Consider the following 144,179-nt stretch of genomic DNA (forward strand, 5'->3'; position numbering starts at 1 on the left):
AAAGAATCTCACTTCGAGCGCGATATAGCTGATACTTAATAAGTGTTAAAGAACTTTGTTTTCAGTAGTCTCGTAAAGATGACCGAAGCAGCTACTGTTACCAGTAGTGTTAATCTCACGTGGCGTAATTTGAGTCCCAGGTTGATTGCCGTAGAAAATTGTTTAGACTTCTGCTGGGAGTACCATCTGCTGCCGAATCACGATTCCAGAAATTGCATGGATGGTTATGGAGAGAAATGCATCAAACTTGATTCGAAAAGTAGAGATTATGCTTCCCATACATTTATACTATAGCAAATGTCGGTAAGGAACAAATATAAGGAAAAACACATGGTTTGATAATTCTAAACTGACAATACAGCAGAACTTAATCTTGGTTTCCTGCTGCATTAAAGATTACATACTGGAAAATACAGCTTCAGAAACTGGACTGTTGATTAATACTGTTTGTGACTATCAAGGTTTCCGTAGTGAAGTGTGTTACATACTTGTGACAGTGGACCAATAGGAAGTGTCAATAAGATTGTGTTAATAGGCTAGTCGCACATAATCACTCGAAAATACGGGAAAGTACGACTACTCAAGAATGAAACTGAACAGATTTGAGTATTCGGAGGCACAGAAAGAGACCCAAGAAAATGTTTCATTGTGAAGGTGTAGTCCAGCACTGAAGAAACATTATCGCCTTTTATTAAGAACTTCATATTGCACGGCACCAAAGTCATTACGGATGGAAGGAAATCGCACAACACTGTGATGTAAGAGACATTTCATCACGAGTGTGTAAACCATTCTCTTGAATTCGTGTCTTCTGATGAAACGTCGCTGCACACACAGAATATTGCGTGATTATTCAAATCCCTGAAATCATCCACCAAGAGAGAAGGAGATCGAGAGACCGGGATGAACTGTATATTCACCTGTATCTGTATCGAATTTCATCCTGCAGTTTCATTTTTAACCAGAACTATGTTTATGACGGCGTACGTCCTGAACTATTAGCTGCACAATGATATAATTTTTCAGGCACATCCAGTGGTATACGTGGTAACTGTACGCAAAAAGTATTGGGAATAAAGTTATAGAGGTATTAAATTAGAACGTCATGCAAGATGCCGCTTTTTTTCGTGCACCTCAGAATTTGACGTCATGTTTTATAACCTATGTGTCATGCAATGATTTTTTGCAGCTATATTCAGCGACATATGTGGATACTATCAGCGAAATGTGTTGTGAATAGAGTGATAAGTACAGAAGTAATAAATTTATATGTCATACCTGATGCGGCTGTTTATCACGCATTTTCGTGTTTGTGGAGTCATATCTCCTGCAATATGTACGATCCAATGATATAATTTCTTTGGTAAAGTTAATGGTATTTGTAAACACTATTCGCAAATGTATCTGGAACAAAACTAGTAGTAAAGAAGTAATAAAACGTCATGCTTCACGAGGCAGTTTTACTGAATGAGTAGCAAAACTTTAGTAGACATTAAACTTTTTTCCTTTCATTATTTTGTGTGGTTGTCAGCAAGAAAAAGTTTCGTAAGTATTTGAAGTGTGTACGTTTGGTGCTATTCACTAAGTGCGCTGAGTAAAAAATAGTTGATGAATATAATCTGGCTATTTGCGTGTCGTGAGTTGTTACACTTCTTCACTTCTATCTACATCCCTTTGACATGTAGATGGTTCGTGGTTCTTATCCCCACAGAGATTCTTTCCAACAGTAAGTAACATGTCGATCAAGTTTGGTTCAAGTCGTTCAAGTGGGTTAGAAAGAGATGTGGAATATACAAACATACATATACAGAATAATACATATGAATATCTACTTTACGACATGCATGGATTTCATTAAGTGGTCGTTTAAGCATTGCTGTCGACGTTGCTAAACTGTGATTGACTCTCTAGTTACAGGCGATGCTGTTGAACGTCCATATAACGCAGCGTTGCAAACAATGCTACATCGCTAAAGCACCGTTCTCCGTTGCCTAGCAATTACTTCTGCATTCTCTCGAGTATTTGAAGTATCCATACGAATACGTGCTCTGTGTTCTTGAGTGAAAGAAGCTTCAGTTTTGGTTCAAGTATTATTGTGCTAGTTTTGTGTTTCCAGTACAACGAACGAGTCATTATAAAGATCTTAGCTTGCTTAAGCTTTGAAAGAAGCGGTCATCTGGCTTCACAGAGGAAGTGCGTTGTAGCCGCTCGAGGTACGAGCCATTTACTTAATTGTCATTTATTTATTTACCACGTAGAATCATCTGCAGCTAGAATATCGTATAAGATTTTAAAGGACTATGCATTTAGTGGTGAGTATTTCCAAAACATTGCGTGTGGTGGATTTTGACGTGATTATAACATGTAGTTAGTACCAACTTGCCACGTGAAATAATGCTCTGCTATCATTTTTCGTGTAGCTTCATAGAATAGATGCTTGACTTGCAGAGGCACGCGCATTTACTTATTTTTTGACGATATTAATGTTCTTTTAGCGTGTTTTCTTTATTTATTACTTAGTCTCACGGCGGCAACGTAGTCAACGACCTTCCCTGGATGTCGATTACACACGAATATTGTCTGTAATCATTGTAGGGTTGTGCTTTCGGAATTTTCTTCTGTGTGTGAAGGAGAAGACACTCTGGAAACTGGTGGCAACTGCATAGAGTCTTACTGAGTCGAGCAGGCACCGTAAGAAAACTATTTTCCCCTCTTGTTGATTAATGAAATTAAATTAATATATTGGCGTATCGTTAGCTGTTAAATCCATTGGGACTGTACTAGCTGTTCGTGCGTTTTCGACATTTAAATACTGGTGCACATGTTTCAGTCAAAAACAAGATTATTTCGCCTTAGATGCAATTAGTTTGTTGAAGTTCGTATTTAAACGTTGCTATCGACGTTGCTAAAGGGTGAAGGACTCTGTTGTTACTGGCGTTGCTGTTTATCGTCAAACCCAGGCCATGCTAACAACAATGCTACTTCGTCTAAATTCTCGTGCTGTGTTGGCTCGCAATTACTTCTGCATTCTCTCGACTGCTCGAAGTATTGATACGAATACTTTCTTTGTGTCGTAGCGTAAGAGAAACTTCAGTTTTAATTCAGGTTTTGTATTATTGGATTTTGTGCTTAGAGTACAGCTAACGGAACATTCTAATGTTCTTGTGGAGCTGTAAAATCTTTGAACGAAACGGACACTCAGCTACAGAGCGAGGTACATCATACCTGCAAGAAGTACGAGCTACATTGACTAAGCTATCACCTGTTCATTTACCATATAGATTAATCTGCAGTAAGAATATCGTATAGCATTTTAAGTGACTGCGCGTTTAGTGGAGAAGTATTTTCAAACTGATACATGTGACGCAATTTTGGAAGATGTACTTAATAACAGCATGACACGTGAAACAGAGAATTGTCTTCATTTTTCGTACAGTTTCGAAAGTTAGCTGCTTTACTTGTAGAGGCAGACCTCTTTACGTAGTTTTTGACGATGGCCACATCCTTTCATAGTATATTCTGATTTAATTGCTTGGTTTCAAAGTTACATTGTCAGCGATATCACCGATCTGCCTCGCTTGTCGATTAAAATTACATACTGTGGCTCATCCAGAGGTGGGTGCCGAGAAATATGAGAATGCTTAGAGAGGACGCAAAAATCATTAGCTGCACACGTAATCTGAATGGCACATTAACTTGAACTTGTGATTCGAGAGAGAGTCCGTTAATTGGAGCTTAGTCGTCGTAACGGAACGTGACACACAAACGCTTCTATAAATTGTTGAGGCTGCGGCTGACTTCGTTCGAAGACCGCTAGTAAACTGCGTGGCCTCGTTGCGGCGTCTTCGTAAGCCAGGTTGACGGTGGCGCCACGTGCGCCTACAGCCTCAGGTGGAGCTTCAAGACAGCCATAGACTGTCGAGGCTGTCACATGGTCCACTGCCAACCTTGGGGTGCGTTCTGCCTAGTGTGGTATCGATACTGTACGACACCACAGTAGAGTCATACGGTTGGTTTATCTTCCGCCTGTGAAAGAGAAAACACTTTGAAAATAGGTGCAATCTGCGTAGAATCATGTTTAGCAGCGCTGACACCGTAATAAAGAAATTTTTTGTATCCTATTGCTTAAGTAAATTGAATTAATATCCTGTAGTACCGTCAGCTGTTAAAAATAGTCGGTTTTATTGGGTACTCGATTGTTTTCGTCGTTTAGGTACTGCTCCACATCTTTCAATCACGAAACATATACATTTCGTCGTACAAACATTTCAGTTATTTAAAATTTTACTTTGGTGCTCGTTTAAGCTTTGCTATCGGCGTTGTTAAATAGTTATGGACACAGTATTTATTGGAGTTGCTGTTTAATGTCGATTCCCCACCACGCGAACAAGAATGCTATGTCGCCTTGAGCTTCGTTGCCTAGCCGTTACTTCCGAATTCTCTCGTGTACTTGAAGCATCGTTACGAATACATTCTGAGTAAAAGGAAGCTCACTTTTGATCGAAGTATCGCAGCGTTGGGTTTTTTATTTGAATACAACTAACGAAACATTCTAAAGTTCTTGGGGAGCTTTAAAAGCTTTGAAAGAAGCGAACACCCAGTTTCAAGGCGAGGTGCAACGTACCCGAAACAGGTATGAACCACACTGTCTAAACTCTCACTCATTCATTGACCATAATGAATCACACGTAGCTACAAGATTTTAAATGACTGGGATGTATTAGCGTTGCGACAGAGCGTGATGTAATTTTGGAGACATGTAGTTCGTTGCAGGATGCCACGTGAAATAGTTCACCGTTTTCTCTTCCCATGTGATTTCAAAAATTGTGTGCTTCACTTTTAAGAGGCACACCTCTTGACATAGGTTTTGACGATATTCATGTGCTTTCATCACGTATTATCAAATTGATTGCTTCGTTTTACAGTTACAATGGTGCCACCGATCTTTCTGTCTTAATTAAACATACATATTGTCTGTGAACATTGCAGGTTCGTACTGCTGTAATTTTATGCCGTCTGTGAAGAAAGAGACACTTTGGGAACTCGTTCCAGTTGTGTAGAGTCGTACTGAATAGAAATAGCATTGCAGGAAAGGCAGTGGCGGATACATATGGGGGGGGGGGCGTGCGGGGTGCGGCCTCCCATCCACTCCCTCCCCCCCCCTTTCGGGGCGACAGCATTGGCACCCGCGCCGCCCACCCCAGTCAGCCGCACGCTATTCGTTCGTTGCTTTTGTCAGTCGGCTCCACTGAATCGCGTTATCGAGTATCTGTACTTTCCCATGTTGAACGCGCGTTCGCGTCATCGTATTTCATACGTTTTTGTCTGGCACATAGATAAAGTAGCTAACACATACCTATGAGAAAAGACGCGACCATTCTAGTGATCTCCATACGTTATTCTGTCTGGCATTTGTTCGAGAAAAGTTGCGAATATTCTGCTGTTTTCTTGTGACATAGATCCTGCGATATGTAGCGTTATAAATACGGACTATTGGTCTAATACGAAGCTAGTTTACAAAAGTCCTAGTTGCAGCAACTGCTAGTGTGAAGGTTAGTCAAGAGTGAGAGTGATCAGTTGATTGTGTAGTATTAATAATAGTAATTCATAGTAATTCATAGTAATTTCTCAGTAAAAGTATTGTTACGAGACTTTTAGGTTTTTTTTAGATGTTTTCGTTAAATAGTTGAATAAATTGTAATTAGGAATAATTTAATTAAGCAGAGTAGAAAAGATAAAGTGAAAGATGTTCATTGAGTGGACATTGTCGTAATGTAACGTCATTGCGTTGTTCGGTTGTTAAAACAAGTCATTTGTGTTCCGTTCTTCTGTTCGGTCGTGCGCGTATCTGAAAGGAATTAATTCGGGGACTAGAATAAACTTTCACATAATAGTTACGATTCGATGTTCCGACAAAAGGGATTAACATCAGTGTTAATTTGAATTGTGGGCGACAGGATTAGTTTTGACAGATAAGTGAAAACGAACGAAAGTTGTTCGCATATTATCCTTGAACGTGACTTTTTATTTAATTAACGATTGCATGCTCATTAAAAGCTGTTATCCCATGATTAGGATCAATCCCTCTTTCCTCCTAGATAGTGATCATTCATTAACATTTACATCATAAGAAAAAGGATTATTAATAAAAGTGATGTTAAATGACAATTACGTGTTATTCCGTTAGTGCCGAACCGACGTAATATCTGTGAAATGATATTGATATATAATTTGTGTTAAATACTGAACTGAGATAGGAAGTAAATTGATATTAGTGAACATTTGATACTGAGACTATAGAAGCAGAAGCGCTTAAGGTTTCTCTTCTCTAAAATGGCTAAATAGGTACGAACTTTAACTCAATAGTCGACATTATGTATTGCAAAGACATTAGCATTTCATTCTTATTTTGACGACGCGCTTTTAAACTAAGGAACGTTGAGTTTCTGTACGTTAATAAAATTAAATCAAATCTAAAAACATAATTAATAACGGCGAACTCCGCTTTAACAAACTGCATTGCGTGTCGTCATCGGGCAATAGCTGCTCAACCCTGGAGACTTGTTTGGTGAAATTAGAAGTCGGGCATACACTCCTGGAAATGGAAAAAAGAACACATTGACACCGGTGTGTCAGACCCACCATACTTGCTCCGGACACTGCGAGAGGGCTGTACAAGCAATGATCACACGCACGGCACAGCGGACACACCAGGAACCGCGGTGTTGGCCGTCGAATGGCGCTAGCTGCGCAGCATTTGTGCACCGCCGCCGTCAGTGTCAGCCAGTTTGCCGTGGCATCCGGAGCTCCATCGCAGTCTTTAACACTGGTAGCATGCCGCGACAGCGTGGACGTGAACCGTATGTGCAGTTGACGGACTTTGAGCGAGGGCGTATAGTGGGCATGCGGGAGGCCGGGTGGACGTACCGCCGAATTGCTCAACACGTGGGGCGTGAGGTCTCCACAGTACATCGATGTTGTCGCCAGTGGTCGGCGGAAGGTGCACGTGCCCGTCGACCTGGGACCGGACCGCAGCGACGCACGGATGCACGCCAAGACCGTAGGATCCTACGCAGTGCCGTAGGGGACCGCACCGCCACTTCCCAGCAAATTAGGGACACTGTTGCTCCTGGGGTATCGGCGAGGACCATTCGCAACCGTCTCCATGAAGCTGGGCTACGGTCCCGCACACCGTTAGGCCGTCTTCCGCTCACGCCCCAACATCGTGCAGCCCGCCTCCAGTGGTGTCGCGACGTGTCGTCTTCAGCGATGAGAGTCGCTTCTGCCTTGGTGCCAATGATGGTCGTATGCGTGCAGGTGAGCGCCACAGTCAGGACTGCATACGACCGAGGCACACAGGGCCAACACCCGGCATCATGGTGTGGGGAGCGATCTCCTACACTGGCCGTACACCACTGGTGATCGTCGAGGGGACACTGAATAGTGCACGGTACATCCAAACCGTCATCGAACCCATCGTTCTACCATTCCTAGACCGGCAAGGGAACTTGCTGTTCCAACAGGACAATGCACGTCCGCATGTATCCCGTGCCACCCAACGTGCTCTAGAAGGTGTAAGTCAACTACCCTCGCCAGCAAGATCTCCGGATCTGTCCCCCATTGAGCATGTTTGGGACTGGATGAAGCGTCGTCTCACGCGGTCTGCACGTCCAGCACGAACGCTGGTCCAACTGAGGCGCCAGGTGGAAATGGCATGGCAAGCCGTTCCACAGGACTACATCCAGCATCTCTACGACCGTCTCCATGGGAGAATAGCAGCCTGCATTGCTGCGAAAGGTGGATATACACTGTACTAGTGCCGACATTGTGCATGCTCTGTTGCCTGTGTCTATGTGCCTGTGGTTCTGTCAGTGTGATCATGTGATGTATCTGACCCCAGGAATGTGTCAATAAAGTTTCCCCTTCCTGGGACAATGAATTCACGGTGTTCTTATTTCAGTTTCCAGGAGTGTATAAAACAAACTTAAGAATCCATTCAAGCTACAGTGGAGTCGGCACAACACGGCGTGGGCAGTTATAGTATGGAAAACTATTGATGTGTATATCTCCGGTAAATGTGACTTTCGAGAAGATTCCTAAAACCGCATCGTTACTAATAGGCTCTCTGTCAAAGGTATTAGAAAGGAACGGCTTAGCTCTGTTGAACACTCACCCTGACATTTATTGTCCTATTGACGATGTAATTAATCAATTTGCCAGGAAGAATAGGTGCACAGAATTCATCATTTAAGGAAGAGAACCACAATTGTAACTTTTTAATATCATAATATGGCATTGCCTTACATATGTATATAATCAGTTTAAACAAAACTTTCTTAGACTTTGCATGACGTAATAGATTATTTTTTTTATAACGGTAAAGTTAAGGTCGCTCAATATATCTTGAGCACCCCCTCCTTGAGGTTTTTCTGTTTCCGCCACTGAGAGAAAGTGTTTTCTCTTGCTGTCGTTTAGCGTAATTGAATTAATTTGTTGAAGCAAGGTTAGCTGTTAAATGCATAGGGTATTTGTAAGATATCGGGGATTTTGTTCATTTAGATATCGCTGGGTATATTTTAATAGCAAATACGGCTATTGCGTCGTACATGTAATTGCTTAGCTTACATGGCGGTAAAGAGTAGTTTTAGGTTCAGGATCGCACTTACGTTGTTGATGACTATTACACGTGGTAGGAAGAGGTAATCCCCGCGAGAACAAACCGACTAAGCCAAATGGGTCCAGTGTGTATCTTAAGCTCGTCAGACACCGCGGAGAGATTTAGGATTTAAGTCACCTCATCTTGCAAATTTTATACTTCTAACTTATTGCCATACATACATACAAATAAATGAAACTGCGGATCCTGCCCCACAACGCCATATTGAGCGAACGTAATGTAGTCAGCGAATCACGCAGTAATGTGTGGCCAGCTGTAAAATCTGAGCTATACTACTAGTATAGTGGAGTTCAAATGGCTCTGAGCACTAGTATAGTGGAGTACTGGCTTACTTATCACTGCTCAGTCTAACAGGGAAGCTTTCAAATAACGGCTACAAAAACAAAATTTTTCTTCGCTGAATAAATGTAACACATTTTCAGTACACCTTCACCTGCCTGCGAAGAAATACTATTAATTATGTTCATCCATTAGTAATTACTAAGAACGGATTAAAATAATGAACAGTTGACTAGTCACAAATGGATAAGCTTATTGAAATAAAACAATATTTCATCGATCTGGAGGCCGTTTGTAACACTGACACCTACTTTATTACAAAAGCTAAGTGTACAGACGTGCCGTCACAGTCCCAACCTTTCCTTGGGATCAGTTTGTGAAACATTGCTGTAAGATTTACTCATGGAGACGGTCTGCCCATATCTAACATGCGGCCCTTTATCATTGCAGCGATGTTCCGGCGCATAAGAAGGTTTTTCTCCCGGTTCGTAGGAGGGGAGAGAGACGAAGTTCCGCGACTGCAGAGGAACTTAGTTGCTGTTCGAGGTACTTTGGAGGTGAGCCACGTCATTCTGCATTACTGATAACGTTATATACAAAGCAGTAAGGTTTGAGACCTATCTCGTTGTACATAGCATAGCCAATAGCTATTTCAGAGTACCACGATTTACTGTAAATACATTTCTGGTTAAACGTACTATGTGGGAAGACGTTACAAGTAATACGCCTTAGACAGGTACCTCTCAATGAGTGTCAGTTACGAGGGTTATATGTTGGATTCGTTGCAAGAAAGCCAGGACGTTTATGAGACGAGGATTGTTTAAAGTGGTAAAACAGCAAAAATACAACAAAAAAATTAAATCTAAAATTTCTGTAAGACCTTATTCACACGCACACACATACATACACACACAAACACACCAAACACACACACACACCTACATACACACAGAACTACCAAAATCATATTCAAAACATTTCCTACAACTGATGAAAAAGTTGATCGCGATTTATTGGTTCTTTGGAAGTATCCAAGACACCACAACGGGTGAATGTCGCTGGTGTGTAGACGGATTTATTAAACACTGGAGCAAAAGGGGATATGAGGGAAGCTCAGTATAACACAAGAGCCTACAACCTAAAACTTGAACTAATGTCCACTTCCAGTATCAAAGTTTCAAACTTTACCGTGCTCTTTTCAACTTCAGCCAAAATTTAAGCAGGCCTTGTAGCCTCGTGATCAAGAGACAACGTAAACTTGAATTGTGGCGTAAAGGAATTTGTATGCCACAGGCATCACAAATTTAGTGGCCGTCTCCCGAGAGTATGAACCCATTAGTTGGAGCTTTGTCCTTTTTGCAGGGAAGTTAGGGCGACTGCATCGCATCAAAATGATCGTTATGAGATGGGACTTGTCCGGGGTGATTGGCTAGTCACACCTTCTCCCACAGTAGTTTGTCTCTCTGGTCCTCAGGTAAATGACTCGTTGTGTCACAGTGTGTTCCCTACAGGGCTCCTTGGCTGCAAAAATTGTCAGCTCCTCTCTCTAGATCCCATATGCCCTATTTTCCCTCCGCCATATTACTAGCACATTGTATCCGATCTTTTCACATTAGGTAGCATTGTTTGATAGTCTTGCCCTAGTGCCGATAAAATGGTTGCGTGAACTCCACTGAGCGACATTAAATTTATCACTGACACAGGACGTAGAGAGTTTAGACCAACCAAATGTGTTATCATGCTGCTAATTTTTGTGTGTCATTAGTTACGAGTGCGCGAACTATAATGATCATACGAATTAGACTTGAGAATCGAAGGGTCCCTTTTAAGTAGTATATATTTATGCTGACACGTCTTGTAAGAAAGAGATTCACTTAATTTTCGGTAATACGAGAGACTGGTTGATGACGGCATTGGTCAAATGGTTCAAATGGCTCTGAGCACTATGGGACTTAACTTCTCATGTCATGAGTCCCCTAGAACTTAGAACTACTTAAACCTAACTAACCTAAGGACATCACACACATCCATGCCCGAGGCAGGATTTGACCCTGCGACCGTAGCGGTTGCGCGGTTCCAGACTGTAGCGCCTAGAACCGCACGGCCACCTCGGCCGGCTGACGGCATTGTTGATCATCTGTTTGATCTGCCAACTACCAGATGAATATCTGATGACCAAAGAAAATGTAGACTTTGATTTCAGACATACAACCGTGTTTCTGGATTATGGAATTATACTAGTTGTCATTCGTGGAGTCATAAAATAGAGGAACTGCAACTGTTAGTAAACAGTCCCTGTAACTTTGCCTTGAGAAGTAAAAACAAAGAGGAAACGATTAGAGGGATATCAGAGTCGCTGTCCCTCAAGTAGTTCCACTGTGATCTTCTGCCCTTTAAGGTGAACGCTTCCTTCTGACGGTCGTAGTATTACATTACAGTGAGTTACAACAATAAAAACAGAAAAACCGTGAAGAAAATTTACAACACATCCGCCGGGAAAGCTTGAAGAGTCAAAAAATTTTGATAGCTAAATCGAAATACGTTCGGGCGTTCATACACCTAGAACCGATCTTCAGCCCTCAAACGTGGGCAGAAGATTGGTGTAACTTGAATAGTAGTCAGCCAATGCATACTTATTATCGTTTCTTCCAGTCATAAAAATTTATGATAAACGTAAAAATTCGTAATTACAGATCACAGGCTATTACTTGTTTTTTAATATTAATGTTTGCTGAAAAATGTATTTGGCAGTAATATTACTTGGATAGTAAATCAGTCACCGTATTCTTCAAATCGACAGCTGTAGCCTGCAACATTCATGATAATTGTAACATTTCTTAATACTTGTACATGTTAGGAAATAGCAAAAATTCTGAATTACTCCAGTCGTTGGATGTCACAAAAGTAATAAGTTCTTTTCCAACAGGAGCATCAGTTCAAGCTTGACGCGTTCTTCACGGAGTTGTTGCAGAAACGGCTACAAGGGGAGCAAGAGAGCCGTGCTGCTATGGTGAGTTTACATTCGATCAATATAGGAAACAACAGATTTGGTTTCAAAAGGTATTTTTTATTTCGTGAACACATCGCCACTCAGGTCATAACGTGATACTAGATAATGCTCTACTTCCGGATACTTTTCCGAGATGTTCTTCTCATTTTGTGCACAATACTTCCAAGACAACCTCAAAAGTCTCCCTCTGGTGTTGCGAGTTTTGCAGTTAAGTGCATTACTGCCTGAACTCAAACCACTCAGCAAACGTCGCCCGACCCGAAGAAGGTGGCTCTGTTTGTCATTAAAACACTGCGAATAAAACAGAAACTACAACTCGTCATAAACCCGGAAGCACCCTATCAACCAATCGCTTCGAGAAAACTTAGAGGTCACAGAATATTAGTTCTTTTTGGCATTAATGTTTGCTGAGAAATGGACTTGGCAGTGATGTCACTTGAGTAGTAAATTAATCACTGTTTATTTCAAATCGACAACTGTAGCCTGCAAAATTCGTAATAAATGTAACATTTCGTAACAATTGTACGTGTAAGAAACTAACAATGTTCTAAATTACTCCATAAAACTAATAAGTTCTTTTCCAACAGGAGCGTCAGTTCACCCTAGACGAGTTTTTCGTGGAGTTGCTGCAGAAACGTCTGCAGGAAGAGGAATAAAGCCATTATGTTAAAGTAAGTGTACTCTCGATTGTTATTGAGAACAATAGATTTAGGTTTCAATGTGTAGGTCTATTACAAGTGTCATGATCACATCACACACACTTCAGAATGTGACACTAGTTAATGTTATGCTTCCGGTTGTTTCGCGCAGTTGATGTTACTATTTTGTGGACAGTACTTCGACGAGCGTCCCAGCCATCTCCTTCGGGTGCCATGAGTTTTGCGGAGATGTGTATTCTCTGCCTGGACACCAACCAGTCAGCGAACGGCGCACTTACTGAGGAAGTTGACTCAGAAGGTCGTTGAAATATTATGCCTGAGATAGGAACAACAACTGGCTTGAGTCACAGAAGCAAAACATTAACCAGCCGGCCTTTGGTGGCCAAGCGGTTCTAGGCGCTACAGTCAGGAATCGCGCCACCGCTATGGTCGCAGGTTCGAATCCTGCCTCGGGCATGGATGTGTGTGATGTCCTTAGGTTAGTTAGGTTTAAGTAGTTCTAAGTCCTAGGGGACTGATGACCTTAGAAGTTAACTTGTACATGGTAGGACCAGCACATTTCCTAAAATACTCCACATGTTATTTATAGTAATACTGATAAGTTCTTTTCCAACAGGAGCGTCCGTTCACCTCTGGCGCGTGTTTATGGAGTGACTGCAGAAACGGCTGCAGGTCTAAGAAGAAAACCGTGGTGCTATAGGTGAGTGGAAATTCCATCAGTATATGGAGCAACACATTTGTGTTTCAAAGTGTATATTTCGTTTCGTGAACACATCATTACTCAACTGAGGACGTGATACTAGTTAATACTCTGCCTCCGGATGTTACTAAAGCGCTACCAGATTGGGTACGTCGACATCGCTAACAAACTTATGTGCTATACTCTGTGAGACAAATCGGCCATTAAAAGCACTGTGAAATGTCTTATTCTCAGTTTTATTAATCCAATACACCTTACGCGTTTCAAAGTTCTATCGTTATCTATGTAAGAAAAGGGAAAACTATTATCCTTGGTACTACATGATGTTACATTTTCTCTGATTAGGTGAAGGCATAAGTACAAGTATGATTTAAAGCTTAATGTCCAAATGGATACATAGCATGTAGACAACATTTCTTCACAGCAAGTAAGTACAGAATGAATTCACGGATTAAGATGGATACAAAGTGGAATAAATCGCTAATTAAGGCTAAGTAGTGATGTAACGAGACAGTTGTTTGTGAACAAGAAGTGTTTAACCGCATAAATATTTGTCAAAAGTATTTTTAAAATAAGGTGGTACTAAAGTACAGGTGGCGCTTATGAAGCGCTATGTCCGCTACTAACATAATGGGGTGAAATTTATTCTGGGAAAAAATGTCACAAACCAAAATTATTACCCAGTATTGTTTAATTATGTCGTTATTTTTCTTCCGTTTCACACCCACCTCGGTCATCAACTGATAAGTACTTGGAAGATACTACTTAGCGCTTGACGCTGTATGGGTTAAGTTGAAAGCTCTTATTTACAATTAAATGCACTTTTCAGTTCTTTCAAGATATAATTTAATCATATAAACAGTGTTGAATCTATAATAAAAGCAAAGAATTTTGTAGGCAAAGAGCTACAGCCAGTTTTATAAAAAATGCTATTTGAAGCAAATGCCAACTTTAGTCCTGTTGATATATTTCCCCTTTCGCCTCTTCGTTCACTCCCCTCTCCTTCACCCCTTCCCCAGCAATCCCGACTTCTTTTGTCTCACTTAATAATTTAGGATTCAATGCCTATGAATTCAAGATATGTTTCATTATATAATGATTTTAATCTTCAAGAATTCACCTGTCTTCCATGAATTTCCAAAAATGTAATACTGCAATGTAAACCAGTTACGACAGACTGCATAAATATGACTGTGCCGTTATTGTTGTTTGTTAATTTCGCAACAGTTTTATGCTGGGTAAATTGGGTTGTTGCTATTTTATTACTGGTTAACTATAGTATCTCGTTTTCAAAGTTTACGTCTTGGAGATCAATTTAGTTTGAGTCGATCCTTTCCTCTATAGCGCCCATTCATTTGTTCCGTGATATGAAACTTTAATCTTAATAGCATATATAGCGGTACATTAAGCGCCACCTGTTCTTCGATATAATTAATGTATTCCACGACATGCGTTTCAAGAAACCTTCTTGTAAACTGTATTATAAATTTCATGTATTCCTTTCGGATGCAATTATTTAGGTGATGTAATAGTTTAAACACGTATTCTTGTTTACAAACAAATGCCTCATTGTACCGCGACCTTAGCAGTTTATTGCACTTAGTATCAACCTTGATCCTTGAAGCTAGTTTGCACTATTCTCCTGTGAAGGAATGTTGACTAGATACTATACATCTGTTCTTGTACGTTTATAATTAGTTACAGGAATGACATTAAGAATTCGGTGAGCTTTAAACCATAGTTGTTCTTTCTATAGTGTGGCCTACATTTAATTTGTGAGAACGTAACAAATCTTCTATTTCTAGTGATGCTTTGTCTTTCGGTAGCCTTTGGTAGTGACGTATTGTCTTAATGTTTAAGGGTTATTGGAACGGTAAAGTTATGGCCAAGATACGTCAAAGTGTTTACTTGCAATTTATTCCTTAGCATATTCATAGCATCATTTAAGATTTCGAATACATGCAATATGGTCCTGATTTAGGATGAATACAGCCCTCAGTCGGCGGACACTTGAATGGAACGTACTGACAGGAGAGCACTGTCGAAATACATATTCTACTCTTCTTCTATAAAAGTTGTGAATATGTGAGTAGATACATAGTCCTTTTGCAACAATACAGTTATTTCACTGAAATCTTGGTAGAATCTATCCAACCTCAGTAATCAAAGGTTCACCACAGTTACCTACACTTTTACAGCACCGAGTGCGGTTCAGAAAACATTCTGCCGTACATTCTCCTTCCAATAAAACTGTTATCGATGTTTCAGTATAGTTTCACCTTTCTTGTCCCACCTTTTACTTTGTCTCCTGGTTCCGTTCTTTTATGCTGGATCAACGTTTATTTTTCTGACATATAATTGTCAGTGAAGCCCTTCGAACTTTAACTGAACATTTATGCACTGTATTTTAAGATATTCTATGATTCTGTTACGGGTATATATACCATTACTCACTGCTGTCTCGGTTTCATTGTGCATAGAACTTAATTCGGGATAGTGCATAATTTTCTGTGAGGTTTCTACTGTATCAGATTTATTCTTATACTTATTGCAACTGTCTGCCGCCATGATACAATGATATCATAGTCTATTTCAACAGAAGAAACTGTATTCAGGGAGCAGGGTGGAGTCAAAACGTCACTACTCGTAGTTCCCACGTTTAAATTCATATCTACGTGTGTCCTATCAGCCCTCCATATTTATAAACTTGAATTTGTCGTAGATCACGCCGGCCACCTCTGCGCCCACCACGGAGGCTGCGCACTTCACACCCGCAGCTCTTCAGAGACGCCGCGTCAGACGCTGGGTGTGTGGGGACGTCGCCGTCACCTCGGCGCCTGTGGAAGACCGCCAGGCTGCCGGACTGTGCGACTGTGACACTGCGGCCAGTTCCACCTGAAACCGCACCTACCGATTCAATAAAAAGATCGGATTAATGTGATACCATGGTCTCGTTTTTTACTTTAGTTCGAGCAACGTGGCGTTGTGGTAACACACGGAACTCCCATTCTGACTGTCGGTAATTCAAAACCACTGTCGACTACCAAGATAGGCCTATAGGTTTTCGGTGGTTTCTCTAAATACATTAAGGCAAACGTATGAATGGTTCCTTCAGAATATCATCTTACGATTTCCTTCTCCACTGTGAGCTCCGTCTGTTATTACAGCTCCGTTGATGGACGCTAGGTCCAAATATTTCGACTTCTTCTTTTTATTTGATTAAGAAACTGATTTGCACCATATTAAAAAAACAGGAAACTATTGTGCTAATGGTACACGAAAACAATAATTCACGCCACAATCTTTTCAAAATATGATATTTTGACCGCAGAATCACTGACACTAACGATAACACTTAAAAGAGTAGAGTGGCTGAGAAATCCCTGCATCTAAGGATAGCAAACTAGTTTGTATAATCCTCAGTGAGCCACATGTATCGTGAACCTAAGGTTTGCAGAAACTAAACGGCAATCAACATTTGATGCCCTCTGCATATAATGTTCACCGCGCTCGGTTAGTCTTTACTCGTTGGTTACTACCTTTACTCGTATGTAGGAAACAATATGGGTGTGAAATAGTAGGTATGCTGATACAAACAGCAACTGGTTATTATAAAAGCTTGACGAGTGTCTTTGCGCGTAGGAAAGATGAATTAAAGCATTCTTAGTGTATTGATAATGATAGTCCATTTCATATAACTCCATTGTCCGAATAGCGATTGATTAGAAACCCAACACAACTCCAAAGAAGAAAACAAAATAGTCATTGTGAAGCATACGTATCTGGATCACCTTGTCACGTTAACCTGTTCTCACTTTCTGTACTATTCCGTAACGCTCATGGTCGTACAAATAATTACAACCCGTAAAATTTAACGAAGTAATTCTGTCCCAAAAATAAAATAAGAAAAACGTTAGTTATAATTCGGCTACGTTAAGCTACTGCGTTAAGTAATTGTGACAGGTAACTTACTCTGTATCTACCGAAGCACTTAATGTGAAATGATATCGCAGACATAAAATAAGAAAATATGGTAAAGTGGAGCTACGTTGCATAGAACATGGACCATATCAGGTAATATTGCTAATAATTTCAGCCATTTCTCCTCAGTTGCTACCTCACTTACGCTTTATCATATAGATAAAAACTGTTTAGCAATATATTGTTATTATAGATTATGTGTAACTGAGCTCAGAGTAGGTAGAAGAAACCATAAAGAATCTAAATGGCGGTTAATAACTGCCATCCTACAAACGACAGCACGAGAATTAAGAGGTAAAACGTATAGTTATTAGGTGACTCAGTACTTCACCTGATATTTTAGAACTACTGAGAAAATATAAGTGGCAGCACTTTAATTCTTCTTCCTAAAGTGCGGTAAGTATTATCCAACACAATCCTGGAATTGTAGTGGAAACTGTATTCAAAATCTCGTTGTAAATAACTTTCAAAGTATTCGTGGCTACGCTGTGATTTGGATATGCCAGATCGAAATTCTTTTTTCCACAATTATGCGATCGTAAAATCATCTATTGCAGAATACAAACAAACTTTCTTTCCTACGCTGTATACTTTTTCTTTCTTTCTTTCTTTCTTTCTTTCTTTTTCTTCCACCTTAAATGATACTATGTCTTATGCAGATAAGTTACCTCGTATGGATATTTATAAAAATTAAGATATAAGACTCTTAAATTTATTTATTCTTATATTGAAGAACTTTCAATGGGTTTCGTTCACTATATTGTTATACATGTACCTTTTTAATGTATTAATGTAACCCCTAGTGCCATATATGCTTGCACTCTCTGGATTGATGTACAGCAGTGTGTCTGAAGCACGGTGGATTATTGAGATAAACGCAGTGGCTTCGACGGCATTCGTCCGATTTGACCAAAGACATCAAGGCCATGCCCAAAATGCAGTAAAAATTTGATTTAAAAATGACGATCATGGCCTGGTAACCACCAATTCCCAGGGTACAAAAGCATAAAAATCAGTTATAATCTCGCACAATTTTATATAATAAATATTGAACCTAAAACGAAACCGCGGGAAATTGGAAGTTATGGGCGGAGAGTAATTGACCTCTTCAACAACAACCACAAAATCAAGAAGAGACTAAAATATATGAACCTAAATAATCGGAAGAACGCAACTGCAACGGTTGGTACCTAATATACAGAAAGAAGGTACATCAAATTAGCGTAATCCCACTCTAATGGAAAATATCGCTTGACGTATGTAGCCCAACAGAATATCCATGAGAGACTTTGTTTTACCACTGAGTGGTCATTTATTTAACGTATTCTTTCGTTTCACAGGATGTTTCGTCTTCTCAAGCCACTGTCCAGCGGTTACCTGTATAGAAACCACTGAATAATCGCTTAAAAACCTTAAACCGATCCAGAAACGAAAGTAAATTTTGGGTAATTAACAATCCTGTGGGGGGAAAACTGCCATTATACATTCAATATGTATATAACTCTGCTGCCCTCAAGAATAAGTGGTTCAACTGAATAGTCAGTGGAAAAAATAACTTAAAACCAACAGCAACACAGAGAGCAATAAATCTGAAAGCCAAAAGCGATACCAATACAGAAGATAATCAAAAGTCACGAAAAGTCACTACAATTACCGGAACACGGTAAGAAGCGCTTTAGAGCTAAACTGAATATTGCGATGCCAAGAAGAAACGCGGTATCTAAAACACGGCTTGGTTAAATTTAATTCACGGCAGTGCAGGCGTAGTGTCCTTACCTTGACAACGACCGTTGGGTGCTCGGAATTATGTGACGTTTATACCAACGCAAACACTTCGTTATGAAATGTTCGCCTTGTGAGGATAATTAACTTATTGTGCGGACATGGGTACATACAAGAATATGTCAACCACAGAGCACGAACAGCATTAATTACTCACTTCATCCCCGGTCCTTGACTACATCAACACACGTCGCCGCAGCTGCCGTAAGTGAAATTTTACCCATGGATTCCATTAATACAGCTCAGCTGAAAATTACAAAATCCCTGGAACTAAATATTGATGGTATAATTGAGACATGCGTGGTGCTCACTATTCTGAATCTGACGACTGTGAATTACTTTATTCCATCGCTCCGGAACGTGTTATTCGATGTCCAACTAAGCTAATTGTGGCACACGTCTGAACATTACTTCCAATTATCAACATCGCTTTCTCTACACTTTACGTTAAGACATCCAGTCTTTATTTACAGTTAAACGTTTGCAGACTTTCATAATTCACATTGGTCAAAGTGTTACCTTTCCTTATTTCAGTGATATTATTATTCACTAAATTATTATCATTATATTGCATGTTGGCTCACCTTTGAGAAAAATATGCGTCGACAGAAATTATAAGAAATTCGAAGTCACACATGTAATCTCTGGTTACTCTCGTTACTAAGACAACCAAGGATAATGTTTAAGCTTTGCCTGATTAGGAGGGTAAGCGGAGTCCAGCATACGCTCGTTATTTTCTGTTAAGTAGCTAAACTTGTGGGATCAATAACATGTTCGCAGTATCAAACCTGGCAGCGCCCTCTACAAACTTATCATAAAATACGTCTAGTCTTCATCAGGGCCAACAGCAGTTACGGCGGTGCTTATTTGCTGCTCATAGGTTGCCAACATGTCAGTTTCGCGGAGCCACTGACATGATTCGTTGGCATAAGCAAAGCGCCAGAGCTGAAGGCATTGTCTGGTTTGCTGATTTTCGGTGTATTAGTGAGAAAAGAGAGAAACATTTTGTGATTATGATAGCGAGTGCTACGAAGTGGATTGATTTAGATCAAAGTAAATTGCAAAACTATTTAGAAAAGATATCTGTATGTTGCGAAAATTGGAAATTGACCCCAAATTATGAAATGTGTGAGGTCATCCACATGAGTGTTAAAAGAAATCCGATAAACTTCAGTTACACGATAAATCAGTCCAATGTAAAGCTAATAAATTCATCTAAATACCTAATAATTATACTTGCGAACAAAGTAAATTGGAAAGAACACACAGAAAATGCTGTGGGAAAGACAAAACAAAGACTACGTTTTACTGGCAAAACACCTAGAAAATGTAACTGATCTATTACAGAGGCTGCCTACACTACGCTTGTCTGTCGTCTTTTGTAGTACTACCGCGCGGTCTGGGATCCTTAGCAGAAAGGATTAACGGAGTTCATCGTGTAAGTCCGAAGAAGGTAAGCACGTTTTGTATTGTCGTGAAATAGCGGAGAGAGTGTCACTGACATGATAGAAGATTTAAAGTGGACATCATTATAACTAAGGCGTCTTTAGTTGCGACGGAATCTCACAAAATTTCAGTCACAATTTTTCTCCTCCGAATGCAAAAATATTTTCTTCATGCCTACCTGGATAGGCAAAAACGAGCATCATAACCAAATAAGGGAAATAAAAGCTCGCACTGATGTACGTATACACGTGTTCATTTTTCCCGCGCGCTGTTCGAGATTGGAATAATAGTGAATTATTGTAAAGGTGGCTCGATGAACCCTCCGAAAGGCACATAAGTGAGTTTTGCATAGTATCCATGTATATGTCGACATGTAGATTTAGAGTGAAGTGATTTAGTTCTGTACGGCCAAGAGTCCGTTGGGGCATGTCTCATGGCTTAGTTGCAGAGACACAAAAATATATCAAATGGCTGCTGAAATGACTCTTATAGAATCAAATGTTTTTGGAGATGGAATCATTGGAAGGGCAGCAAAAGCTGTCACTTTGGCTAAGTGGATCAATGTTTTGTAACTGAATTATGAGACAAAGTAGGTGGATCATAGTTTATTAATAAGAGTTACACGTTCGATACGTTAATAAACATTGATCCCCCTACCTTCTTCCATGATTTAATTAATTGTACATACTATAAAAACAGCTGCGACTCAGACAAGGAACAATTACGTTTAGAACCCTGATTTTCAGCAATGTCTCACCTTTTGTTCCAAATGTATCGCTTCGAAAACAAGTCATCTACCTCGAGCTCTCTCATTTGCTGTGTAACACAAATTGATCGCACACTTTTTGTTCCCATCATATCTAAAGGCAAGCATTGAAAACATTCGTGTACGAAACAGATAAGTAGACCACTGGCCCTAATCAAATTTTTTACCCAAGAAACGCACACAAGCTGACGTCATCAGCAACGACACTGGCACGTCAGAGCTCAGACACGACAGGCGATATCGAATTCTCAAGTTGAGCTAACTACTGTGCTGCCATACTACGTGCCTCCTGTCTTTTCCACATCAATATGTTTTAGTGGCCAAGCTAACGCTACAAATCTTTCGTTCAAGATTGTAATGACTTCTGACATCTGTCTAGTGCCGGCGGTATCTTTCGCGAGACAACAAACATTCTTTGCAGTTCATGCAGGTTTCCATTTCAGCTTGCTGGTGATTGATATCTCCATGCTTTCAATTGTTTCAAGAGTACGGGAGGCATCCGACGAGAATTTGTGTTTCGCCGAACCTCCTACGCTAGCCCATGCAATATTGCCACTTCCATAATTGTGGCTGTGGTCTACATGTTGTCCCAAGGCTCTATACGAATAATCTTGTTTCTGGAGTCACCGTACAACGCTTAACTCTGAATTTTTTTGGCTTCTGTTGAGCATGCTGCTGTTTTCAAACTATTCCTGGTGTTACCAGTTTATCAACAAGTGAAGAACTGAAGAAGCGGTAACCCAAATTAACTTTTCCTGTCTAACACTAATGCTGATCTTCCATATGAGAGCCATGGAATATCTTTGTTGGTGTTGTTGCTTCTGTGGTCTTCCGTCTGAAGACTGTTTTGATGCATGTCTCCCTGATACTCTATCCTTTTCAAGCCTCATCATCTCCGAATAACATCTGCAACCTACATCTTTCTGAATCTGCTTATTTTATACGTCTCTTGGTCTCATCCTATGATTTTTACCCCCGTACTTGCTTCCAGTACTAAATTGGTGAATCTTTAACGTCTGAATATATTCTGTCAAACGACCAGTTCTTCTAGTCGGCTTGTAACACAAATTTCTTTTCTCCTCGTTTCTATTCAGTACTTCCCCATGTGTTACGCGATATAGCCTTCTAATCTTCGGCGTTATTCTGTGGCACCACATTTCAAAAGATTCTATTATCTTCTTGTCTTTACTGCATGTAAATTTCAAATACTTCTAGAACAGAACTCACACACAGGCACACTTTCAGGCGACAAGTAATGTATGGACAACTGCTCCTCTTCTAATGGCAGTTAATCGTAGGTCGCTAGAGCAACGAAAGCTACTGAGCAATTGGAAAAGGAGCAAGTTGAATTGCCCCCTCTGTTTATTGATTGGATAGCCACTGAATTGCTATTTATTTATTTAATGGGATAATAATAATTATTAAAAGGTGGCAATTTTATTTAAGCACCGTTTTTTACTCTTTCGATTGTTGCGAGTCAGCGATAGTGCAATGCTGCTCGCTTTGGAGAATACACATTTTATAAGAATTATCTGGTCCAGGTAACACTTTTGCGATCACGGTTGCGATTTAGACAGTATTCGCGTAATTGTACTGATTAAAAGTTATCGTTTCCGAAAGACGCAGGTTCGATTAAAGCTGTGTGCACTTTTGCGCGTATAATGAAAATATTCATAACACGTCGCGCTACAAAAAGCAACATGCGAATCACAACCGTGATCAAACGAACAAAATATATGATAACATATATGTTCTTCGCTGTTATTCAAGACAGGCTCAGTTTAGACCTTGAAATTTTTAGTTATAGGAAATGACAAGACGTTACACTTAGGAGATATTTGTTTTGAATAACTTGTATTCACCTTCTCTCTCTCTCTCCTTTTTGCAGCCTTTATACCTTCACATCGATTAAGGAACTTTTCCTTCTCTACCGACCAGTACGAGAACAAAATTCAGACTCAACAAAATGTCTTACGTCGAATTATTACATGCTTAACCCTTAACAATCATATATACACTCCTGGAAATGGAAAAAAGAACACATTGACACCGGTGTGTCAGACCCACCATACTTGCTCTGGACACTGCGAGAGGCCCGTACAAGCAATGATCACACGCACGGCACAGCGGACACACCAGGAACCGCGGTGTTGGCCGTCGAATGGCGCTAGCTGCGCAGCATTTGTGCACCGCCGCCGTCAGTGTCAGCCAGTTTGCCGTGGCATACGGAGCTCCATCGCAGTCTTTAACACTGGTAGCATGCCGCGACAGCGTGGACGTGAACCGTATGTGCAGTTGACGGACTTTGAGCGAGGGCGTATAGTGGGCATGCGGGAGGCCGGGTGGACGTACCGCCGAATTGCTCAACACGTGGGGCGTGAGGTCTCCACAGTACATCGATGTTGTCGCCAGTGGTCGGCGGAAGGTGTACGTGCCCGTCGACCTGGGACCGGACCGCAGCGACGCATGGATGCACGCCAAGACCGTAGGATCCTACGCAGTGCCGTAGGGGACCGCACCGCCACTTCCCAGCAAATTAGGGACACTGTGGCTCCTGGAGTTTCGGCGAGGACCATTCGCAACCGTCTCCATGAAGCTGGGCTACGGTCCCGCACACCGTTAGGCCGTCTTCCGCTCACGCCCCAACATCGTGCAGCCCGCCTCCAGTGGTGTCGCGACAGGCGTGAATGGAGGGACGAATGGAGACGTGTCGTCTTCAGCGATGAGAGTCGCTTCTGCCTTGGTGCCAATGATGGTCGTATGCGTGTTTGGCGCCGTGCAGGTGAGCGCCACAATCAGGACTGCATACGACCGAGGCACACAGGGCCAACACCCGGCATCATGGTGTGGGGAGCGATCTCCTACACTGGCCGTACACCACTGGTGATCGTCGAGGGGACACTGAATAGTGCACGGTACATCCAAACCGTCATCGAACCCATCGTTCTACCATTCCTAGACCGGCAAGGGAACTTGCTGTTCCAACAGGACAATGCACGTCCGCATGTATCCCGTGCCACCCAACGTGCTGTAGAAGGTGTAAGTCAACTACCCTGGCCAGCAAGATCTCCGGATCTGTCCCCCATTGAGCATGTTTGGGACTGGATGAAGCGTCGTCTCACGCGGTCTGCACGTCCAGCACGAACGCTGGTCCAGCTGAGGCGCCAGGTGGAAATGGCATGGCAAGCCGTTCCACAGGACTACATGCAGCATCTCTACGATCGTCTCCATGGGAGAATAGCAGCCTGCATTGCTGCGAAAGGTGGATATACACTGTACTAGTGCCGACATTGTGCATGCTCTGTTGCCTGTGTCTATGTGCCTGTGGTTCTGTCAGTGTGATCATGTGATGTATCTGACCCCAGGAATGTGTCAATAAAGTTTCCCCTTCCTGGGACAATGAATTCACGGTGTTCTTATTTCAATTTCCAGGAGTGTAGTTTCGTAGTACAAACAATGCTAATTTATTCCGTGCACTAGAAAGTCTTTGATACACTGAGCACAAAAATGAAAATAATAAAATTATAATTACATTTTTAATATCATGAATACTTCTTTAAACCATGGAAATAAGGTTTGACATCGTCGTAATATAATTTTCATCGTTGTAGCACTACATTGCCCCCTTTGGATGTACAGTCACACTTGTTTGACTGGACATCCAAGCAGGCTTATTTTCCTTGTCTGTTCTGTATAAAGTTCACTGTGTTCTTTCACTTGGAAGCATGTGCTTTGTTTACTTTTAAATCTCAGGGATTTTGTGTTACGCTCCCCCGTTCGGGCAAAGGCCAATGGGAAAAACCCCGGAAAAAAAATCACGGCGGAACGAGTACATCTTCCACACCCTCTTTTTTTAATTTTCAACATTTGAATATTAACTTCGAATGATATTTAATAATGGTACAATTTCGTGATAGTGCTGCTGGTGACGGCAGCTGGCGACATGGTGTACTGCAACACCGATGTCTCGCCCCATCAGGTAAGTCTGTGATGAACTGCGATGACGTGGCAGGGATGGATGATGTCGCTGCAGTATGCTGTCCTCACCGACACGTGTGCTCAGCATCCCAGCATACAGTCACATGAAATTCAAACAGCAGTATCAGTTCCTTAAATTAACATCTAAATTACATCACATTTCACGCACTCTTTCACTCAACAAGAATAATGTGTTTTTTTTTTTTTTCTTTGTGAGGTGTTCGACTGTTTGTGAGTTTCTTTATCATGATGCAAGTCCATTCGTCCTTCCGATGTAACTGACTATCTGCAATTAAAGGTTCATGTAATTCCGTTCCAACATTGATACAGTTCTGCAACGAGTTTAATGATATAGTCAGTTACGACTCACCACTGTTGCTGACTGATCGATAAAAACACTCGCTCTTGAGTTTTAGTTGGCCTGGAATGTTACGTCCACACATGTGGTCCCAATAACACTCTGAATACTTGGCATTACTAAACCCTCGTAGCACAAAATTTGAAAACGAAATCATGGTAACACAATGCACTCATTGAGCGTCCACTTTTGTGTTAAATTCCACTCTTTCGCCAGTGAAATAAAGTTCGTACGCGCAGAGGATAATGTTCACAGGAAGTCTTTGTTCATAGGTCATCTGTGACATGTACACTCCACCACGTAGTCACTTGATCACAGTTATCAAGTCTGACAAGGTAAAGTCCTTGTGCTACCCATAAGAATGTCTTTACACAGTCTAGTTACATAATGATAAATAACTGAATGATTGTACATATCAATGAAGTACATAATTGTAGTCATTTACAATATAAAAGCAAATCCTAAGTCATATATTTTCTCGAAAAGGTGCTCCTGGACTTACAAAGAATTGTGCAGTGATAAACACAAGTCTGTATATGTTTGTCTGTGTAATGATCTGTTCAGTCATGAACAAAATCTTGTTCGACCAGGTTTATAGCTCTTGCAAGTCCGAGCACTAACTTACGGTGGAAAATTTGTTAAACCTATACGTAACTCGCGTAAACTTTACATGTTGTGTGTGTATCCTGTACACAGTCTCAAAGAAAAAAAAGAACATAACCTGCTCACCCTAGTGAGTTCAAAATCAGCAGAATGAAACGTTTATTTTCTAAAGTCACTATATCCTACTGTTGTGTGAAATATGCAGTTCTGTTCATTGTCCGTAGTTTCACACGCAGAAGTTCCTGAAAATTTACTAAATCTCAACAACTTTGTGTTATGTTTGATTAAGTGTCTTAGGGTGGAATCATCTTGAAGCAATTCTTCTTCTCCTTGCTGCAGCTCGGCGTCCTCTTCTCCGTCGAACTGGAGCTGAAATTTTCTTACAGCTAATTGGTATTCTGAGAGTCTCTTCTTCCAAGCAGTACTGATGCTTCCAATGTTGTATGTTCCTATTCTCCCACACGCCACATCGCCGTCTAATTTTTTTTGTTACTGCTTCCCTTTTCGCGCTGGGTATTGAGTACGTTTAATGACAGTAAATTTCATGGGGAAACACTTGCATGTCGTACACGTAACCTTTAATTAGCCCAGCTTTTTTCAAAAATACTTTACGATAATTAGTAAGTGTGTCTAATAATTACTTTTGTTGCAGACTGTCAAGACCAGAGGTTTGTTGTACTTTTTCTACTATTTCAGAGAGGTGGATATTCTCCTCGTCCTTCACATCTTCCATGACCGGGAAGGTACGGCAATTGAAACTGTCTTGAAGCCGTCATAAATGTGCGCGAATCGGTTCTATCTTTAAAATTTGACAATATTTGCCATGCAATTCTTTGGTCTTTACCAAGTCTAACCTGACTCTCGTGTCACCGAAACACATGCTGCATTCAACCTTTGCGAGATCGATTATAGTTTCCGTCTCTCGCAAAATATCTAATCCGAGGAGACAGTTCACGGCTAAATTCTTTACAATAAGGAAGGTGCACTCTTTGGCTCCCATTCCAAAATTAATACAAATCCGTGTGTTCCCGAACTAGTTGGGCTTCCTGACTATTGGCTCCTGTAACTCGACAATTAGTGACTGGAAAAACCGGAATCTTTCTAATCTTCTTTAAGTGAAGAAAGAACGATTCATTCAGCACAGAAACAGATGCTCCAGTATCTAAAATCACCGTAGTTTGAATACCATAAATATCACAAACTATAGCTGCTTTTACAACTTCCCGTTCAAACAAATTACACTTCTTCCGAAAATCTTGACATAATTCCTCTCGTATATCGACTCCGTCATTATATCTTAACATCTGCATAGTTGAACTACGTTGCTGAGCGACATCAACAGAATTATTCCTACACACTGCATTTTTCGCGTTGTTCGACCCGATCGCTGCTGATTCTATGCGACACACATTCTCATTGTTACTACAGCTGGTTGTCTGCACGCTTGGTTGCTCGTTATTACTAACATCATTCATGCAAGTGCCCCCTAGACACCCTGCGACTGACACACGGGAGCAGGATGTCGTCGCATCTAGTTTGACTGACTGGTACTGGTTGATGGTTGCGGTTCACTTACCTCAATGATCTTGATATTTTGATTCGGTGGTTGGCATGGCTGCGCATTCATATGCTGCTGCATGTTATTTGACATATTTGTATTGTACGGGGGTTGTACACGATTGTTGTTGTGATATTGCGATGGCCTAGGCTGCTGCCATTGCTGTTGTGCATAATTCTGTGTTGACCAGTTATGTGGTGGTTGCATGTTTTGCTGATTATTTGAAAAATTACCGTTATTGTAATTGGAGTTAGCTCTAAAATCTCGTTTCCGTTTCTTTGAAAAGTTTCCGTTATTGTTTTGTCCGCTATGGCTCTGTGGATGATAATTGTGATTCGGTGCATTACTGTACTGTCCATTTGTGTTCATATTGTGGTTCTGCCCTCCTGAATAATTCGGAATATTCCAATGATTTTGATTCCCATAGTAGGTGTTTCTATTACTATTGTTCTTGTGGTTTCGCTCGTTGCCATTACCATTACCATTATTCCACGAATTATTCCCATAATGGTGTCTGTCCTCTTCGATAACCAAATCTAAAGAGTCCAGTACAGATAGAAAATGTTCCACGTTGTCTTCAGGAATGCGAAACAATTTCTCCTTTAGATCACGCGGTAACTTCTCCTTTAATATCTTTAAAACATCACACTCAGGAATTGGTGTGGATAAATATTTCACTTTGTCCAGATACTTTTCGAAATATTTCCGCAAAGTACCGCCTTTTCTATTAAATGTCTCAGGACTATAAACTTCTTTTCTTAATCGTTCTTGTACCCCACGCGACCAATACTTGTTTACAAAAGCTTGTTGAAATTCATCGAAGGAGCTGCATTGTTCAGCTTTCTATGTCGCGAACAACGCTGGCTCACCTTGAATATGGGTAATGGTAAAGACAAGTTTCTCCCTTTCGTTCCAACTTTTTGACATTATTCCACGGATCCCTTTGATAAACACAATTGTATTGAGTCCGTTCTCATCATTGGTAAACTTCTGAAACTGTGAATTCTTCACTAAAGCATCCTGAGTCACCAGTGATTATCTATGGTCTTGATAAACGGATGTTACTCCACGTGTTGGATTGAAATTATTGCCCGTCTGCCCCCTAATTTCAGTTAAAGGCGTTTCATAATGATCAGGGTGTGTTTCTGTGATACTAACACACTCCGGTGAACTTTTATGAGATGTTTGCATACGTGTTTCATTAAGCGCTTTCTGCACGTTTTGTAATTCAGTCTGGAGTTCATGAATCTTTGTGTTGTTTTCATGTATCAGTTGTGTTCCTGCTCGTTGTAACATCACAGGTAGTTCCTTCTGTATAACAGTACTAATTTGTTTGTCTTTGTCATTTAGCCATGTGTTGAATGTGGTCACAATGCGTTCTTCTTGTTCTTTGCATTTTTGTTCTATTACGTTTTGATTATCAACCGTAAGGTTTTCTATACGTGTACTTATGTTGCGTATTTCTGCTTCCAAAGAAGTGTGTGTTTGTTGTAATTTGTCCACATCCTGGGTTACTTGCTTTACATTCTGTGGTAAGTCATGGTATGTTTGTTGCATACTTGAAATGTTGTTCTGTATAGCAGACAACTGGGCATCTATTTGCTGTCGCAGCTGACGGTCATGTTCTTTTAACCGGTTTTCAAGCTTTTGATCTATCTCTTTTGAGACCTGTGAAAAGCTTAACTGCGTACGCTCGTCTAATTAACTGATGCGTTCATCCAAGGTCCTAATCCGTTCATCTACTCTGCTAATATGTTTATCTAAATTATTATTAATCTCAGTTGCAAGCTGTTTAGCAGTTTCTTGTTCACGCTATTTCTGTGACAGTTCCTGTATTTTAAACATTTGTTCCAGTTTCATCATTAAGAGAGAAAATGGATCCATTACTGTTTGTGTTGGCTCTACCGGTGGTAAATCGACTGTAACTGGTGTTTCTTGTGGTTCTGCTTCAGTATGCACTTGAACTACCGTCTGTATTCTGCCTGAGTGTTCTACAGCAGATGGATCACTGACTTTAATATTAGTGTCCTGTTCTATATCCTCTGTCTGATCTGAAAAAATATTATCAATTTCTACATCACTAGTTATTCCTTCCTCCTCTGAATGTTCTACAGTTACTTCCTGCTGTGTAGCTTTTCTTACACGTCGCCCTGTTTTCACCATGTTTGCAAATGTTTGGGTGCAAGTCTAATCGGGAATACGTCACACGCAACACATCAATTATTCCGTCCCACAAAACATAAAATAATTACTACACTGCACCAGATTGGAATCAGTACTATAAATGTTCACTTTCGTTTGATTAAAATTCAGTTCCAAAAATGGTTCAAATGGCTCTGAGCACTATGGGACTTAACTGCTACGGTCATCAGTCCCCTAGAACTTGAACTACTTAAACCTAACTAACCTAAGGACAGCACACAACACCCAGCCATCACGAGGCAGAGAAAACCCTGACCCCGCCGGGAATCGAACCCGGGAACCCGGACGTGGGAAGCGAGAACGCTACCGCACGACCACGAGATGCGGGCAAAATTCAGTTCCAATCTCGTTCAGTTAACCTCTACTGAAAACACTTGATGCTGTATTTTACTGATCCTTCTCGCAGTTATTTAAATATAATTGACTCTTATAGCTTCCTAAGAGGACACACTCAAATTATGTAATTTTTTTTTGTTTCGTTTTAGTAAGATACAGCACCAGGTTGAAGAAGATGTGCCTACCTTACGCAGTGCTTCGTTCTGCTGCCGCTGGGACGGAATGGTACAGCAAAAGTATCGTGCTTAGGGTCGTCGTAGATTTCCGCTTATTACAGCATGAAGCAATAGAAAAAGCACACATATAAGCTAGTCCTGTCAATAGGTTGCCACTGAATTGCCCCCTCTGGTTATTGATTGGATAGCCACTGAATTGCTATTTATTTATTTAATGGGATAATAATAATTATTAAAAGGTGGCAATTTTATTTAAGCACCGTTTTTTACTTTTTCGATTGTTGCGAGTCAGCGATAGTGCAATGCTGCTCGCTTTGGAGAATACACATTTTATAAGAATTATCTGGTCCAGGTAACACGGTTGCGATTTAGACAGTATTCGCGTAATTGTACTGATTAAAAGTTATCGTTTCCGAAAGACGCAGGTTCGATTAAGGCTGTGTGCACTTTTGTGCGTATAATGAAAATATTCATAAAACGTCGCGCTACAAAAAGAAACATGCGAATCACAACCGTGATCAAACGAAGGAAATATGTGATAACATAAATGTTCTTCGCTGTTAATCAGGACAGGCTCAGATTAGACCTTGCAATTTTTAGTTATAGGAAATGACAAGACGTTACACTTAGGAGATATTTGTTTTGAATAACTTGTATTTACCTTCTCTCTCTACTTTTTACAGCCTTTATACCTTTAACATCGATTAAGGAACTTTTCCTTCTCTAACAACAAAATTCAGACTCAACAAAATGTCTTACATTGAATTATTACATGCTTAACAATCATATATAGTTTCGTAGTACAAACAATGCTACTTTATTCCGTGCACTGGAAAGTCTTTGATACACTGAGCACAAAAATGAAAATAATAAAATTATAATTACATTTTTAATATCATGAATACTTCTTTAAATCATGGAAATAAGGTTTGACATCGTCGTAATGTTAATTTTCATCGTTGTAGCACTATAAAGTGAACCTTGGTTTCGAGGTTATAGACCTATAACCCAGGCGTTATTCGGCTGTAGAATTATTGAACGTGTTTTATACTCACACATTATGACCTTGAAAATGGAGAACGTTTACTATAAAAATCAATACGGATTCCATAAACAGAGACGTTGCAACGCTTATCTCACTGTGAACATCCAAGAGATCTGGAGCACCTTAGACAACGGCGCCTTGGTTTATGGTATATTCCTTGACTACAATGCAATCCAAAACTGACGTTTAGTGAAAAAATTAAAATTAATCGGTGTTTTAAAAAAAAAAACATGCAACTTCATGGGACCAAATTGACACACGTAGAGGTAATTTCGAGAGTTCCCCAAGGAAGCTGTACATGCTCTTTAATATTTGGAAAACTTATAAACGATGTAGTGGATAAATATAAAGCTCAATGGCTGGCAGGCACCCTGTCTGTCTACAACGCCGGCTTGGGAACCTTCATGTGAACCATGAAATAAACTTACTGCAGATGTCTCTCCGGGCGACTAGGGATTTATAGATGTAAGAAAGAAAGCTTTCGTTTACTTTTCTTTTATGTCTTTGGCATCACAGGTATGTAGTGTAGTCTATGCTGCAGAGATACTTGTTGAATGAGTATGCTTTTCAGGAGAGGCGTAAACAATAACAACAAAGGAAATAGCCGTCAGTTATGTAGCTTCTGTAGCAGCCATCACTCAAGATGCGTTTATCTACGTAACTTTTTTTTAGTTCTTTTCACTATGATTTTCTGAGTCAAAGACGCTAATACTGACGTTTGTCAATAAACAAGAAGATGGTCTTATTCATTAAATGAGACATCTTTCATAAAACCTAGATGGCTTTATCCGCCTCGAAATTTCCGTATCTCATGAACGTTAGGAACTTACTTCACTACGGAGACCTCATCTAATCTTGAAGCTATGAATCTGGTAAAAAAGCACACTGGAATACATGATTAAATTATATAAGTGATTTTGATACCTAGCGTCAAATCCCTGTCCCTCATTTCCTAAATTCGGTGGGCTGACGAGATCGTCTCGTTTCATCATTTTACCTTGTACGACATAATGAATGTATTGTCCTATTGTTATTTCCCAAAACCACTTTCTAAAAAGAAATATTCGCCATAAATAGTTCGAATATGTTCATTCAATCTCGCAAGTACCCCATTCAGTCCAAAACGCTTCGACACTGGACTAATAAGAAAGAGATAGTTACGATGGTGCTTTTATTGCTTCATACACTTTGTGATCAAAAGTATCCGGACACCTGGCTAAAATGACTTACATGTTCGTAGCACCGTCCATTGGTAATGCTGGTATTCAGTATGGTGTTGGCACACCCTTAGCCTTGATGACAGCATGCACTCCCGAAGGCATGCGTTCAGTCAGTTGCTGGAAGGTTTCTTGGTGAATGACAGCCCACTCTTCACGGAGTGCTGCACTGAGGAGAGGTATCAATGTCGGTCGTTGAGGCCTGGAACGAAGTCGGCGTTCCAAAACATCCTAAAGGCGTTCTCAAGGATTCAGATCAGGACTCTGTGCAGGCCAGTCCATTACAGGGATGTTATTGTCGTTGTTGCCCCTCCGCCACAGACCGTGCATAATGAACAGGTGCTCGATCGTGTTAAAAGATGCAAACGCCATCCCCGAATTGCTCTTCAACAAGAAGGTGCTTAAAACATCAATGTACGCCTGTGCTGTGATAGTGCCTCGCAAAACAACAAGAAGTGCAAGACGCCTCCGTGAAAAACACTACTACACCATAAACCACCGCCTCCAAATTTTACTGTTGGCAATAGCCGCTGGCAGATGAAGTTCACCGGACATTCCCCATACCCATATGTGATGGTCTGGATAGATGTCTGGCTGTTACCAATTACGACCCACTTCAACTGTCGGCGGCCTCTGCCAGTTAACAGACTAGGTCGGCCTTTACGTTTTTGTGCTGTACGTGTCCCTTTACGTTTCCACTTAACTATCACATCGAAAACAGTGGACCTAGGGATGTTTAGGAGTGTGGAAATTTCGCGTACAGACGTATGACACAAGTGACACCCAATCACTTGACCATGCTCGAAGTTCGTGATTTCCGCTGCTCTCTCACGATGTCCAAAGACTACTGAGGTCGCTGATATGGAGTACGTGACAGTAGGTGGCAGCACATGCACCTAACATGAAAAACGGTTGTTTTTGGTGGTGTCCAGATACTTTTGATCACATAGTGTATGTTCAACATATTCTCCCTCCCCCCCCCCTCCCCCATTTGAGTAGATCGCTCAGAATGCTCATATAACAAAGTGAAACTGTCAGAAATGTCCTTAGTTGGGATGTTGCTGAGCTCGTGCGTCACACTTGTACCTTCATCGTGCTTGGAACACCATCAGAGACCTATTTTGTACATTGCCATTCTATGATGCGTTCATATTGATGACACAAAGTCTATTCACCCGTCATGGTGTTTTACAGAAAGGAAATGTCCGTATTGGTGCATGCGTCCAAGCGTTAACGAGTTTTGTTCAGGAGTCAAGATGTGCGGGAAAAGGTTTGAGCAAGCTTTTCTCATCTTGAAAACATTGTGGATAATTTATTGAGTACTTCATTGAGAGACGTCCAGGTCTCTGTTCGATTACAATTTGTGACACAACATGGCCGCACGTCCACTACTTAATGCTGCCTGCTCGCAACTGACTGGTCTGATACACATCTGTTGTTTACTGTTGTTAGTTGCCACTGTACGTATTACTCTGACGTCGATTATATGCCAGGAATAAAATCAGTGTCAGAACCTTTTAGGTATGATATATACTGCTCCAACGGACATATCGCACCAAAATACATCATACGTTCCATTAAAATGTTTTATTGTAAACGAAGTACGACTACGTGTCACACACGTAATCCACTGACTATATTATAACACAATCGATAACTTCCAAAGAAACGAACTTGGGTATGCCTGAAGTGAGTGATCAACAACAAAAACAGTTTCGGAGTTTAACAAAGTTAAAGCTTGCAAGTCTGAGCAAATAAGAGGCCGAAGTGTTACATAAGTTCCGGAATTACTTGAACAAGTTGAGTTCTGAAATAGAAACCAAACGTTAAGTGTGGAGTATTGAGCAGACGTAAAAGTGCAAAAGTTGTAACGGAGTTAAGATACTTGGAATTTCAAGGAGTCGTATTTCGCTGATGAAGATCCGACGAAAGAACCAGAAATATCATCTAAGTTTATGCAGATACTACCCACACTAAGTCCGATACCGTCAAAGAGGTGAAGAAGTAGTGAAGCAGAGTATACCAAGGTCTCCCACCTCCCAGCACGACTTCGCTACACTGATGAAGTCTGGTAGCTCGGTGACGTCCAGAGTGGAGAGGCGTTCGCGTTGTAGCGAGTGGTGTCCTGGCGAAGTATTTCTAGGGCTGCTCGCTGTGCGGGTACTGAGCTCTGGAGGTGGAGCGCAAGCCTTAGTGATTGACTGGAATTTTGACACCCCATGTATGATTGGCTCCAATCGATTTTCACCAAATTAGGAAATACATTGACAGAAAGAGACTGCAACACAAATAAATATTTAACGCACAGTAATGGTGAGCAAGATGTATGAGACAGGCGAAATACCCTCAGACTTCAAGAAGAATATAACAATTCCAATCCCAAAGAAAGCAGGTGTTGACAGATGTGAAAATTGCCGAACTATCAGTTTAATAAGTCACAGCTGCAAAATACTAACACGAATTCTTTACAGACGAATGGAAAAATTGGTAGAAGCCGACCTCGGGGAAGATCAGTTTGGATTCCGTAGAAATGTTGGAACACGTGAGGCAATACTGACCTTACGACTTATCTTAGAAGAGAGATTAAGGAAAGGCAAACCCACGTTTCTAGCATTTGTAGACTTAGAGAAAGCTTTTGACAATGTTGACTGGAATTCTCTCTTTCAAATTCTGAAGGTGGCAGGGGTAAAATATAGGGAGCGAAAGGCTATTTACAATTTGTACAGGAACCAGATGGCAGTTATAAGAGTCGAGGGATATAAAAGGGAAGCAGTGGTTGGGAAGGGAGTGAGACTGGGTTGTAGCCTCTCCCCAATGTTATTCAATCTGTATATTGAGAAGGCAGTAAAGGAAACAAAAGAAAAAATCGGAGTAGGTATTAAAATCCATGTAGGAAATACATCGACAGAAAGAGACTGCAACACAAATAAATAGTTAATGTTCAGTAATGGAATTCCGGGAATATATTTGCTAGATTGCGACGTGCTGGGGTGGAGAAGAGTTTGTACCTCTTATTATTCTGACGAGTTTTGCATGAGAACGAGACATGCACTCGACCTCCTCCTTACCCATCACGTAATTAATTATGCGCACAACGGTAACGAAAGGAAATGATGGTGGACCGTGGTAGTTGGTAAAATAAGGATTGCACACTCACAATAATTTAATAAAAATCGTAATTTACTCAGAGAAGAAAAAACAACTTTAGCATAATAAACAACAGGAAATGGGATTCTCCGTATATCTACGAAATGATATGCGGCTTAAATATTACAATAGGGTATTCTGAACTATTACGCGAATTAGAGTTGGCTCGAGAACAAGGGCTGCTACTCTCTGTGACGCAATAGCTTGACGATAGTGACTGGAGGTCCTAATCAATCAAATATTACTCTCTCGAATATAATGCAGTATCGTGATTAGTAGTGAGAGCTCACATGGGATCACATGGGGAAACAAGCAAGGTGGACTTGTAGCAAAGTGAGCGCGCGTGCTGCTGAGAACTTCAGTATAAAATTAATAGCCCCTACAATGCTGAAGAAGGCAAAATTCTTTACCAATCCTGAAATTTGCAGCCGGTCGTCGGTAGGCGGCTTCTGATCATGAAGGCGCCGACCTCTGGTGTGCAGCAACTCTGTTTCAACCCCTCGCCTCGAAGGTTGTCTGAGAATTGAAAGTTCTGCCGAAAAAAGTTGCGACTAAGTCCAACTCCAACTCCGACGAATATCAGATCCTGAATCCCCACTGCCAGCACAATGCAAGAGCGAAGCCAACATTGCTCAACGCCCTACTCTCCTCGAAAACCACGAATCAGCATTCAGTGCTGATTCCAGAATTCCCCCACACTGTCTTAGAACATCACTTGTGCCAAAAGTGACTGTTCCCTCCAATTTCGAGCAGGGCATTATGACGTCAACTACTCTCAGTTTAAGTTGACCAATCACGCCTCTGTCATTCAGCTGAGGGCACTGAACTTGCCATTTGCCTGGCTACGAAAACAACCTGCCTAGACCACCGGCCATCTGGTGCCAGACAGTCGCACCCAGCAGGGCAACGTCCACAAGTATTCTCAGAATCAAGAGCACAATGCAGTCAGTCGGTGCCAGGAGTCTTCGTTCCAGACGTGCCGGAACGGAAAAAACACATAAACTGTGGTGACACTCAGACGTCTCGCAGTTCGTTTCTCCCTGCATACAGTAGGCGAAACTCGACCGCCGTCAGTCGTTCCGCCAGGCGCTTAAGCCCATTGTACGAACCCCTCAGAATTCGGGGAAGTGCAGCCCCCAACCGAAAATGCAGTGTGCCGCGTTCTCCGATGCTCGCCTCGCAGAGGCCACACGGGGAAGTAACCGAACATTCATAGGAATCACGTGAAAAGTATTTTTGAGCTCTCAGTACAAATACTCTCATTAGAATAACCGTAATCAGTCTGTTACCACCGTGCAATGACATAGAACATTAATAAAATTGATGAAAATGAGAGGCGACATGCAAAAGAGGGCATGGAACCTCTCATTACCCTTCAGTCACTTTAGATTATTTTTGGTAGTGGTTGACTCACTTGACAGAGGAAGTGTGTCAATTACTCAAAAAGAATCAGTCCAAACAGTTTCCTAAATGTCACAACAAATTGGCAGATTAAATTGGAAATTTATGATAAAATGAAAGTTGAAACTTTTCTTATGACTTTGCCAACATCTTACTCACAGTGATGAATAATTCACACCCAGCACAGATTCACCCTCAGGGAACCCACTGTCATTCATGGACATACTCGCACAGTCATACAAATGTGGAACACCTGCCAGTAGGCGAGGTTCTAAGCTGCAATAAAATGTTGACCTATTGGATCTGAAAGCTTCTCATTAAGGTAACGTTCACGAATTATCTACTGGTGCCCAACTCAAACACACACATACTTCAGCATTCAGCCAAAAAGACAAACAATATTTCTATGCTTCATGGTTGAAACATTTAACCACACCCATGCCGTTTCCCTGAACAGAAAGTATGATAATTTTTTTTTTTTTTTTTTTTTGACTGATGGTCCATTCACTATTAGCCAGAATTGTAACTGCAGATATCCCGCACACACACACACAAACAAAAATACTCTCGTGTAACTGTAGCATTTTTATTGTGTGTAATATTTTGTAACTATTGACAAATACACTAGAAATTTATACACGTAGTGACAATTGACAGGCATCAACGCAAGTGAGATGGAGAGATATAATGTACACAAAAAATACAGAAATTTTGTGAGTATACCTGTGTGATCGAAGATTATGTGACATAGTGTGCATCACAAAAAAAAAAAATCCAAAATGACATGATGATAGCAACCAGGATATCTTGAACGTGAATATCTATCTATCTATCTATATATATATATATATATATATATATATATATATATATACATATATATATATATATATATATATATAAAGGAAGGCTGGAAGCTATAAAACAAAACAATATACATGTAGTTGACATTGTATTTCCAGTTTCTAGTTTCTGAAATAAAGTTTGGGGGGGGGTGGGGGAGGATAAAATATATATTTTCATTAAAGGCACGAAATTTACTGTGTACACACAATTGTCTGAAAAAAAAGTTGATCATAACATCCTTCACACAACATCACACAACGAATCACTCAACAAACGAACATTACCGCACTTGTCTGTGGAGTGGGATGGTGGTTCCTGACGTGGAAAAAGGAGCGTATGCTGGAAAGAGTGCGACAAGTGGTGTGGGCCACCAGTTTAATCCTTCTCGGAACCAGTCGCGGCATCCGGAAGTACACCACTGGTCATTAAAATTGCTACACCAAGAAGAAATGCAGATGATAAACGGATATTAATTGGACAAATATATTATACTAGAACTGACATGTGATTACACATTCACGCAATTTGGGTGCATAGATCCTGAGAAATCAGTACCCAGTACCTCTTGCCGTAATAACGGCCTTGATACGCCTGGGCATTGAGTCAAACAGAGCTTGGATGGCGTGTACAGGTACAGCTGCCCATGCAGCTTCAACACGATACCACAGTTCATCGAGAGTAGTGACTGGCGTATTGTGATGAGCCAGTTGCTCGGCCGCCATTGACCAGACGTTTTCAATTGGTGAGAGATTTGGAGAATGTGATGGCCAGGGCAGCAATCGAACATTTTCTGTATCCAGATAGGCCCGTACAGGACCTGCAACATGCGGTCGTGCATTATTTTGCTGAAATGTAAGGTTTCGCAGGGATCGAATGCAGTGTAAAGCCACGGGTCGTAACACATCTGGAATGTAACGTCCTCTGTTCAAAGTGCCGTCAGTGGGAACAAGAGGTGACCGAGACGTGTAACCAGTGGCATCCCATACCATCACGCTGGGTGATACGCCAGTATGGCGATGACGAATACACGCTTCCAATGTGCGTTCACCGTTATGTCGCCAAACACGGATGCAACCATCATGATGCTGTAACCAGAACCTGGATTCATCCGAATAAATGAAGTTTTGCCATTCGTGCAACCAGGTTCGTCGTTGAGTACACCATCACAGACGCTCAAGAGTGATGCAGCATCATGAGTAACCGCAGCCATGGTCTCCGAGCTGATAGTCCATGCTGCTGCAAACATCGTCGAACTGTTCGTGCAGATGGTTGTTGTCTTGCAAACGTCCCCATCTGTTGACTCAGGGATCGAGACGTGGCTGCACTCTCCGTTACATCCATGCGGGTAAGATGCCTGTCATCTCGACTGATGGTGATACGAGGCCGTTGGGATCCAGCACGGCGTTCCTTATTACCCTCTTGAACCCACCGATTCCATATTCTGATAACAGTCATTGGATCTCGACCAACACGAGCAGCAATGTCGCGATACGATGGACCACAAGCGCGATGGGCTACAATCCGACCTTTATCAAAGTCGGAAACGTAATGGAACGCATTTCTCCTCCTTACAAGAGGCATCATAACAACGTTTCACCAGACAATGCCGGTCAACTGTTGTTTGTGTATGATAAATCGGTCGTAAACTTTCCTCATTTCAGCACGTTGTAAGTGTCGCCACCGGCGCCAACCTTGTGTGAATGCTCTGAAAAGCTAATCATTTGCATATCACAGCATGTTCTTCCTGTCGGTTAAATTTCGCGTCTGTAGCACGTCATCTTTGTGGTGTAGCTATTTTAATGGCCAGTAGTGTATCTCCAGTCATCCTTCCCTCTCTGTAGAGGCGTTGACAGTCGACAGGAAGCTCGTATTGTGGTAGGATAGACAACTGTTGATTTGAAGTACTGTGCGGTACGATGACAAGCACATGTACAGGCTCTGATTGTCATTGAGGACCGCATGAGCCATGGACAGGTAGTTTGCTGTCCGAAGACAGTAACAGTTGGCCTTATCTAGACTGAAACATTGAAATACAGGATACTATTCTTAGAGTGATTCCAAAACTCGTGGAGTCATCTGATGGAGGTTTAACTTCACTAACTACGCTGTCTACAGGCGCCATTGTACATCCCTCGCCGTCTCTGATCCCAGAGGCCTCAATGGGTCCCTGAAACTGCTCAAGACATGGCGTCCGCACACAAATACGCAATGAACACATATTAGACGAGATAAAATTAGCTACAATTGCCTTAGTAACGTAAATTAATAAAACTGCCATATGTAACCCATTTACCATACATGCGCCCCCGTCCTGCGCCGCTGGGACAACTCGATGTATGTTGCTGTCTCTGGCGTGGCCGATACGCTGAGTTGGTCGCTACTCATCTGAGATGGAACTGGATGTACTGAAACTTCCGGTGGAAAATTTACATAAAAAAAGAACCGCGGCAGACGTCGCAAGTTACAATGCTAAGACTCTACCTCTGTAAACAAATTCTTATAAATATCATCCTTTTGGACTTCCCTTGTGTGCTAGGTCTGACACCAAGACACCAATTACCGGACTTGTTGAGGAATTCCATACCTTCTGCATTACACCGCTCATAAGATAATCTCGACGATCGCACGCGTTCATAGACGTGACGTAGCATCGTACGAGAAACTCGCCACACTCCAGAAAGGTTACGCCCAGCAGCAGCGGCATGGGCCGGCACAATGGCCACCTTTGTCGATCCGCCTTCGAACCCTGAGAGTATGGTGCAACGCGCTGTGGCGTGCCCAGCGCGCCAACGAAAAAAGAAAATCTCACTGAAAATACGTGCAACACTGCAATAGTGTGCCCGTAAAACCAGTGACAAATACGGCGTAAACAAACAAATGGTGCAACGCTGTAAGGTGCCCAGAACACAGTCGATATGCAGCCAGTATCTCTTTCTCAACAAAGACACAGTAATAGGCATGGTGTAAAGACAAAACACACATGAAGATTGAGTCTGTGTTACCACTGACTCGGAAGAGTGGTGGCACCCCCATGTAACGGAAAGTCCGAAAAAGTGAGTTACAACGACACTTCGCTTTCTGAGTTAACCAATATCACGCAAGATCATATGTCGCTTCGTAGCCCCCAGAAGTTACGCATTTACATGTTAAAGACTATAAATAGCCGGTCGTGGTGGCCAAGCGGTTCTAGGCACTTCAGTCTGGAACCACGCGACCGATACCGTCGCAGGTTCGAATCCTGCCTCGGGCATGGATGTGTGTGATATCCTTAGGTTAGTTAGGTTTAAGCAGTTCTAAGTTCTAGAGGACTGATGACCTCAGATGTTAAGTCCCATAGTGCTCAGAGCCATTTCAACCATTTTTTGAATATAAATAAAAACAAATTACCACACTTAATGTCTAATACGTACACAACAGAAACATGTTTACTAACCCAGTTTATTTTATATATGTTTCCCTTTTGTTTCACACACAGGCACCACTTTTTTCCTGTACGAAAACTACGTTCTCGCGCTCCTTACATTTCAACATAGGTATGTAAACTGCTCTGTCCGAGTATTTGTGCGAATTTTCCCGGAGCCGAATCCGCACGGTCCTGGCTTCAATCTCGCCCTCCATTTCTGTTTCAGTGATTGGAACTCGGGTTAGGATCACGTATTTCGATCGACTCATCTCGCTGTTCATCTGAATCTCTGCGTCTCCAGCTCGTGTCGTACTAGTGGGTATCATTTTGTCTCTGCAAGTAACTCTCCGTCCTCAATTTTGTCTCCCATAGTCGTGCCTTCCGGATGTTCCATTACGCTCCTTCCTCGTGTGATTGTTGTTGTTACTGCGCGGTGCACCACGAAAGTCGCCAATGTAATGGTTATATTGCCCTTTCCTTCGATCCTGTGCCACTTCTTTCTCAAAAATTAACTCCAACTCTCACAGAAGGCTTTTGAATGTTTCAATATTCGATCCGTACTTTCCTACAAGCGCTTGCTGGTAGCTGCTTGGCAGTTTCGCGAAACAGAATTTAATTATTTCAGCATCACTATGTGGCACATCAAGAAACTGATTCTTTTTAATTAATGCCTCAAAGAGCTTCGTGGGGCTCTTCTATCCTGATGCCTCCAGATCTGGACATAAAATTATTTCCTGTTTTATTCAGTCTTGCATTTCGCGCGACCAATACGTAACGAGAAAAGCGACGGTGAATTCTTGGTACGTTCGGCATGTACCCGCAACACCGCGCATTTTCTCGGCTGCCGCGCCCTCGATGTGCCAGCAGATAAATTCTAATTTTGCTGTCAATGTCCAAGATATTGGTAACGAGTTAGAAAATTGTGACAGCCACCTCCATTTTCCCGGAAATTTTGGAATTTGAGGATCGATAAAAAGTGTTTGTTATCAAACTCTGGTTCCTCTTGCACATTTCTATTGGTTCTAGTATCAAACACACCCGTCCTTTCGATGCGAGCTGACATCTCCTGGTGCGTACTGTGACCACAGATTGTTGATACTGTTTGCAGTCCGACGAGTTGTAGTTAACTAAATTAGGGAAGAATCTGGTTCAGTAACTTAGCTTTCGTTCTGCACTGCGTGACTTTTACCATTGAGAACAACTTAAGTTGAAGCAACACTTCCTGTGTTGGCACTGTGTGCTGATGGCCGTTATGTGATTTTATTTCAGTGATTACAAAATAAAATAATTCACTGCAGGGAGTGAAGATGCCAGAATTCTCATCCTGTCTGGCGCACGAATGCTACGACAAAATCATGGCCCAGTCAAATGTGCACCTCTGTGGTCTGCAAATTTGGTATTAGGTTAGTATACGTAGGGTCAAAGCTCTATTCAGACTTTAGGAGAAGATTTAAGAGGCTCTGGTGGATCCAGTTTCCCTTTATTATGCCAAATGAGGAACATACGATTCCAGTGTGGTTCCAAATTCACATTAAACGATATGTCCCTTCGCTACCGACTACAGGTCGGGTCGGGCCATGACAGAGGCGAAGATGGCTGCATGGTAGGAACTCTGTCACCAGTAACCTTTCTTACACTAATACTTTCATTTCAGTTAAAGAGCCAAACGCCATGTAAGGTCACGGGGAACTTATTCTGTCTTTTGTTTCACCTTGAGATGTTAAATACACTGAGTCTGGTTTCACGGGATTTCATCAGTTCGTGACCATATAACGTCGTCAAATCTTTGTTTGCTCAAGGTTCCAGACTCCTCAAATTCTCCACATTAGGGGCGTGTTAGGGCTCGAATACTGGTTCGACACAGGTTCAGACTTTAACATGAGCACACTTGTCTGTTGGCGGAAGTTTGTTTGATTAACGTCTCTTCATTTATTGGCAGTAACGATATGTGACAGTTGCGACTCCCAGAAAGACACTCCTAGCTACTGGTGAAAAAGAATTCGGTAGTTAATATGTCTTCTTATACAGTCAACAACTATATTTGCGCAGTTCGATACCCAGTCATTACCGTATTCTTCGTCACGTCATTTCTAGTTTAAACATGCACACAACTCGGCTCTGTTGAAAAAAGCTACATTTAATGTCCCTTCGTGGCTAGAAAATAACGGCGATAGGTGCCGGGTTCGAAACCCAGGAAGGCAGAAATTATTCATTTTTCTCGTCACTGCAGTTTCAGGCTTCTCGTGATGCTGAGAAAATTCTATGTAAGGCCTCTGTCTGATTAGTTGCCGTGTTCGAATAGCCATCCAACACATACATTTCGTCATGTCAAGTTTGTTACTCGGGAATGAAATCATATTTAACATCTTGTATGGTTACAGGGACCACAGTTTCTGGTGAGGATTAGTAATGTGGTCAAGCTTCATTACATATAAATAACTTCCATTTTATGTCAGTTTGTGTTATATGTAAACTGTGTGTGAAATCTTATGGGACGTAACTGCTAAGGTCATCAGTCCCTAAGCGTACACACTACTTAACCTAAATTATCCTAAGGACAAACACACACACCCATGCCCGAGGGAGGACTAGAACCTCCACCGGGTCCAGCCGCACAGTCCGTGACTGCAGCCCCTTAGACCGCTCGGCTAATCCCGCGCGGCAGTTTGTGTTATATGACAAGGACGATAGGTGGTTTTCGAACTGCATGTAGATCAACGTGCCATTATGAATACAGTGAAATTACTAGTGACATGTTGTAAACGGTGATGTTTCGACAGAGCGCTTGCTGCTGTTAATCATGGGTTTTGTATGTGGTTAGTTCAATAATCAGTTCATGCAACGCACTCGCCAAGTGGACGATGATTAATAGATGGCTGGAAAATCTTTTATAGTACAAGAATTCTAGAAAGACTGATGTGTTACGGTTACAGTCAGTTTTTGCCTTCCTGGGTTTCGAACCCGACACCTATCGCCAATGAGAATGGTAAGGTTTTGCAAATGTCACTTCTTGTAATAATTTTGAGTTTACAGGCATGATAAATGTCTCGGGTGTTACCTGATGTTTGTAGTATCGTGGTATTAAATTATATCTAGAGTTACCATGTAGTGTTTTCTAGTGGTCACCTGCGATAACCATACTGTATAGTCAAATAACTGGACCGAAACGAGATTAGAGGAACTCTAAAACAGTTACATTATGGGGGATGTTTGCAAATGAGGCAAAACGTTATTCATATAGCTGGGATACTTTTGAGCATTATAGTACTTTTTGCTTAAATATCGCAGAGACAAGGGAAATTTGAGCTCTTGTGAAGGTACATAAACAGTCGTTTGTCCCTCACTCCTCCTGTTAGCGCAATGGAAAGGAAATTATTGGTAGTGGCCGGCCGCTGTGACCGAGCGCTTCTAGGTGCTTCATTTCGAAACCACGCTGCTTCTATGGTCGCAGGTTGGAATCCTGCCTCTGGCAAGGATGTATGTAATGTCCTTAGGTTAGTTAGGTTTACGTAGTTCTAAGTCTAGGAGATACCTCCGCCATACCCTGTACGGTGGCTCGTGGTTAATAAACGCAGATATAAATGTATATGGAACAACGTCTCAGAAATCAACTGGCAAGCCCAAAAAATGGTTCAAATGGCTCTGCGCACTATGGGACTTAACTTCTGAGGTCATCAGTCCCCTATAACCTAGAACTAGTTAAACCTAACTAAGGTTAGGACTTCACACACATACATGTCCGAGATAGGATTCGAGCCTGCAACCGTAGAGGACACGCGGTTCCAGACTGAAGCGCCTAGAACCACTCGGCCACTCCCGTCGGCTTGCAAGCCCAAAGTTCCACCCGCACTCAATGGAACACCGTTGGTATCGCTAAGTAGATCGACATCAGTCCAGATCCCAGCGTCGAACATCAGTACGTCATCTGGTCTATGCACTTGACGATGGATGAGCATCCATTCCACCACAACCATTCAGACTCCTCACTGGAAGTGTCCCCACCAGAGTTCAAGAGGGGTGGACACACGCCATACTAACGTCCACAATAAGTCCTCAGATAGTGTGTATTCCATATGCACAACGATGAAATGCTCAAATTGTGATTTGAGTGAAAACTAGCCGAATTAAATGCATTGCATCGCATCTATTTTCCGAGATTCGAAGCTGGCTCCGACCAAAAATTCTTGATTCAAAAGGTTTGTTACAAGAACTCTGCCTCTCTTTGGTTATTAAAGAGAGCAATAAGTTGAATTTTTTATGAAGATTAACTGCTGCACCTATTGACCGTCGGACTAATACACCCAACAGCAACCAAGAAACATCAGACATCGACATCATTATTGCGTGTCTAAGTGATACATTTGGATTTTCTATTGACTTGTCTTGTTCTGGAATATTTTTTGCATTGGCTGATGTAACCCATTCTTGAATCTCAATGAATCGTGAGATTAGTAGTGGAAACAAGTGGGAGGGAGGGGGGGGGGCAGGAAGTTGTAGACGAAAACAGAGACTTGACTACAGTAAACTGGGTCTACTGGATGTAGGCTGCAGTCGTTATGCAGCGATTCAGTCTTAGGTCTAGAGACAACAAAAATAACAACGTAGCTTAAATGACAGATTTACTATTTTCCGGAAAAAGAATATACGGATCTATGTTTCCTTACCTTTCTCGAGTATTATTCAGTTCACAATAACGTGTAATTAGTTTACTCTAATTTCCATAACAATAAAAAAAGGTTTATACACTGCTATCTTATTCATTTGCTGTGTGGTTTAAGGACGTGTTGGAAGGAGTATCTATTCAGTTTGTGACGTAGGCCTTGTAACATATTACTTTTAATCGATTCAATTGAGTATTATGAAGAAATATATTTGATCTCAATGTAGTAATATGAATATGATATTTTCGTTCGTGTTTTATACAAAACAAACGAGCTTCTTTCGGGTCCTTTGGACACTTTTTCTCGTCTTCTTTCGTAAGAGTAAGAAGCCCGTATTGGAACTCTTCCGCTAATCGCTAATAACTGTCATATTTTGAGATACAATGAGTTAACATTCATTAAGTATACGGATCAGCCGAATCTGTATGACCACCTTCCAAATAGTATGTCCACCTCTCTTAGATGCTTCGTGATACGGATGCAATAACGCCTTGGTAGTCGCTGGAGGGATTTGGCTTCACATCTGCACACTCAAGTCATCTAATTCCTGTAAATTCCGGGAAAGCGGGGTGGGGGGTGCGGGGGGGAATGTGAGTTCTAACGCCGCGCTCAATAACATCGCAGATGTGTACGATCAAGTTCAGATATGGCGACTTGGAGGGTATAACTCGCTACTGTGTTCCAAGAACCACTCCATTAACTCCTGGCCTTATGACATAGAGCATTACCTTGTTGAAAAATACCAGTGCGAAATTGTTGAACGTTATGAATGCAATCAGTGAACGTCTCTCCTAGGCCCTCATGGTGCCTTGCACGAACTCCGCGTGACCCATGGATGCCCACGTTAATGTTCCCCGAGCACAATGCAGCCGCCGATAGCTTGTTTCCATGCCACTGTACAGGTGTCATGGAGCTGTCCCTCTGGAAGACGACAGTTTCAAGTTCTCCCATCGGCATGACGAAGGAGGTATCGGGATTCATCAGACCATGCAACACTGTGCCACTACGCCAATAGCCGGTGCCGATGGTCACGTGCCCATTTGCGTCGTAGTTGCCGATGTCGTGATGTTAGCACTGGTATATGCATGGGTCGTCATGTGCGGAGGCCCATTGTTAGGAGATTCCGGTGCACTGTGTGTTCAGACACACTTGTACTCTTCGCGGCATTAAAATCTGAAGTTGTGTATTGCGTGTGTATTGAACAGGGGACCTAGAAAAGACGGAGAGGCTTCGTTCCGGAACCGAGGGTTACTGTGCAGTTCGGTCCCCAGTGGACCCCCCCCCCTCGGGGAACTTCTCATACGAGACGAGTGTAACCACAATGTTTGCGTGTAGACAGTGTTTGCGAAGCAATCGCCGACATAGTGTAACTGAGGAGGAATAAGGGGAACCAGCAGGTATTCGCCGAGGCACATGGAAATCCGCGTTAAAAACCATCCACAGGCTGGCCAGCACACCGGACCTCGCCACTAATCCACCGTGCGGATTCGTGCCGGGGACGGGCAAGCTCTCCCGCTCGGGAAGCAGCGCGTTAGACCGCATGGCTAGCCGTGCGGGAAAATCTGGAGTTAGTTGCGCTACAGTTCGCCGTCTGTCCTGTTTTACCAATCTGCCTAACCTAGGTACCAACATCTGTAAAGAGGAGTGTCTGCTCATCCCCATGACGTCTGGACTTATTTTCACCTTGGTTTCAAACACATATTGGAGACACTCACCTCACACCCGCAGCTCGTGGTCGTGCGGTAGCGTTCTCGCTTCCTACGCCCGGTTGGTTGTTTGGTTGGTTGTTTTCGGGGAAGGAGACCAGACAGCGAGGTCATCGGTCTCATCGGATTAGGAAAGGACGGGCAAGGAAGTCGGCCGTGCCCTTTGAAAGGAACCATCCCGGCATTTGCCTGGAGCGATTTAGGGAAATCACGGGAAACCTAAATCAGGATGGCCGGACGCGGGATTGAACCGTCGTCCTCCCGAATGCGAGTCCAGTGTCTAACCACTGCGCCACCCCGCTCGGTCCCCTACGCCCGGGTTACCAGGTTCGATACCCTGCGGGGTCAGGGATTTTCTCTGCCTCGTGATGGCTGGGTGTTGTGTGATGTCCTTAGGTTAGTTAGGTTTGAGTAGCTCTAAATTCTAGGGGACTGATGACCATAGATGTTAAGTCCCATAGTGCTCAGAGTCATTTTGACACTCACCTCATAACTTGTAACCCCCGCGTGACACAGTACTCGTTAAAGCCTGTGCTACGGTAAGTGAGCGGCGTTCACCTTATGAGAAAGGGATTTTTGTATAGATATCGACCGCGTGTACCTGAATGGTGGCAAATCAGACTTACACCCACTCTGTAATAACAATGATCCGTCAAGTAAGTTCGAAATGCAATTACACGTCAGTATGGACCAAAAGCAATTCTGAAGATGCTACCAATTTGTTAATAATACGGTCGCCAGTCTAATTAGGCAATAACTGAGTTTCTTCCCTGTACAAGTTGGTATATATTCATGCAAAACACCAAGCAGTAACTCTGCATAATATAGTAGAATTTTAGAACCAGAAAAACTATTGATCTGATAGTTTCACGTTCTGTACTGATCTGGAAAAACCATGAATACATAACACTACACTATACTGTACACTACAAAACTTTTTACTGTCTATTAATCTGTCTAAATCGGGCATAGGTTACCCTAGAAATAGCACTTTCGTGCCACACACAAAATGTCGCTTTTGATAAAGGTAAAACACTGATAAATTTTGACTTTTATATTGACTTTATCTTTTGTTGGTCAAACCAATTTAGAACACTTCAGAAATCAAATGAATGAAGGGGGACCCTGAAACTGTTATGATCGCTGTATTTAAAAAATTGATTACTGAGTTTATTTTGCGTTCAAGATTTCCAGTATATAAGTTACTATTCTTTTCGTCTTATTTACTGCTCATTTAAATACCTTTAAATCTGTTTCGAAATAATAAACTTCATTACTATATCAATATTAAAGTTATCTTTCAACTTCGTTAGACCTTCGTTATTCATTTACTGGTTCATTAACAAAACATTTCTTTTAACATCATTCTAACATAGCTAGTTCTGCAAATAATTATTATTAACACAAATTTTAATTTTCATTTTGGGATACTCGGAATGCACAACATTTGGAAAGGACCCTGTATAGGTTAGTTGTGAGGATAATTAAATGATGGGAAAGTTCCGGTAAAATTTAGGTTATTATTGCACAGTTCACTCTCTGATTCATACGAACACAGTACTTAAAGTTTCAACCTGCTAGTTTCGATGAGGCGGTTGGCGGGCGGCGAGATGGCGAGGCACAGGGCACACATACAACCACAGCTATGGCTCTTGATGTACCGGCACTTTAATTCTTCTTAGCGTCGCAATACTTTTCCATTTAGTGCCTATGGAATTTTGCCATGCTGTGTGAGCGTTGGAACGGCATACCCGAGGCTCATTGAAACTACGTCTTCCAGGAGAGCCTCCTCGCTCCAGAAGGTGTTGCTCAAACCAGTGCCAAACTACAACTACTACTGCTGAGCCCGTTGTGCCGTGCAGTGCCCGTGCGCATTATCCCGCGCTCGCCTGCCATCCACCTTTTTACCGCTCCCTGACAGACCGGGTATTCACCCGAGGTTTTGCATTCTACATATCCTAACACATTGCCTACGTATGAACCAGACGCACAGTTACAATTTTAAACATCTTACAACAGTCTCAACATTTGTTACATTTCAATTCTATTACAATATTACTTGACATTTAACATAAACATTAATATTCACATTGAAACTTGTTTACAGTTTTCTTAACATAATGACATGAAACAAAAAAAAAAAAAGAAATGAAATCAGAACATCAATTACATACGTTCATCGAAAAATCAGATGGAAAAAATATTATTTATATGTACAATAGTACAAGGTCGTTGTTGTTACAAACTCCTCGGACACCCGTCGAGCCGGCCGTGGTGGCCAAGCGGTTAATGGTGCTACAGTCTGGAACCGCGCGGCCGCTACGGTCGCAGGTTCGAATCCTGCCTCGGGCATGGATGTGTGTGATGTCATTAGGTTAGTTAGGTTTAAGTAATTCTAAGTTCTAGGGGACTGATGACCTTAGAAGTTAAGTCCCATAGTGCTCAGAGTCATTTGAACCATTTTGACACCCGTCGAGTCGTGCAGTTCCCGAAATGCTCGTGTCGAGCCTCCATGCCCCAGTCTGCCCTCGGTCAAACGCAGAAAGAACACGCGCCTGCCGCATTCTACACGGCAGCACGCTCACTGACACTACATACACCGTGCGTGAATCTGACTAGCAGTCATTCCTGGTCAGGTGACGCTGCTATCGAGTGGACGGGTTTATATTGATAGCAGCTCGGTTGTCGTACTGTTCTGGCTGATCAGTGTATCCCCGTCATGTACCGTTGTCAGCGCGGTGGCAGGGCGGTTCTAGGCGCTTCAGTCTAGAACGGCGCGACTGCTACGGTCGCAGGTTCGAATCCTGCCTTGGGCATAGATGTGTGTGATGTCCTTAGGTTAGTTAGGTTTAAGTAGTTCTCAGTTCTAGGGGACTGATGAGCTCAGCTGTTATGTCCCATTGTGCTCAGAGTCATTTGAACCATCACGTAAAGTTAATTATCTGTATATGTGCTTTCTATGTTTCAGCTATTTACTTCCTCTGTGAAGCATAAGTTCGGTGATGTGATGATTGCTCGCCATCTGCGTTCTACCACTTGCTTAATTACATCATGTGTTTTAGAACTTTCAGTCGTATTTGTTCAAAAAATGGTTCAAATGGCTCTGAGCACTATGGGACTCAACTTCTGACGTCATTAGTCCCGTAGAACTTAGAACTAGTTAAACCTAACTAACCGAAGGACATCACACACATCCATGCCCGAGGCAGGATTAGAACCTGTGACCGTAGCGGTCTCGCAGTTCCAAACTGGAGCGCTCATAACCGCACGGCCACTTCGGCCGGCTCACGTGCTTGCACAGCGACATATTTCGTCCTAGATTTTCACACAGTCACACATCGCCCAATTTATCACTATCGAACAACGATATCTTAGCCTAAATTAATCAGGATAGGACCAAAAATGGTAACATGCATATGTCAGTTATAGAGGGAATTTATTCAAAGCATGTATAAAAAGCGTCACTCTCTTCCGCAGCAGCAGAGCAATTAACATTCCACGAGAATCTTGTTAACATTAGCGAGAGCTATATTAGAAATTATTTAAAAATATTACTTGAGGATACAGGGGAAATGTCCGTAGATGTAATGGAAAAGCAGTCATCACTCCGGAAGGTGGTCCGAATACCTTGATAGTTTAGTACGCATTTTCCTACTGTTTACCCCGACATTTTACCTGATTTATCAGTCAGGTTAACACGGAATACGAACCATGGTTTGATTTCGTATTGTTCACATTAACGAATTATTACTGGAAGTGAAAGAAGCGATAAGTAAAGAAAAAGTCTTTGCACCAATACCAGATTGAAGCTTGGACCCTCGTGTATGTTGTCTGACACTTACCCACTAAACCGCCGAGCAATGTGAAATAATAATAAATTTACACTTTTATTAATTAGTGAAACAGACCGGCTTTCACAAATAACGTTACTAACTTTCTGAGGTGTTAATAATTAAACGCAATTAGAAGATTAAATATTGTTGGCGCTTTTACAATGGCAGTGAAGCACTTCACTTTACGACACCTAATCGCAGAATGTCCCCTTTGAAAGTGTAAGCTGGTGACAGGATGATAGGCGTAATGTGGCAATGGAGATGGAGTAGGAAAATTAGGGCTTAACGACCCGTGTTTTCAGTATTTCCTTAGGAAGAAAGGTTCACAATTCGTCGATGTGGGGAGAGAAATGGCGGAGTTTTGACAGCTGATGATCTGGACGTGTGTCCATCAGAGACAGTAAATTTTTAAGACTGGATGTCATGAACTGATATATATATATATATATATATATATATATATATATATATATATATATATATATATATATATAATGTCTTTTGAACACTATTAAGGTAAGTACATTGTTTGTTCTCTATCAAAATCTTTCATTTGCTAACTATACCTATCAGTTAGTGCCTTCAGTAGTTTGAATCTTTTTATCGAGCTGGCAGTTGTGGCGCTCGCTGTATTGCAGTAGTTCGAGTAACGAATATTTTTGTGAGGTAAGAGATTTGTGAAAGGTATAGGTTAATGTTAGTCAGGGCCATTCTGTTGTAGGGATTGTTGAAAGTTATATTGCGTTGCGCTAAAAAATATTGTGTGTCAGTTTAGTGTTGATCAGAATAAGTAAAGAGAGTAATGTCTGAGTAGGTTCAGTTTTGCTCAGCTGTTTGAAAATCAAATAATGTAAGAGGTTTATCAGCACAGTAGTTCATTAAGATTTCTAAAGGGGACGTTACAAAGTATTCACTGCCCTTTTTTTAGTTCATTTTTCTAGATTGCTGTCGTTGTCTCTTCCAGGCGTCTCCGTGCTATTGAAATCTCAATACGTCTATATAAATATTATCTACGTTTATCGGTTGCATAGAATTTGCTGCAGCAGTTGACGTAGATATTTCTCTGATGCCCTCGCCAATTTAGACACCGCTGTTATGATTTTTGGGCACAATGATGCTGTGTCATCGAGGAACTAGAAAAGACGCAACATTACCTCTACGGCGTGTCGGCGCCAGGTTTGGCTGTTCTTCATATAGCTGGTAACGGCGGAAGATCGTACTGTTCGCTGCGTCTCCTATTCAAAGGAGATCGTACCAAGAGTGGTAAACTGCCAGAGAAGCACTCACTTACTTGACAAGACTAATGTTTCCCCAAAAATATTCTTATAGTTCTGACATTGCAGCTATCCAACCCAAAAGCGTCATAGGGCACTGTGAACTTTCATTCAGTAAAACGTGTGTTCAGGTCACCGTGGGTTTGGAGGTGACAGTCTTTTCACTTTCGTGAAAGTGTACTCTCACTTAATGGCTGCCCCTTCGCTTCAGGATTCCTTCAAGTAACATGTAACAATCCTTAGCTTTGGCCAGACTGCAACCGTTTCAGGACACTCTATCCTAGTAATTCAGCTATCAATCTCGTACGGGAATCATAATACGTGAGGAATACAAGCGCAAAAAAATCAGTTTTCCTCTCTTAGTGTGACATAAGTTGGTGGGACAGGCTCCAGCTGAGATCAGCTCTCGCCGCTTTGCAACTGGTGCCCTGGGACGGCGGCAGGGCACCGCAACACGGAGATTCCTTGCTCTAGCGTCTTCTCATTCTGTGCCCCTGCTGTGTTGCCGACCGCTCGTATTGTCTCTTTGAACCTTTCTTGATTTTACATTACTTTCTACACAGTATTTCCCTACAATTAATAGCGTGTCCATAATTGTCTCCAGATCGAGGCGATCAGCTGGGAGTAAAAATTTTCGGAAACAGAAATGCTTCGACATTACAAGGGGTGCCCTGGCGGAGAAACTACGCAGTTACCAAACAGCGTACAGCTCTGGAGTTAGTGGCGTTGCTGTTTTCTTTAATGACGATCTCAGTCACGCTTACAACAATGCTATATCGTCTCAAGTGTCGCGCTCCGTTGCCTAGCAATTACTTCCGTATTCTCTCGAGTACATGAAGTATCGTTGCGAATACGCTCTCTGTGTAACTGTGTGAAAGAAGCTTCAGTTTTGTTTTAAGAATTGCTTGTTGGATTTTGTGTTTCGAGTACAACTAGCGAAACATCCTAAAGCCTTTTGGGAGCTTTAAAAAGTTTGAACGAAGCGAAAATCCAGCTTCAGAGTAGGTGCGTCGCAGCCTCAAGAGGTATGAACCTCATTGACTTAACTGTCATCTGTTTATTTACCATAGCGAATCATCTGTAGCTAGAATGATGTTTAAAATTTTAAATAACTGTGTGTGTAGTGGAGAATTTTTTTTTCATATTGACACGTATGGTGGAGTGTGACGTGGTGTAGCTCACGTAATTAGTAAGCATCCTCTATGAAAGAGGGCACTGTTTTCATTTTTCGCGCAGTATCAGTGGTTAGGTTCCTGAGTTGTAGAGGCAGACTGCCTTACTTAGTTTTTGACGATGTTCATGCACTTTCATCGTGTATCCAAAAATTTAGATAATTTACATTAATGGTTGCAAGTGATATATATCAGATGCGCAACTGGCACGTAGCAATTCATCGACTGTGTTTACAGCGATGACACGTAATCTGTGGCGAAGAATCTCACTTCGAGCGATATCATTGACACATAACAGGTGTTAACGAACTTCGTTTTCAGTAGTCTCGTAGAGATGACCAAAGCAGCTACGGTTGCCTGTAGTGTTAATCTCAGTGGCGTGATTTGACTCCCGGGTTGGGTAATTTGCAAGAATGATTACCTATCGACGACGCGGTGTCCAAACGATACATATCGAACTAGCAATCGAAAATCTATCATGCAACTCCGGTGGCGAGCGTTGTGATCAATTATTTGTGATCGTCATTTTTATCTGTTTCCCGTTGTTCCCGTAGTTGCTCTAAATTACATGCCTCCGCGAATTATTTGTGAGTTGCTAGGAAAGCCCAGACTATTTATGTCGTTAGAGAGTGGGATGTCTGCTGTTCTTGATGTTTCTTCGGCGGATTATCTCACATGGAAAAATCTAATCCATGTTTATCCAGAATAGAAAAATGTTTGACTTTTTGTCGCAAATATGGAGTACTACCGGTCGAGGGAAGAAGGGACTGTGTAGACTGTGGTGGTGCGAAGTGTGTAAAACTTCGTAAGAACAGTTTCGATGCTGAAATACCGTTACAATTTCATTTCGGACAGTGCGGAAACTAACGAGTAGCAGGAAGAATACATGGTTTGACTCTTCCCAATTACCCATCCAGACCACAGTAATGGACTAACATGACGACAACACCGACGACGAGTATCGTAAGTCGTCTCCTTTGCAATTGTAAGTATTTTTGTAACGCTCTTCTTTTGTCATTTCTATAGTGATCCCGTAAACATACTCATAAAGCCCACCACCAGAGTCGCATGACCGATTTATGATCGCACGTTCATTATGTATCGTTTTGACCCTGCGACTTCGATAGGCATTATTCTTGGAAATAACCCCAGGTTGATTGCCGTTAAAAATTGTTTGGAATTCTGTTGGGAGTACCATCAGCTGCCGAGTCACGAAATTGCACGAGTTCTAGAAATTGCATAATCTTGATTTCCTGCTGGATTAGAGATTACGTACTGGAAAACACAGCGTTGGAAACTGGGCTGTTTGTGACTATTATAGTTTCCGTACAGAAGTGTGTTACATAATTGTGACTAATGATGCTCGTCCAATGTGTCAATAAGATTGTGTTAATAGACGATTCGTACATAACCCCTCCAAAATATGAGAAACGAAGACTACTCAAGATCGAAACTGAACGGATTTGAGTATTCGGAGGCACAGAAAGGGACCATGTTTCAATGTGAAGGTGTATTCCAGGACTAAAGAAACAATAGCGCCTCTTATTAAGAACTTCATCTTGCACGGCACCGAAGTCATTACGGATGGATGGAAATCGCCATACACTTCGAAGTAAGAGGCATTTGATTACGAGTCTGTGAATCATGCTGTTGAATTCGTGTCTTTTGATTATATTTCCGTGCAGACACAGAATATCGCGCGATTGTTGAAATCCCTGAAATCATCCACCAAATGATGACGACAACCGGAAGACCTAAATAAACTGTATTTACCTTATATGTCTACCGAATTTCACCATGCGAGGTAGATTAATGATGGTGTACGCGTGCGTGTAGACAGTGTTTGCGTAGCAATCGCCGACATAGTGTAACAGAGGCGGAATAAGGGGAACCAGCCGTATTCGCCGAGGCACATGGAAAACCGCCTTAAAAACCATCCACAGGCTGGTCGACACACCGGAACTCGCAACTAATCCACAGAGCGGATTCGTGCCGGGGACGGGCACGCCCTGCCGCTCGGGAATCAGCGCGTTAGACCGCGTGGTTAGCTGGGCGGGCAAATCTGGAGTTAGTTGCGCTACAGGTCGCCGACTGTCCTGTTTTAGCAATCTGCCTAGCCTACATATCGACATCTGTGAAGAGGAGTGTCTGCTCATCCCCACGACGTCTGGACGTGGTTTCACCTTGGTTTCGACACATACTGAACACTCACCACAGCACTCCTCGAGCATCCGTCGAGTCGTGCAGTTCCCGAAATGCTCGTGTCGAGCCTCCATGCCACACAGTCTGCCTTCAGTCAAACGCAGAAAGAACGCGTACCTGCCGCATTCTACACACGGACAGCACGCTCACTGACACTACATACACTGTGCGTGTGTCTGACTAGCAGTCATTCCTCGTCAGGTGACGCTGCTATAGACTGGACTAGTTTATATCAATAGCAGGTCTGTTGTCGTACTGTTCTGGCTGATCAGTTTATACCCGTCATGTATCGTTGCCGTCCGCTGTGGCCGAGTGGTTCTAGGCGCTTCAGTGCGGATTGGCGGGACTGCTACGGTCACAGGTTCAAATCCTGCCTCGGGCATAGATGTGTGTGATGTCCTTAGGTTAGTTAGGTTTAAGTAGTTCTTAGTTCTAGGGGACTGATGACCTCAGATGTTAAGTCCCATAGTGCTCAGATCCATTTGAACCATCATGTATCGTTAATTATCTGTATAAGGGCTTTCTATGTTTCACCTATTTATTTCCGTTGTGTAGCATAAGTTCAGTGATGTGATGATTGTGCGCCATCTGCGTTGTACCACTTGCTTAATGACATCATGTGTTGTAGAACTTTCAGTCGTATTTGTTTTAAATACGAAGTCCAGTTATACGTGCCTTGCACCGCGACGTATTTCGTCCTACATTTTCACACAGTCACGCTTCGCCCAATTTATCACTGTCGAACAACGATATCTGAGCCTAAATTATTCAGAATAGGAGCAAAAAACGGTAATATGCATAATGTCAGTTGTAGGGGGAATTTTATTCAAAACATGGTTAGTTCAAAATTAAAAAGCGTCACTTCCCTCCCGCTACAGCAGAACAATTAACATTCCACGAGAATCTTGTTAACATTAACGAGAGCTATATTAGAAATTATTTAAAAATATTACTTGAGGATACAGGGGAAATGTCCGTAGCTGTAATGAAAAAGGAGTCATCACTCCGGAAGGTGGTCCGAGTACCTTGGTAGTTTAGTAGGCATTTACCTACTGCTTACCCCAACATTTGTTAGTCAGATTAACAAGGAATACGAGCCATGGTTTGATTTCCCATTGCTCACATTAACGAATTATTACCGGAAGTGAAAGAAGTGACAAGTAAAATGGTTCAAATGAGCACTATGCGACTTAACTGCTGTGGTCATCAGTCCCCTAGAACTTAGAACTACTTCAACTTAACTAACCTAAGGACATCACACACATCCATGCCCGAGGCAGGATACGAAGCTGCGACCGTAGCGGTCACGCGGTTCCATACTGTAGCGCCTAGAACCGCACGGACACTCCGGCCGGCAGCGATAAGTAAAGAAAAAGTCTTTGCACCAATACCATATTGAAGCTTGGACCTTTGTGTATGTTGTCTGAGACTTACCCATTGAACCGCCGAGCAATGTGAAATAATAATAAATTTACACTTTTATTAATTAGTGAAACAGACCAGCTTTCACAAATAACGTCATTAACTTTCTGTGGTGTTAACACTTATACACAATTATAAGATTAAATACTGTTGGTGCTTTTACAATGGCAGTGAAGCACTTCGCTTTACGACACCTAATCGCAGAATGTCCCCTTTGAAAGTGTAAGCTGGTGACCGGATGATAGGCGTAATGTGGCAATGGAGATGGAGTAGGAAAATTAGGGCTTAATAACCCGTGTTTTTAGTAATTTCTTAGGAAGAAAGGTTCACAATTCGTCGTCTTATTTTAGGAGTTATGTAGTGCAGCTATATTTCCAGGGACGTTGGATCAATATGGGTAATGATTTGTTTTTCACAATTTCGATGTCATTTATAAAGGAGCGTTTATCATCGGCCCTATAAAGAGCACACATACGTTAAGTTACTCCTAATTTTCCTTACATAATTACGTTCGCTTTGGAATTATAATCACTGTATAGAGTATCCCACATGAAAAAGTATTCACTGCACTTTTTTTAGTTCATTTTTCTAGATTCCTGTCGTTGTCTCTTCCAGGCGTCTCCGTGCTATTGAAATCTCAATACGTCTATATAAATATTATCTACATTTATCGGTTGCATAGAATTTGCTGCAGCAGTTGACGTAGATACTTCTGTGATGTCCTCGCCAGTTTAGACAGCGCTGTTATGATTTTTGGGCACAATTATGCTGTGTCATCGAGAAACTGGAAAAGACGCAACATTACCCCTACGGCGTGTCGGCGCCTGGCTTGGCTCTTGGCTGTTCTTCATATACCTGGTAACGGCGGAAGATCGTACTGTTCGTTGCGTCTCCTATTCAAAGTATATCGTACGAAGAGTGATAAACTGCCAGAGAAGCACTCACTTACTTGACAAGACTAATGTTCCCCCCAAAAATATTCTTATAGGTCTGACATATCTCAATATCTGAACTTTTAAGTCAGCTAGCTATCCATACCAAAAGCGTCGTAATGCACTGTAAACTTGCATTTACTTGTACAAATGTCAGTAAAAAAGGGTGTTGAGGTCACCGTGGTCTTCGAAGCGACAGTCTTTTCACTTTCGTGAAAGTGCACTCTCACTGAATGGCTACTACGTGAATTCAGGATTCCCTCAAGAAACATGTAAGAATTCTTAGCTTTGGCCACAGTGCACAGGTTTCAGAACACTTCATCCTAGTTACCCAACTATCCACCTTTATGGGAATCATGATACGTGAGGAACACCAGCGCAAAAATGCAGTTTTTCCACTTTTAGTATGACGTAAGCTACTGCAACAGGCTCCAGCTGTGATCAGCTCTGGCCCCAATTGAAACCGGCGTCCTGGAAAGACAACGCGGCAGGCAGGGCACCGCTACACGAGACTTGCTTCCTCGACCGTCTGCTCATACTCTGCACCTCCTATGTGGACGGCAACTCGTACTGTCCCTACGAACGTCTCTTCAGTTTACATTACTCTCTACACCGTATTTCTCTACATTTAATAGCGTATCCTTAATCTTTTCCAGTTCGAGGCGATCACGTCGGAGTAAAAATTTTGGAAACAGTAAGGCTTTGACATTACAAGGGGTGCCCTGGAGGAGAAATTACGTAGTAGCAAAACAGCGTACAGCTCTGCAGTTAATTGCGTTGCTGTTTTGTTTAATGACGATCTCTGGCCGGGCTTACAACAATGCTATATCGTCTAGAAGTGTCGTGCTCCGTTGCCTAGCAATTACTTCCGTATTCTCTCGATTACTTGAAGTATCGTTACGAATACGCTCTCTGTGTTACAGTTGATAGAAGCTTCATTTCTGTTTTAAGTATTTTTTGTTGGATTTTGTGTTTCGAGTACAACCACCGAAACAGTCTTAAGCTCTTGGTGAGCTTTAAAAACTTTGAAAGAAGCGGACATCCAGCTTCAGAGTAGGTGCATCGCAACCTCAAGAGGTATGAGCCACACTGACGTAACTGTCATCTGTTTTTTTACCATAGACAATCATCTGTAATCAGAATGACGTTTAAAATTTTAAATAATTGTTTGTGTAGTGGATAATTTTTTTTTTTTTTCATATTGATACATATGGTGGAGTGTGACGTGGTGTAGCTCACGTAATTACTAACAGCATCCTCTATGAAAGAGGGCAATATTTTCATTTTTCGGTCGGTGTGAGTGGTTAGGTACCTGAGTTGTAGAGGCAGACTGCCTTACTCAGTTTTTGACGATGTTCACGCACTTTCACCGTGTGTCTCAAATTTAGGTAATTTACAAGAATGGTTGCAAGCGATATATATCAAATGGGCAACTGACACGGAGCAATACATCGACTGTGTTTACAGCGATGACGCGTAATCTGCGGCGAAGAATCTCACTTTGAGCGATATCATTGACACATAACAAGTGTTAAAGAACTTTGTTTTCAGTAGTCTCGTAGTGATGACCAAAGCAGCTACGGTTACCTGTAGTGTTAATCTCAAGTGGCGTGATTCGAGTCCCGGGCTGGGTAATTTGCAAGAATGATTGCCTATCGACGACGCGGTGTCCAAACGATACATATCGAACGTGCGATTTTAAATCGATCATGCGACTCCGGTGCGAGCGTCGTGATCAATTAGTTGTGATCGTCAATTCTATCTGTTTCCCGTTGTTCCCGTAGTTGCTCTAAATTACATACCTCCGCGAATTATTTATCAGATGCTAAGGAAACCCAGACGATTCATGTCGGTAGTGAGTGGGATGTCTGGTGTTTTTGATGTTTTTTCGGCGGATTATCTCACATGGAAAAATCTGATTCCATGTTTATCCAGAGTAGAAGATTGTTCGACTTTTTGCGCAAATATGGAGTACTACCGGTCGAGGGAAGAAGGGACTGTGTAGACTGTGGTGGTGCGAAGTGTGTAAAACTTCGTAAGAACAGTTTCGATGCTGAAATACCGTTACAGTTTCATTGCGGACAGTGTGGAAAACGAACGAGTATCAGGAAGAATACATGGTTCGACTCTTCCAAATTATCCATCCAGACCACCGTAATGGACTACGATGACGACAACACCGACGACGACTAACGTAAGTCATCTCTTTTGCAACTGTAAGTATTTTTGTAACGCTCTTCTTTTGTCATTGCTATAGTTATCGCGTAAACATACTCATAACGCCCGCCACCAGAGTCGCATGATCGATTTATGATCGCACGTTCATCATGTATCGTTTTGAACTCGCGACTTCGACAGGCAATCATTCCTGGAAATAACCCCAGGTTGATTGCCGTTAAAAACTGTTTAGACTTCTGTTGGGAGTACCATCAGCTACCGAGTCACGGTTCTAGAAACTGCATGAATTGTTATGGAGAGAACTGCGTCAAATGTGATTAAAAAAGTAAAGATTATGAGTTTCCATTCAGTTATATTGTAGTAAATGTCGGTAAAGATCAAATATAATGAAAAACAAACGGTTTGATAATTCTATACAGACAATACAGCAGAACATAATCTTGATTTCCTGCTGGATTAAAGATTACGTATTGGAAAACACAGCGTTGGAAAGTGGACTGTTTGTGACTATTACGGTTTCCGTAGAGAAGTGTGTTACATAATTGTGACTAATAATGCTCGTCCAATGTGTCAATAAGATTGTGTTAATAGACGAGTCGTACATAACCACTCGAAAATATGAGAAACGATGACTACTCAAGAACGAAACTGAACAGGCTCTGAGCACTATGGGACTTAACATCTACGGTCATCAGTCAACTGAACAGATTTGAGTATTCGGAGGCACAGAAAGGGACCCAAGAGAATGTTTCATTGCGTAGATGTATTCCAAGACTAAAGAAACAATAGCGCCTCTTATTAAGAACTTCATCTTGCACGGCACCAAAGTCATTACAGATGGATGGTAATCGCCATACACTTCGAAGTAAGAGACATTTCACTACAAGTCTGTAAACCATGCTGTCGAATTTGTGTCTTTTGATTATATGTCCGTGCACACAGAGAATATCGCGCGATTATTGAAATCCATGAAATCATCCAGTAAAAGAGAAGGACGACCGGAATACCTAAATGAACTGTATTTTCACTTATACCTCTACCTAATTACACCATGCAGAACTATGTCTATCACGACGTATGTCCTGAACTATGTGCTGTACAATGATATAATTTTTCAGGACCATCCAGTAGTATATGTGGTAACTGTACGTGAAAAGTATTGTGAATAAAGTTATAAGTATAGAGAGGTACCTTAGTAAAACGTCATGCAAGATGCCGCTGTTTTTCGTGCATCTCAGTGTTTGATCTCATGTTTCATAACCTATGTGTCATACAACAATATTTTTTGCAGCTACAATTAGCGACATATGTGGATAGTATCAGCGAAATGTGTCGCGAATAGACTCATAAGTACTGAAGTAATAAATTAATATGTCTACATCTACATCTACATTCTACATCTACATCTACATTTATACTCCGCAAGCCACCCAACGGTGTGTGGCGTAGGGCACTTTACGTGCCACTGTCATTACCTCCCTTTCCTGTTCCAGTCGCGTATGGTTCGCGGGAAGAACGACTGTCTGAAAGCCTCTGTGCGCGCTCTAATCTCTCTAATTTTACATTCGTGATCTCCTCGGGAGGTATAAGTAGGGGGAAGCAATATATTCGATACCTCATCCAGAAACGCACCCTCTCGAAACCTGGCGAGCAAGCTACACCGCGAAGCAGAGCGCCTCTCTTGCAGAGTCCGCCACTTGAGTTTGTTAAACATCTCCGTAACGCTATCACGGTTACCAAATAACCCTGTGACGAAACGCGCCGCTCTTCTTTGAATCTTCTCTATCTCCTCCGTCAACCCGATCTGGTACGGATCCCACACTGATGAGCAATACTCAAGTATAGGTCGAACGAGTGTTTTGTAAGCCACCTCCTTTGTTGATGGACTACATTTTCTAAGGACTCTCCCAATGAATCTCAACCTGGTACCCGCCTTACCAACAATTAATTTTATATGATCATTCCACTTCAAATCGTTCCGCACGCATACTCCCAGATATTTTACAGAAGTAACTGCTACCAGTGTTTGTTCCGCTATCATATAATCATACAATAAAGGATCCTTCTTTCTACGTATTCGCAATACATTACATTTGTCTATGTTAAGGGTCAGTTGCCACTCCCTGCACCAAGTGCCTATCCGCTGCAGATCTGATGCGGCAGTTTATCACGCATCTTAGTGTTTATGGCATCATATCCCCTGCGATATGTACGATCCAATGATATAATTTTTTGGTAACCTTAATGGTATATGTGAATACTATCCACAAACGTCTCGGGAACAAAACTAATAGTAACGAAGTAATAAAACGTCATGCCTCATGATGCAGTTTTACTAAATGAACAGTAAAAATTAAGTAAACATTAAATTTTTTTCGTTTGAAGATTTTGTGTGGTTGCCAGCGAGAAAAAGTTTCCTAACAGTTTGAAGTGAGAACGTTTGCTGCAGTTCACTAAGTGCAATAAGTCTGAAATAATTGATGGATATAATCTGGCTATTTGCGCATCTTGAGTTGGTGTACTTCTTCACTTCTATCCACATCCCTTTGGCATGTAGATGGTTCGTGGTTCTTATCCCCACAGTAATTCTTTCCAAACGAGTAACATGTTTACCAAGTTTGGTTCAAGTCGTTCCAGTGCGTTAGAAGGAGATATGGAATATAGAAATATACATATACACAATAATATATACGAATATCGACTCGATGACATGGATGGATTTCATTAAGTGGTTAAACGACGTTGCTAAACTTTGATTGACTCTATAGTTGCAGGCGATACTACAGAACGTCCATCTAACGCAACGTTGCCAACAATGCTACATCACCTAAAGCACCGTTCTCCGTTGCCTAGCAATTACTTCTGTATTCTCTCGAGTACTTGAAGTATCCATATGAATGCTCTGTGTTCTTGAGTGAAAGAAACTTCAGTTTTGGTTCAATTATTGTAGTGCTTGTTTTGTATTTCCAGTAGAACTTACGAGACATTCTAAAGACCTTAGCTTGCTTAAGCTTTGAAAGATGCGGTTATCCGACTTCACAAGGTAGTGCGTTGTACCCGCTCGAGGTACGAGTCATTTACTTAACTGTCATTTATTTATTTACCATGTAGAATCATATGCAGCTAGAATATCGTATAAGATTTTAAATGACTTTACGTTTAGTGGTGAGTATTTCCAAAACAATGCATGTGGTGGATTGTGACGTGAATTTAGAACATGTAGTTAGTAACAACATGCCACGTGAAAGAATAGTCTGCTTTAATTTTTCGTGTAGCTTCAAAGATTACATGGTTGACTTGCAGAGGCACACGCCTTTACTTAATTATTGAAGATGTTAGTGTGCTTTTAGCGTGTATTCTCAAATTAATTACTTAGTCTCACGGCAACAACGGAGTCAACGACCTTCCTTGCATGTCGATTACAGACAAATATTGTCCGTGTCATTGTGTGCTTTTCGAATTTTCTTTCGTCTGTGAAGGAGAAGTCGCTTTGGAAACCGTAACAAAACAATTTTCCTCTCCTGTTGGTTAATGAAATTAAATTAATACATTGGAGTATCGTTAGCTGTTAAATCCATTGGTACTGTACTAGCCGCTCGTGTGTTTTCGACATTTAGATACTGATGCATATCTTTCAGTCGATAACAAGACTATTTCGTCGTACATACATTTATTTTGTTGAAGTTCTGGTTTAAGCATTGCTGTCGACGTTGGCCAACTGTGAAAGAGTGTTGTTACTGTCGTTGCTGTTTATCGTCGATCCCAGGCCATGCTAACAACAATGTATTTCGTCTAAATTCTCGTGCTGCGTTGGCTCACAATTAGTTCTGCATTCTCTCGACTGCTCGAAGTATCGATACGAATACTTTCTTTGTGTCGTATAGTAAGAGAAACTTCAGTTTTAATTCAGGTTTTGTATTATTGGATTTTGTGTTTATAGTACAGCTAACGGAACATTCTAATGTTATTGTGGAGTTTTAAAATCTTTGAACGAAACGGACACTTAGCTACAGAACGAGGTACATCATACCTGCAAGAAGTACGACCTACATACATTTACCAAATAGATTAATCTGCAGTAAGAATATCGTATAGCATTTTAAGTGACTGCGAGTTTAGTGGGGAAGTATTTTCCAACTGATACGTGTGACGCAATTTTGGAAGATGTACTTAATAACAGCATGACACGTGAAACAGGGCATTGTCTTCATTTTTCGTACAGTTTCGAAAGTTAGCTGCTTGACTTGTAGAGGCAGACCTCTTTACTTAGTTTTTGACGATGATCACATCCTTTCGTAGTATATTCTGATTTAATTGCTTTGTTTCACAATTACATTGTCTGCGATGTCACCCGACCTATCCCGCTTGTCGATTAAAATTACATACTATCTGCGATCATTGTAGTGTTGGCTCCTCCAGAGGTGTGAAACGACAAATATGTGGATGCTTAGAGATAATGCAAAAATCATTAGCAGCACACGTGATCTGAATGGCACAATAACTCAACTGGAACTGGAGATTCGAGAGAGAGTCCGTTAATTGGAGCTTAGTCGTCGTAACGGAACGCGACACAGAAACACTACTATAAATTGCTGAGGCTTCGGCTAACTTCGTTCGTAGACCGCTAGTAGACTGGGTGGCCACGTTGCTGCGTCTTCATAAGCCAGGTTGACGGTGGCGCCACGTGCGCCTACAGCCTCAGGTGGAGCTTCAAGACGGCCATAGACTGTCGAGGCTGTCACATGGTCCACTGCCACCCTGCGATGCGTTCTGCCTACTGTGGTATCGATACTGTACGACACTACTGTAGAGTCCTACGGCTGGTTTATCTTCCGTCTGTGAAAGAGAAAACACTTTGAAAATTGGTGCAATCAGCGTAGAATCATGTTTAGCAGCGTTGGCACCGTATCAAAGGAAATTTTCCTGTCCTATTGCTTAAGGAAATTGAATTAATATCCTGGTGTACCGTTAGCTGTTAAAATCATACGGTTTTATTCGGCACTCGATTGTTTTCGTCATTTAGATACTGTTCAGGCCGAGCGGTTCTAGGCGCTTCAGTCTGGAACCGCGCGATCGCTACGATCGTAGGTTCGAATCCTGCCTCGGGCATGGATGTGTGTGATGTCCTTGGGTTAGTTAGGTTTAAGTAGTTCTAAGATCTAGGGGACTGATGACCTCAGATGTTAAGTCCCATAGTGCTCAGAGCCATTTGAACCATTTTAGATACTGCTCGATATCTTTCAATCACGAAACATGTATATTTCGTCGTACAAACGTTTCAATTATTTAAATTTTATTTCAGTGCTCATTTAAACTTTGCGATCGTCGTGCTAAATAGTTAGGGACACAGTAATTGTTCGCGTTGCTGTTTAATGTCAATTTTCGGCCACGCGAACAACAATGCTATTTCGCCTTGAGCTTCGTTGCCTAGGAATTACTTCGGAATTCTCTCATGTACTTGAAGTTTCGTTAGATTAGATTAGATTAGATTAGTACTTGTTCCATAGATCATGAATACCACACTTCGTAATGATGTGGAACGTGTCAGGTTAATAAAAGGTGTCTATACAAGATATTACATTTGACAAAATATTATATGACACTCAATAATTTTTATTTTTTTTTTTGTGGAGGTTGAGAAATTACCCACTTAGTATATCCAAAAATTCATCTAATGAGTAGAAGGAGCTGCCATTAAGAAATTCTTTTAATTTCCTTTTTAAACGCTATGTGGCTATCTGTCAGACTTTTGATGCTATTAGGTAAGTGACCAAAGACATTTGTGGCAGCATAATTTACCCCCTTCTGAGCCAAAGTTACATTTAACCTTGAGTAGCGAAGATCATCCTTTCTCCTAGTGTTGTAGCCCTGTACACTGCTATTGCTTTTGAATTCGTTCGGGCTGTTAATAACAAATTTCATAAGTGAATATATATATTGTGAGGCTACAGTGAAGATTTCTAGCTCTTTAATTAAGTGTCTACAGGATGATCTTGGATGAGCTCCAGAAATTATTCTGATTACGCGCTTTTGTGCAATGAACACTCTTTTACTCAATGATGAGTTACCCCAGAATATGATGCCATCGTTACGAATACATTCCGAGTAAAAGGATGTTCACTTTTGATCGAAGTATCGCAGTGTTGGATTTTGTATTTGAATACAACTAATGAACCATTCTAAAGTTCTTAAAAGCTTTGAACGAAGTGAACACCCAGTTTCAAGGCGAGGTGCAACGTACCCGAAACAGGTATGAATCACAGTGCCTAAACTTTCACCCATTCATTTACCATAATGAATCATACGTTGTTATAAGAGTTTAAATGACTGGGATGTATTAGCGTTGCGACAGAGCGTGATGTAATTTTGGAGACCTGTAGTTAGTTACGGGATGCCACTTGCAATAGTTCATCGTTTTCTCTTCCCATGTGATTTCAAGACTTGTGTGCTTCACTTGTAGAGGCACAGCTCTTGACTTAAGTTTTGAAGATATTCATGTGCTTTCATCACGTATTATCAAATTGATTGCTTCGTTTCACAGTTATAATGGTGCCACCGATCCTTCTATCTTAATTAAACATACATATTGTCTGTGAACATTGCAGGTTCGTATTGCTGTAATTTTATGCCGTCTGTGAAGAAAGAGACTTGTCGGGAACTCGTTCCAGTTGTGTAGAGTCGTACTGAATAGAAATAGCACCGCAGGGAAGGTAGTGGTGGATTCATATGGGTGGCGTGCGGAGCGCGGCCTCCTATCCACTACCCCCCCCCCCCAGCCCCCACCCCCCGCCGAGGCAACAAGCATTGGCACCCGCGCCTCCCCCGCCAGTGTCAGCCCGCACGATATTCGTTCGTTTCATTTGTCAGGCGACTATACTGAATCGAGTTAGCGAGTAGTTGTACTTTCCCATGTAGCATGCGCGTTCGCGTCTTCATATTTTATACGTTTCTGTCTGGCACATAGTTACAGCAGTTAACACATAGCTATGAGAAAAGTCGCGGCCATTCTAGTGATCTCGATACGTTAGTCTGTCTGGCATTTGTTCGAGAGAAGTTACTAATATTCTGATGTTGTCTTGTGTCATAGAACCTGCGGTATGTAGCGTTATAAATCCGGACTATTCGCCGAATACGAACCTAGTTTACATTCAGAAGCAGAAATATTAAGACTAAAGAATAAATAAGTAAGAAGTCCCAGTTGTAGCAAGTGCAAGTGTGAAGATTAGTCAAGAGTGAGAGTGATCAGTTGATAGTGTAGTATTAATAATAATAATTCATAGTAATATCTCAGTGAAAATATTGTTAGGAGACTCGTAACAATATTTTTACTTATAACGTAACAATAGTTTCCCATACCTAACGTATACGAGTTAGGTATGGGAAACTATTAATGCGTATATCTCCGACAATAGTGACTTTCGAGAAGATTCCTAAAACCGCAGCGTTACTATATAGGCTCTTTATCGAATGCATTAGTAACGAACGGCTTAGCTCTGTTGAATGCTCACCCTGACAATGATTGTCGTATTGACAATGTAATTAACTAATTTGTCAGGAAAAATAGGGGCACAGAATTCATCATTTAAAGAAGAGAACCACAACTGTAACTTTTTTGTATCGTAAGATGGCATTGCCTTGCATATGTATATAATCATTTTAACAAAACTTTCTTAAACTTCGCATGTGACTTAACAGATTATTTTTTTATTACGGTAAAAGTAAAGGTAGCTCAAAATATCTTGAGCGCCCCCTCCTTGAGGTTTTTCTGTATCCGCCACTGAGAGAAAGAGCTTTCTCTTACTGTTATTTAACGCAATTGAATGAATATGGTAAAGCAACGTTAGCTGTGAAATGCATTGGATATTTGTAAGATATCGGGGATTTTGTTCATTTAGATATCGCTGGGTACATTTTAATCACAAATATGGGTAGTTTGTCATACATGTAATTGCTAAGCTTACAGGGCGGGGAAGAGTACTTTTAGGTTCAGGGTCGTACTTACGTTGTCGATGACTATGACACAAGGTAGGAACAGTGAAGCACCACGAGAACAAACCGTCTAAGCTAAATGGGTGCAGTATAAATCTTAATCTCGTCAGACACTGCAGAAATATTTAGGATGTAAGCCACCTCATGTTGCAAATCGTATACCACTAACATATTGCACTACGTACATACAAATGAAACTGCGGTTCCTGCCTTACAGCGCAACAGTCAACGAACGTAATGTAGTCAGCAAATCACGCTGTAATGTCTGGCCAGCTGTAATAACTGAGCTATACTACTAGTATCGTGGATTACTAACGGCGGATTAAAATAATGAACGCCGCGCGGAATTAGCCGAGCGGTCTCAGGCGCTGTAGTCATGGGCTGTGCGGCTGGTCCCGGCGGAGGTTAGAGTCCTCCCTCGGGCATGGGTGTGTGTGTTTGTCTTTAGGATGATTTAGGTTAAGTAGTGTGTAAGCTTAGGGACTGATGGCCTTAGCAGTTAAGTCCTATAAGATTTCACACACAAGTTGACTAGTCACAAATGGATATGCTTATTGAAATAAAATTATATTTCATCGAACTGGATTTAATAGTCCGTCTGTTACACTGACACCTATTTTATTACAAAAGCTAAGAGTACAGATGTGTCGTTCAGTCCCAAGTTTTTTCTTGCGATCAGTTTGTGAGACATTGCTATAAGATTTACTCATGGAGACGGTCTGCCCATATCTAACATGCTGCCCGTTATCATTGCAGCGATGTTCCGGCGCATAAGGAGGTTTTTCTCCCGGTGCGTAGGAGGGGAGAGAAACGAAGTTCCGCGACTGCAGAGGAACTTAGTTGCTGTTCGAGGTACTTTGGAGGTGAGCCATGTCATTCTGCATTAGTGATAACGTTATGTACAAAACAGTAAGGTTTGAGACCTATCTCATTGTACATAGCATAGCCAATAGCTATTTCAGAGTACCACGATTTACTGTAAATACATTTCTGGTTAAACGTACTATGTGGGAAGACGTTACAAATAATACGCCTTAGACAGGTATCTCTCAATGAGTGTCACTTACGAGGTTGGATTCGGCGTAAGAAAGTGGTAAAACATTAAAAATACAACAAAAAACTTAAATCTAAAATTTCTGTAAGACCTTATTCACACGCACACATAAACATACACACACAAACACACACACGCCAAACACACACACATTCACACGCAAACACACACAGAACTACCAAAATCATATTCATAACCTTTCCTAAAGCTGATGAGAAAACTGATCGCGATTCACTGGTTCCTTGGAGGTATCCAAAACACCACAACGGGTAAATGTCGCTGGTGTGTGGATGGATTTATTAAACACTGGAGAAAAATGGGGTATGAGGGAAGCTCAGTATAACACAAGAGCCTACAACCTAAAACTTGGACTAATGTCCACGTCCAGTACAAAATTTTCAAACTTTAGCTTGCTCTTTTCAACTTCAGCGAAAATTTAAGCAGGCTTTGTGGCCTTGTGATCAAGAGACAACATAAACTTTAATTGTGGCGTAAAGGAATTTGCATGCCACAGGCATCACAAATTTAGTGGCCGTCTCCCGAGAGTATGAACCCATTAGTTGGAACTTTGTCCTCTTTGCAGGGAAGTTAGGTCGACTTCATCGCATTTAAATAATTGGTATGAGGTGGGATTTGTCCGGATGATTGGCTAGTCACACCTTCTCCCTCAGTAGTTTGTCTCTCTGGTCCTCAGGTTAATGGCTCGTCGTGTCATGGTGTATTCCCTACAGGCCTCCTTGGCTGCAAAAATTGTCAGCTCTTCTCTCCAGATCGCATATGCCCTATTTTCCCTCCTCCATGTTACTAGCACATTGTATCCGATCTTTTAACATTACGTAGCATTGGTTGATAGTCTTGCCCTAGTGCCGATAAAATGGTTGTGTGAACTCCACTGAGCGACATTAAATTTATCACTGACATAGGACATAGAGAGTTTAGACCAACCAAATGCGTTATCATGCTGCTAATTTTTGTGTGTCATTAGTTTAGAGTGCGCGAACTATAATGATCATACGAATTAGACTTGAGAATCGAAGTGTCCCTTTTAGGTAGCAGAGATTTATGCTAAAACGTCTTATAAGAAAGAAGATTCACTTAATATGCGGCAATACGAGTGACTGGTTGATGACGGCATTGTTGATCATCTGGTTGATCTACCAACTACCAGCTGCTTGGGGTGAATATCAGATGACCAAAGGAAATGTAGACTTTGTTTGAGACTTAACTACAGTGTTGTTGGGTTTCGGAGGTATACTAGTTGTGTCATTCGTGGAGTCAGAAAATAGAGGAACTGCAACTGTTAGTAAAACGTGTTACAGTCCCTGTTACTTTGCCTTGAGAAGTAAAAACATGCAGGTAAACGATTAAATAGATAGCAGAGTCGCTGTCTTCAAGTAATTCTGCTGTGACCCTCTGCTCTGCCGATCGTGGTAGTAAATTGCAGAGAGTTACAACAATAAAGTGTTGGTAGTTAATCAAAATACGTTTGGGCGTTCATACACCTAGAACCAATCTCTAACTCTCCAACATGGCCAGAAGATTGGTGTAACTTGGATATTAGAGTCAACCAATGCACACTTATTATCGTTACTTGAAGTCATGAAAATTTATGATAAACGTACAAATTCGTAACTTAGAGATCACAGGCTATCAGTTGTTTTTAATATCAATGTTTGCTGAGAAATGTATTTGGCAGTGATGTTCTTGGATAGTAAAACAGTCATCGTATTCTTCAAATCGACGCCTGTAGCCTGCAAAATTCGTGATAATTCTTAACACTTGTACGTGTTAGGAAGTAGCAAAATTTCTGAATTACTCCACATGTTGGATGTCACAAAAGTAATAAGTTCTTTTCCAACAGGAGCGTCAGTTCACGCTTGACGCGTTCTTCATGGAGTTTTTGCAGAAACGGCTACAAGGGGAGCAAGAGAGCCGTGCTGATATGGTGAGTTTAAATTCGATCAATATAGGAAACAATTGATTTGGTTTCAAAAGGTATTTTTTATTTCGTGAACACATCGCCACTCAGTTCATAACGTGATACTAGCTAATGCTCTACTTCTGGATACTTTTCCGAAATGTTCTTCTAATGTTGTGCACAATACTTCCAAGACAACCTCAAATGTCTCCCTCCGGTGTTGCGAGTTCTGCAGTTAAGTGCATTACTGCCTGAACTCCAACCACTCAGCAAACGTCGCCCCACCCGAAGAAGGTGGCTCTGTTTGTCATTAAAACATTGCGAATGAAACAGAAACTACAAGTCATAAATCCCGAAAGCTCCCCATCAACCAATCACTTCGAGAAAACTTAAGAGTTTACAGAATATTAGTTCATTTTAGCATTAATGTTTGCTGGGAAATGGACTTGGCTGTGATGTCACTTGAATAGTAAATTAATCACTGTATATTTCAAATCGACAACTGTAGCCTGCAAAATTCGTAATAAATGTAACATTTCGTAACAATTGTACATGTTAGGAACTAACAAATGTTCTGAATTACGCCATAAAACTAATAAGTTCTTTTCCAACAGGAGCGTCAGTTCACCCTAGACGGGTTTTTCATGGAGTTGCTGCAGCAACGTCTGCAGGAAGAGGAATAAAGCGATTATGTTTACGTAAGTGAACTCTCGATCGTTATTAAGAAAAACAGATTTAGGTTTCAAAGCGTGTTACAAGTGTCATGATCACATCACACACACTTCAGAATGCGATACTAGTTAATATTATGCTTTCGGTTGTTTCGCGCAGTTGATGTTACCATTTTGTGGACAGTACTTCGATGAGCGTCCCAGCCATCTTCTTCAGGTGCCATGAGTTTTACTGAGATGTATATTCTCTGCCTGGACACCAACCAGTCAGCGAACGGCGCACTTACTGAAGAAGTTGACTCAGAAGGTCGTTGAAATATTATGCCTGTGGCTTGAGTCACAGAAGCAAAACATTAACCAGCCGGCCTTGGTGGCCAAGCGGTTCTAGGCGCTACAGTCAGGAACCGCGCCACCGCTATGGTCGCAGGTTCGAATCCTACCTCGGGTATGGATGTGTGTGATGTCCTTAGGTTAGTTAGGTTTAAGTAGTTCTAAGTCCTAGGGGACTGATGACCTTAGAAGTTAAATCCCATAGTACTCAGAGCCATTTCAACCATTTGAGCCAAAACATTAACCAGTCACACTGAGGAAGCCTCAGAGTTCAAGGGATATTAGTTATTTGTTAGTATCGCTAGTTACTGAGGCATGGAGTGATCAGTGATGCTTTTCGGATATGAAAATCAGTCAGTGTAGACATAATATCGTTAAGCGTGGCCGGAAGTAAGCGATAAATTAAATACATTGCAAAATTTGTACATGGTTGGACCAGCACATTTCCTAAAATACTCCACAAGTTATTTATAGTAATACTGATAAGTTCTTTTCCAACAGGAGCGTCCGTTCACCTCTGGCGCGTGTTTATGGAGTGACTGCAGAAACGGCTGCAGGTCTAAGAAGAAAACCGTGCTGCTATAGGTGAGTGGAAATTCCATCAGTATATGGAGCAACACATTTGTGTTTCAAAGTGTATTTTTCGTTTCGTGTACACATCATTACTCAACTGAGGACGTGATGCTAGTTAATACTCTGCCTCCGGATGTCACTAAAACGCTACCAGATTGGTTACGTCGACAACGTTAACAAACTTAAGTGCTAAAGTCTGAGAGACAAATCGGCCATTAAAAGCACTGTGAAATGTCTTATCCTCAGTTTTATTAATCCAATACGCCTTACGCGTTTCAACGTTCTATCGTTATCTATGTAAGAAAAGGGAAAACTGGTATCCTTGGTACTACATGATGTTACATTTTCTCTGATTAGGTGAAGGCATAATATAGAAAGTACAAATATGATTTAAAGCTTACCAAAAGCTTAATGTCCAAATGGATACATAGCATGTAGACAACATTTCTTCACAGCAAGTAAGTACAGAATGAATTCACGGATTAAGATGGATACAAAGTGGAATAAATCACTGATTGAGGCTAAGTAGTGATGTAACGAGACAGTTGTTTGTGAACAAGAAGAAGTGTTTAACCGCATAAATATTTGTCAAAAGTATTTTTAAAATAAGGTGGTACTAAAGTACAGGTGGCGCTTATGAAGCGCTATGTCCGCTACTAACATAATGGGGTGAAAATGAATAACATTTATTCTGGGAAGAAATGTCACATACCAAAGTTATTACCCAGTATTGTTTAATTATGTCGTTATTTTTCTTCCGTTTCACACCCACCTTGGTCATCAACTGATAAGTACTTGGAGGATACTACTTAGCGCTTGACGCTGTATGGATTAAGTTGAAAGCTCTTATTTACAATTAAATGCACTTTTTAGTTCTTTCAAGATATAATTTAATCATGTAAACAGTGTTATTTGTACAATAAAAATAAAGAATTTTGTAGGCAAAGAGCTACAGCCAGTTTTATAAAAAATGTTATTTGAAGCATATGCCAACTTTAGACCTGTTGATATATTTCCCCTTTCGCCTCATCATTCACTCACCTCTCCTTCGCCCCTTCCCCAGCAATCCAGACTTCTTTCGTCTCACTTAATAATTTCGGATACAATGCCTATGAATTCAACATATGTTCATTATATGTTGATTTTAATCTTCAAGAATTCGCCTGTATTCCATGAATTTCCAAAAATGTAACACTGAAATGTAAACCAGTTACAACAGGCTGCATAAATATGACTGTGCTGTTATTGTTGTTTGTTAATTTCGCAACAGTTTTATGCAGGATAATCTGGGTTCTTACTATTTTATTACTGGTTAACTATAGTATGTCTTTTTCAAAGTTTACGTCTTGGAGAACAATTTAGTTTGAGTCGATCCTTTCCTTTATAGCGCTCATTCATTTGTTCCATGATATGAAACATAAGCGCCACCTGTTCTTCGATATAATTAATGTATTCCACGACAAGCGTTTCAAGAAAACTTCTTGTAAACTGTATTATAAATTTCATGTATTCCTTTCGGATGCAATTATTTAGGTGATTTAATAGTTTAAACACGTATTCTTGTTTACAAACAAATGCCTCATTATACCGTGACCTTAGCAGTTTATTGCACTTAGTATCAACCTTGATCCTTGAAGCTAGTTTGCACTATTCTCCTGTGAAGGAATGTTGACTAGATACTATATATCTATTTGTTCTTGTACGTTTATAATTAGTTACAGGAATGACATTAAGCATTCCGTGAGCTTTAAACCATATTTGTTCTTTCTATAGTGTGGCCTACATTTAATTTGTGAAAACGTAACACATCTTCTATTTCTAGTGATGTTTTGTATTTTGATAGCCTTTAGTAGTGGCGTAATGTCTTAATGCTTAAGGGGTATTGGAACAGTAAAGTTATGGCCAAGATACGTCAAAGTGTTTACTTGCAGTTTATTCCTTAGCATATTTATAGCATCATTTAAAATTTCGAATACATGCAATATGGTCCTGAGTTTGGATGAATACAGCCCTCAATCGGCGGACACTTGAATGGAACGTACTGACAGGAGAGCACTTTCGAAATACATATTCTACTCTTCTTCTATATGTGAATATGTGAGTAGTTTGGATGAATACAGCCCTCAATCGGCGGACACTTGAATGGAACGTACTGACAGGAGAGCACTTTCGAAATACATATTCTACTCTTCTTCTATATGTGAATATGTGAGTAGATACATAGTCCTTTTGCAACAATACAGTTATTTCACTGAAATCTTAGTAGAATCTATCCAAACTCAGTAATCAAAGGTTCACCACAGTTACCTACACTTTCACAGCACCGAGTGCGGTCCAGAAAACATTCTGCCGTACATCCTCCTTCCAATAAAACTGTTATCGATGTTTCAGTATAGTTTCAACTTCGTTGTCCCACCTTTTATTTTGTCTTCTAGTTCCGTTCTTTTATGCTGGATCAACGTTTATTTTTCTGACATATAATTGTTAGGGAAGCCTTTCGAACTTTAACTGAACATTTGTGAACTGTATTTTAAGAATTTCAATGATTCTATTACGGGTATACATACCATTACTCACAGATCTCTCGGTTTCATCGTGCATAGAACTTAATTCGGGATAGTGCATAATTTTCTGTGAGGTTTCTACTATATCGCATTTATTCTGATACTTATTGCAACTATCTGCCGCCATGGCACAATGATTTTATAGTCCATTTCAACAGAAGAAACTATATTCAGGGAGCAGGGTGGAGTCAAAACGTTACTACTCGTTGTTTCCACGTTTAAATTCATATCTACGTGTGTCCTGTCAGCCCTCCATATTTATGAACTTGAATTTGTCGTAGGTCACGCCAGCCACCTCCGCGCCCACCACGAAGGCTGCGCACTTCACACCCGCAGCTCTTCAGAGATGCCGCGTCAGACGCTGCGTGTGTGGGGGCGTCGCCGTCACCTCGGCGCCTGTTGAAACCGCGAGGCCGCCAGACTGTGCGACTGTGACACTGCGGCCAGTTCCACCTGAAACCGCGGCTACCGATTCAATAAAAAAATCTTAATGTGATACCATGGTCTCGCTTTTTATTTTAGTTCAAGCAAGGTGACGTTGTGGTAACACACGGAACTCCCATTCAGACTGTCGGTAATTCAAAACCGCTGTCGACTACCAAGATAGGCCTATAGGTTTTCGGTGGTTTCTCTAAATACATTAAGGCAAACGTATGAATGGTTCCTTCAGAATATCATATTACGATTTCCTTCTCCACTGTGAGCTCCGTCTGTTATTACATCTCCGTTGATGGACGCTAGGTATAAATATTTAGACTTCTTCTTTTTATTTGATTAAGAAACTGATTTGCGCCATATTAAAAAACAGGAAACTATCGTTCTAATGGTACACGAAAACAAGAATTCACGCCACTATCTTTTCAAAATATGATATTTTCACACTAACGTTAATACTTAAAAGAGTAGAGTAGCTGAGAAATCCCTGCATCTAAGGATAGCAAACTAGTTTGTATAATCCTCAGTGAGCCACATGTATCGTAAACCTAAGGTTTGCAGAAACTAAACGGCAATCGACATTTGATGCTCTCTGCATATAATGTTCACCGCGCTCGGTTACTCTTTACTCGTCGGTTACTACCTTTACTCGTATGTAGGAAACAATATGGGTGTGAAATAGTAGGTATGCTGATACACACAGCAACTGGTTATTATAAAAGCTTGACGAGTGTCTTTGCGCGTAGGAAACCTGAATTAAAGCATTCTTAGTGTACTGATAATGATGGTCCATTTCATAGAACTCCATTGTCCGAATAGCGATTGATTAGAAACCCGACACAACTCCAAAGAAGAAAACAAAATAGTCATTGTGAAGCATACGTATCTGGATCATCTTGTCAGGTTAACCTGTTCTCACTTTCTGTACTATTCCGTAACGCTCATGGTCGTACAAATAATTACAACCCGTAAAATTTAACGAAGTAATTCTGTCCCAAAAATAAAATAAGAAAAACGTTAGTTATAATTCGACTACGTTAAGCTACTGCGTTAAGTAATTGTGACAGGTAACTTACTCTGTATCTACCGAAGGACTTAATGTGAAATGATATCGCAGACATAAAATACGAAAATATGGTAAAGTGGAGCTACGTTGCATAGAACATAGGACGATATCAGGTAATATTGCTAATAATTTCAGCCATTTCTCCTCAGTTGCTACCTCACTTACGCTTTATCATATAGATAAAAACTGTTTAGCAATATATTGTTATTATAGATTATGTGTAACTGAGCTCAGAGTAGGTAGAAGAAACCATAAAGAATCTAAATGGCGGTTAATAACTGCCATCCTACAAACCACAGCACGAGAATTAAGAGGTAAAACGTAAAATTATTAGGTGACTCAGTACTTCACCTGATATTTTAGAACTACTGAGAAAATATAAGTGGCAGCACTTTAATTCTTCTTCCTAAAGTGCGGTAAGTATTATCCAACACAATCCTGGAATTTTAGTGGAAACTGTACTCAAAATCTCGTTGTAAATAACTTTCAAAGTATTCGTGGCTACGCTGTGATTAGGATATGCCAGATCGAAATTTTTTCCCACAATTATGCGATCGCAAAATTATCTATTGCGGAATACAAACAAACTTTCTCTCCTATGCTATATACTTTTTCTTTCTTTCTTTCTTTCTTTCTTTTTCTTCCACCTTAAATGATACTATGTCTTATGCAGATAAATTACCTCGTATGGATATTTATAAAAATTAAGATATAAGACTCTTAAATTATTTATTCTTATATTGAAGAACTTTCAATGGGTTTCGTTCACTATATTGTTATACATGTACCTTTTTAATGTATTAATGTAACCCCTAGTGCCATATATGCTTGCACTCTCTGGATTGATGTACAGCAGTGTGTCTGAAGCACGGTGGATTATTGAGATAAAAGCAGTGGCTTCGACGGCATTCGTCCGATTTGACCAAAGACATCAAGGCGATACCCAAAATGCAGTAAAAATTTGATTTAAAAATGACAATCATGGCATGGTAACCACCAATTCCCAGGGTACAAAGTTATAAACTCGCACAATTTTAAATAATAAATATTGAACCTAAAACGAAACCGCGGGAAATTGGAAGTTATGGGCGGAGAGAAATTGACCTCTTAAACAACAACCACAAAATCAAGAAGAGACAAAAATATACGAACCTAAATAATCGGAAGAACGCAACTGCAACGGTTGGTACCTAATATACAGAAAGAAGGTACATCAAGTTAGCGTAATCCAACTCTAATGGAAAATATCGCTTGACGTATGTAGCCCAACAGAATATCCATGAGAGACTTTGTTTTACCACTGAGTGGTCATTTATTTAACGTATTCTTTCGTTGTACAGGATGTTTCGTCTTCTTAAGCCACTGTCTAGAGGTTACCTGTATAGAAACCACTGAATAATCGCTTAAAAACCTTAAACCGATCGTGAAACGAAAGTAAATGTTGGGTAATTAACAATCCTGTGGGGGAAAACTGCCATTATACATTCAATATGTATATAACTCTGCTACCCTCAAGAATAAGTGGTTCAACTGAATAGTCAGTGGAAAAAATAACTTAAAACCAACAGCAACATAGAGAGCAATAAATCGGAAAGCCAAAAGCGATACCAATACAGATAATCAAAAGTCACGAAAAGTCACTACAATTACCGGAACACGGTAAGAAGCGCTTTAGAGCCTATAACGATATGTTTACGTAATGAGTATACATAAACATACTGTTATAAACGTCCCCGTTCGTAGTCGCTAATTATAACAATATGTTTACTTTTGTGCTGTAACATATAGCTATAATCAGCGGTGGAAACATATTTGCGAACGCCGACCGTGTGCGGCTATTTATTGTTGGATCGTCTGATCAGTCGGAAGTTGCATTGCATAGGAGAGTAAATGCCTATTCAAAATATAATTATTTTGGATAGCTCAACATGAATTTCCTAAGGGACCGTAGTTTATCATGCATTTACCAGTAGAATATGGCGCGGAGAATATATTTCGCCGCATGCAACTTCCGTCCGAACTCGACGAAAGAATTCGTGACTGTGAACTCTCTATTTTGGCAGAAACATAAAGAAAATTAAATAATTTCATGAAGAAGTGAGACATAGATTCTATAGTAAATGAGTAGTCCATACACCATTTCCATTTAACTCTGAATTTATGGCAAGTAATAGACGAACTTACACTGCAATGAAGGATTTAACATGGATGTCGTTTTGACTGGAACTTCTCTTAATGAAAACAATTCCTTCGACGTTTTCACATACACGTCGCACAATAAATCTACTGCTAGGCACTTTTAGTATTACACATTTACTTTATGTAGAACAATATTAATTTTAACAATAATAATACGGCGGCAAGACATGCGCGTCCGACACAAGTTACAGGAGACAAGAGAAGAATGAGTAACTGTTCATCGAGAATATCTCGTACCTCAAAAAAAAAAAGTGTAAAAGTGTTCTTCTTCTGTCCGTTTTTCGCGCCGCGGTTTTCAAAGTCAATAACTCACTGCATCTCTGACGGCGCTTCGACAATAAACAAGTTACGTCACAGGTCGTTCACCTTTTACATTCTCGCAACATTATTTGCTAACTGTAGCTGTTGCCGAGCGACTGCTCGATTAGTGAATGATTTAAAATGATAAGACAATCACATAATGTTACAAGCCCTGAATATTGCGATGCCAACAAGAAACGCCGTATCTAAAACACGGCTTGGTTAAATTTAATTCACGGCAGTGCAGGCGTAGTGTCCTTATGTTGACAACGACCGTTGGGTGCTCGGAATTATGTGACGTTTATACCAACGCAAACACTTTGTTATGAAATGTTCGCCTTGTGAGGATAATTAACTTATTGAGCGTACATGGGTACATACAAGAACATGTCAACCACAGAGCACGAACAGTATTAATTATTCACTTCATCCCCGGTCCTTGACTACATCAACATACGACGCCGCAGCTGCCGTAAGTGAAATTTTACCCATGGATTCCACTAATACAGCTCAGCTGAAAATGACAAAATCCCTGGAACTAAATATTCATGGTATAATTGAGACATGAGTGGTGCTCACTATTCTGAATCTGACGACTGTGAATTACTTTATTCCATCGCTCCGGAACGTGTTATCCGATGTCCAACTAAGCTAATTGTGGCACACGTCTGTACATTACTTCCAATTATCAACATCGCTTTCTCTACACTTTACGTTAAGACATCCAGTCTTTATTTACAGTTAAACGTTTGCAGACTTTCATAATTCACATTGGTCAAAGTGTTACCTTTTCTTATTTCAGTGGTATTATTATTCACTAAATTATTATCATTATATTGATTGTTGGCTCACCTTTGAGAAAAATATGCGTCGACAGAAATTATAAGAAATTCGAAGTCACACATGTTGTAATCTCTGGTTACTCTCGTTGCTAAGACAACCAAGGATAATTTTTAAGCTTTGCCTGATTAGGAGGGTAAGCAGAGTTCAGCATACGCTTGTTATTTTCTGTTAAGTAGCTAAACTTGTGGAATCAATAACATGTTCGCAGTTGGGTCTAGTGTAGCAGGGGATACAACCCGTCGGCTTTGAACAATGACGTCACAAGTCGCCAGAGAGCATGTATTACAAAGATGAAAGAGCTGAGGAGAATGTTGAGAAACAAAGGAATGCGAGAGAGATAAACTTTATTTCACATACGTAAGGGGTAGTAGTATTTTCACGTTAACGATATCGCGTGTTTGTATCTTAGTATTTCTCCGCAAAATACACTCCTGGAAATGGAAAAAAGAACACATTGACACCGGTGTGTCAGACCCACCATACTTGCTCCGGACACTGCGAGAGGGCTGTACAAGCAATGATCACACGCACGGCACAGCGGACACACCAGGAACCGCGGTGTTGGCCGTCGAATGGCGCTAGCTGCGCAGCATTTGTGCACCGCCGCCGTCAGTGTCAGCCAGTTTGCCGTGGCATACGGAGCTCCATCGCAGTCTTTAACACTGGTAGCATGCCGCGACAGCGTGGACGTGAACCGTATGTGCAGTTGACGGACTTTGAGCGAGGGCGTATAGTGGGAATGCAGGAGGCCGGGTGGACGTACCGCCGAATTGCTCAACACGTGGGGCGTGAGGTCTCCACAATACATCGATGTTTTCGCCAGTGGTCGGCGGAAGGTGCACGTGCCCATCGACCTGGGACCGGACCGCAGCGACGCACGGATGCACGCCAAGACCGTAGGATCCTATGCAGTGCCGTAGGGGACCGCACCGCCACTTACCAGCAAATTAGGGACATTGTTGCTCCTGGGGTATCGGCGAGGACCATTCGCAACCGTCTCCATGAAGCTGGGCTACGGTCCCGACACCGTTAGGCCGTCTTCCGCTCACGCCCCAACATCGTGCAGCCCGCCTCCAGTGGTGTCGCGACAGGCGTGAATGGAGGGACGAATGGAGACGTGTCGTCTTCAGCGATGAGAGTCGCTTCTGCCTTGGTGCCAATGATGGTCGTATGCGTGTTTGGCGCCGTGCAGGTGAGCGCCACAATCAGGACTGCATACGACCGAGGCACACAGGGCCAACACCCGGCATCATGGTGTGGGGAGCGATCTCCTACACTGGCCGTACACCACTGGTGATCGTCGAGGGGACACTGAATAGTGCACGGTACATCCAAACCGTCATCGAACCCATCGTTCTAGCATTCCTAGACCGGCAAGGGAACTTGCTGTTCCAACAGGACAATGCACGTCCGCATGTATCCCGTGCCACCCAACGTGCTCTAGAAGGTGTAAGTCAACTACCCTGGCCAGCAAGATCTCCGGATCTGTCCCCCATTGAGCATGTTTGGGACTGGATGAAGCGTCGTCTCACGCGGTCTGCACGTCCAGCACGAACGCTGGTCCAACTGAGGCGCCAGGTGGAAATGGCATGGCAAGCCGTTCCACAGGACTACATCCAGCATCTCTACGATCGTCTCCATGGGAGAATAGCAGCCTGCATTGCTGCGAAAGGTGGATATACACTGTACTAGTGCCGACATTGTGCATGCTCTGTTGCCTGTGTCTATGTGCCTGTGGTTCTGTCAGTGTGATCATGTGATGTATCTGACCCCAGGAATGTGTCAATAAAGTTTCCCCTTCCTGGGACAATGAATTCACGGTGTTCTTGTTTCAATTTCCAGGAGTGTACAATGGAAAGAAATGAATGAAATTACTAGCAAAGAATACATCACGTTACATGTATGTCAGTTGTATCTCGAAAGTCTTTCGAACTGTATTGCTTAAGTGCAGTACGGGATACAAGTTCAGCGTAGTCGATTTCTTAGTTTCAACTAGCATTGCTGTCCTGTTTTTCACTTGAACTATGTATACCCTGCTTCACTAAACCGCAAATGAAACACAATACAAGTTAAAAGCTCATTCGAAGTGTGTTGCTTAGGTACAGTATGGAATACGAGTTTGTCGTAAGTCGATTTCTTGGTTTTCACTAGGATTACTGTCCTGTTCTTCACCTGAACGATGTATCCTCCGCTTCAGTAAACCCTAAGTGGAACACGGGATACAAATTGTAGATGTGCTGTTTACTTCGTCTCCGCTATTACTAACATAAAGTAGGCTCAGTTTATTCTATCTCGTGTGATTTTTTTTAAAAAGCCAAAACACATTTATCAGATACTGAAGCATCTGTATCTTAGGATCAGTTTATTCTATCTCGTGACATTTTTTTAAGGCAAAAAACACTTATCACTACTGAAGCATCTGTATCTAATATCAAGCGATCGCTTTTAGATTCACATTCAATTATTTTAATGATAGCGCTTATTAGAACACAGAACTGCTTTATTATCTATGCCTCGAAGTGAAGACATTACTATCTATGACTAAGGAATGACGTCATTGTTCAAAGCCGACGGGTTGTATCCCCTGCTTCACTAGACCCTTCCAGTTTCAAACATAGCAGCGCCCTCTACAAACTTAACACAAAGTACGGCTAGTCTTGATCAGTGCCAACAGCAGTCACGGCGGTGCTTATTTGCTGCTCATAGGTTGGCAACATCTCAGTTTCGCGGAGCCAGTGACATGATTCGTTGACATAACCAAAGTGCCAGAGGTCAAGGCATTGTCTTGTTCGCTGATTTTCGGTGTATTAGTGAGAATAGAGAGAAATATTTTGTGATTATGCCACCGAGTACTACAAAGTGGGTTGATTTAGATCAAAGTAAATTGCAAAACTATTTAGAAAAGATATCTGTATGTTGCGAAAATTGGAAATTGACCCCAAGTTATCAAATGTGTGAGGTCATCCACATGAGTGTTAAAAGAAATCCGATAACTTCAGTTACACGATAAATCAGTCAAATATAAAGCTCATAAATTCATCTAAATACCTAAGAATTATATTTGCGAACAAAGTAAATTGGAAAGAAAACACAGAAACTGTTGTGGGAAAGACAAAAGAAAGACTATGTTTTACTGGCAAAACACCTAGAAATTGTAACTGATCTATTACAGAGGCTGCCTACACTACGCTTGTCTGTCGTCTTTTGTAGTACTACCGCGCGGTCTGGGATCCTTAGCAGAAAGGATTAACGGACTTCATCGTGTAAGTCCGAAGAAGGTACGCACTTTTTGTATTACCGTGAAATAGCGGAGAGAGTGTCACCGACATGATAGAAGATGTAAAGTAGACATCATTAAAACTAAGGCGTCTTTAGTTGCGACGGAATCTCACAAAATTTCATTCACAAACTTTCTCCTCCGAATGCAAAAATATTTTCTTCATGCCGAACCGGATAGGCAAAAACGATCATCATAACCAAATAAGGGAAATAAAAGCTCGCACTGAAATACGTATACACGTGTTCATTTTTCCCGCGCGCTGTTCGAGATTGGAATAATAGTGAATTATTGTAAAGGTGGCTCGATGAACCCTCCGAAAGGCACATAAGTGAGTTTTGCATAGTATCCATGTATATGTCGACATGTAGATTTAGAGTGAAGTGATTTAGTTCTGTACGGCCAAGAGTCCATTGGGACATGTCTCATGGCTTCCTTGCAGAGACACAAAAATATATCAAATGGCTGCTGAAATGACTCTTATAGAATCAAATGTTTTTGGAGATGGAATCATCTGTAAGGGCAGCAAAAGCTGTCACTTTGGCTAAGTGGATCAATGTTTTGTAATTGAATTATGAGGCAAAGTAGGTGGATCATAGTTTATTAATAAGAGTTACACGTTCGATATGTTAATAAACATTGATCCTCCTACCTTCTCCCATGATTTAATTAATTGTAGATACTATAAAAACAGCTGCGACTCAGACAAGGAACAATTACGTTTAGACCCCAGATTTTCAGCAATGTTTCACCCATTGTTCCAAATGTATCGCTTCGAAAACACTCATCTACCTCGAGCTCTCTTATTGGCTGTGTAACAAAAATTGCTCGCACACCTTTTGTTCCCATCATATCTAAAGGCAAGCATTGAAAACATTCGTGTAAGAAACAGATAAGTAGACCACTGGCCCTAATCAAATTTTTTACCCAAGAAACACACACAAGCTGACGTCATCAGCGACGACACTGACACGTCAGAGCTCAGACACGACAGGTGATATCGAACTCTCAAGTTGAGCTAACTACTGTGCTGCCATACTACGTGCCTCCTGTCTTTTCCACACCAATATGTTTTAGTGGCCAAGCTACCGCTACAAATCTTTCGTTCAAGATTGTGATGACTTCTGACATCCGTCTAGTGCCGGCGGAATCTTTCGCGAAACAACAAACATTCTTTGCAATTCATGCAGTTTTCCATTTCAGCTTGCTGGTGATTGATATCTCCATGCTTTCAATTGTTTCAAGAGTACGGGAGGCATCCGACGAGAATTTGTGTTTCGCCGAAACTCCTACGCTAGCCCATGCAATTTTGCCACTTCCATATCTGTGGCTGTGGTTTACATGTTGTCCCAAGGCTCTATACGAATAATCTTGTTTCTGGAGTCACCGTACAACGCTTAACTCTGAATTTTTGTGGCTTCTGTTGAGCATGCTGCTGGTTTCAAACTATTCCTGGTGTTACCAGTTTATCAACAAGTGAAGAACTCAAGAAGCGGTAACCCAAATCAACTTTTCCTGTCCAACACGAATGCTGAACTTCCGTATGAGAGCCATGGAATATCTTTGTTGTTGTTGTTGTTTCTGTGGTCTTCAGTCCGAAGTCTGTTTTGATGCATGTCTCCCTGATACTCTATCCTTTTCAAGCCTCATCATCTCCGAATAACTTCTGCAACCCACATGTTTCTGAATCTGCTTATTTTATACGTTTCTTGGTCTCATTCTACGATTTTTACCCGCGTACTTGCTTCCAGTACTAAATTGGTGAATCTTTAACGTCTGAATATGTTCTTCTAGTCGGTTTGTACCACAAATTTCTTTTCTCCTCGTTTCTATTCAGTACTTCCCCATGTGTTACGTGATATAGCCTTCTAATCTTCGGCATTATTCTGTGGCACCACATTTCAAAAGCTTCTATTATCTTCTTGTCTTTACAGCATGTAAATTTCAAATACTTCTAGAACAGAACTCACACACAGGCACACTTTCAGGTGAGAAGTAATGTATGGACAATTGCTCCTCTTCTAATGGCAGTCAATCGTAGGTACCTAGAGCAACGAAAGCTACTGGGTAATTGGAAAAGGAGCAAGTTCAATTGCCCCCTCTGTTTATTGCTTGGGTAGCCACTGAATTGCTATTTATTTATTTAATGGGATAATAATAATTATTAAAAGGTGGCAATTTTATTTAAGCACCGTTTTTTACTCTTTAGATTGTTGCGAGTCAGCGACAGTGCAATGCTGCTCGCTTTGGAGAATACACATTTTATAAGAATTATCTGGTCCAGGAAACACTTTTGCGATCACGGTTGCGATTTAGACAGTATTCGCGTAATTGTACTGATTAAAAGTTATCGTTTCCGAAAGACGCAGGTTCGATTAAAGCTGTGTGCACTTTTGCGCGTATAATGAAAATATTCATAACACGTCGCGCTACAAAAAGAAACATGCGAATCACAACCGTGATCAAACGAAGAAAATATATGATAACATAAACGTTCTTCGCTGTTATTCAGGACAGGCTCAGATTAGACCTTGCAATTTTTAGTTATAGGAAATGACAAGACGTTACACTTAGGAGATATTTGTTTTGAATAACTTGTATTTACCTTCTCTCTCTCTCCTTTTTACAGCCTTTATACCTTCACATCGATTAAGGAACTTTTCCTTCTCTACAGGCCAGTACGAGAACAAAATTCAGACTCAACAAAATGTCTTACATCGAATTATTACATGCTTAACCCTTAACAATCATATATAGTTTCGTAGGACAAACAATGCTAATTTATTCCGTGCACTAGAAAGGCTTTGTTACACTGAGCACAAAAATGAAAATAATAAAATTATAATTACGTTCTTAATATCATGAATACTTCTTTAAATCATGGAAATAAGGTTTGACATCGTCGTAATATTAATTTTCATCGTTGTAGCACTACAAAGTGAACCTTGGTTTCAAGGTTATAGACCTATAACCCTGGCGTTATTCGGCTGTAGAATTATGGAACGTGTTTTATACTCACACATTATGGCCTTCTTGAAAATGGAGAACGTTCGCTATACAAATCAATACGGATTCCATAAACAGAGATGTTGCAACGCTCATCTCACTGTGAACTTCCAAGAGATCTGGAGCACCTTAGACAACGGCGCCTTGGTTTATGGTATATTCCTTGACTACATTGCAGTCCAAAACTGACGTTTAGTGAAAAAATTATCTTACCTAGTACCGGACGTATTCGGTGTTTTCAAAAAAACATGCAACTTCATGGGACCAAATTGACACACGTAGAGGTAATTTCGAGAGTTTCCCAAGGGAGGTGTACATGCTTTTTAATATTTGGAAAACTTATAAACGATGTAGTGGATAAGTATAAAGCTCAATGGCTGGCAGGCAACTTGTCTGTCTACAACGCCGGCTTGGGAACCTTCATGTGAACCATGAAATAAACTTACTGCAGATGTCTCTCCGGGCGACTAGGGATTTATAGATGTAAGAAAGAAAGCTTTCGTTTACTTTTCTTTTATGTCTTTGGCATCACAGGTATGTAGTGTAGTCTATGCTGCAGAGATACTTGTTGAATGAGTATGCTTTTCAGGAGAGGCGTAAACAATAACAACAAAGGAAATAGCCGTCAGTTATGTAGCTTCTGTAGCAGCCATCACTCAAGATGCGTTTATCTACGTAACTTTTTTTTAGTTCTTTTCACTATGATTTTCTGAGTCAAAGACGCTAATACTGACGTTTGTCAATAAACAAGAAGATGGTCTTATTCATTAAATGAGACATCTTTCATAAAACCTAGATGGCTTTATCCGCCTCGAAATTTCCGTATCTCATGAACGTTAGGAACTTACTTCACTACGGAGACCTCATCTAATCTTGAAGCTATGAATCTGGTAAAAAAGCACACTGGAATACATGATTAAATTATATAAGTGATTTTGATACCTAGCGTCAAATCCCTGTCCCTCATTTCCTAAATTCGGTGGGCTGACGAGATCGTCTCGTTTCATCATTTTACCTTGTACGACATAATGAATGTATTGTCCTATTGTTATTTCCCAAAACCACTTTCTAAAAAGAAATATTCGCCATAAATAGTTCGAATATGTTCATTCAATCTCGCAAGTACCCCATTCAGTCCAAAACGCTTCGACACTGGACTAATAAGAAAGAGATAGTTACGATGGTGCTTTTATTGCTTCATACACTTTGTGATCAAAAGTATCCGGACACCTGGCTAAAATGACTTACATGTTCGTAGCACCGTCCATTGGTAATGCTGGTATTCAGTATGGTGTTGGCACACCCTTAGCCTTGATGACAGCATGCACTCCCGAAGGCATGCGTTCAGTCAGTTGCTGGAAGGTTTCTTGGTGAATGACAGCCCACTCTTCACGGAGTGCTGCACTGAGGAGAGGTATCAATGTCGGTCGTTGAGGCCTGGAACGAAGTCGGCGTTCCAAAACATCCTAAAGGCGTTCTCAAGGATTCAGATCAGGACTCTGTGCAGGCCAGTCCATTACAGGGATGTTATTGTCGTTGTTGCCCCTCCGCCACAGACCGTGCATAATGAACAGGTGCTCGATCGTGTTAAAAGATGCAAACGCCATCCCCGAATTGCTCTTCAACAAGAAGGTGCTTAAAACATCAATGTACGCCTGTGCTGTGATAGTGCCTCGCAAAACAACAAGAAGTGCAAGACGCCTCCGTGAAAAACACTACTACACCATAAACCACCGCCTCCAAATTTTACTGTTGGCAATAGCCGCTGGCAGATGAAGTTCACCGGACATTCCCCATACCCATATGTGATGGTCTGGATAGATGTCTGGCTGTTACCAATTACGACCCACTTCAACTGTCGGCGGCCTCTGCCAGTTAACAGACTAGGTCGGCCTTTACGTTTTTGTGCTGTACGTGTCCCTTTACGTTTCCACTTAACTATCACATCGAAAACAGTGGACCTAGGGATGTTTAGGAGTGTGGAAATTTCGCGTACAGACGTATGACACAAGTGACACCCAATCACTTGACCATGCTCGAAGTTCGTGATTTCCGCTGCTCTCTCACGATGTCCAAAGACTACTGAGGTCGCTGATATGGAGTACGTGACAGTAGGTGGCAGCACATGCACCTAACATGAAAAACGGTTGTTTTTGGTGGTGTCCAGATACTTTTGATCACATAGTGTATGTTCAACATATTCTCCCTCCCCCCCCCCTCCCCCATTTGAGTAGATCGCTCAGAATGCTCATATAACAAAGTGAAACTGTCAGAAATGTCCTTAGTTGGGATGTTGCTGAGCTCGTGCGTCACACTTGTACCTTCATCGTGCTTGGAACACCATCAGAGACCTATTTTGTACATTGCCATTCTATGATGCGTTCATATTGATGACACAAAGTCTATTCACCCGTCATGGTGTTTTACAGAAAGGAAATGTCCGTATTGGTGCATGCGTCCAAGCGTTAACGAGTTTTGTTCAGGAGTCAAGATGTGCGGGAAAAGGTTTGAGCAAGCTTTTCTCATCTTGAAAACATTGTGGATAATTTATTGAGTACTTCATTGAGAGACGTCCAGGTCTCTGTTCGATTACAATTTGTGACACAACATGGCCGCACGTCCACTACTTAATGCTGCCTGCTCGCAACTGACTGGTCTGATACACATCTGTTGTTTACTGTTGTTAGTTGCCACTGTACGTATTACTCTGACGTCGATTATATGCCAGGAATAAAATCAGTGTCAGAACCTTTTAGGTATGATATATACTGCTCCAACGGACATATCGCACCAAAATACATCATACGTTCCATTAAAATGTTTTATTGTAAACGAAGTACGACTACGTGTCACACACGTAATCCACTGACTATATTATAACACAATCGATAACTTCCAAAGAAACGAACTTGGGTATGCCTGAAGTGAGTGATCAACAACAAAAACAGTTTCGGAGTTTAACAAAGTTAAAGCTTGCAAGTCTGAGCAAATAAGAGGCCGAAGTGTTACATAAGTTCCGGAATTACTTGAACAAGTTGAGTTCTGAAATAGAAACCAAACGTTAAGTGTGGAGTATTGAGCAGACGTAAAAGTGCAAAAGTTGTAACGGAGTTAAGATACTTGGAATTTCAAGGAGTCGTATTTCGCTGATGAAGATCCGACGAAAGAACCAGAAATATCATCTAAGTTTATGCAGATACTACCCACACTAAGTCCGATACCGTCAAAGAGGTGAAGAAGTAGTGAAGCAGAGTATACCAAGGTCTCCCACCTCCCAGCACGACTTCGCTACACTGATGAAGTCTGGTAGCTCGGTGACGTCCAGAGTGGAGAGGCGTTCGCGTTGTAGCGAGTCGTGTCCTGGCGAAGTATTTCCAGGGCTGCTCGCTGTGCGGGTACTGAGCTCTGGAGGTGGAACGCAAGCCTTAGTGATTGACTGGAATAGTGACACCCCATGTATGATTGGCTCCAATCGATTTTCGCCGAAGTAGGAAATACATTGACAGAAAGAGACTGCAACACAAATAAATATTTAACGCACGGTAATGGTGAGCAAGATGTATGAGACAGGCGAAATACCCTCAGACTTCAAGAAGAATATCATAATTCCAATCCCAAAGAAAGCAGGTGTTGACAGATGTGAAAATTACCGAACTATCAGTTTAATAAGTCACAGCTGCAAAATACTAACACAAATTCTTTACAGAGGCATGGAAAAACTGGTAGAAGCCGACCTCGGGGAAGATCAGTTTGGATTCCGCAGAAATGTTGGAACACGTGAGGCAATACTGACCTTACGACTTATCTTAGAAGAAAGATTAAGGAAGGCAAACCCACGTTTCTAGCATTTGTAGACTTAGAGAACGCTTTTGACAATGTTGACTGGAATACTCTCTTTCAAATTGTGAAGGTGTACAGGAACCAGATGGCAGTTATAAGAGTCGATGGGCATGAAAGGGAAGCAGTGGTTGGGAAGGGAGTGAGACACGGTTGTAGCCTCTCCCCAATGTTATTCAATCTGTATATTGAGAAGGCAGTAAAGGAAACAAAAGAAAAGAATCGGAGTAGGTATTAAAATCCATGGAGAAGAAATAAAAACTTTGAGATTCGCCGATGACATTGTAATTCTGTCAGAGACAGCAAAGGACTTGGAAGAGCAGTTGAAGGGAATGGACAGTGTCTTGAAAGGAAAATATAAGATGAACATCAACAAAAGCAAAACGAGGATAATGGAATGTAGTCGAATTAAGTCGAGTGATGCTGAGGGAATTAGATTAGGAAATGAGACACTTAAATTATTAAAGGAGTTTTGCTATTTGAGGAGCAAAATAACTGATGATGGTCGAAGTAGCGAAGATATAAAATGTAGACTGGCAATGGCAAGGAAAGCGTTTCTGAAGAAGAGAAATTTGTTAACATCGAGTATTGATTTAAGTGTCAGGAAGTCGTTTCTGAAAGTATTCGTATCGAGTGTAGCCATGTATGGAAGTGAAACATGGACGATAACTAGTTTGGACAGGAAGAGAATAAAAGCTTTCGAAATTTGGTGCTACAGAAGAATGCTGAAGATTAGATGGGTAGATCACATAATTAATGAGGTGGTATTGAATAGAATTGGGGAGAAGAGGAGTTTGTGGCACAACTTGACTAGAAGAAGGGATCGGTTGGTAGGACATGTTCTGAGGCATCAAGGGATCACAAATTTAGGATTGGAGGGCAGCGTGGAGAGTAAAAATCGTAGAGGGAGACCAAGAGATGAATACACTAAGCAGATTCAGAAGGATGTGGGTTGCAGTAGGTACTGGGAGATGAAGAAACTTGCACAGGATAGGGGGGTAGCATGGAGAGCTGCATCAAACCAGTCTCAGGACTGAAGACCACAACTACAACAGCAATGGAATTTCGGGAATATATTTGCTAGGTTGCGACGTGCTGGGGTGGAGCTGAGTTTGTACCTCTTATTATTCTTACGAGTTTAGCATGAGAACGAGACATGCACTCGACCCCCTCCTTACCCATCACCTAATTAATTATGCGCGCAACGGTAACGAAGGGAAATGATGGTGGACCCTGCTAGTTGGTAAAATAAGGATCGCACACTCACAATAAGTTAATAAAAATCGTAATTTACTCAGAGAAGAAAAAACAACTTTAGCATAATAAATAACAGGAAATGGGATTCTCCATATATCTACGAAATGATATGCGGCTTAAATATTACAATGATATTTATTATACATCAAAACATAAAGGCACATGATTATCGACACAAACAGTAGGTTAAAGGATAGGGTATTCTGAACTATTACGCAAATTACAGTTGGCTCGAGAACAAGTGCTCCTACTCTCTGTGATGCAATAGCTTGACGATAATGACTGGAGGTCCTAATCAGTCATATACTACTCTCTCGACTATAATGCAGTATCGTGATTAGTAGTGAGAGCTCACATGGAGAAAAAGCAAGGTGGACTTGTAGCAAAGCGAGCGCGCGTGCTGCTGAGAACTTCAGTATAAAATTAATAGCCCCTACAATGCTGGAGAAGGCAAAACTCTTTACCAATCCGGAAATTTGCAGCCGGTCGTCGGTAGGCGGCTTTCTGATGATGTAGGCGCCGGCCTCTGGTGTGCAGCAACTCTGTTTCAACCCCAGGCCTCGAAGGTTGTCTGAGAATTCTAAGTTTTGCCGAAAAAAGGTGCGACTAAGTAACAAGACCATCCAACTCCGACGAAGATCAGATCCTGAATCCCCACTGCCCGCACAATGCAAGAGCGAAGCCAACATTGCTCAACTCCCTACTCTCCTCGAAAACCACGAATCAGCATTCAGTGCTGATTCCAGAATTCCCCCACACTGCCTTAGAACATCACTTGTGCCAAAAGCGACTGTTCCCTCCAATTTCGAGCGGGGCATTATGACGTCAACTAGCCTCAGTTTAAGTTGACCAATCATGCCTCTGCCATTCAGCTGAGGGCACTGAACTTGCCGTTTGACCAGCTACGAAAACAACCTGCCTAGACCACCGGCCATCTGGTGCCAGACAGTCGCTCCCAGCAGGGCACGGTCCACAAGTATTCTCAGAATAAAGAGCACAATGCAGTCAGTCGGTGCCAGGAGTCTTTGTCCCAGACGCGCGGGAATGGAGAAAACACATAAACTGCGGTCACACTCAGACGTCTCGCAGTTCGTTTCTCCCTGCATACAGTAGGCGAGACTCGACCGCCGTCAGTCGTTCCGCCAGGCGCTTAAGCCCATTGTACGAACCCCTCAGAATTCGGGGAAGTGCAGCCCCCGACCGAAAATGCAGTGTGCCGCGTTCTCCGATGCTCGCCTGGCAGAGGCCACAAGGGGAAGTAACCGAACATTCATAGGAATCACGTGAAAAGTATTTTTGAGCTCTCAGTACAAATACTCTCATTAGAATAACCGTAATCAGTCTGTTACCACCGTGCAATGACTTAGAACATTAATAAAATTGATGAAAATGAGAGGCGACATGCAAAAGAGGGCATGGAACCGCACGTTACCCTTCAGTCACTTTAGATTATTTTTGGTAATGGTTGACTCACTTGACAGAGGTAGTGTGTCAATCACTCAAAAAGAATCAGTCTGAACAGTTTCCAAAATGTCACAACAAATTGGCAGATTACATTGGAAATTGATGATAAAATGAAAAGGTGGAATTTTTCTTATGACTTTGCCAACATCTTACCCACATTGACGAATAAGTCACACGCAGCACAGATTCGCCCCCAGAGAGCCAACTGTCATTCGTGGACATACCCGCACAGTCATACAGATGTGGAACACATGCCAGTAGGCGAAGTTCTAAACTGCAATAAAATGTTGACCTATTGGACCTGTAAGCTTCTCATTAAGGTAACGTTCACGAATTATCTACTGGTGCCCAACTCAAACACACACATACTTCAGCATTCAGCCAAAAAGACAAACAATATTTCTATGCTTCATGGTTAAAACATTTAACCACACCCATGCCGTTTCCCTGAACAGAAAGTATTTTTTTTTTATTTTTTTTCATTTTTTTTATTTTTTTTTTTTTTTACAGTCATAGATTGACTGATGGTCCATTCTCTATTAACCAGAATTGTAACTGCAGATATCCCGCTCACATACACAAACAAAAATACTATCGTGTAACTGTAGCATATTATTGTGTGTAATATTTTGTAACTATTGACAAATACACTAGAAATTTGTACACGTAGTGACAATTGACAGGCATCAACGTAAGTGAGATGGAGAGATATAATGTACACAAAAAATACAGAAATTTTGTGAGTATACCTGTGTGATTGAAGATTATGTGACATAGATGCATCACAAAAAAAAAAAAAATCCAAAATGGCATGATGATAGCAACCAGGGTATCTTTAACGTGAATATCTATATATATATATATATATATATATAAAGGAAGGCTGGAAGCTATAAAACAAAACAATATACATGTAGTTGACATTGTATTTCCAGTTTCTAGTCTCTGAAATAAAGTTTGGGGGGGGGGAGGATAAAAAATATATTTTCATTGAAGGCACGAAATTTACTGTGTACACACAATTGTCTGAAAAATAAGTTGACCATAACATCCTTCACACAACATCGCACAACGAATCACTCAACAAACGAACATTACCGCACTTGTCTGTGGAGTGGGATGGTGGTTCCTGGCGTGGAGAAAGGAGCGTATGCTGGAAAGAGTGCGACTAGTGGTGTGGGTCACCAGTTTAATCCTTCTCGGAACCAGTCGCGGCATCCGGAAGTACACTACTGGCCATTAAAATTGCTACACCAAGAAGTAATGCAGATGATAAACTGGTATTAATTGGACAAATATGTTATACTAGAACTGACATGTGATTACATATTCACGCAATTTGGGTGCATAGATCTTGAGAAATCAGTACCCAGTACCTCTTGCCGTAATAACGGCCTTGATACTCCTGGGCATTGAGTCAAACAGAGCTTGGATGGCGTGTACAGGTACAGCGGCCCATGCAGCTTCAACACGATACCACAGTTCATCGAGAGTAGTGACTGGCGTATTATGATGACCCAGTTGCTCGGCCATCATTGACCAGACGTTTTCAATTGGTGAGAGATTTGGAGAATGTGCTGGCCAGGGCATCTATCGAACATTTTCTGTATCCAGATAGGCCCGTACAAGACCTGCAACATGCGGTCGTGCATTATTTTGCTGAAATGTGAGGTTTCGCAGGGATCGAATGAAGTGTAGAGCCACGGGTCGTAACACATCTGAAATGTAACGTCCTCTGTTCAAAGTGCCGTCAGTGCGAACAAGAGGTGACCGAGACGTGTAACCAGTGGCACCCCATACCATCACGCTGGGTGATACGCCAGTATGGCGATGACGAATACACGCTTCCAATGTGCGTTCACCGCGATGTCGCCAAACACGGATGCAACCATCATGATGCTGTAACCAGAACCTGGATTCATCCGAATAAATGAAATTTTGCCATTCGTGCAACCAGGTTCGTCGTTGAGTACACCATCACAGACGCTCAAGAGTGATGCAGCGTCATGAGTAACCGCAGCCATGGTCTCCGAGCTGATAGTCCATGCTGCTGCAAACATCGTCGAACTGTTCGTGCAGATGGTTGTTGTCTTGCAAACGTCCCCATCTGTTGACTCAGGGATCGAGACGTGGCTGCACGATCCGTTACAGTCATGCAGATAAGATGCCTGTCATCTCGACTGATGGTGATACGAGGCCGTTGGGATGCAGCACGGCGTTCCGTATTACCCTCTTGAACCCACCGATTCCATATTCTGATAACAGTCATTGGATCTCGACCAACACGAGCAGCAATGTCGCGATACGATGGACCACAAGCGCGATAGGCTACAATCCGACCTTTATCAAATTCGGAAACTTAATGGTACGCATTTCTCCTCCTTACACGAGGCATCATAACAACGTTTCACCAGGCAATGCCGGTCAACTGTTGTTTGTGTATGATAAATCGGTCGTAAACTTTCCTCAGTTCAGCACGTTGTAAGTGTCGCCACCGGCGCCAACCCTGTGTGAATGCTCTTAAAAGCGAATCATTTGCATATCACAGCATGTTCTTCCTGTCGGTTAAATTTAGCGTTTGTAGCACGTCATCTTTGTGGTGTAGCTATTTTAATGGCCAGTAGTGTATCTCCAGTCATCCTTCCCTCTCTGTAGAGCCGTTGACAGTCGACAGGAAGCTCGTATTGTGGTAGGATAGACAACTGTTCATTTGAAGTACTGTGCGGTACGATGACAAGCACATGTACAGGCTCTTATTGTCATTGAGGACCGCATGAGCCATGGACAGGTAGTTTGCTGTCCGAAGACAGTAACAGTTGGCCTTATCTAGACTGAAACATTGAAATACAGGATACTATTCTTAGAGTGATTCCAAAACTCGTGGAGTCATCTGATGGAGGTTTAACTTCACTAACTACGCTGTCTACAGGCGCCATTGTACATCCCTCGCCGTCTCTGATCCCAGAGGCCTCAATGGGTCCCTGAAACTGCTCAAGACATGGCGTCCGCACACAAATACGCAATGAACACATATTAGACGAGATAAAATTAGCTACAATTGCCTTAGTAACGTAAATTAATAAAACTGCCATATGTAACCCATTTACCATACATGCGCCCCCGTCCTGCGCCGCTGGGACAACTCGATGTATGTTGCTGTCTCTGGCGTGGTCGATACGCTGAGTTGGTCGCTACTCATCTGAGATGGAACTGGATGTACTGAAACTTCCGGTGGAAAATTTACATAAAAAAAAGAACCGCGGCAGACGTCGCAAGTTACAATGCTAAGACTCTACCTCTGTAAACAAATTCTTATAAATATCATCCTTTTGGACATCCCTTGTGTGCTAGGTCTGACACCAAGACACCAATTACCGGACTTATTGAGGAATTCCATACCTTCTGCATTACACCGCTCATAAGATAATCTCGACGACCGCACGCGTTCATAGACGTGACGTAGCATCGTACGAGAAACTCGCCACACTCCAGAAAGGTTACGCCCAGCAGCAGCGGCATGGGCCGGCACAATGGCCACCTTTGTCGATCCGCCTCCGAACCCTAAGAGTATGGTGCAACGCGCTGTGGCGTGCCCAGCGCGCCAACGAAAAAAAAAAAATCTCACTGAAAATACGTGCAACACTGCAATAGTGTGCCCGTAAAACCAGTGACAAATACCGCTAGAACAAACAAATGGTGCAACGCTGTAAGGCGCCCAGAACACAGTCGATATGCAGCCAGTAGCTCTTATTCAACAAAGACACAGTAATAGGCATGGTGTAAAGACAAAACACACATGAAGATTGAGTCTGTGTTACCACTGACTCGGAAGAGTGGTGGCACCCCCATGTAACGGAAAGTCCGAAAAAGTGAGTTACACCGACACTTCGCTTTCTGAGTTAACCAATATCACGCAATATCATATGTCGCTTCGTAGCCCCTAGAAGTTACGCATTTACATGTTGATTGAATTTCGATTGCCGGTCGTGGTAGCCGAGCTGTTCTAGGCACTTCAGTCTGGAACCACGCGACCGATACGGTCGCAGGTTCGAATCCTGCCTCGGGCATGGATGTGTGTGATATCCTTAGGTTAGTTAGGTTTAAGTAGTTCTAAGTTCTAGGGGACTGATGACCTCAGATGTTAAGTCCCATAGTGCTCAGAGCCATTTGAACCATTTTTTGAATGTAAATAAAAACAAATTACCACACTTAATGTCTAATATGTACACAGCAGAAACATGTTTACTAACCCAGTTTATTTTACAAATGTTTCCCTTTTGTTTCACACACAGGCACCACTTTTTTCCTATACGAAAACTACGTTCTCGCGCTCCGTACATTTCAACATAGGTATGTAAACTGCTCTGTCCGAGTATTTGTGCGAGTTTTCCCGGAGCCGAATCCGCACGACCCTGGCTTCAATCTCGCCCTCCATTTCTGTTTCAGTGATTGGAACTCGGGTTAGGACCACGTATTTCGATTGACTCGTCTCGCTGTTCATCTGAATCTCTGCGTCTCCAGCTCGTGACGTACTGGTGGATATCATTTTGTCTCTGCAAGTAACTCTCCGTTCTCAATTTTGTCTCCCATAGTCGTGCCTTCCGGATGTTTCATTACGCTCCTTCCTCGTGTGATAGTTGTTGTTACTGCGCGGTGCACCACGATAGTCGCCATTGTAATGGTTATATTGCCCTTTCCTTCGATCATGTGCCACTTCTTTCTCAAAAATTAACTCCAGCTTTCACAGAAGGCTTTTGAATGTTTCAATATTCGATCCGTACTTTCCTACAAGCGCTTGCTGGTAGCTGCTTGGCAGTTTCGCGAAACAGAATTTAATTATTTTAGCATCACTATGTGGCACATCAAGAAACTGATTCTATTTAATTAATGCCTCAAAGAGCTTCGTGAGGCTCTTCTATCCTGATGCCTCCAGATCTGGACATAAAATTATTTCCTGATTTATTCAGTCTTGCATTTCGCGCGACCAATACGTAAAGAGAAAAGCGACGGTGAATTCTTGGTACGTTCGGCATGTACCCGCAACACCGCGCATTTCCTCGGCTGCCGCGCCCTCGATGTGCCAGCAGATAAATTCTAATTTTGCTGTCAATGTCCAAGATATTGGTAACGAGTTAGAAAATTATGACAGCCACCTCCATTTTCCCGGAAATTTTGGAATTTGAGGATCGATAAAAAGTGTTTGTTATCAAACTCTGGTTCCTCTTGCACATTTCTATTGGTTCTAGTATCAAACGCACCCGTCCTTTCGACACAAGCTGACATCTCCTGGTGCGTACTGTGACCACAGATTGTTGATACTGTTTGCAGTCCGACTAGTTGTAGTTAACTAAATTAGGGAAGAATCGGGTTCAGTAATTTAGCTTTCGTTCTGCACTGCGTGACTTCTACCATTGAGAACAACTTAAGTTGAAGCAACACTTCCTGTGTTGGCAGTGTGTGCTGATGGCCGTTATGTGCTTTTATTTCAGTGATTACAAAATAAAATAATACACTGCAGGGAGTGAAGATACCAGAATTCTCATCCTGTCTGGCGCACGAATGCTACGACAAAATCATGACCCACTCAAATGTGCACCTCTGTGGTCTGTAAGTTTGGTATTACGTTAGTATACGTAGGGTCAGAGCTCGATTCAGACTTTAGGAGAGGATTTAAGAGGCTCTGGTGGATCCAGTTTCCCTTGATTATGGAAAATGAGGAACATACGATTCCAGTGTGGTTCCAAATTCACATTAAACGGTATGTCCCTTCGCTACCGACTACAGGTCGGGTCGGGCCATGACAGAGGCGAAGATGGCTGCATGGTAGGAACTCTGTCACCAGTAACCTTTCTTACACTAATACTTTCATTTCAGTTAAAGAGCCAAACGCCATGTAAGGTCACGGGGCACTTATTCTGTCTTTTGTTTCAACCTTGAGATGTTAAATACACTGAGTCTGGTTTCACGGGATTTCATCAGTTCGTGACCATATAACGTCGTCAAATCTTTGTTTGCTCAAGGTTCCAGACTCCTCAAATTCCACATTAGGGGCGTGTTAGGGCTCGAATACTGGTTCGACACAGGTTCAGACTTTAACATGAGTACACTTGTCTGTTGGCGGAAGTTTGTTTGATTAACGTCTCTTCATTTATTGGCAGTAACGATATGTGACAGTTGCGAATCCCAGAAAGACACTCCTAGCTACTGGTGAAAAAGAATTCGGTTATTAATATGTCTTCTTATACAGTCAACAACTATATTTGCGCAGTTCGATACCCAGTCATTACCGTATTCTTCGTCACGTCATTTCTAGTTTAAACATGCACACAATTCGGCTCTGTTGAAAAAAGCTACATTTAATGTCCCTTCGTGGCTAGAAAATAACGGCGATAGGTGCCGGGTTCGAAACCCAGGAAGGCAGAAATTATTCGTTTCTCTCGTCACTGTTGTTTCAGGCTTCTCGTGATGCTGAGAAAATTCTATGTAAGGCTTCTGTCTGATTAGTTGCCGTGTTCGAATAGCCATCCAACACATACATTTCGTCATGTCAAGTTTGTTACTCGGGAATGAAATCATATTTAACATCTTGTATGGTTACAGGGACCACAGTTTCTGGTGACGATTAGTAATGTGGTCAAGCTTCATTACATGTAAATAACTTCCATTTTTATGTCAGTTTGTGTTATATGTAAACTGTGTGTGAAATCTTATGGGACGTAACTGCTAAGGTCATCAGTCCCTAAGCTTACACACTACTTAACCTAAATTATCCTAAGGACAAACACACACACCCATGCCCGAGGGAGGACTAGAACCTCCACCGGGTCCAGCCGCACAGTCGCTGACTGCAGCCCCTTAGACCGCTCGGCTAATCCCGCGCGGCAGTTTGTGTTATATAACAAGGACGATAGGTGGTTTTCGAACTGCATGTAGATCAACGTGCTATCATGAATACAGTGAAATTACTAGTGACATGTTGTAAACGGCGATGTTTCGACAGAGCGCTTGCTGCTGTTAATCATGGGTTTTGTATGTGGTTAGTTCAATAATCAGTTCATGCAACGCACTCGCCAAGTGGACAATGATTAATAGATGGCTGGAAAACCTTTTATAGTACAAGAATTCAAGAAAGACTGATGTGTTACGGTTACAGCCAGTTTTTGTCTTCCTGGGTTTCGAACCCGACACCTATCGCCAATGAGAATGGTAAGGTTTTGAAAATGTCACTTCTTGTAATAATTTTGAGTTTACAAGCATGATAAATGTCTCGGGTGTTACCTGATGTTTGTAGTATCGTGGTATTAAATTATATCTAGAGTTACCATGTAGTGTTTTCTAGTGGTCACCTGCGATAACCATACTGTATAGTCAAATAACTGGACCGAAACGAGATTAGAGGAACTCTAAAACAGTTACATTATGGGGGATGTTTGCAAATGAGGCAAAACGTTATTCAAATAGCTGGGATACTTTTGAGCATTAGAGTACTTTTTGCTTAAATATCGCAGAGACAAGGGAAATTTGAGCTCTTGTGAAGGTACATAAACAGTCGTTTGTCCCTCACTCCTCCTGTTAGCGCAATGGAAAGGAAATTATTGGTAGTGGCCGGCCGCTGTGACCGAGCGGTTCTAGGTGCTTCATTTCGAAACCACGCTGCTTCTATGGTCGCAGGTTGGAATCCTGCCTCTGGCATGGATGTATGTAATGTCCTTAGGTTAGTTAGTTTTATGTAGTTTTAAGTTTAGGAGATACCTCCGCCATACCCTGTACGGTGGCTCGTGGGTTATAAACGCAAATGTAAATGTATATGGAACAACGTCTCAGAAATCAACTGGCAAGCCCAAAAAATGGTTCAAATGGCTCTGCGCACTATGGGACTTAACTTCTGAGGTCATCAGTCCCCTATAACCTAGAACTAGTTAAACCTAACTAAGGTTAGGACTTCACACACATACATGTCCGAGATAGGATTCGAGCCTGCAACCGTAGAGGTCACGCGGTGCCAGACTGAAGCGCCTAGAACCACTCGGCCACTCCCGCCGGCTTGCAAGACCAAAGTTCCACCCGCACTCAATGGAACACCGTTGGTATCGCTAAGTAGATCGACATCAGTCCAGATCCCAGCGTCGAACATCAGTACGTCATCTGGTCTATGCACTTGACGATGGATGAGCATCCATTCCACCACAACCATTCAGACTCCTCACTGGAAGTGTCCCCACCAGAGTTCAAGAGGGGTGGACACACGCCATACTAATGTCCACAAGAAGTCCTCAGATAGTGTGTATTCCATATGCACAACGATGAAATGCTCAAATTGTGATACGAGTGAAAACTAGCCGAATGAAATGCATTGCATCGCAGCTATTTTCCGAGATTCGAAGCTGGCTCCGACCAAAAATTTTTGATTCAAAAGGTTTGTTACAAGAACTCTGCCTCTCTTTGGTTGTTAAAGAGAGCAATAAGTTGCATTTTTTATGAGAATTAACTGCTGCACCTATTGACCGACGGACTAATACACCCAACAGCAACCAAGAAACATCAGACATCGACATCATTATTGCGCGTTTAAGTGATACATTTGGATTTTCTATTGACTTGTCTTGTTCTGGAATATTTCTTGTATTGGCTGGTGTAACCCATTCTTGGATCTCAATGAATCGTGAGATTAGTAGTGGAAACAAGTGAGAGGGAGGGGGGGGGGCAGGAAGTTGTAGACGAAAACAGAGACTTGACTACAGTAAACTGGGTCTTCTGGATGTAGGCTGCAGTCGTTATGCACCGATTCAGTCTTAGGTCTAGAGACAACAAAAATAACAACGTATCTTAAATGACAGATTTACTATTTTCCGGAAAAAGAATATACGGATCTATGTTTCCTGACCTTTCTCGAGTATTATTCAGTTCACAATAACGTGTAATTAATTTACTCTAATTTCCATAACAGTAAAAAAGGTTTATTCACTGCTATCTTATTCATTTGCTGTGTGGTTTAAGGACGTGTTGGAAGGAGTATCTATTCAGTTTGTGACGTAGGCCTTGTAACATATTACTTTTAATCGATTGAATTGAGTATTATGAAGAAATATATCTGATCTCAATGTAGTAATATGAACATCATATTTTCGCTCGTCTTTTATACAAAACAAACGAGCTTCTTTTGGTTCCTTTGGACACTTTTTCTCGTCTTCTTTCGTAAGAGTAAGAAGCCCGTATTGGAACTCTTCCGCTAATCGCTAATAATTATCATATTTTGAGATACAATGAGTTAACATTCATTAAGTATACGGATCAGCCGAATCAGTATGACCACCTTCCTAATAGTATGTCCACCTCTCTTGGATGCTTCGTGGTACGGATGCAATGACGCCTTGGTAGATCGCTGGAGGGATTTGGCTTCACATCTGCACGCTAAAGTCATCTAATCCCTGTAAATTCAGGGAAAGGGGGGGGGGGGGAGTGTGAGTTCTAACGCCGCGCTCAATAACATCGCAGATGTGTACGATCAGGTTCAGATATGACGAGTTGGAGGGTATAACTCGCTACTGTGTTCCAAGAACCACTCCATTAACTCCTGGTCTTATGACGTAGAGCATTATTTGTTGAAAAGTGCCACTGAGAAATTGAACGTTATGAATGCATGTACAGGGTCTGCAATCAGTGAACGTCTCTTCTAGGCCCTCATGGTGCCTTACACGAACTCCGCGTGACCCATGGATGCCCACGTTAATGTACCCCGAGCACAATGCAGCCGCCGATAGCTTGTTTCCATGTGACTGTACAGCTGTCATGAAGCTATCCCCCTGGAAGACGACAGTTTCGCGTCCTCCCATCGGCATGACGAAGGAGGTATCGGGATTCATCAGACCGTGCAACACTGTGCCACTACGCCAATATCCGGTGCCGATGGTCACGTGCCGATTTGCGTCATAGTTGCCGATGTCGTGATGTTAGCACTGGTACATGCATGGGTCGTCATGTGCGGAGGCCCATTGTTAGGAGATTTCGGTGCACTGTGTGTTCAGACACACTTGTACTCTTCGCGGCATTAAAATCTGAAGTTGTGTATTGTGTGTGTATTGAACAGGGGACCTAGAAAAGACGGAGAGGCTTCGTTCCGGAACCGAGGGTTATTGTGCAGTTCGGTCCCCAGTGGATCCCCCCGGGAACTTCTCAGACGAGTGTAACCCCAATGTTTGCGTGTAGACAGTGTTTGCGCAGCAATCGCCGACATAGTGTAACTGAGGAGTAGTAAGGGGAACCAGCCGGTATTCGCCGAGGCACATGGAAAACCGCTTTAAAAACCATCCACAGGCTGACCAGCACACCGGACCTCGCCACTAATCCACAGAGTGGATTCGTGCCGGGGACGGGCAAGCCCTCCCGCTCGGGAAGCAGCGCGTTAGACCGCGTGGCTAGCCGGGCGGGAAAATCTGGAGTTAGTTGCGCTACAGTTCGCCGCCTGTCCTGTTTTACCAATCTGCCCAGCCTAGGTACCAACATCTGTAAAGAGGAGTGTCTGCTCATCCCCACGACGTCTGGACGTGGTTTCACCTTGGTTTCGACACATATTGGAGACACTCACCTCGTAACTTGTAACCTCCGCGTGACACAGTACTCGTTAAAGCCTGTGCTACGGTAAGTGAGCGGCGTTATGAGAAAGGGATTTTTGTATAGATATGGAACACGTGTACCTGAACAGTGGCAAATCAGACTTACACCCACTCTGTAATAACAATGATCCGTCAAGTAAGTTCGAAATGTAATTACACGTCAGTATGGACCAAAAGCAACTCTGAAGATGCTACCAATTTGTTAATAATACGGTCGCCAGTCTAATTAGGCATTAACTGAGTTTCTTCCCTGTACAAGTTGGTATTTATTCATGCAACAAACCAAGCAGTAACTCTGCATAATATAGTAGAATTTTAGAATCAGAAAACCTATTGATCGGATAGTTTCACGTTCTGTACTGATCTGGAAAAACCATGAATACATAACACTACACTATAATGTATACTACAAAACATTTTACTGTCTATTAATCTGTCTAAATCGGGCATAGGTCACCCTAGAAATAGCACTGTCGTGCCACACACAACATGTCAATTTTGATAAAGGTAAAACACTGATAAATTTTGACTTTTATATTGACTTTAACTACTGTTGGTCAAACCAATTTAAAACACTTCAGAAATCAAATGAATGAAGGGGGACGCTGAAACTGTTATGACCGCTGTATTTAAAAAATTGATTACTGAGTTTATTTTGCGTTCAAGATTTCCATTATATAAGTTACTACTCTTTTCGTCTTATTTACTGCTCATTTAAATACCTTTACATCTGTTTCGAAATAATAAACTTCATTACTATATCAATATTAAAGTTATCTTTCAACTTCGTTAGGCCTTCGTTATTCATTTACTGGTTCATTAACAAAAGATTTCTTTTAACATCATTCTAACATAGCTAGTTCTGCAAATAATTATTATTAACACAAATTTTAATTTTCATTTTGGGATACTCGGAATGCACAACATTTGGAAAGGACCCTGTCTAGGTTAGTTGTGAGGATAATTAAATGATGGGAAAGTTCTGGTAAAATTTAGGTTATTATTGCACAGTTCACTCTCTGATCCATACGAATACAGTACTTAAAGTTTCAACCTGCTAGTATCGATGCGGCGGTAGGCGGGCGGCAAGATGGCGAGGCACAGAGCACACATACAACCACAGCTATGGCTCTTGATGTATCGGCACTTTAATTCTTCTTAGCGTCGCAATATTTTTCCATTTAGTGCCTATGGAATTTTGCCATGCTGTGTGGGCGTTGGAACGGCATACCCGAGGCTCATTGAAACTACGTCTTCCAGGAGAGCCTCCTCACTCGAGAAGGTGTAGCTCAAACCAGTGCCAAACTCCAACTACTACTGCTGAGCCCGTTGTGCCGTGCAGTGCCCGTGCGCATTATCCCGCGCTCGCCTGCCATCCACCTTTAACCGCTCCCTGACAGACCGGGTATTCACCCGAGGTTTTGCATTCTACATATCCTAACACATTGCCTACGTATGGACCAGACGCACAGTTACAATTTTAAACATCTTACAACAGTCTCAACATTTGTTACATTTCAATTCTATTACAATATTACTTGACATTTAACATAAACATTAATATTCACATTGAAACTTGTTTACAGTTTTCTTAACATAATGACATGAAACAAAAAAAAAAAAGAAATGAAATCAGAACATCAATTACATACGTTCATCGAAAAATCAGATGGAAAAATATTATTTATATGTACAATAGTACAAGGTCGTTGTTGTTACAAACTCCTCGGACATCCGTCGAGTCGTGCAGTTCCCGAAATGCTCGTGTCGAGCCTCCATGCCCCAGTCTGCCCTCGGTCAAACGCAGAAAGAACACGCGCCTGCCGCATTCTACACGGCAGCACGCTCACTGACACTACATACACCGTGCGTGAGTCTGACTAGCAGTCATTCCTGGTCAGGTGACGCTGCTATAGACTGGACGAGTTTATATTGATAGCAGGTCGGTTGTCGTACTGTTCTGGCTGATCAGTGTATCCCCGTCATGTACCGTTGTCAGCGCGGTGGCCGGGCGGTTCTAGGCGCTTCAGTCTAGAACGGCGCGACTGCTACGGTCGCAGGTTCGAATCCAGCCTCGGGCATGGATGTGTGTGATGTCCTTAGGTTAGTTAGGTTTAAGTAGTTCTCAGTTCTAGGGGTCTGATGAGCTCAGCTGTTAAGTCCCATTGTGCTCAGAGCCATTTGAACCATCACGTAAAGTTAATTATCTGTATATGTGCTTTCTATGTTTCAGCTATTTACTTCCTCTGTGAAGCGTAAGTTCGGTGATGTGATGATTGCGCGCCATCTGCGTTCTACCACTTGCTTAATTACATCATGTGTTTTAGAACTTTCAGTCGTATTTGTTCAAAAAGTGGTTCAAATGGCTCTGAGCACTATGGGACTCAACTTATGAGGTCATTAGTCCCCTAGAACTTGGAACTAGTTAAACCTAACTAACCTAAGGACATCACACATATCCATGCCCGAGGCAGGATTCGAACCTGTGACCGTAGCGGTCTCGCGGTTCCAAACTGCAGCGCCCAGAACCGCACGGCCACTTCGGCCGGCTCGTATTTGTTTCAAATACGAAGTCCAATTATACGTGCCTTGGACAGCGACATATTTCGTCCTAGATTTTCACACAGTCACACATCACCCAATTTTTCACTATCTAACAACGATATCTTAGCCTAAATTAATCAGGATAGGACCAAAACAGGTAACATGCATAATGTCAGTTATAGAGGTAATTTATTCAAAGCATGTATAAAAAGCGTCACTTGTCTCCCGCTGCAGCAGAGCAATTAACATTCCACGAGAATCTTGTTAACATTAACGAGAGCTATATTAGAAATTATTTAAAAATATTACTTGAGGATACAGGGGAAATGTCCGTAGATGTAATGGAAAAGGAGTAATCACTCCGAAAGGTTGTCCGAATACCTTGGTAGTTTAGTAGGCATTTTCCTACTGTTTACCCCCACATTTCACCTGATTTATCAGTCAGATTAACACGGAATAGGAACCATGGTTTGATTTCGTATTATTCACATTAACGAATTGTTACTGGAAGTGAAAGAAGCGATAAGTAAAGAAAAAGTCTTTGCACCAGTACCAGATTGAAGCTTGGACCCTCGTGTATGTTGTCTGACACTTACCCACTAAACCGCCGAGCAAAGTGAAATAATAATAAATTTACACTTTTATTAATTAGTGAAAGAGACCGTCTTCCGCAAATAACGTTACTAACTATCTGAGGTGTTAACAATTATACGCAATTAGAAGATTAAATATTGTTGGCGCTTTTACAATGGCACCTAATCGCAGAATGTCCCCTTTGAAAGTGTAAGCTGGTGACAGGATGATAGGCGTAAGGTGTCAATGGAGATGGAGTAGGAAAATTAGGGCTTAACAACCCGTATTTTCAGTATTTCTTTAGGAAGAAAGGTTCACAATTCGTCGTCTTATTTTAGGAGTTACGTAGTGCAGCTATATTTCCAGAGACATTGGATCAACATGGATAATGATTTGTTTTTCGCAATTCAGATGTATTTATAAAGGAGCCTTTATCATCGTCCCTATAAAGAGCAGACTTACGTTAAGTTACTCCTAATTATCCTTACATTGCTACGTTCGCTGTGGAATTATAATCACTGTATAGAGTATTCTACATGAAAAAGTTGTAAGTAGGCTGTTTAGGTTTTTATATTGGTAACGCCACGTAGCGCTCTATATGAAAATCACTGACTGTGCTGTGTGAAGGCTGTGGTTGGTTTGCATTGTTGGAGTATATGCTATTGTAGCGTTGCGCAGTTGGAGGTGAGCTGCCAGCAGTGCTGGATGTGGGGAGATAAATGGCGGAGTTTTGACAGCTGATGATCTGGACCTGTGTCCATCAGAGACAGTAAATTTTTAAGACTGGATGTCATGAACTGATATAATGACTTTCGAACACTATTAAGGTAAATACATTGTTTGTTCTCTATCAAAATCTTTCATTTGCTAACTATACCTATCAGTAGTTAGTGCCACCAGTAGTTTGAATCTTTTTATCGAGCTGGAAGTAGTGGCGCTCGCTGTATTGCAGTAGTTCGAGTAACGAAGATTTTTGTGAGGTAAGAGATTTGTGAAAGGTATAGGTTAATGTTAGTCAGGGCCATTCTTTTGTAGGGATTGTTGAATGTCAGATTGCGTTGCGCTAAAAAATATTGTGTGTCAATTTAGTGTTAATCAGAATAAGTAAAGAGAGTAATGTCTGAGTACGTTCAGTTTTGCTCAGCTGTTTGAAAATCAAATAATGTAAGAGGTTTATCAGCACAGTAGTTCATTAAGATTTCTAAAGGGGACGTTACAAAGTATTCACTGCTCTTTTTTTAATTCATTTTTGTAGATTCCTGTCGTTGTCTCTTCCAGGCGTCTCCGTGCTATTGAAATCTCAATACGTCTACATAAATATTATCTACATTTATCGGTTGCATAGGATTTGCTGCAGCAGTTGACGTAGATATTTCTGTGATGTCCTCGCCAGTTTAGACACCGCTGTTATGATTTTTGGGCACAATGATGCTGTGTCATCGAGAAACTGGAAAAGACGCAACATTACCTCTACGGTGTGTCGGCGCCAGGCTTGGCTGTTTTTCATATACCTGGTAACGACAGAAGATCGTACTGTTCGTTGCGTCTCCTATTCAAAGGAGATCGTACGAAGAGCGGTAAACTACCAGAGAAGCACTCACTTACTTGACAAGACTAATGTTCCCCCAAAAATATTCTTATAGTTCTGACATTGCACCTATCCAACCCAAAAGCGTCATAGGGCACTGTGAACTTTCATTCAGTAAAACGTGTGTTCAGGTCACCGTGGTTTTGGAGGTGACAGTCTTTTCAATTCCGTGAAAGTGTACTCTCACTTAATGGCTGCCACTTCGCTTCAGGATTCCTTCAAGAAACATGTAACAATCCTTAGCTTTGGCCCGACTGCAACCGTTTCAGGACACTCCATCCTAGTAATTCAGCTATCAATCTCGTACGGGAATCATAATACGTGAGGAATACAAGCGCAAAAAGATCAGTTTTCCGCTCTTAGTGTGACATAAGTTGCTGGGACAGACTCCAGCTGTGATCAGCTCTTGCCCCTTTGGAACTGGTGCCCTGGGACGGCGGCGAGGCCGGCAGGGCACCGCAACGCGAAGATTCCTTCCTCGAGGGTCTTCTCATTCTGTGCCCTTGCTGTGTGGCCGACCGCTCGTATTCTCTTTTTGAACCTTTCTTGAGTTACATTTCTTTCTACACAGTAATTCCCTACAATTAATAGCGTGTCCATAATTGTTTCCAGATCGAGGCGATCAGCTGTGAGTAAAAATTTTCGGATACAGAAAGGCTTCGGCATTACAATGGGGTGCCTTGGCGGAGAAACTACGCAGTTACCAAACAGCGTACAGCTCTGGAGTTAGTGGCGTTGCTGTTTTGTTTAATGACGATCTCAGTCACGCATACAACAATGCTACATCGTCTCAAGTGTCGCGCTCCGTTGCCTAGCAATTACTTCCGTATTCTCTCGAGTACATAAAGTATCGTTGCGAATACGCTCTCTGTGTAACTGTGTGAAAGAAGCTTCAGTTTTGTTTCAAGTATTGCTTGTTGGATTTTGTGCTTCGAGTACAACCACCGAAACATCCTAAAGCCTTTTGGGAGCTTTGAAAAGTTTGAACGAAGCGAAAATCCAGCTTCAGAGTACGTGCGTCGCAGCCTCAAGAGGTATGACCCACATTGACTTAACTGTCATCTGTTTATTTACCATAGAGAATCATCTGTAGTTAGAATGATGTTTAAAATTTTAAATAACTGTGTGTGTAGTGGAGAATTTTTTTTTCCCATATTGATACGTATGGTGGAGTGTGACGTGGTGTAGCTCACGTAATTAGTAAGCATCCTCTATGAAAGAGGGCACTGTTTTCATTTTTCGCGCAGTATCAGTGGTTAGGTTCCTGAGTTGTAGAGGCAGACTGCCTTACTTAGTTTTTGACGATGTTCATGCACTTTCATCGTGTATCCAAAAATTTAGGTAATTTACAAGAATGGTTGCAAGTGATATATATCAGATGCGTAACTGGCACGTAGCAATTCATCGACTGTGTTTACAGCGATGACACGTAATCTGTGGCGAAGAATCTCACTTCGAGCGATATCATTGACACATAACAGGTGTTAAAGAACTTCGTTTTCAGTAATCTCGTAGAGATGACCAAAGCAGCTACGGTTGCCTGTAGTGTTAATCTCAGTGGCGTGATTTGAGTCCCGGGTTGGGTAATTTGCAAGAATGATTGTCTATCGACGACGCGGAGTCTAAACGATACATATCGAACGAGCGATCGAAAATCGATCATGCGACTCCGGTGGCGAGCGTTGTGATCAATTATTTGTGATCGTCATTTTTATCTGTTTCCCGTTGTTCCCGTAGTTGCTCTAAATTACATCCTTCCGCGAATTATTTGTGAGTTGCTAGGAAAACCCAGACTATTTATGTCGTTAGAGAGTGGGATGTCTGCTGTTCTTGATGTTTCTTCGGCGGATTATCTCACATGGAAAAATCTAATTCCATGTTTATCCAGAACAGAAAATTGTTTGACTTTTTGTCGCAAATATGGAGTACTACCGGTCGAGGGAAGAAGGGACTGTGTAGACTGTGGTGGTGCGAAGTGTGTAAAACTTCGTAAGAACAGTTTCGATGCTGAAATACCGTTACAATTTCATTGCGGACAGTGCGGAAAACTAACGAGTATCAGGAAGAATACATGGTTCGACTCTACCCCCAGACCATAGTAATAGACTAACATGACGACAACACCGACGACGAGTAACGTAAGTCGTCTTCTTTGCAATTGCAAGTATTTTTGTAACGCTCTTCTTTTGTCATTTCTATAGTGATCCCGAGAACATACTCATAAAGCCCACCACCAGAGTCGCATGATCGATTTATGATCGCACGTTCATTATGTATCATTTTGACCCTGCGACTTCGATAGGCAATCATTCTTGGAAATAACCCCAGGTTGATTGCCATTAAAAATTGCTTAGACTTCTGTTGGGAGTACCATCAGCTGCCGAGTCACGAAATTGCATGAATTCTAGAAATTGCATAATCTTGATTTCCTGCTGGATTAGAGATTACGTACTGGAAAACACAGCGTTGGAAACTGGGCTGTTTGTGACTATTACAGTTTCCGTAGAGAAGTGTGTTACATGATTGTGACTAATGATGTTCGACCAATGTGTCAATAAGATTGTGTTAATAGACGATTCGTACATAACCACTCGAAAATATGAGGAACGACGACTAGTCAAGAACGAAACTGAACGGATTTGAGTATTCGGAGGCACAGAAAGGGACCAAAGAAAATGTTTAAATGTGAAGGTGTATTCCAGGACTAAAGAAACAATAGCGCTCTTATTAAGAACTTCATCTTGTACGGCACCAAAGTCATTACGGATGGATGGAAATCGCCATACACTTCGAAGTAAGAGGCATTTGATTACGAGTCTGTAAATCATAGATGTGTGTGATGTCCTTAGGTTAGTTAGGTTTAAGTAGTTCTTAGTTCTAGGGGACTGATGACCTCAGATGTTAAGTCCCATAGTGCTCAGAGCCATTTGAACCATCATGTATCGTTAATTATCTGTATAAGGGCTTTCTATGTTTCACCTATTTATTTCCATTGTGTAGCATAAGTTCAGTGATGTGCGCCATCTCCGTTGTACCACTTGCTTAATGACATCATGTGTTTTAGAACTTTCAGTCGTATTTGTTTCAAATAAGAAGTCCAGTTATACGTGCCTTGCACCGCGACGTATTTCGTCCTACATTTTCACCCAGTCACGCTTCGCCCAATTTATCACTGTCGAACAACGATATCTGAGCCTAAATTATTCAGAATAGGCGCAAAAAACGTTAATATGCATAATGTCAGTTGTAGTGGGAATTTTATTCAAAACATGTTTGGTTCAAAATTAAAAAGCGTCACTTCCCTCCCGCTACAGCAGAACAATTAACATTCCACGAGAATCTTGTTAACATTAGCGAGAGCTATATTAGAAATTATTTAAAGATATTGCTTGAGGATACAGGGGAAATGTCCGTAGCTGTAATGAAAAAGGAGTCATCACTTCGGAAGCTGGTCCGAGTACCTTGGTAGCTTAGTAGGCATTTACCTACTGCTTACCCCAACATTTTAAATGATTTGTTAGTCAGATTAACAAGGAATACGAGCCATGGATTGATTTCGCATTGCTCACATTAACGAATTATTACCGGAGGTGAAAGAAGCGATAAGTAAAATGGTTCAAATGGCTCTGAGCACTATGGGACTTAACTTTTGTGGTCATCAGTCCCCTAGAACTTAGAACTACTTAAACCTAACTAACCTAAGGACATCACACACATCCATGTCCGAGGCAGGATACGAACCTGCGACTGTAGCGGTCACGCGGTTCCAGACTGTAGCGCCTAGAACCGCACGGACACTACGGCCGGCAGCGATAAGTAAAGAAAAAGTCTTTGCACCAATACCATATTCAAGCTTGGACCTTTGTGTATGTTGTCTGAGACTGACCCATTGAACCGCCGAGCAAAGTGAAATAATAATAAATTTACACTTTTATTAATTAGTGAAACAGACCGGCTTTCGCAAATAACGTTATTAACTTTCTGTGGTGTTAATCTTATACACAATTATAAGATTAAGTATTGTTGGTGCTTTTACAATGGCAGTGAAGCACTTCGCTTTACGACACCTAATCGCAGAATGTCCCCTTTGAAAGCGTAAGCTGGTGACAGGATGATAGGCGTAATGTGGCAATGGAGATGGAGTAGGAAAATTAGGGCTTAATAGCTCGTGTTTTTAGTAATTTCTTAGGAAGACAGGTTCACAATTCGTCGTCTTATTTTAGGAGTTACGTAGTGCAGCTATATTTCCAGAGACATTGGATCAATATGGGTAATGATTTGTTTTTCACAATTTCGATGTCATTTATAAAGGAGCCTTTATCATCGGCCCTATAAACAGCAGACATACGTTAAGTTACTCCTAATTTTCCTTACATAATTACGTTCGCTTTGGAATTATAATCACTGTATAGAGTATTCCATATGAAAAAGTATTCACTGCGCTTTTTTAGTTCATTTTTCTAGATTCCTGTCGTTGTCTCTTCCAGGCGTCTCCGTGCTATTGAAATCTCAATACGTCTATATAAATATTATCTACATTTATCGGTTGCATAGGATTTGCTGCAGCAGTTGACGTAGATATTTTTGTGATGTCCTCGCCAGTTTAGACACCGCTGTTATGATTTTTGGGCACAATGATGCTGCGTCATCGAGAAACTGGAAAAGACGCAACATTACCTCTACGGCGTGTCGGCGCCAGGCTTGGCTGTTTTTCATATACCTGGTAACGACAGAAGATCGTACTGTTCGTTGTGTCTCCTATTCAAAGGAGATCGTACCAAGAGTGGTAAACTGCCAGAGAAGCACTCACTTACTTGACAAGACTAATGTTCCCCACCAAAATATTCTTATAGGTCTGACATTTCTCAATATCTGAATTTTTAAGTCAGCTATCCAATCCAAAAGCGTCGTAATGCAATGTAAACTTGCATTTACTTGTACAAATGTCAGTAAAAAAGGGTGTTGATGTCACCGTGGTCTTCGGAGTGACAGTCTTTTCACTTTCGTGAAGTGCACTCTCACTGAATGGCTACTACGTGAATTCAGGATTCCCTCAAGAAACATGTAAGAGTTCTTAGCTTTGGCCACAGTGCACACGTTTCAGAACACTTCATCCTAGTAACCCAACTACCCACCTTTATGGGAATCATGATACGTGAGGAATACCAGCGCAAAAATGCAGTTTTTCCGCTCTTAGTATGACGTAAGCTACTGCAACAGGCTCCAGCTGTGATAAGCTCTGGCCCCAATTGAAACTGGCGCTCTGGGAAGACAACGGGGCAGGCAGGGCACCGCTACACGGAGACTTCCTTCCTCGACCGTCTGCTCATACTCTGCACCTCCTATGTGGACGGCAGATCATACTGTCCCTATGAACATCTCTTGAGTTTACATTACTCTCTACACCGAATTTCTTTACATTTAATAGCGTATCCGTATTCTTTTCCAGTTTGAGGCGATCACGTGGGAGTAAAAATTTTGGAAACAGTAAGGCTTCGACATTACAAGGGGTGCCCTGGCGGAGAAATTACGTAGTAGCAAAATAGCGTACAGCTCTGCAGTTAATTGCGTTGCTGTTTTGTTTAATGACGATCTCTGGCCGCGCTTACAACAACGCTATATCGTCTTGAAGTGTCGTGCTCCGTTGCCTAGCAATTACTTCCGTATTCTCTCGATTACTTGAAGTATCGTTACGAATACGCTCTCTGTGTTACAGTTGAAAGAAGCTTCAGTTCTGTTTTAATTATTTTTTGTTGGATTTTGTGTTTCGAGTACAACCACCGAAACAATCTTAAGCTCTTAGTGAGCTTTAAAAACTTTGAAAGAAGCGGACATCCAGCTTCAGAGTAGGTGCATCGCAACCTCAAGAGGTATGAGCCACACTGACGTAACTGTCATCTGTTTTTTTACCATAGAGAATCATCTGTAGTTAGAATGACGTTTAAAATTTTAAATAATTGTATGTGTAGTGGAGAATTTTTTTTTTCATATTGATACGTATGGTGGAGTGTGACGTGGTGTAGCTCACGTAATTACTAACAGCATCCTCTATGAAAGAGGGCACTGTTTTCATTTTTTGCGCAGTATCAGTGGTTAGGTGCCTGAGTTGTAGAGGCATACTTAGTTTTTGACGATGTTCATGCACTTTCATCGTGTGTCTCAAATTTAGGTAATTTACAAGAATGGTTGCAAGCGATATGTATCAAATGCGCAACTGACGCGGAGCAATACATCGACTGCGTTTACAGCGATGACGCGTAATCTGCGGCGAAGAATCTCACTTCGAGCGATATCATTGACACATAACAAATGTTAAAGAACTTTGTTTTCAGTAGTCTCGTAGAGATGACCAAAGCAGCTACGGTTACCTGTAGTGTTAATCTCACGTGGCGTGATTCGAGTCCCGGGTTGGATAATTTGCAAGAATGATTGCCTATCGACGACGCGGATTCCAAACGATACATATCGAACGTGCGATCGTAAATCGATCATGCGATTCCGGTGGCGAGCGTCGTGATCAGTTAGTTGTGATCGTCATTTCTATCTGTTTCCCGTTGTTCCCGTAGTTGCTCTAATTACATACCTCCGCGAATTATTTGTGAGATACTAAGGAAACCCAGACGATTTACGTCGGTAGTGAGTGGGATGTCTGCTGTTTTTTATGTTTTTTCGGCGGATTATCTCACATGGAAAAATCTGATTCCATGTTTATCCAGCGTAGAAGATTGTTTGACTTTTTGTCGCAAATATGGAGTACTACCGGTCGAGAGAAGAAGGGACTGTGTAGACTGGTGGTGCGAAGTGTGTAAAACTTCGTAAGAACAGTTTCGATGCTGAAATACCGTTACAGTTTCATTGCGGACAGTGTGGAAAACGAACGAGTATCAGGAAGAATACATGGTTCGACTCTTCCAAATTATCCATCCAGACTACCGTAATGGACTAACATGACGACTACACCGACGACGACTAACGTAAGTCATCTCTTTTGCAACTGCAAGTATTTTTGTAACGCTCTCCTTTGTCATTTCTATAGTGATCCCGTAAACATACTCATAAAGCCCACCACCAGAGTCGCACGATCGATTTATGATCGCACGTTCATTATGTATCGTTTTGAACTCGCGACTTCGATAGGCAATCATTCTTGGAAATAACCCCAGGTTGATTGCCTTTAAAAACTGTTTAGACTTCTGTTGGGAGTACCATCAGCTGCCGAGTCACGGTTCTAGAAACTGCATGAATTGTTATGGAGAGAACTGCGTCAAACTTGATTAAAAAAGTAAAGATTATGAGTTTCCATTCAGTTATATTGTAGGAAATGTCGGTAAAGAACAAATATAATGTAAAACACACGGTTTGATAATTCTATACAGACAATACAGCAGAACATAATCTTGATTTCCTGATGGATTAGAGATTCAGATTTGAGTATTCGGAGGCACAGAAAGCGACCCAAGAGAATGTTTCATTGCGAAGATCTATTCCAAGACTAAAGAAACAATAGCGTCTCTTATTAAGAACTTCATCTTGCACGGCACCAAAGTCATTACAGATGGATGGTAATCGCCATACACTTCGAAGTAAGAGGCATTTCACTACGAGTCTGTAAACCATGCTGTCGAATTCGTGTCTTTTGATTATATGTCCGTGCACACACAGAATATCGCCCGATTATTGAAATCAATGAAATCATCCAGTAAAAGAGAAGGACGACCGGAAGACCTAAATGAACTGTATTTTCACTTATATCTCTACCGAATTACACCATGCAGAACTATGTCTATCACGACGTATGTCCTGAACTATATGCTGCACAATGATATAATTTTTCAGGACCATCCAGTAGTATAGGTGGTAACTGTACGCGAAAAGTATTGTGAATAAAGCTGTAAGTATAGAGAGGTACCTTAGTAAAACGCCATGCAAGATGCCGCTGTTTTTCGTGTATCTCGGTGTTTGACCTCATGTTTCATAGCCTATGTGTCATACAACAATATTTCTTTGCAGATACAATTAGCGACATATGTGGATACTATCAGCGAAATGTGTCGCGAATAGATTCATAAGTGCTGAAGTAATAAATTAATATTTCATACCTGATGCGGCAGTTTATCACGCATCTTAGTGTTTATGGCATCATATCCCCTGCGATATGTACGATCCAATGATATAATTTTTTGGTAAGCTTAATAGCATATGTGAATACTATCCACAAACGTCTCGGGAACAAAACTAATAGTAACGAAGTAATAAAACGTCATGCTTCATGATGCAGTTTTACTAAATGAACAGTAAAAATTTAGTAAACATTAATTTTTTTCGTTTGATGATTTTGTGTGGTTGCCAGAGAGAAAAAGTTTCCTAAGTGTTTGAAGTGAGAACGTTTGCTGCAGTTCACTAAGTGCAATAAGTCTGAAATAATTGATTGATATAATCTGGCTATTTGCGCATCTTGAGTTGGTGTACTTCTTCACTTCTATACACATGTCCTTGGCAAGTAGATGGTTAGTGGTTCTTATCCCCACAGTAATTCTTTCCGAACGAGTAACATGTTTACCAAGTTTGGTTCAAGTCGTTCCAGTGCGTTAGAAGGAGATATGGAATATAGAAATATACATATACACAATAATATATACGAATATCGACTCGATGACATGGATGGATTTCATTAAGTGCTTAAACGACGTTGCTAAACTGTGAGTGACTGTATAGTTACATGCGATGCTGCTGAACGTCCATCTAAAGAAAAGTTACCAACAATGAAAGCTACATCGCATAAAGCACCGTTCTCCGTTGCCTAGCAATTACTTCTGTATTCTCTCGAGTACTTGAAGTATCCATATGAATGCTCTGTGTTCTTGAGTGAAAGAAACTTCAGTTTTGGTTCAATTATTGTAGTGCTTGTTTTGTATTTCCAGTAGAACTTACGAGACGTTCTGAAGACCTTAGCTTGCTTGAGCTTTGAAAGAAGCGGTTATCCGACTTCACAGGGGAGTGCATTGTACCCGCTCGAGGTACGAGCCATTTACTTACCTGTCATTTATTTATTTACCATGTAGAATCATATGCAGCTAGAATATCGTATAAGATTTTAAATGACTGTACATTTAGTGGTGAGGATTTCCAAAACAATGCATTTGGTGGATTGTGACGTGAATTTAGAACATGTAGTTAGTAACAACATGCCACGTGAAAGAATAGTCTGCTTTAATTTTTCGTTTAGCTTCAAAGATTACATGGTTGACTTGCAGAGGCACACGCCTTTACTTAATTATTGAAGATGTTAGTGTGCTTTTAGCGTGTATTCTCAGATTAATTACTTAGTCTCACGGCGACAACGGAGTCAACAACCTTTCTTGCATGTCGATTACAGACAAATATTGTCTGTGTCATTGTAGGGTCGTCTGTGAAGGAGAAGTCGCTTTGGAAACCGTAACAAAACAATTTTCCTCTCCTGTTGGTTAATGAAATTAAATTAATATATTGGAGTATCGTTAGCTGTTAAATCCATTGGTACTGTACTAGCCGCTCGTGTGTTTTCGACATTTAGATACTGGTGCATATCTTTCAGTCGAAAACAAGATTATTTCGTCGTGCATACATTTATTTTGTTGAAGTTCTGGTTTAAGCATTGCTGTCGACGTTGCTCAACTGTGAAAGAGTATTGTTACTGTCGTTGCTGTTTATCGTCGATCCCAGGCCATGCTAACAACAACGTATTTCGTCTAAATTCTCGTGCTGCGTTGGTTCACAATTAGTTCTGCATTCTCTCAACTGCTCGATTATCGATACGAATACTTTCTTTGTGTCGTAGAGTAAGAGAAACTTCAGTTTTAATTCAGGTTTTGTATTATTGGATTTTGTGCTTAGAGTACAGCTAACGGAATATTCTAATGTTATTGTGGAGTTTTAAAATCTTTGAACGAACTGGACAGGCAGCTACAGAACGAGGTGCACATACCTGCAAGAAGTACGAGCTACATTGACTAAGCTATCACCTGTTCATTTACCATATAGATTAATCTGCAGTAAGAATATCGTATAGCATTCTCTAAGTGACTGCGTGATCGTGGAGAAGCATTTTCAAACTGATACGTGTGACGCGATCTTGGAAGATGTGTTTAATAACAACATGACAAGTGGAATAGGGCACTGTCTTCATTTTTCGTACAGTTTTGAAGGTTAGCTGCTTGACTTGTAGAGGCACACCTCTTTACTTAGTTTTGACGATGGTCACATCCTTTCATAGTATATTCTGATTTAATTGCTTGGTTTCAAAGTTACATCGTCAGCGATATCACCGATCTGTCTCACTTGTCGATTAAAATTACATACTGTGGCTCATCCAAAGGTGGATGCCGAGAAATATGAGAATGCTTAGAGAGAACGAAAAAATCATTAGCTGCACACGTAATCTGAATGGCACAATAACTTGAACTTGTGATTCGAGAGAGAGTTCGTTAATTGGAGCTTAGTCGTAACGGAACGCGACACAGAAACGCTTCTATAAATTGCTGAGGCTTCGGCTAACTTCGTTCGAAGACCGCTAGTAAACTGCGTGGCCTCGTTGCGGAGTCTTCGTAAGCCAGGTTGACGGTGGCGCCACGTACGCCTACAGCCTCAGGTGGAGCTTCAAGACGGCCATAGACTGTCGAGGCTGTCACATGGTCCACTGCCAACCTTGGGATGCGTTCTGCATGGTGTGGTATCGATACTGTACGACACCACAATAGAGTCCTACGGTTGGTTTATCTTCCGCCTGTGAAAGAGAAAACACGTTGAAAATAGGTGCAATCTGCGTACAATCATGTTTAGCAGCGCTGGCACCGTATCAAAGGAAATTTTCCTGTCTTATTGCTTAAGGAAATTGGATTAATATCCTGGAATACTGTCAGCTGTTAAAATCATACGGTTTTATTGGGTACTCGATTGTTTTCGTCATTTAGATACTGCTCGATATATTTCAATCACGAAACATGTGTATTTCGTCGTACAAACATTTCAGTTATTTAAATTTTACTTCAGTGCTCATTTAAGCTTTGCTATCGTCGTGTAAAATAGTTAGGGACACAGTAATTATTCGCGTTGCTGTTTAATGTCGATTTCCGGCCACGCGAACAAGAATGCAATGTCGCCTGCACTTCGTTGCCTAGCAATTACTTCTCTCGTGTACTTGAAGTATCGTTACGAATACATTCTGATTAAAAGGAAGTTCACCTTTGATCGAAGTATCGCAGTGTTGATTTGGTATTTGAATACAACTAACGAACCATTCTAACGTTCTTGTGGAGCCTTAAAAGCTTTGAAAGAAGTGAACACCCAGTTTCAAGGCGAGGTGCAACGTACCCGAAACAGGTATGAATCACAGTGCCTAAACTTTCACACATTCATTTACCATAATGAATCACACATAGTTATAAGAGTTTAAATGACTGGGATGTATTAGCGTTGCGACAGAGCGTGATATAATTTTGGAGACCTGTAGTTAGTTACGGGATGCCACGTGCAATAGTTCATCGTTTTCTCTTCCCATGTGATTTCAAGACTTGTGTGCTTCACTTGTAGAGGCACAGCTCTTGACATAAGTTTTGAAGATATTCATGTGCTTTCATCACGTATTATCAAATTGATTGCTTCGTTTCACAGTTATAATGGTGCCACCGATCGTTCTATCTTAATTAAACATACATATTGTCTGTGAACATTGCAGGTTCGTATTGCTGTAATTTTATGCCGTCTGTGAAGAAAGAGACTTGTTGGGAAATCGTTTCAGTTGTGTAGAGTCGTACTGAATAGAAATAGCACCGCAGGAAAGGTAGTGGTGGATTCATATGGGTGGCGTGCGGAGCGCGGCGTCCCATCCACTACCCCCCTCCCCTCCCCCACCGAGGCAACAAGCATTGGCACCCGCGCCTCCCCCGCCAGTGTCAGCCCGCACGATATTCGTTCGTTTCTTTTGTCAGGCGACTATACTGAATCGAGTTAGCGAGTAGTTGTCCTTTCCCATGTAGCATACGCGTTCGCGTCTTCATATTTTATAGGTTTCTGCTGGCACATAGTTACAGCAGTTAACACATAGCTATGAGAAAAGTCGCGGCCATTCTAGTGATTTCGATACGTTAGTCTGTCTGGCATTTGTTCGAGAGAAGTTACTAATATTCTGATGTTGTCTTGTGTCTTAGAACCTGCGGTATGTAGCGTTATAAATACGGACTATTCGCCGAATACGAACCTAGTTTACATTCAGAAGCAGAAATATTGAGACTAAAGAATAAATAAGTAAGAAGTCCCAATTGTAGCAAGTGCAAGTGTGAAGATTAGTCAAGAGTGAGAGTGATCAGTTGATTGTGTAGTATTAATAATAATAATTCATAGTAATATCTCAGTGAAAATATTGTTAGGAGACTCGTAACAATATTTTGACTTATACCGTAACAATAGTTTCCCATACCTAACGTATACGAGTTAGGTATGGGAAACTATTAATGCGTATATCTCCGACAATAGTGACTTTCGAGAAGATTCCTAAAACCGCAGCGTTACTATATAGGCTCTCTATCGAATGCATTAGAGACGAACGGCTTAGCTCTGTTGAATGCTCACCCTGACAATGATTGTCGTATTGACAATGTAATTAACCAATTTGTCAGGAAAAATAGGGGCACTGAATTCATCATTTAAAGAAGAGAACCACAACTGTAACTTTTTTGTATCGTAAGATGGCATTGCCTTGCATATGTATATAATCAGTTTAAACAAAACTTTCTCAGACTTTGCATGTGACTTAACAGATTATTTTTTTATTACGGTAAAAGTAAAGGTCGCTCAAAATATCTTGAGCGCCCCCTCCTTGAGGTTTTTCTGTATCCGCCACTGAGAGAAAGTGCTTTCTCTTGCTGTTGTTTAGCTCAATTGAATTAATATGGTAAAGCAACGTTAGCTGTGAAATGCATTTGATATTTGTAAGATATCGGGGATTTTGTTCATTTAGATATCACTGGGTATATTTTAATCGCAAATATGGCTATTGCGTCGTACATGTAATTGCTTAGCTTACATAGCGGGGAAGAGTACTTTAAGGTTCAGCATTGTTGTCGATGACTTTGACACAAGGTAGGAACAGTGAAGCACCGCGAGAACAAACCGGCTAAGCTAAATGGGTGCAGTACAGATCTTAATCTCGTCAGACACCGCAGAAATATTTAGGATGTAAGCCACCTCATGTTGCAAATCGTATACCACTAACATATTGCCATACGTACATACAAATGAAACTGCGGTTCCTGCCTTACAGCGCCACAGTCAACGAACGTAATGTAGTCAGCAAATCACGCTGTAATGTCTGGCCAGCTGTAATAACTGAGCTATACTACTAGTATCGTGGATTACCAACGGCGGATTAAAATAATGAACGCCGCGCGGGATTAGCCGAGCGGTCTCAGGCGCTGTAGTCATGGGCTGTGCGGCTGGTCCCGGCGGAGGTTAGAGTCCTCCCTCGGGCATGGGTGTGTGTGTTTGTCCTTAGGATAATTTAGGTTAAGTAGTGTGTAAGCTTAGGGACTGATGGCCTTAGCAGTTAAGTCCTATAAGATTTCACACACAAGTTGACTAGTCACAAATGGATAAGCTTATTGAAATAAAACGATATTTCATCGAACTGGATTTAATAGGCCGTCTGTTACACTGACACCTATTTTATTACAAAAGCTAAGAGTACAGATGTGTCGTCCAGTCCCAAGTTTTTTCTTGCGATCAGTTTGTGAGACATTGCAATAAGATTTATTCATGGAGACAGTCTGCCCATACCTAACATGCTGCCCGTTATCATTGCAGCGATGTTCCGGCGCATAAGGAGGTTTTTCTCCCGGTGCGTAGGAGGGGAGAGAAACGAAGTTCCGCGACTGCAGAGGAACTTAGTTGCTGTTCGAGGTACTTTGGAGGTGAGCCATGTCATTCTGCATTAGTGATAACGTTATATACAAAGCAGTAAGGTTTTAGACCTATCTCATTGTACATAACATAGCCAATAGCTATTTCAGACTACCACGATTTACTGTAAATACATTTCTGGTTAAATGTTCTATATGGGAACAGATTACAAATAATACACCTTAGACAAGTATCTCCCAATGAGTGTCAGTTACGAGGGTTATATGTTGGATTCGGCGCAAGAAAGCCAGGGCGTTTATGGACGAGGATGGTTGAAAGTGGTAAAACATTAAAAATACAACAAAACATTTAAATCTAAAATTTCTGTAGGACCTTATTCACACGCACACGTAAACATACACACACAAACAAACACACACCAAATACACACACATACACACGCACACACACATACAGAACTATCAAAATCATATTCATAACCTTTCCTAAAACTGATGAGAAAATTGATCGCGATTCACTGGTTCCTTGGAAGTATCCAAAACACCACAACGGGTGAATATCGCTGGTGTGTGGATGGATTTATTAAACACTGGAGAAGAATGGGGTATGAGGGAAGCTCAGTATAACACAAGAGCCTACAACCTAAAACTTGGACTAATGTCCACGTCCAGTACAAAATTTTCAAACTTTAGCGTGCTCTTTTCAACTTCAGCTAAAATTTAAGCAGGCTTTATGGCCTTGTGATCAAGAGACAACATAAACTTGAATTGTTGCGTAAAGGAATTTGTATGCCACAGGCATCACAAATTTAGTGGCCGTGTCCCGAGAATATGAACCCATTAGTTGGAGCTTTGTCCTTTTTGCAGGGAAGTTAGGTCGACTTCATTGCATCGAAATGATCGGTATGAGATGGAACTTGTCCGGGGTGATTGGCTAGTCACACCTTCTCCCACAGTAGTTTGTCTCTCTGGTCCTCAGGTTAATGACTCGTTGTGTCACAGTGTGTTCCCTACAGGCCTCCTTGGCTGCAAAAATTGTCAGCTCCTCTCCCCAGATCCCATATGCCCTATTTTCCCTCCGCCATGTTACTAGCACATTGTATCCGATTTTTTAACGTTAGGTACCATTGGTTGATAATCTTGCCCTAGTGCCGATAAAATGGTTGTGTGAACTCCACTGAGCGACATTAAATTTATCACTGACACAGGACATAGAGAGTTTAGACCAACCAAATGCGTTATCATGCTGCAAATTTTTGTGTGTCATTAGTTAAGAGTGCGCGAACTATAATGATCATACGAATTAGACTTGAGAATCGATGTGTCCCTTTTAAGTAGTAGAGGTTAATGCTGAAACGTCTTGTAAGAATGAAGATTCACTTAATATGCGGCAATACGAGTGACTGGTTGATGACGGCATTGTTAATCATCTGGTTGATCTACCAACTACCAGCTGCGTGGGGTGAATATCAAATGACCAAAGAAAATGTAGACTTTGTTTGAGACTTAACAACAGTGTTGTTGGGTTTCGGAGGTATACTAGTTGTGTCATTCGTGGAGTCAGAAAATAGAGGAACTGCAACTGTTAGTAAAACGTGTTACAGTCCCTGTTACTTTGCCTTGAGAAGTAAAAACATGCAAATAAACGATTAAATAGGTAGCAGAGTCGCTGTCTTCAAGTAATTCTGCTGTGACCCTCTGCTCTGCCGATCGTGGTAGTAATTTGCAGATTTACAACAATAAAGTGTTGGTAGTTAATCAAAATACGTTTGGGCGTTCAGACACCTAGAACCAATCTCCAACTCTCCAACATGGCCAAGAGATTGGTGTAACTTGGATATTAGAGTCAACCACTGCACACTTATTATCGTTGCTTGCAGTCATGAAAATTTATGATAAACTTAAAAATTCGCAACTTAGAGATCACAGGCTATCAGTTGTTTTTAATATCAATGTTTGCTGAGAAATGTATTTGGCAGTGATGTTCTTGGATAGTAAAACAGTCATCGTATTCTTCAAATCGACGCCTGTAGCCTGCAAAATTTGTGATAATTCTTAACACTTGTACATGTTAGGAACTAGCAAAATTTCTGAATTACTCCACATTTTGGATGTCACAGAAGTAATAAGTTCTTTTCCAACAGGAGCGTCAGTTCACGCTTGACGCGTTCTTCATGGAGTTGTTGCAGAATCGGCTACAAGAGGAGCAAGAGAGCCGTGCTGCTATGGTGAGTTTAAATTCGATCAATATAGGAAACAATAGATTTGGTTTCAAAAGGTATTTTTTATTTTGTAAACACATCGCCACTCAGTTCATAACGTGATACTAGGTAATGCTCTACTTCTGGATACTTTTCCGAAATGTTCTTCTAATTTTGTGCACAATACTTCCAAGACAACCTCAAAAGTCTCCCTCTGGTGTTGCGAGTTTTGCAGTTAAGTGCATTACTGCCTGAACTCCAACCACTCAGCAAACGTCGCCCCACCCGAAGAAGGTGGCTCTGTTTGTCATTAAAACACTGCGAATAAAAGAGAAACTACAAGTCATAAATCCCGAAAGCTCCCCATCAACCTATCACTTCGAGAAAACTTAAGTGTTTACAGAATATTAGTTCTTTTTAGCATTAATGTTTGCTGGGAAATGGACTTGGCAGTGATGTCACTTGAATAGTAAATTAATCACTGTATATTTCTAATCGATAACTGTATCCTGCAAAATTCGTAATAAATGTAACATTTCGTAACAATTGTACATGTTAGGAACTAACAAATCTTCTGAATTACGCCATAAAACTAATAAGTTCTTTTCCAACAGGAGCGTCAGTTCACCCTAGACGGGTTTTTCATGGAGTTGCTGCAGCAACGTCTGCAGGAAGAGGAATAAAGCGATTATGTTTACGTAAGTGAACTCTCGATCGTTATTAAGAAAAACAGATTTAGGTTTCAAAGCGTGTTACAAGTGTCATGATCACATCACACACACTTCAGAATGCGATACTAGTTAATGTTATGCTTTCGGTTGTTTTGCGGAGTTGATGTTACCATTTTGTGGACAGTACTTCGATGAGCGTCCCAGCCATCTTCTTCAGGTGTCATGAGTTTTACTGAGATGTTGTATATTCTCTGCCTGGACACCAACCAGTCAGCGAACAGCGCACTTACTGAAGAAGTTGACTCAGAAGGTCGTTGAAATATTATGCCTGAGATACGAACAACAACTGGCTTGAGTCACAGAAGCAAAACATTAACCAGCCGGCCTTGGTGGCCAAGCGGTTCTAGGCGCTACAGTCAGGAATCGTGCCACCGCTATGGTCGCAGGTTCGAATCCTGCCTCGGTCTTGGATGTGTGTGATGTCCTTAGGTTAGTTAGGTTTAAGTAGTTCTAAGTCCTAGGGGACTGATGACCTTAGAAGTTAAATCCCATAGTACTCAGAGCCATTTCAACCATTTGAGCCAAAACATTAACCAGTCACAATGAGGAAGCCTCAGAGATCAAGGGATATTAGTTATTTGTTAGTATCGCTAGTTACTGAGGCTCGGACTGATCAGTGATGCTTTTCGGATATGAAAATCAGTCAGTGTATACATAATATCGTTAAGCGTAGCCTGCAAAGTAAGCGATAAATTAAATACATTGCAAAATTTGTACATGGTAGGACCAGCACATTTCCTAAAATACTCCACATGTTATTTATAGTAATACTGATAAGTTCTTTTCCAACAGGAGCGTCCGTTCACCTCTGGCGCGTGTTTATGGAGTGACTGCAGAAACGGCTGCAGGTCTAAGAAGAAAACCGTGCTGCTATAGGTGAGTGGAAATTCCATCAGTATATGGAACAACACATTTGTGTTTCAAAGTGTATTTTTCGTTTCGTGTACACATCATTACTCAACTGAGGACGTGATAATAGTTAATACTCTGCCTCCGGATGTCACTAAAACGCTACCAGATTGGGTACGTCGAAAACGTTAACAAACTTAAGTGCTAAAGTCTGTGAGACAAATCGGCCATTAAAAGCACTGTGAAATGTCTTATCCTCAGTTTTGTTACTCCAATACGCCTTACGCGTTTCAACGTTCTATCGTTATCCATGTAAGAAAAGAGAAAACTGCTATCCTTGGTACTACATGATGTTACATTTGCTCTGATTAGGTGAAGGCATAATATAGAAAGTACAAATATGGTTTAAAGCTTACGAAAAGCGTAATGTCAAAAAGGATACACAGTATGTAGACAACATTTCTTCACAGCAAGTAAGTGCAGTATGACTTCGCGGATTAAGATGGATACAAAGTGGAATAAATCGCTAATTGAGGCTAAGTAGTGATGTAACGAGACAGTTGTTTGTGAATACGAAGAAGTATTTAACCGATTACATCACACAAATATTTGTCAAAAGTATTTTTAAAATAAGGTCGTACTAAAGTACAGGTGGCGCTTATGAATCGCTATGTCCGCCACTAACATAATGGGGTGAAAATGAATAACATTTATTCTGGGAATAAATGTCACAAACCAAAATTATTACCGAGTATTATTTAATTATGTCGTTATTTTTCTTCCGTTTCACACCCACCTTGGTCATCAACTGATAAGTACTTGGAAGATACTACTTAGCGCTTGACGCTGTATGGAATAAGTTGAAAGCTCTCATTTACAATTAAATGCACTTTTCAGTGCTTTCAAGATATAATTTAATCATGATAAGCAGTGTTGTTTTTGTAATAAAAATAAATAATTTTGTAGGCAACGAGCTACACCCAGTTTTATAAAAAATGTTATTCGAAGCATATGCCAACCTTAGTCCTGTTGATATACTTCCCCTCCCGCCTCTTCGTTCACTCCCCTCTCCTTCGCCCCTTCCCTAGCAATCCCGACTTCTTTTATCACACTTAATAATTTAGGATACAATGCCTATGAATCCAAGATACGATTCATTATATGTTGACTTGAATCTTCAAGAATTCGCCTGTATTCCATGAATTTCAAAAAATGTAACATTGAAATGTAAACCAGTTACTACAGACGTATAAATATGACTGTGCCGTTATTGTTATTTGTTAATTTCACAACAGTTTTATGCAGGGTAATCTGGGCAGTTGCTATTTTATTATTGGTTAACTATAGTATGTCATTTTCAAAGTTTACGTCTTGGAGAACAGTTTTGGTTTGAGTCGATCCTTTCCTTTATAGCGCTCATTCGTTTGTTCTGTGTTATGAAATTTTACTTTTAATAACAGATATGGCGCTACATGAACGCCACCTGTTCTTCGATATAATTAATGTATATCACGACATGCATTTAAGAAAACTTCTAGTAAACTACATTATACACTTCATGTATTCCTTTCGGATGAAATTATTTAAGCGATGTAATTGTTTGAACACGTATTCTTGTTTACAAACAAATGCCTCATTATACCGCGACCTTAGCAGTTTATTGCACTTAGTATCAACCTTGATCCTTGAAGCTAGTTTGCACTATTCTCCTGTGAAGGAATGTTGACTAGATACTATACATCTGTTCTCGTACGTTTATAATTAGTTACAGGAATGACATTAAGCATTCGGTGAGCTTTAAACCATATTTGTACTTTCTATAGTGTGGCCTACATTTAATTTGTGAAAACGTAACACATCTTCTATTTCTAGTGATGCTTTGTATTTTGATAGCCTTTGGTAGTGACGTAATGTCTTAATGATTAAGGGGTATTGGAACAGTAAATTTATGGCCAAGACACGTCAAAGTGTTTACTTGCAATTTATTCCTTAGCATATATATAGCATCATTTAAGATTTCAAATACGTGCAATATGGTCCTGAGTTCGGATGAATACAACCCTCAATCGACGGACACTTGAATGGAAGGTACCGACAGGACAGCACTGTCGAAATACATATTCTGCTCTTATTCTATAAAGGTTGTGAATATGCGAGTAGATACATAGTCCTTTTGCAACAATACAGTTATTTCACTGAAATCTTGGTAGAATCTATCCAAACACAGTAATCAAAAGTTCAACCATGGTTACCTACACTTTTACAGTACCGAGTGCGGTTCAGAAAACATTCTGCCGTACATCCTCCTTCCAATAAAACTGTTATCGATGTTTCAGTATAGTTTCACCTTCCTTATCCCACCTTTTACATTGTCTCCTGGTTCCGTTCTTTTATGCTGGTTCAACGTTTATTTTTTTTGACATATAATTGTCAGTGAAGCCCTTCGAACTTTAACTGAACATTTGTGCACTGTATTTTAAGATATTCTATGATTCTGTTACGGGTATATATACCATTACACACAGATCTCTCGGTTTCATCGTGCATAGAACTTAATTCGGGATAGTGCATAATTTTCTGTGAGGTTTCTACTATTTCAGATTTATTCTGATACTTATTGCAACTATCTGCCGCCATGACACAATGATTTTATAGTCTATTTCAACAGAAGAAACTGTATTCAGGGAGCAGGGTGGAGTCAAAACGTCACTACTCGTAGTTTCCACGTTGAAATTCATATCTACGTGTGTCATGTCAGCCCTCCATATTTATAAACTCGAATTTGTCCTAGCTCACGCCAGCCACCTCCGCGCCCACCACGGAGGCTGCGCACTTCACACCCCGCAGCTCTTCAGAGCCGCCGCGTCAGAAGCTGCGTATGTGGGGGCGTCGCCGTCACCTCGGCGCCTGTTGAAGACTGCCAGGCTGCCAGACTGTGCGACTGTGACACTGCGGCCAGTTCCACCTGAAACCGCACCTACCGATTCAATAAAAAAATCGAATTAATGTGATACCATGGTCTCGCTTTTTATTTTAGTTCAAGCAAGGTGGCGTTGTGGTAACACACGGAACTCCCATTCAGACTGTCGGTAATTCAAAACCGCTGTCGACTACCAAGATATGCCTATAGGTTTTCGGTGGTTTCTCTAAATACATTAAGGCAAACGTATGAATGGTTCCTTCAGAATATCATCTTACGATTTCCTTCTCCACTGTGAGCTCCGTCTGTTATTACATCTCCGTTGATGGACGCAAGATCCAAATATTTCGACTTCTTCTTTTTATTTGAGTAAGAAACTGATTTGAGCAATATTAAAAAATCAGGAAACTATCGTGCTAATGGTACACGAAAACAAGAATTCACGCCACTATCTTTTCAAAATATGATATTTTCACACTAACTTTAATACTTAAAAGAGTAGAGTGGCTGGGAAATCCCTGCATCTAAGGATAGCAAACTAGTTCGTATAATCCTCAGTGAGCCACATGTATCATGAACCTAAAGTTTGCAGAAACTAAACGGCGATCAACATTTGATGCCCTCTGTATACATTGCTCATCGCACTCGGCTACTTTTTACTCTTTGGTGACTACCTTTACTCATACGTAGAAAACTATATGGGTGTGAAATAGTAGGTATGTTGATACACACAGCAACTGATCATTATAGAAGCTTGACGAGTGTCTTTGCGAGTAGGAAAAATAAATTAAAGCATTCTTAGTGTGCGCAAAATGGTGCTCCGTTGTCCGAAAAGCGATTGATTAGAATCCCGACATAACCCCAAAGAAGTAAACAAAATAGTCATAGCTAAGCATACGTATCTGGATCATCTTGTCAGGTTAACAATTTGTCACATTCCGTACTATTCAGTAACGTTCATGGCCGTAAAAGTAATTACAACCTGTAAATATTTAACGAAGTAATTCTGCCCCAGAAATAAAATAAGAAAAACGTTAGGTATACTTCGGCTACTTTAAGCTACTGCGTTATGTAATTGTGACAGGTAACTTACTCTGTATCTACCGAAGGACTTAATGTGAAATGATATCGCAAGCATCAAATAAGAAAATGTGGTAAAGTGGTGACTTAAAAGAAATTGAGTTGAAGATAATATTGCTAATAATTTCAGCCATTTATCTTCACTTGCTGCCTCACTTATGCTTTATAATATAGATGAAACCTGTTTAGCAATATACTGTTATTATAGATTAAGTGTAAGTGAACTCAATGTAGGTAGAAGAAATCATAAAGAATCTAAATGGTGCTTCATAACTGCCATCCTACAACCCACAGTACGAGAATTACTAGGTAAAACGTATAATTATTACATGATTCAGTTCTTTAGCTGATATATTACAACTAAAGAAAAAATATGTGCAGTAACACATTAATTCATCTTCCTAAAGTGAGGTAAGAATTATCCAACGTGACACTGGAATTCTAGTGGGAACTGTATTCAACATATTTTTGTAAATAACTTTCAGAATATTCGTGGCTACGCTGTGCTTAGGATATGCCAGATCGGAATACTTTTTCCAGAATTATGCGATAGCAAAATCATCTATTGCAGAACACAAACAAATTTTCTGTCCTACGCCATATACTTTTTGTTTCATTTTTCTCCACCTTAAATGACACTACCTCTTATGCAGATAAATTACCTCATATGGATATTTATAAAAAGTAAGATATAAGACTCTTAAATTTAGTTATTCTTATACTGAAGAACTTTCAATGGGTTTCGTTCACTATACTATTATACATGCACCTTTTTAATGTATTAAAATGTAACCCCTAGTGCCATATATGCTTGCACTCTCTGGACTGTCTGAAGCACAGTGGATTATTGAGATAAACGCAGTGGCTTCGACAGCATTCGTCCGATTTGACCAAAGACATCATGGCGATGCCAAAAATGCAGTAAACATTTGATTTAAAAATGACGATCAGGACATGATTACCACCCATACCCAGGGTACAAAAGCATAAAAATCAATTACAAATTCGAACAATTTCTAAATAATAAATATTGAAAGTAAAAGCAAAACTACGGGAAATTGGGACTTACTGGCGGAGAAAAATTGAATTCTTAAATAACAACCACAAAATCAAGAATAGACTACAGCACATAAACCTAAATAACCGGAACGGCAACGGTTGGTACCAAAGATGCAGAAAAAAGGTACATCAAATCAGCGCTATCTAATTCTAGTCGAAAATATCGCTTGACGTATGTAGCCCAACAGAAACGCATGAGAGACTTTGTTTTTCCACTGAGTTGTTATTTATTTAACGTATTCTTTCGTTTCACACCAGGTTTCGTATTCTCAAGCCACTGTCCAGCGGTTACCTGTATAGAAACCACATAATAATTGCACTTAAACCTGGCGTGGAATGAATGAAAATTTTGGGTACTTAACAATCCTGTAGGGGAAAAAGCCATACACATTCAATATGTATATAACTCTGCTACCCTCAAGAATAAGAGGTTAAATGGAATAGACAATGGAAAAAAAAGAACTTAAAACCAACAGCATCACAGAGAGCAATAAATCGGAATGCCAAAAGCGATACCAGTACAGATAATCAAAGTCTCCAAAAGTAACTACAATTACCGAAACACTTCAACAGGAGCTACATAGCTCAACTTAATATTCCGATGCCAATGCAGACAACAAGAAACGCGGTATCGAAAAAACGGCTGGCTTAAGTTTTACTCGCGCCAGCGGCGGCGTAGTGTGCTTATGTTGGCAACGACCGCTGAATGCTCGGAATTATATGACGTTTATACTAACGCAAACTTTTTGTTATGAAATTTCGCTTCGCAAGTATAATTTATTTACTGAGCGGGCAGGGGTAAATACAAGAACATGTCAACCATTGAGCAGGAACAGCATTAGTTACTCACTTCAAAAAAAATGGCTCTGAGCACTATGGGACTTAACATCTGTGGTCATCAGCCCCCTAGAACTTAGAACTACTTAAACCTAACTAACTTAAGGACATCACACACACCCATGCCCGAGACACGATTCGAACCTGCGACCGTAGCGGTCACGCGGTTCCAGACTGAAGGGCCTTTAACCGCACGGCCACACCGGCCGGCTACTCACTTCATCCCCGGTCGTTGCCGTAAGCATAATTTTACCCATGGCTTCACTAATACAGCTCAGCTGAAAATTACAAAATCACTGCAACTAAATATGCTTGGTATAACTGAGACGTGAGTTGGTGCGCACTATTCTGAATCTGACGATTGTGAATTACTTTATTCTACCTCTCTGGACCGTGTTATCGGCTGTCCAGCTAAGCTAATTGTGGTACACTTCTGTACATTATTCTCAATTATCAACATCCGTTTCTCTACACTTTACGTTAAAATATTCAGTCTAGATGTACAGCTAAACGTTCGCAGGCTTACACAATTCGCATTGGTCGAAGTGTCAGTTTTTCTTATTTCAATGATATTATTATTCACTAAATAATTATTACCATTATATTGCATGTTGGCTCACCTTTGAGAAAAATATGCGTCGAAGGAAATTATAAGCAATTCGAACTCACACAAGTTGTAATCTCTGGTTACTCTCGTTAATAAGACTACCAAAGATAATGTTTAAGCTTTGCCTGGTTAGGAGGGTAGCAGAGTCCAGCATAAGTTCGTTATTTTGTGTTAAGCAATTAAACTTTTCGAATCAATACCATGTTTGTAATATCAAAACTTCCACCGCTCTCTACAAACCTAAAACAAAATACAGCTAGTCTTGATCTGGGCCACCAGCAATCACGACGGTGCTTATTTGCTGCTCATAGGTTGGCAACGTGTCAGGTTTGCGGAGCCAGTGACATGATTCCTTGACATAACCAAAGCGCCAGAGCTGACGCCACTGTGTTGTTAGCTGTTTTTTGGTGTATTAGTGAGTTTATAGAGAAATATTTTGTGATTATGGCAACGAGTACTACAAAGTGGACTGATTAAATCAAAACAAATTGCTAAACTATTTAGAAAAGATATATGTATGGTGCGGAAATGGGAAATTGACCCCAAATTATGAAATGTGTGAGGTCATCCACACGGGTGTTAAAAGAAATCCGATAACATTCGGTTACATAATAAATCAGTCCAATATAAAGACAATAAATTCATCTAAATACCTAAGAATTATAGTTGCGAAGAAAGTAGATTGGAAGGAACACACAGAAAATGTCGTGTGGAAGGCAAAAAAAAAAGACTGCGTTCTACTGGCAGAACACTTAGAAAATGTAACAGATGTATTACAGAGACTGCCTAAACTACACTTGTCCGTCTTCTTTTGTAGTACTACTGCGCAGTTGGGGTCCTTACCAGATAGGATTAACGGAGTACATCGTGTAAGTCCAAAGAAGGACAGCACGTTTTTTATTATCTCAAAATAGGGGAGAGAGTGGCACTGACATGATAGAAGATTTGGGATGGACATAATTAAAACAAAGGCGTTTTTCGTTGCGACGGAATCTCACAAAATTTCAATCACAAACTTTCTCCTCCGAATGCGAAAATATTTTATTGATGCCAATCTACATAGGCAGAAACGATCATCATAATAAAATAAGAATAATAAGAGCTAGCACAGAAATACGTATACACGTGTTCATTTTTTCCCGCGCGCTGTTCGAGATTGAAATACTAGAGAATTATTGTAAAGGTGGATCGATGAACCCTCTGCCAGGGACGTAAGTGAGATTTGCAGAGTATCCATGTAGATGTAGACATGTAGATTTAGATTTAAGTGATTTAGTTCTGTATGGCCAAGAGTCCGTTAGGGCATGTCTCATGGCGTAATTGCAGACACAAAAATACATCAAATGGTTGGTGAAATGATTCTTAAAGAATCAAAAGTTTTTGGAGATGGAATCATCTGGAAGGGCAGAAAAAGCTGTCACTTTGGCTAAGTGGATCAATGTTTTGTAATTGAATTACGAGAGAAGGTAGGTGGTTCATAGTTTATTAATAAGAGTTACACGTTCGATATGTTAATAAACATTGATCCCCCTACCTTCTCCCATGATTTAATTAAAAAGCATTGATCCATTTAGTCAGTGTGCTCGCGCAGATCGACTGCGTAGCAACGCAGAGCAGCGAAATATGTCACTGCTTTTTCGAACATATCATGTACTGTGACGCTGTCCTTCCTTTGTAGATACTATAAAAACAGCTGCGACTCTAGACAGGGAGCAATTACGTTTACAATCCTCACTTACAGCAATTTTTCGCCCTTTGTTCTAAATGTATCACTTCGAAACAAGTCGTCTACATCGTGCTCTCGTATTGGCAGTGTAACACAAATTGCTCGCACACCTTTTGTTTCCATCATATCTCAAGGCAAGCGTTGAAAACATTCGTGCATGAAACACGTAAGTAGACCACTGGTCCTAATCAAAACTTTTACCCCAGAAACACACGCAAACTGACACTTTTTAGTCCCCCTAAGCAAAACAAACCAACATTCCGCACACGCATGACGTCATCCGCGATGCCACCGGTACATCAGATCTGAGACACGACGGTTGATATCGAACTCTCAAGTTGAGCCAGTTGCTATGCTGTCATCTTGCGTGCCTCCTGTCTTTTCCACACCAATATGTTTTAGTGGCCAAGCTAACGCTACAATTCTTTAGATCAGGATTGTAATGACATCACATCCGTCTATTGCCGATGGAATCTTTCACGAAACAACCAACATTCTTTGCAGTTAATGCAGTTTTCCATTTCAGCTTGCTGGTGATAGATATCTCCATGCTTTTAATTATTTCAAGAGTACGGGAGGCATCCGGTGAAAATTTGTGTCTCTCCGAAACTCTTACGCCAGGCCATGCAATTTTGCCACTTCCGTATTTTTTGGCTTTGGTCTACATGTTGTCCCAAGGCTCTATACGAATAGTCTTGTTTCTGGAGTCACCGTACAATTCTTAACTCTGAATTTTTTTGCTTCTGTTGAGCTTGCTGCTGTTTCTCCAACAGTTCCTAGTGTTATCAACTTATCGACAAGTTAAGAACTGAAGAAGCGGTAACCCAAATTAACTTTTCCAGTCTAATACGAATGCTGAACTTTCATATGAGAGCCATGGAATATCTTTGTTGTTGTTGTTGTTGCTGCTGTTTTGATGCAGCTCTCCCTGCTACTCTATCCTCTTCAAGCTTCTTCATCTCCGAATAACTTCTGCAGCCTATATCTTTCTGAATCTGCTTACTTTATACGTCTCTTGGTCTCATCCTATGATTTTTATCCCCGCACTTCCTTCCAGTACTAATCTGGTGAATATGTCCTACACAAACGACCACTCCTAGTCGGCTTGTGCCACAAATTTCGTTTCTCCCCGATTCTATTCAGTACTTCCTCATTTGTTACGTGATATAGCCTCTAATGTTCGGCATTATTCTGTGGCACTACGTTTCAAAAGCTTCTATTATCTTCTTGTCTTAACTGCATGTAAATTTCGAGTACTTCTAGAACAGAACTCACACACAGGAACACTTTCAGGTGAAGAGTAATGTATGGACAACTGCTCGTCTTCTAACGACAGTTAACCATAGGTCGCTAGAGCAACGAAAACTACTGAGCTAATGGAAAAGGCACAAGTGAACCTTGTTTTCAATGTTATAGACCTATAATACTGGCGTTATTCGGCTGTAGAATTATAGAACGTGTTTTATATTCACACATTATGACAATCTTGGAAATGGAGAACGTCTTCTATAAAAATCAATACGCATTCAGTAAACAAAGATGTGGCAACTCTCACCTCACTGTGAGCATCCAAGAGATCTGGAACACCTTAGACATCGGCGCCTTGGTTTATGGTACATTCCTTGACTTCAATGCAGTTCAAAACACGTTTAGTGAAAGCATTAGGAGCTTACCTTCTACTGGACGTAATGGCTGTTTTTTTTAAAAAAAAAACATGCAACTTCAGGGGACCAAACTGACACACGTAGAGGTAATTTCGGGAGTTCCCCAAGGGAGACGTACATGCTCGTTAATATCTGGAAAATATATAAACGATGTAGTACAGAAGTATAAAGCTCAATGACTGGCAGTCTGTCAACAACGTCGGCTTGGGAACCGTCATGTGAACCATGAAATAAACTTACTGCAGATCTCTCTATGGGCGACTAGGGATTTATACATGTAAGAGAGAAAGCTTTCGTTTACTTTTCTTTTCTCCTTTTGTGTCTCTGGCATCACATGTATGTAGGGGAGTCCATGCTACTGAGATACTTGCTGAATGAGTATGCTGTCATAGTGAGTCTTTAGGCGAGACGTAAACAAGAACAACAAAGGAAATAGTCGTCAGTTAAATGGCTCTGAGCACTATGGGACTTAACATCTATGGTCATCAGTCCCCTAGAACTTAGAACTACTTAAACCTGACTAACCTAAGGACAGCACACAACACCCAGTCATCACGAGGTAGAGAAAATCCCTGACCCCGCCGGGAATCGAACCCGGGAACTTCGTCAGTTATGCCGTCTCTGTAGCAGAAATCACTTAAGATGCGTTTATGCACGTAACTTTTTTTAGTTCTTTTCATTATGTCTAATGACTACTGAGGTCGCTTATATGGGGTACCTGGCAGTAGGTGGCAGCACAATGCACCTAACATGAAAAACGTATGTTTTTGGGGGTGTCCGGATACTTCTGATCACATAGTTTATGTTCAACATATTCTCTCCTCATTTGAGTAGATCGCTCATAACGCTCCTATAGTCATGTGAAACTGTCAGAATGTCCTTAGTTGGGATGTTGCTCAGCTCGTGCGTCACATTCGTACCTTCATCGGACTTGGAACACCATCAGAGACTTGTTCTGTACATTGTCCTTTTGTGGCACGTTCATATTGATGACAGAAAGTCTCGTCACCCGTCGTGATGTTCTACAGAAAGGAAATGTCAGTGTTTTTCATTTCAGACAAGTTGTGGCCTGCGTCCAAGGGTTGATGGTTTTTGTTCAGGAGTCAAAGTATGCGAGAAAAAGTTTGCGCACGTTTTTCTCATCTTGTAAACATTCTGGATAATATGTTGAGTACTTAATTTACAGACGTTCAGTTCGGTGTTCCATTACAATTTTTGACTTAACGACGCTGACACAACATGGCCGCATGTCACTACTTAATGTTGCCTGCTCGCAACTGACTTGTCTGATGCACATCTGTTGTTTACAGTTGTTAGTTTCCACTGTATGTATTACTCTGACATCGCTTATATGTCAGGAATAAAATCAGTGTCAGAACGTTTTAGATGAGATATATTATGTCCCAACGGACAGATCGCACCAAAATACATCATACGCTCCATGAAAATGTTTTATTGTAAACGAAGCACGAGGATATGTCACACACGTAATCCACTGCCTTTATTATAACACAATCGATAACTTCCAAACAAACAAACTTGGGTCCGCTTGAAGTGAATGATCAACAACAAAAAAGTTTCGGAGTTTCACAAAGTTAAACCTTAAAAATCTGACCAAAAGGCCGAAGTGTGACATAAAATTTCGGAATTACATGAACAAGTTGAGTTCAGTAATAGGAACCAAAAGTTAAGCGTGGAATGTTTGGCAGACGTCAAGGTACAAAAGTTGTAACGAAGTCACAATTGGAATTTCTTTGAGTCGTACTTCGCTGAAGACCCGATGAAAGAACCAGAAAAATCATCTAATTTTATGCAGATACTACCAGCACTAAGTCCGATACTGTCAAAGAGGTGAAGAAGTTGTGAAGCAGAGTATACCAAAGTCTCCCAGCCTCCCAGCACGACACCGCTACGCTGAAGAAGACTGGAAGCTCAGTCACGTCCAGAGTGGAGAGGCGTTCGCGTTGTAGCGAGTCGTGTCCTGGCAAGTCTTATCCGGGACTGTTCGCTGCGCTCGAGCTGAGCTCTGGAGCAGGAGCGCAAGCCTGAGTGATTGCCTCGAATAGTGATACCCCATGTATGATTGGCTCCAATCGATTTTCTTGGAAGTAGGAAATACACCGACAGCAAAAGACTGCAACACCAAAACATATTTAATGTAGAGTAATGAGATTTCGTGAATATATTTGTCCGAGTAACATCTTTAAGTGGTTAACATTGCAATATCAAAAGTTAATGTTTAAATGAGTTAATCCGTTGCAAATGTGAAATGATCGTACATTAATAATCGGTATAATAGCAAGAATGTTGAATGCAAGCATGCAAACGTGTTGTACAGACGCATAACGTCAGTTTGTGTGATGGAGTTCCATGACTTGCACTTGGTCGGTCAATAGAGAGACAGTTAATACTGGTTGTGGATGACCACGGAGTTGTCGTCCAGTAATGTCCCATACGTTCTCGATTGGAGACAGATCTGGTGATCGAGCAGGACACCACGAAATCGCTAATGGCCGTGGCTTGTGGTCAGTTGAATGCACGCTACAGGGCATGTGGCTCGGAGCTGCCCCTTGAAGAAACCGATTTGAAACAGTTAGTCGTATCACTCTGGTGCCAACCGCTGACAAGTTGCTGCTGCAGATGCGGTACTATGCGCCAGAGTCATACGCCAAACACGATGGCCTTCCCTCTCGGTTGGGTCGCTCTGCCGTCCGGAGCTCAATCGCCCTCGTGACATTCATTGCCAGCAATCACGTACAGTGGCTACATTCCTATCAAGCCTTCCTGCAATATCGCAGGAGGAACATACAATTTCTTGTAGTCCTACTACACGACTTCATTCAAACTGAGTGAAAAAAAGTTACCAACCGGCCGCCATGTCATCCTCAGCCCTTAGGCGTCACCGGATGCAGATACAGTGAGCCATGTAATCAGTACACCGTTCTCCCGGACGTTGTCAGCTTTCGTCACCAGAGCTATTACATCTCAGTCAAACATCTCCCCAATTGGCCTTACAAGGGCTGAGTAACATTCTTGCCAACAGTACTCTGCAGACTCGGACCAAGTGAGTGTTGATAATGGCGTCTTTGTAGCGTTAAAGGCATTCTCGACCAACACCAACTCTCCACCTCCAATCTCGAAGGTGACTAACCCTCATGACCAATGCAGTTTGTATTTAAAGCAAACCTGATTTGAATCCTCATAGTGGCGGTACTAGGCCCTTTCTTACGACGCGACTGGCATGAAATCTGAGTTGACATTATCTTTCAGATTCAACTTTCTTTTATGTCGCACAACTCTTTCTTCATATTGCGTTGCGTTTTTTTTTTTCTGTCAGTGTATATTAACTAAAACTGAACTTTATGGCCTACATACGAGTATACATTTCAACAAACTGCAGTAGTAATTTAAATTAATCATTTCATTGTGTAGTTTCTTCCCGATTTTAGCAGTTACATACGGAATGCTCAGTCCATTGAACAATTCACGTCAGTTTGGACATACTTCATTTTGCAAAATAAAATTAACTCTAGGTGCTACATTGATACTGGACCATTCAATCAAGACCAAGAAGTATTTTGCCTATCTAAATAGTTGTGTACATATTGTTGTGATGTTATATTTGTAACCGTTTTATATATGAGCTACTGTGTGTATACACCTATGGACTTACTACAGAAGATAGATTTAGCGAAGGCAATTTGTACAGCCTGATTCAACTGACGAAACAGTAGCTTGCTTGCGCAGGTAGCTTTTCGAGTATTGGGTATCGACAGTGACATTTTGCAGATGATCAGGCATTAAGTCACATTTGTATTGGTGGAAGAGCAGTATTCAGACATACTCCTGTGGTACTGAAGCCTACTAGCTCAGTATTTTCAGTGTTATTTAGGTAGTCAGGCAGGTACATTTACTCCATATTACTTTTACGACAGCCCTCTCCCCCCCCCCCCCAACTGCAGACAATGAAACCAGCACTTTTTATCCTTCCTACCTAATGTAATCCAGCCTTCCTATCCCCCTCCCCTCAACAAGGTTCTGTCCTTTATTGTCATTCTGTCCTTTAAGTCAGCTCTCTATGTAACGATAACATAGCCTCCATTCCAATTCCCCCTGCCCCAAATCTCATGTTTAGGGTGTTATCTTTCCCCATATGCTAACACCCTAACTTTACTTCCAGCCACTAACCATGGTGGTTCATTGATCTGACAGTGGACTCGTATTCAGGAGGGCAGTGGTTCAGATTCCTGTTTTACCACCCATATTTATGTTTTCTCATTCTTAAGCTAACTATTTTAAGGCTAACGATCGGGTGGTAATTTTAATGGTCACTGCTGATTTTCTTCCCCAATCCGTGCCAGTGGACCATATGTAAGCAGAGTTTACTTTAAACCTAATCTTCCTTCTTACTTGCTATTGCTACCCCAGTCCTATAATCTTGTGCCGCTCTCCGTTGTCATCATAAGGAGTACCCTCAACATATGATTTTTGAAAACAGCGAAGTTGTTTCATGATCAATGTATCACTGCGTTTTTCAGTAATTAAATGAATTGTATATGTTTTTTATCTTGTAAATACGGCTCGTAGTGTCAGAGTTCAATTCTAACAGTTCGAGGTTCTATGTTAGACTGGCCTAGGTGTTTTCTGTGCCACTTAACGCGTCAATGACATATGACTAAGTTTAAAAGCTGAGAGGCTGCACCATGGTTCAGAATCCACCTTGACTGGTTAAGTTAGCTCAAAGACTGAAGCAAGGCGAGGGCATGACAACTCGAATGGGACATGGCATAGTAAAGCAGCGTGGTATTCAAACCAGCCATAAGATTGATAGCAGCTTCATCTGTAGGCTACCTTTCCATTATGTGAGTTATTCTTGTACATTCAATTCATTTTGCTAAAAAGTGGAAACTGTACTGCTCCCAACCCACAGTCGCCCCTCACGTCAAAGAAAATTGTCTTCATTCATATTCTTGTTTCTTGTTTCACCTTATCTTATCCCGCGGCTTCATGGTTTCTTCAAGTTATTTTGGGTTTGGTACGTCAGTAGTAAAGGGTCACCACCCTCCCAACACCCCCTTCCAGCATGGAATTTGTGTACCCCATCTGCCTGTTATCTCATGTGAAAGTGTGAGAACGTTTTCGAAATGTCTGCGAATTCTGTATGTGGGGTTGGACCTGGGTACCGGCCCCGTATTCACCTATTTGGTTTTGGGAAACGGTCTAAAAATCACATTAAGGCTGGCAGGTATGTCGGCCCTCGTCGTTAATCTGTGGGATGTTCTATCCGAGGCCAACATGCTTCACCGGATCCCAAAAGCGAAGTGCTATCACATGCAGTTATTTAGGGAAGTTCGTCAGTAATCATATTAAACCAAGGAAAAAAATAAACGGAGTGGCCAAATGTCAGGTGAAGAGTTTACTCATTGGAAGATGTGTCGTGTGTGTCACTCTAGTATTGTGGCAAAGTGCTGCGTATGATACGAGTGTAGATATTACATCCGCACAGTATGTCAGGAACAGGTGTGTGATGAACATGGCAATCATTCGCGAGTTCACTGACTTTTAACGTGGGATGATAATCGATACAAGACGCCTCGCCAATAGCTTATAGGAGGTAACAAAAGAATTGGGGTGTTCGAGGCAGATAGTGTGAAGGGTTGACTCCAATATCCTACAGACAATGTTAGATGAAGCTTAAACCGGGCCGACCACAAGTGTATGACGAACGCACTTCAGGTTGTTCCTGTAGACCCGTACGGTGAGAAAGACGGTCTCTTGTGAGTCGATCACTGCCTATTTAAATTCTGGCAATCAGAGTCCATTTCTACCAAGATTGTACCGATTTAAATGCACCTGAAAGACTAGCTTCTAGCTAGTATCTAGGTACGAAAAATGGTTCAAATGGCTCTGAGCACTATGGGACTTAACATCTATGGTCATCAGTCCCCTAGAACTTAGAACTACTTAAACCTAACTAACCTAAGGACATCACACAACACCCAGTCATCATGAGGCAGAGAAAATCCCTGACCCCGCCGGGAATCGAACCCGGGAACCCGGGCGTGGGAAGCGAGAACGCTACCGCACGACCACGAGCTGCGGACTATCTAGGTACGAAAATGAGTAATTGAGTAACTGCTGTGTGAATCCAAAATATGAGTGTTCAAGTTGTAAGACGTCGGATTTTCTTTTCCAGAAAGTCGTTTCACAAAATGTCTGAAATTTCTATCATTTCTCAACGTATCTCACTGCACTTGCACAGAATTTTCTCAAAGTCGGTCGATGCCATGGTTCTATGTTCGCTGCGAACCCTTCTCTAGTAGTCTGTCTTCACCACCAGTACGACCGGACGATGTCCGACCACGTTGTCTTCCATCGTTGGAATAAGCCAAAAAAATCGTTACGAGCCTGGCCGTGTGAGTAAGAAGCATGGGAAACCAGTTAAGAGTTGTTTTCACGAATAAACCACTTCGTTACGTTCGCTCAATGCGCTGGTGCATTGTTTTGATGACAGAGCATACGTGCAACCTTCTCCGGCCGTTTTTTCGCTATACTAGAAGGAGATTGTTCCTCAGTACATCTTACGAGCTCCTGTCTGTCACCGTAGTGCTCTCTGAAAAACTACGATTAAGGATTTTGCCAAATGTGTCTTAAAAAAATGCCACCTATCATTTTTCCGTACTGGCCGGTTTAATGGCTGATTTGCTGAGCTGATTTTCTCCTCGTTTCAGGATTTATAAATGTCATCCATACTTCATTTGTTGTCACACACTCCAAAAAGGAAGTTCCATGCTTGTCACCATCAAGTTTCAACGTCGCCTGTTAAAGCAATCGTGGATAGTCTTGAAGTCGGCCGCCTGAATTTATGGCACGCCTGGAAAACACTCAACGCATTTTCAGAAAACGATGTACGATTGTTTCCACAAAGCTCACGGAAATTCCAACTACGGAAGTGATATCTTCCAAAGCCAATCGGTGACTCTCCAAAACAATTGTCTTCATTCATGTCTGCTTGTCAGACCTGCTGGTGCAAGGCCGAGATTATTTTGGTCAATTCAGTCTTTTTTGAACAGTGGGGATTACGAACACACATTCCTCATATTCGTGATATAGATCGGACCCAGCTGGCGATGAATTTGAATGAGTGTCGAACCATAAGAGTCGAAAATACAAAAATTACTCGCCGTTATTGTAATGAAAACGACGAACAGTCTTGTAACTCATTTCAGCCATTACAGGTGTGTGTGTCATACAGCACCCTCATCTGTATCACGCATGCGCAAAGAGCGCCCGGATATTTTAAGCCAACTTGCACGTTTCTATCTTCCCCCACTCCTGAGAAAGAAAACTGGAACCTTAGAGCTTGAGTGCATCTTGTAGCATCAGAATGTACGGACACCAGGAATGTAACTCGTCTGATTAGTCTTTACAGCTATACAGTGTGCACGCTGATGCCTGGAGCGGCGCGACCATTGGTGAAATGTGGACTGCAGGTACATTTTGTTTTGTAACTCTGTAGGTGTTTTCTGAAACTACGCTGGCTCAAATGGTTCAAATGGCTC

General features: G+C 41.3%; 2 long non-coding RNA genes across 2 annotated transcripts; both read left to right on the forward strand.

Moving 5' to 3' along the window:
- The first annotated feature begins 9,485 nt into the window (after positions 1 to 9,485).
- On the forward strand, positions 9,486 to 76,516 carry LOC126170711 (uncharacterized). Its single transcript, XR_007535460.1, has 5 exons — positions 9,486 to 9,513; positions 11,883 to 11,966; positions 72,526 to 72,609; positions 73,414 to 73,497; positions 76,331 to 76,516. It is a non-coding gene; the product is annotated as an uncharacterized LOC126170711 (long non-coding RNA).
- A 48,566-nt stretch (positions 76,517 to 125,082) lies between these two features.
- LOC126170722 (uncharacterized) lies at positions 125,083 to 126,752 on the forward strand. Its single transcript, XR_007535461.1, has 3 exons — positions 125,083 to 125,171; positions 125,759 to 125,842; positions 126,668 to 126,752. It is a non-coding gene; the product is annotated as an uncharacterized LOC126170722 (long non-coding RNA).
- The last annotated feature ends 17,427 nt before the right edge of the window (positions 126,753 to 144,179 follow it).

This window comes from Schistocerca cancellata, chromosome 1 (assembly GCF_023864275.1).
Source record: "Schistocerca cancellata isolate TAMUIC-IGC-003103 chromosome 1, iqSchCanc2.1, whole genome shotgun sequence".
Taxonomy (NCBI): Eukaryota; Metazoa; Arthropoda; class Insecta; order Orthoptera; family Acrididae; genus Schistocerca; species Schistocerca cancellata.